Source organism: Polypterus senegalus, chromosome 9 (assembly GCF_016835505.1).
Source record: "Polypterus senegalus isolate Bchr_013 chromosome 9, ASM1683550v1, whole genome shotgun sequence".
Lineage (NCBI taxonomy): Eukaryota > Metazoa > Chordata > Cladistia > Polypteriformes > Polypteridae > Polypterus > Polypterus senegalus.
Genome location: NC_053162.1, coordinates 44,521,809 through 44,662,853, shown reverse-complemented (window position 1 = coordinate 44,662,853; position 141,045 = coordinate 44,521,809). Strand labels below are relative to the sequence as shown.

The window sequence follows — 141,045 nt, the reverse complement described above, 5'->3', positions numbered from 1 at the left end:
TCAGATGCATTGGTTTGAATATATACATTGGTTTTAATACATCCATTCAGATATATATTTCGGTTCAAATATATACATTGGTTGGGATGTATTGGTTGAGATATATACATCGGTTTGAATACATCCGTTCAGATATATATATTGGTTTAGATACATTGGTTGAAATATATATAAATTGGTTTGCATAGATCCGTTCTGATATATATACATTGGTTGAGATACATCCGTTCAGATTTATACATTGGTTTGAATACATCCGTTCAAATATATACATTGGTTGAGATATATATATTGGTTGATATACATTGGTTTAAATATATATATTGGTTAAAATAGATTGGTTTAGATATATACATCGGTTCAGATACATCCGTTCTGATATATATATTGGTTCAGGTAGATCCGTTCAGATATATACATTGTTTAGCATCTCCCTTTCGCTTCATCATTGCTTCAACCCTATTGTAATTATCGTGCACATTTTATACAAGTACCATATGCCTGTCTGTCGTATTTTGTTTCGTAAGCCCTCTTGGTTGGGGGTCCTTGATTTCAAAGCACTTTTTTTCCTTTCATTATTTAAAACACTCGCACAGATAACCGCCTCTTCACCTCGCTCCGTCCCGCCCCGGCTCATTGTACCCGCCTCACTCGCTCCCTCTTGTCCCTCCCATGACAGATTCTTCTCAAAAACAGAGTTACTAGAAAGCATTAATCGCAACCGCAGTACCTCCCATTTTTTCACCTCATGAGACACTGGTTTATCATTGGTGGAAAGCCGCCCGATGATATTTGTTATTCCGTATTGGCAGCATTTCATTAAAGGGCGATCTGCTTCAGCAAGGAACTTAGTCCTGTTTGCTGAAAGGATGTTATGGAGGAAAACATTGGAGTTGCTCTCTTTCTTTAAATGTTGATCAGGAATCAAAATGACCAGAATATTCCCGCTTCACAAATAACTGATGTTTAACTGTTTTTATAGTAAAACGAACAAAACCACACACAAGCAGGTACACGCTCACACACACACTCACAAACTCACAAATCATGGGGTCGCACGTACTACTAATTAAGCGCATCTGTCAAGGGTGATTATTTTTTCACCCCATAAAACAGATTCTTCTCAAAAGCTGAATTACCAGGAAGCATTGATCGCAACCGCAGTACCTCCCATTTTTTTCACATCAACAGACGCTGGTTTATCATTGACCGAAAGCCGCCCGGTGATTTCTGTTATTCCGTATTGGCAGCATTTCATTAAAGGGCGATCTGGTTCAGCAAGGAACTTAGTCCTGTTTGCTGAAAGGATGTTATGGATGTAAACACTGGAATAGCGCTGTTTCTTCTGAATGTTTATCAGTGATCAGGGACCAGAATGATCAGAATATTCCTGCTTCACAAATAACTGATGTCTATTTTTATTGTAAAACTGAGAAAACCAAACACGCGCGCGTACACAGCACAAATACTCAAACTCACACATCGTGGGTCGCACATACTGCTGATTAAGTGTATCTGTCACGGACGATCATTTTTTTTACCTAATAAAACTTTAGTTCGTCAAATTTAGAAAGCAGCGAGGTGATTTCTATTATTCCTTATTGGCAGCATTTAATTTAAAGATGATTCACGTCAACGAGGTGAAAGAGTCTCTTATTTTGACAGGGTGATCGTTTTTTAGGCTTAAGCATTTTTGATTGACTAACAAAAGAAAATAGTTATTACTTACCCTCTTTGCTTCAAATTGGCTTTTAAAAAAACTTTTTGATATAATTTGTTTATGACAGTATAAAATAACAAAAGTAGTGCTCAAAATTATAATGCGCGTATCTAACAGGAAGAGGTGGTGGTAAGATTGCTGACTCGCAGTTAAATGATCACTGGTTTGTGTCCGGGGGGCTTTCTTTCTGTTATTTTATTTATTTACTTATTTATTTTTACAAATTGCTTTGAGTAGTAAGAAAGGCGCTATAAAAACGTAAGTGTATTATTATTTATTCTTTCATTTATTTATTTATTATACGTGTGAATGCATGATCAAATTCAGCCGCTGCGTAGTGGGGTATGAATAGGGACAATACCACGAGTTCATTGAAATAATTACACAGCAAGGTGCACACGCAATGCAAGTTGAGAGATGTCAACTGGTCAAAATGCACAAAATTATACATATATTGCTTTATAGTCCACACATAGTGTATGTATATTGCTAAAATAATAATATAAAAATCCTATAAAATGGTATAGAATCTGTGTCTTAGACTTATTTTGTGTCAAATTTCTTCAAAGAAGTTTTTAATTAGTTTGCTTTAAAAAATCTTACGGCAAACGTGAACCGTTGAAAATCGCTGATCTTAATTTGTTTTAACGCATGCTCCATGCAATATGCTGTCATATCTGTTAGTAAACATGCACGCGGAGCGATGTCCTGATGTCCGTGTTCGAAGGCTGCAGGTGTATTAAACGCTATTGACGTTTTACTGGGGTGCTCTGTGATTAAACTTTGTTAAAATGATATCGAAAAATACCAGTCGTCAGTTGAGTTTTCAGTTGTTTTGGCGTGTTTACTGTTCTGTTACCAAAAAATTCTTCAACGGGGCTCATCAACAAAGAAACATGGATATTAAGATTTAGTAAAATATCAGTAATAATAATACATTGCTCGACACCCAGTAACACTTTACTAAGACATTTAAAAGACAGCTCGCTAAAATAAATGTATGTAAATTGTGAATTTCTCCTTGGGATTAATAAAGTATCTATCTATCTATCTATCTATCTATCTATCTATCTATCTATCTATCTATCTATCTATCTGTCTGTCTATCCATTGTCATGCTATAAGTGACAGCTTGCTCTTAAATATTTACACAGGTGGTTTTTCCTTATTTTCTTACTGTGTCTCTTATTTTTCTATTCTTCATTATGTAAAGCACTTTGAGCTACATTTTTTTGTATGAAAATGTGCTATATAAATAAATGTTGTTGTTGTTGTTTTCCTGAGAATAAAAAAGGGGGAATACACGGAAAAGGTTTTGTTGTTGAACTCAAATTTCACCTCCGCCATGTGAGTCATTAAAACTATTGGAATGAAAACGCATGTCTCATCCACTGGTCGGGACGCTCGTTTTCCATGGCTGCTGTAGAGCATAAAATGTGTGCCCTCTGACTGCTGATTACAAAATGAACACCGGAGAGGTAAAAATATGTAAAATGGATTTTAAAAGGTTGTAGATATAGTTTTCTATATAATCTTCTCCACTGTGTGTCTGCATCCTGTCCCCTACAGGGAACACTCATTTCCATGGCTGGAGCAGATCCATGGGCTTGTGTGCACCCTGTCTGCTGCTTTCAAAACGAACCCTGGATAACTAATATTGTCTGAAATCCATGGTAAAAGATTGATGAAAGTCTTCTACATCACTTTCAAGTCTACTGTGTCCCATTGTCCTCTCCACTCAAAGGGACACTCATTTCTACAGCTGAGCTTTTGCGTCAGAGTTGTGAGTCCCAACTGTTGCTTGCAGAATGAACATTAGACAATTGTTATTGGATTGGCTGTTTTTTCATTATATTAATATTAATTTATTTATTCATTCAGCCTCTGTTAAAAAAAGAAGCACATTTTCCCTTAGAGTACAAGTTCTATCTATTTATCTATCTGACTTGGAAAAATTAATATTATTTGTCAAATGAAGTACCAAATATCCACTGGTACACATTTGTAGGACAAGTCAATTAAAGAGTCCGACAAACAGCAACTGAGATATTAAAACATTTTATTGAATCTGTTCTGACAATTATAGTCTTTTAATTAAAATAATGATTAGAATTATCAGAAAACGTAGCCATTTTGATGTCAGCATAAAACCAGGCCAGTAACATCTTTGTGAAATAATATCAACAGTTTTATAAATTCCAGAATGTACACCGATAGCACTGGCATGAACTTCCACAAGTATCCTTTGTCTCCTAAACTCAACAAATAACTATCATATTCCTCCTGTTGCCCTGCTTGTCTTTTTTGACAATAGTAAAGTTCATCCCCTTGAAAAATATTATATTCACGCAGCAATTATTAATATGGTTAATGTAAAGCACTTCAAACAAACCTGCAAAATGTACATTTTCTTTGTTTAAGTTGACTTCTTCAATGGATCTAACACTTACAACATGGGGCACTACAACACACATACACAAATATCTTTTAGTATTGTTTTAATATAGCCTTGAAAATTGTTAGTATCTGTCCTCTATCCAAGCCACCCATTTACAAAAGAGATTTACAGGCTTGGGCCAGAAGACAAAAAATTAGATGGAAAGAAATGCCAGTCTAGTGCTTGCCACACTGATGCTCGCTCATACTACTACAATTTAAAAGTGCCACCCAGCCTGATGCCAACTCTTTCAGATGGGTAGTGAAACCCGGAAAATGTATCAATGGATACAGGAAAAAAGTTAAAAGACTTATTCTGACAGTGACCATGTTGGGGATTGTTGATCTGTGAAGTGGCAGTAAAATATCAAAAACAAATTTAAAATCTGATTACAAAATACATCAAGAAACCTCAAAAGGTATACAGTGGTGTGAAAAACTATTTGCCCCCTTCCTGATTTCTTATTCTTTTGCATGTTTGTCACACAAAATGTTTCTGATCATCAAACACATTTAACCATTAGTCAAATATAACACAAGTAAACACAAAATGCAGTTTTTAAATGATGGTTTTTATTATTTAGGGAGAAAAAATCCAAACCTACATGGCCCTGTGTGAAAAAGTAATTGCCCCCTTGTTAAAAAATAACCTAACTGTGGTGTATCACACACCTGAGTTCAATTTCCGTAGCCACCCCAGGCCTGATTACTGTCACACCTGTTTCAATCAAGAAATCACTTAAATAGGAGCTGCCTGACACAGAGAAGTAGACCAAAAGCACCTCAAAAGCTAGACATCATGCCAAGATCCAAAGAAATTCAGGAACAAATGAGAACAGAAGTAATTGAGATCTATCAGTCTGGTAAAGGTTATAAAGCCATTTCTAAAGCTTTGTGACTCCAGCGAACCACAGTGAGAGCCATTATCCACAAATGGCAAAAACATGGAACAGTGGTGAACCTTCCCAGGAATGGCCGGCCGACCAAAATTACCCCAAGTGCGCAGAGACGACTCACAAAAAGTCACAAAAGACCCCAGGACAACGTCTAAAGAACTGCAGGCCTCACTTGCCTAAATTAAGGTCAGTGTTCACGACTCCACCATAAGAAAGAGACTGGGCAAAAACGGCCTGCATGGCAGATTTCCAAGACGCAAACCACTGTTAAGCAAAAGAACATTAGGGCTCGTCTCAATTTTGCTAAGAAACATCTCAATGATTGCCAAGACTTTTGGGAAAATACCTTGTGGACTGATGAGACAAAAGTTGAACTTTTTGGAAGGCAAATGTCCCATTACATCTGGAGTAAAAGGAACACAGTATTTCAGAAAAAGAACATCATACCAACAGTAAAATATGGTGGTGGTAGTATGATGGTCTGGGGTTGTTTTGCTGCTTCTGGACCTGGAAGGCTTGCTGTGATAGATGGAACCATGAATTCTACTGTCTACCAAAAAATCCTGAAGGAGAATGTCCGGCCATCTGTTCGTCAACTCAAGCTGAAGCAATCTTGGGTGCTGCAACAGGACAATGACCCAAAACACACCAGCAAATTCACCTCTGAATGGCTGAAGAAAAACAAAATGAAGACTTTGGAGTGGCCTAGTCAAAGTCCTGACCTGAATCCAATTGAGATGCTATGGCATGACCTTAAAAAGGCGGTTCATGCTAGAAAACCCTTAAATAAAGCTGAATTACAACAATTCTGCAAAGATGAGTGGGCCAAAATTCCTCCAGAGCGCTGTGAAAGACTCATTGCAAGTTATCGCAAACGCTTGATTGCAGTTATTGCTGCTAAGGGTGGCCCAACCAGTTATTAGGTTCAGGGGGCAATTACTTTTTCACACAGGGCCATGTAGGTTTGGATTTTTTTCTCCCTAAATAATAAAACCATCATTTAAAAACTGCATTTTGTGTTTACTTGTGTTATATTTGACTAATGGTTAAATGTGTTTGATGATCAGAAACATTTTGTGTGACAAACATGCAAAAGAATAAGAAATCAAGATGGGGGCAAATAGTTTTTCACATCACTGTATAATGATTAATTTATGAAAACTCCATAGAATACTAACATTTTTTTCCTTCAACAGTCTTGCTAATGTCAGAATTTGTGAGTTTTATCACCTATACTTGTGCACATATTGAAGCTGTTTTATGGAAAACGCAAGCACACGAGTAAATAATTGTCAGCGGTTACAATTTAAATGTATATTTGCAGTATATACTGTATCCTGAAATGCCAAAGTAGAAATGAGAAGATGATGAAAAGTTATTTTTTGCTTAATATACTTTAAACAAACTGATCACAAAATTTCCTAATCAGTTTGACATTGTTGGTACCCTAGAGTGGCACATATCTTGGAAGAAGTCCTATCAGGTTTATTTGGATTTTAAAAAACCTAAATAATAATAATAATATCTTTATATAGCATTTTTCTGGCTACTCACAGTGATTTTCACAGATATACTTAAAAAAAGACAGTGTAAGCGCTTGATTTTTTTTTTTTAATTAGTGGATGAGTAAGGGCATAGTAGACAAAAAACTGATATAGAAGACTTCCTTCAATCTCTTTAAATAAACTGTGGACAGTTTTGTAATTCCAGTATTAATTTAACAAGCAGAAGACAGGGGGCACACATTTCTACAGCATAGACCAAGCTGTGGAAATAAGTGTTTCCTCTGCTAGAAGAGATTATGAGACACACTCGATATGAAAGCGTTATAAAAGACTGTCTGATAGGCTTATTAAAGAAACTGTGCACAACTGTAACTGCCTGGTGTTCATTTTGTAATGGACCACTGCAGATGAGGAATGCCACAGGCTGCTAAAAGTTTTTTCAATACATTTAATAAGTTTTAATCTCCCATGAAAACGGTGCACAGAACTCCTATTTGTTTTATAGGATAATTTCACCTGCTGTAAAAATGAGAATCCTCTCCAATGTACAGGGGGTGAAAGGGTGGGTGTGCTAGGAAATGTATTTATTTATTTATATAGAACTATATTTCATTCCAATAGTTTTAATGACTCGCATGGCGGAGGTGAAATTTGAGTTCAACAACAAAACCTTTCCCGTGGATTTTTCCCCCCTTTTTTATTCCCAGGAAAAACCACCTGTGTAAATGTTTAAGAGCAAGCTGTCACTTATAGCATGACAATGGATTGCTACATTTATTTTAACGAGCTGTCTTTTAAATGTCTTTGTAAAGTGTTACTGGGTGTCAAGCAATGTATTATTACTGATATTTTACTAAATCTTACTATCCACGTTTCTTTGTTGATGATCCCCGTTGAAGAATTTTTTGGTAACAGAACAGTAAACATGCCAAAACGACTGAAAACACAACTGACGACTGGTATTTTTCGATATAATTTTAACAAAGTTTACTGTCTGCCCTCAATCACAGAGCACCCCAGTAAAACGTCAATAGCGTTTAATATACCTGCAGCCTTAAACCGCAGACATCAGGACATCACTGCGTGTGCATGTTTACTAACAGATATGACAGCATTTTGTACGGAGCATGCGTTAAAACAAATTAAGATCAGCGATTTTCAACAGTTCACATGTTTGCCGTAAGATTTTTTAAAGCAAACTAATTAAAAACTTCTTTGAAGAAATTTGACACAAAATAAGTCTACGACGCAGATTCTATACCATTTTATAGGAATTTTACATCATTATTTTAATAATATACATACACTATGTGTGGACTATAAAGCAATACATTGTGAAAAAGGCGCTATATAGCGCCCTTGAACCCTCAGGGATGACTCCAAACAACAGGTAAAAGTCCAATACTTTTTATTGTGACTCACAGTGCACTAAGCACCTTCCACACTACTCATCCAATAAACTCACTATACTAAACACTCCTCCTCGCCCAGACACTTGCTCCTCTACCTCCCAGCTCAGCTCAGTGTCTGGACTGAGGCACCATCCTTTTATAGCCCCTGACCCGGAGGTATTCCTGTCCCGACAGTCCATAGTTCCTTACTCCTTCCGGGTCAGGGCAATCAGTCCTTTTCTTTAACCCGGGAGCACGTTGTTAGTTCCTGTCATGTGACCATGACGTACTCCCGGGTCATAGGGCATGAAAGAGCCCATAAGCCCCCCCACAGCGACTCCTGATGGCCCCCAAGGTATCCAGCAGGGTTGTGTAAAAATACTACAAGGTCCATAATGCCCTGCTGGACCTCGGGGCATGATCCTGCTGTCGGGAGAGCTCCTCCTGGCGGCCTGGGGGTGCGGACCGGCATGGAAAGCCGGCAATCCTCCACAACATGTATAATTTTGTGCATTTTAACCAGTTGACATCTCTCAACTTGTTAAAAAGTTGAATATAATTAATTTATATGAACCTTTACTTCAATAATATACACATTATGTTTGCATTGCGTGTGCACCTTGCTGTGTAATTATTTCAATGAACTCGTGGTATTGTCCCTATTCATACCCCACTACGCAGCGCAGCGGCTGAATTTGATCATGTATTCACACGTATAATAATAATAATAATATTACTACTGTGGAAAAATAATAAACAGTTTGATCAGTTTGATCAATCTGGTGTACATGACAAAGCCACGCAGACCCTGTCTTGTCCATAGTGCACATGACAAGTGCAACTTCTTGTTTCTCCTAACGAACAAAAAACCACAAGTGATCAACTGATGAACTTAAAGGATGTGGTAAATGCTGATCCAAGCAAAATGTTGTAAGATGTAACGGTTTGAAATTTTTGTGCAACTAAAGCCATAAGACAAAGCTTTGCCCTATAAAAGATTTGGGACATCGACCCCTCGAGGCAGATGAAGGGCAGGTGTCCTAGGACTGTGCTTCTCTGTCATTTTACCTTTGCCTGGTGTGTATTAATAAAAGATTTTTACTAACTTTAATTATATCTCTCTGTCTTCAGTCACAAGAAACGACACTATAGAAAAAGTGTCCACACTACTATTATTATTATTGTTATTAATTCCTTACGTTTCTTACTACTCAAAGCAATTTGTAAAAATAAATAAGTAAATAAATAAAATAACAGAAAGGAAGCCCCCCGGACACAAACCAGTGATCATTTAACTGCGAGTCAGCAATCTTACTCTTACCACCACCTCTTCATGTTAGATACGCGCATTATAATTTTGAGCACTACTTTTGTTATTTTATACTGTCATAAACAAATTATATAAAAAAGTTTTTTTAAAAAGCCAATTTGAAGCAAAGAGGGTAAGTAATAACTATTTTCTGTTGTAAGTCTATTAAAAATGCTTAAGCCTAAAAAAAGATCGCCCTGTTAAAATAGATTCTTTCACCTTGTTGACGTGAGACATCTTTAAATTAAATGCTGCCAATAAGGAATAATAGAAATCACCGCGCTGCTTTCTTACTTTGACGAACTAAAGTTTTATTGGGTGAAAAAAATGATCGTCCGTGACAGATACACTTAATCAGTAGTGTGTGCGACACACGATTTGTGAGTTTGACTGTTTGTGTTGTGTTCTGTATGCGTGTGTGTGGTTTTCTCAGTTTTACAATAAAAACAGACATCAGTTATTTGTGAAACAGGAATATTCTGATCACTCTGGTCCCTTATCACTGATAAACATTCAGAAGGAACAGCGCTATTCCAGTGTTTTCCTCCATATATGCTTAATCAGTAGTACGTGCGTCCCACGATTTGTGTGTTTGAGTGTGTGTGTGAGCGTGTACCTGCTTGTGTGTGGTTTTGTTTGTTTTACTATAAAAACAGTTAAACATCAGTTATTTGTGAAGCGGGAATATTCTGGTCATTTTGATCCCTGATCAACATTTAAAGAAAAAGAGCAACTCCAGTGTTTTTCTCCATAACATCCTTTCAGCAAACAGGACTAAGTTCCTTGCTGAAGCAGATCGCCCTTTATTGAAATGCTGCCAATACGGAATAACATATATCACCAGGCGGCTTTCCACCAATGATAAACCAGCGTCTCATGAGGTGAAAGAATGGGACATACTGTGGTTGCGATTAATGCTTTCTGGTAACTCTGCTTTTGAGAAGAATCTGTCATGGGAGGGACAAGAGGGAGCGAGTGAGGCGGGTACAATGAGCCGGGGTGGGACGGAGCGAGGTGAAGAGGCGGGTATCTGTGCGAGTGTTTTAAATAATGTTAGGAAAAAAAGTGCTTTGAAATCGAGGACCCCCAACCAAGAGGGCTTACGAAACAAAACGCGACAGTCAGGCATATGCTACTTGTATAAAATGTGCACAATAATTACAACAGTGTTGAAGCAATAATGAAGCGAAAGGGAGATGCTAAACAATGAATATATCTGAACGGATCTACCTGAACCAAATATATATATCAGAACGGATGTATCTGAACCGATGTATATATCTAAACCAATCTATTTTAACCAATATATATAATTAAACCAATGTATATCAACCAATATATATATCTCAACCAATGTATATATTTGAACAGATGTATTCAAACCAATGTATACAGTATATATATATATAGCTGATTACCGATTGGCTTTCTCACTAAATGCAAGGGAAAAAGTAAAATGTAGTCTATAAGTTATTAAACAGTAAAACATTAACGTTTTAAGAAGTAAAGATACATTGAGCACTACTGGAGTGGTTTTGAGTAAACTACATTTTAAAGACGGTATAACACAACAGGTAAGTAGTACTAACAGCAGCTAAAATGTATATGGATCATCTCTCGTTAATAGATCCCTGTTGAAAGGCGCTACACGATGGCTGTGGTATAAAAATTACATTTTCTATGTGAAAGTCTAAATTTCTGCCTGTGGTAATAATATTAGCTTGCCGTGGTCTAGAAAAGGGATCCCGTGTTTGCAGTTGTCTGTGATATAGCTCAGGGGAAGGAGTGGAAGGGAAAAAAAATAAAATGTAGTCTATAAGTTATTAAACAGTAAAACATTAACGTTTTGAGAAGTACAGGTACATTGAACACTACTGGAGTGGTTTCGGGTAAACAACATTTTAAAGACGGTATAACACAACAGGTAAGTAGTACTAACAGCAGCTAAAATGTATATGGATCATCTCTCGATAGTAGATCCCTTTTGAAAGGCGCTACACGACGGCTGCGGTATAGAAATTACATTTTCTATGTGAACGTCCACATTTCTGCCTGTGGTAATGTGCCTTAATGGCATTACCAGCAATTAAAGAAAATTAGTTTTGTGTCCTCTGCAGTGTTAAGAGAGAAAGGCTGTATTTTGGGATAAAAGTAAAAAAGGTGTAAAGAAAGGAAACTTGCCTTTTTCTTTTACAAAGTGTAGAGAGACGTCTTCGCTGACGATATGAGTGCCTTATTGGGAGCGTCGCGGCGGGTCTCGTGTAGACTGGAGAGACAGCCCTGCCATTAACCGGCCAGGATGGCACTGTCGCTCCTCCGCTCCTGTGCGTGTCTTCCGCGACCCAGCACTTAAACATTTTTCTCGTACTTTTGCTGAGTTTGTGCCAAACACTACTGTATCCCTGACCATCTCATCTTCGTTTGTTAATTCATATTGACTGATTTATTTTATTCCTGTCATTTTTCTTTCTTTACGCAAAGTGCTTTGGATATGTCTAGTAACCATGATCTTTGCACTGATAATGTCACAGAAGTAACACTATATTTATAGCAGTAGTTCATTATGCATTATCCTTTGTTGGCAAAACAACATTTTTGAAAATCTCCAGCGTAGTTAGCCTTAATTCAGAGCATCAGGTTTTTGGTTTTATCTATCCTTTGATTTGCATTTAAAGTTTTGCCCTTTTGATTTCTGAGTGCCTGAATATTTCAATTTCTCAGCTCTGACTCCTTGTGTGCTATAGAAATGGAAAGAGTGAATTTTAATTTGACCACCCAGGGACAGTCATAATAATGTGAGAAAGAGACGAGACTTACACCGGTTAATCAATTATCGATCTTTCCTTTGGCAATGCCGGTAATTGATTAAATAATTCAGTAAGGCTCCTACTTTATTTACTTTACTTTACTCTTTTGTAGGAGGTGGGTCTCTGGTCATTAGCCTTAAATTTATATCAATGTAGCTGAGGCAAACTCATTTTAAGAAACAGAGGAATACAATTTATTGTTAAAAACAAGAATTATAGAAATTTGATAACTACATTTATATGTTGACATATAACACTGGATGTTGGCTGCTTAGTTGCTATCTAGAGTTCTAATTTATTTTGGCACAGATAAACAGTTTTACAATTCCAAGTCTTTAAAGATGATGTTCAATGGTGTTTGAGTTGTGGTTTTATTTGTGCTCTGAGTTCAAATGGAGGATTCTTCTTGAGTTGGAGTGCACTCTTTCTCTTTACTGCATTATCCTTGCTAGTGCTGTGTTGCTGCTTCCTCAGCTTGCATTCTGCTGCCTTTTTGCAACTTCATAGGGAAAAGGTGTTACTCAATCTGGCTGTGTGACTCTTTGTCTGTAGTGTGTTGTGCTTTGCTCACATAGCCTCCTTGCATGTGTCATCTGCAGCTTCATTGGAAAAAGCTTTAATCTTTCTGGTACAAGAGTATAGATGTTGAAGTTCCATTCTTGAAGTGGTGGCTGCTTCTTAACCTTTTCAGGCTACTGGCATACAGCTTTAGCTTGGCAGACTGGATCTCAGCATTCTGGACCACAAAGAGATAATAAAAATATCAGTTGAAAATGACAGAGTGTCTCAAGATTATCTTCAGGATGATGCAGAGAGTTTTAACGGAATGTATAACTTTTCCTAATTGAAATAAAGTCACTTTCAGTTACAAAATCAGTTATAGGGAACTTCTCTCCATCAAAACTGTCATTCATTGATTTATAGCTTTTTATTTTTGTATAGTTGGGTGTCTGCTAAATTTGGTGCCTTAACAGGCCACTATGCCACTAAAGCCTAGCAGAACGAGAATAGTCCACTTAGTTCTGCAGTGTCCTGACTACATTCAACTACACGTTTATCATCTCCTTGTCTTTCCAGATACTCTCACAACAATTCTCAGACACCTACAGTATGTGTCTCATAACAATTGGCAATTGACAACACTGGATGTTCCAGAATAAAATGGTAGCTTCCTTCATTGTAATTATTCCACTGTGTATAAAAATATCTATTGTTTTAATTTATTTTTTGTTAATATGTCTTTGTTTAAACACTGCTTAATTATTATGTATTGCATATTTGGCATTTCAAGCTACATTCCTTGTTTTCTGCAGGTTAAACCCCCAAGAGACAGAAACACCGTGACACCACTGCTTAGAACCCCCCTTAGCCTTTACACATTGGCTAACTGCTTCATTGAGAAGTTGCATTTATATTGTTGTAAGTACAATTGCATTGTCTGGTTTTGTGGATTTTTCGCTGTTATCTTTGATTACACCTTTGAATTGCAGACTGGACTGCTTTGCCTAGGATTGCCTCTTTCAATGTACCCTTTTTGTCTAATTTTTTGCCTTTGTTGTGTTTATTCTTTTCTTTTTTGATAATTTCATGATTTGAAAGGTGTAAGGAACTTAGTTTTGTTTTGTCCTAATAGCCAGAGTATGTCCAAATCCCCCACAAGACCATTTTCAGGCACTATGATCCCTTAAAAGCCTGAGCTCCAATTTGGATTTTGAAGCCTGTCTTAGTGTTTGGGGTCAGGCTCCCAGACACAAGGCCTGTTTTAAGGCCAGACTCAGTAAGGTCCTGTTCAGGCTGGTGGTATTTGCAGGGCCGCTCATACATTTCACTTTCACTCACATTTTTGATAAAACCACCAGGAAGTTAATTCCAAAGCCTTGATTTACATATGCAAAAGGTCTAACAGCCAAAACATTTACATTTTAAATTATACAAAGGCTGCTGCTGGGATTGCACAACATAAAAAAAAGAAAAAAAGTGGTATGCAGGCAAAATAAACAAAAGCCAGAGCTTGACTATTGAAATAATCAAAAAAGGGAAGCACAAAAATCAAGGCATGGAAAAAATAGCAAAAGTAAAGCGAAAAGGCAACCCAAAGCAAACACAGCCAATCTCAAATTCAAAGAGAAAACCCGCCAAACAGGGAGCAAAAAAAAGTTGCAAGAACAGAAATCCAAATATTTACAGAAATGATGCTTACTCCACAGCACTTATTAACTCTGTTGGATCCAAGCCCTCTGCCAGAATAAATAGGTGTGGTGGGGGGGATGTGTTAAATCCTTCAGCAATGATGTCACTGTGGACCCGCCTCTTGGGGTTCCTCCCACAGAATACAAGGGATGTAGCAAATAAATACATGTCCACAATACGTAAATATTAAGTAATACTGTAACAATATTACATGTAAAAAATAGAAAAACAACAAAAACACAGAATTTACCCAAATTAAAGAGAGACCCTGCTAAAACATAACCGGTTCACAATAACAGATTTATTTCTGATAATATAAAGCAGCAAGAATTAAAGTACTTAAAGTTTAATTCTGAAATCAATGAACCAGTTTACATTAAATACATGCAGACATATGACCCTGGATTGCAGCAACTACAGAGGGATAACACTGCTCTCAGTGCTGGGTAAGGTCTTGCTAGTGTCGTCCTCAATAGGATCCGTGATCACTTGCTCACCTACCAGCAACTGGAACAGTCTGGTTTTACGCCTAAGAAGTCTACCATTGACCTCATCCTGGCACTGAAGGTTCGAATATCAGCAGAGTTTCCTTGCAGCCTTTGTTGATTTTCACAAAGCATTCGACTCAGTTGATCGAGCTGCCCTGTGGGACATCCTGAGGATTCACGGGATCCCCTCAAGGTTGCTGGATATCATGGCTGGCATATACACTGGTACTGTGAGTGCTGTGCAGAGTGGAGGCAGGACCTCTGCGTTTTTCCCAGTTGATTCTGGGATTTGTCAGGGGTGTGTTTTTGCTACTACTCTGTTCAATGCTTGTATGGACTGGGTGTTGTTCAAGGTCGTGGGGTCCAGTGGCTGTGGGGCACCTGTTGGTGAAGAAAGGTTCATGGCTGTGGGGCACCTGTTGATGAAGAAAGGTTCACGAATCTTGACTTTGCCGATAATGCTGTGATCTTCGTGGATTCAATGGAGGCTCTGATCTGGCCGCTCGAGAGACTGAGTGAGGAGTCTGAGTGTCTGAGCTTGTGATTGTCCTGATAAAAACCAAAATTCAGGCCTTTAATGACCTCATGGGCACAGCCATCAGCAGTTTGTCTGTTTGCAGAGAGAGTTATGACCTTGTGGAGAAGTTTACTTACCTTGGCAGTGACATTCATGTCTCTGATGACTCTTTCTGTGAAGTCAGTAGACGAATTGGGAGAGCATGGGGGGGTCATGAGGTCGCTGGAAAGGGGTGTGCGGCGCTCCCAATATCTATGCAAAAGGTCCAAGTCTTTAGAGTCCTGGTGCCTTCTGTCTTGTTGTATGGTTGTGAGAAATGGACACTGTCCAGTGGCCTGAGGTGAAGATGTACTGTGTCTCTCTGGAACATTCTTGGGTACCGTTGGTTTGACTTTGTGTCAAATGAGTGGTTGCTAATGGAGTCCCAAATGCGGCACATTACCTGCATTGTGAAGGAGCGTCAGTTACGGCACTATGGCCATTTGGCGCGTTTCCCCGAGGGTGATCCAGCTCGTAAGATTCTCATTGTTGGGGACCCGAGTGGCTGGACCAGGCCAAGGGGTCACCCACGTAACACTTGGCTGCGGCAGATAGAGGGTCATTTCTGGAGGGTGGGACTGGACCGCATGTCTGCCTGGGGGGTTCCTGAGTTGTTTTATTGTGTAGAGGGTGTGGCAACGCACTGTACCAGTGCATGCTTCCCAAATTGACTTGACTTGATATGACCCTGGGCCATTAATGCATTCACAACTTAGATTGTAATTGGATAAGAAATAAAACAGAGGTCTCCAAAACTCCTTGAAAAAACATAAAAAATAACAGGAGGCAACAAAAAAAGCAACAACATTTATCTATAAAATACTTTCCAATATAGAGTATAATTCAAGATGCTTTACAAATGGTAGTTAGTGGAAATAAATAAAAAAACAATAATTAAATAAACTAATTATAGTAAGGATCTATGGGGAAGGAAACAAAAACCCATTTGGGGGAAAAAACCTCTGGGGTTCCATGATCTAAATCCCACCCAGGCCCCACTGGCATTCTATCATATATTTAAGACTAGCAAAATACCCGTGCTTCGCAGCGGAGAAGTAGTGTGTTAAAGAAGTGATGAAAAAGAAAAGGAAATATTTTAAAAATAACCTTGATTATCATTATTTCTTTCAATCAGGTTGGTATTTGGAGGGTGTGTTGTGTTCAAGTTACATTCCGTGTTTGTCAACCGTTGTAAAGATAACAGGTTTCATTCATTGAAGTGTTCACTACCCAAATCGCTAAAGGCAAGGAAGTGCGTATTTTGAACGAAAAGGGAGAAGACAGAAGGAGCGGAAAAGTGAGAAGGAAAACTGTTTAAATAAAGAGCTGGGAAGGTGAATGGAAAGAAGCAGCCAGCGGTAAAGCAAGAAAGACTCCGTAATAAGGACGTTTGGGTGCACGTAGAAGGTATAACAATAGGATTGTTAAGCCTTATGATAATGTTCCCGCACAGAGGGTTTAGAGAGACGCACAGAGAGAAGAATAGAATAGGGAACCCCGTGTGACTGTTCTGCTGTTCTCCTTCGACAGCACTGTGGCTCTGCATATTTGTATGCACCTCTCTAAAATTGTATTACTGGTTCCGCACACAATTCGGTCATGTATAAGGGAACTTTTAATATCCCCGAAATTGCATGTGCCTGCTAACACTGTCAGATATGTGACGTAGTTGTCTATATTTTCTCCCCTTGCATGATTTATTGAAAAAAATCTGTACCTCTCTACAGTTTCGTTTATTTTTGGGTTGTAATGTTCATCAAATTTACATATAATCAAGCTCATGGTTAACTCATCAGGTCTTACATCACTGGTCAGCATCTGACACAATTCTCTGCCGCTCTCTCCAATAAGATAACGGAATAATCTGACCTTAATGTTTTCCTCTGCTTCCAGCATTGCAAATTCTGTGAATAATCTGAACTCGTCCTTCCATGTTCTCCATGACTTCAGCAGGTCTTTAGCATCGAGGCTTAATGTCAGTGGCGGTCTCAGACCATCCATTTTCCTTTCGTGTTAGCGTCTCCACATCCTGAACTTTTAACAGCAAATTGGCGTGATTTTCAGTGCAGTTCTGTCACCTACGCTGCCACCATGTTTCTCTCTCGAGATTATTAAAAGACACAGACTCACGCTTCCAGTTTATGCCTGTTTATTTCATTCGTCTTAGGCATGACAAACGCCAGCGGCAGCGTGTCTATGAACCTAATTTAAAGTTAAGCTTTAAACCCTGCTTTCCTATTTGTTTGCATAAGCACAGTCCTTCACCAGCAATTTAACTCTGTTATAGCAATTTTAACTCTGCTACAAAGTGATCAGAAGTCTTGTTTATACCCTGCATCTCCTCATTAGACTTGTATCTTACCAATATTGTATTCATCTTAGGCATGTCAAACGCCAGCGGCAGCCTGTCTATGAACTTAATTTACACTTAAGGTTTACAACGAGCTATGTTTCCGCAGTAGCTGCCCTTATGAATATGCTTGTATGCGTCATTCGCTTCATATTATTTTCCTGCCTTCTCAATTGTGTAATGTGTTTCTTGAACGGGTTTCATTCATCGAAGTGATCACTACCCAAATCAATACTCGTGAATCTAAGATGTTTAACAGGCATTCCCGGTATCAAGTTGTGGATTTGCGTGCGAATATTTAGCAGAAATGTGTCTATGAATGTAATTTAAATTTAGGCTTTACACTTTGCTTTTCAATTGATATGTGTACAAAAGGCTTGTTCAGCGTCAGAGGGTTGTTACATCACACACTGCATGCACGGGTTTACCTTTCCCAGTCCTGCAAAGTCAGTTCACGTGAGCCGCTTGGAGTACATGCATCAAAGGTTCTCAGCTGTGCTTCTGCTATGTCGTGTGATCTTTCAATGTCCACGGCTTTATTTAATGTTAGCTAAGACCCGGCACTTTCGCTGAGTTTGTGCCTGACCATCTCATCTTCTTTGCATAAGCACAGTCCTTCACCCGCAAATATTTCTCTGCAGCGTGTCTATTGGATAGCTGCTGACGGATGGCCTTATATGGGCAGGCACTCAATTACGTGGGAAGCATGATGATGCGGGACGCAACTCCGCCTCACACGGCGACGAGCTGCAGGCTATAGCCGTATATATGGACGAAAGTAGGTTCCATTTATGACAGTTACGCGTAGAATTTCTAAATGAAACCTGCCTAACTTTTGTAAGTAAGCTGTAAGGAATGAGCCTGTCAAATTTCAGCCTTCTACCTACACGGGAGGTTGGAGAATTAGTGATGAGTCAGTACGTCAGTCAGTCAGTGAGGGCTTTGCCTTTTATTAGTACAGATGATGACACAGTTCCAATCTTTTGCATAAAAGCTACAAAAAATAAAACATTTCAGGCTTTTAAATTATTTGATTTAGTTAGAGTGTCTGGTTTAGGAACTTTGCCTTCATTTTGATTTAAAATTATATCTATTGTTTAATGATTTTTGTTTTTGGAATTTGCCCTTTATGTTTTCTCCATCTGTAATTGCTTTTTCAGTCTTTTTGAGTGTGTTTTCACCCTTTGTGCTTGAAATGCCATTTGTTTTTAATTCTCCATGTTTTTTTTAATAGACTGGGGGTCACAGTGTTTAGGACAATTTGCATAAACCACAAGCTCTTATCTCTGGTTTATTGTGCAATCTTGCGCAAATAACTTATTTATAACTTTATTGAGCCTTAAAAAATTCTAATGTGTCTTGATTCTGATATTCTGTAAATCGCCCAGGGTAAGTGGATCTACACAATAAAAAAAGGTATTAGTAAATTTTTAAATAAACTATTTTACTGTGCTTCAAATCAAGTACCATTTCATTTTCTTGCTGGTCTGTTAGATCACAAGGTTTCTGAAAGGAAGACAGACAATATGTACAAAATTCCTTAATACATACATCCCAAATTACTAAAACTTTGTGACAGCAGTGTTTATGTTACTTTCTTTTATGAAACACTAGCAAAATACTCTCGCTTTGCAGCGGTGAAGTATTGCCTTAAAAAATTTTTTAAGAAGAAAATTAAACCCTTTTAAACTGAGGGAAAATATACCAATAATTATTTGTTAAGGATCTCTTTGTATAACACATTGTGAGTTCGGCCCTGCGGTTGTAATATGACCAAGATGTGTGCTGAGCTTACTCTTGAGCATGCAACATACAGTTTGCCATGTGAACAGTAATCTTGTTTCAAATCTCACAGCTTGGATTGCTGCTGTCATAATCGGTTTGAGTTTCATGGTTTGTTTCAATTACGACAATATTTGTAGAACTTGTGTTGAAGAGACATTCGGCATCTGTCAAGCGTTGTAAGTATACAACCGGTTTCATTGATAACTTCACATCCAGCTTTTGAGAGTTTAAACATTCATAAACATCAAAGAGTCCACTACTGAAATCGTCACCTGTCAATCTAAGATGTTTAAGAGGCATTGGCGGTTGTCGAAAGGTGTAAAATATTTGGCCATTTCGGTACACTTGAAAGTGACAACCAAACAATTCAGTGGCAGCCATCAACTCACATGCAGATGCATAGGTGAAGGGCTTAAGCATTTCACTCTTATAGTGCTCCTGTGTAGTATAATTATCTCCTGTCCACACCTTGAACCTGTCCCAGTCATTCAATACATAAGACACAATGTTCCTCCGGATATCAAGAGTGAGCCTGATATGGCCGTGCAATATGTAACAAAGAGAATGGAAAAGGCAGGTGCCATCTCTGGGCATGGAAACCACTTCGTAAGTGACAGTTCTTTGATCGATGGTGATCACCTCGATAGACATGTTAATGGGGGTACGGTTGGAATGATAAAGGAAATGGGTACCTGAACAATGTAAAGTAAGTCTAAAATACCTAAACAATAACTATATTCGTAATAAATGAACAATAAAAGAGCGGAAAAGCCATGGATTCAATAAAAAGGTTGTAGTTATCAGCAGGGAGACGTGAATCCCGTGGCGAAGAAAGGAAGGGAATGTAGAGACCGGAGCGACGGACGGATTTATATAAGCAGTCAGCCAACAACGTGGGAGGCGTTGGGATGGGGGACCCAACGCCGCCTCACACGGTGACCGAGCTGCAAGCTATGGACGTATATATGTACGTAAGTAGGATTCAGTTAGCGTTGGGAACCCGGTCTTTATATACTCAGGTTTTGACTTTATATATTTGGGAATGACTTTATATATTCAAGTTTTGACTTTATATATACCAATGCTGACTTTATATATTCAAGTTTTGACTTTATATATTCGGGAATGACTTTATAAATACAAGTTTTGACTTTATATAGTTGAATTTAGTCATCATTGCATAACGTTTTCTTTACCATAGAAATTTAAAGACTAAATTCATCTTCGATTTCTACCAAAGATATTTCTGGCGACTAAATAGAACCTACTTATATCCAAATTCGAGCTATTGAGCTGTCGCCTGCCTGCCTGAATAAGTCACCCTCACTTCGCTCTTACTTTTTTACCGTTCATTTAATTATGGCTAGTGGCGGAAAAATTATAAAATGGAAGGAGGATTACACTGAGTATGGCTTTACCAAAACAATTATTGATGGCGAATCGATTATTCATAAAGCTTCAATTGGTGATCTGTTTTTCGATGTAAACGTCATATTTTTTCATACTTCTTCTCAAACCAAGGGGGTGTGAGGGTAAAATGAATCGGGAAGCGCTGATCAATGTAATCGGTGTACCAGGAAATCATGCATTGACAGAAGTTCCCCTTTGTTTGTAATGCAAAGTGTGATTAAATGCATTATTTTTTAACGTGTTATGGAGCACATGCATCGAAGCTTCTCAGCTGTGCTTGTGCTAAGAAAAGGAAACATTCTAAAAATAACGTAACACGATTGTCAATGTAACCTTTTGTAAGTAGTGCCTGGAGGATTCAGTGTGGAGAAACTGTTGAGACTGTGTGTATTAACTTTTTTTTTCTGTGAGTATTTGGTGGCAGCGTCATAAACTAGCTTCCATAACATTGCGTTAGCTGTGGAGCTCAGCTCAGAGCGAAATGAGGAGATGATGACGCGACTCCCCCACCTGCCTTAACTGTCAATCCCCCACAAACACAGTCTCTCGGAATTTGCATAAGCACAGCCCTTCACCTGCAATTTTAACTTAGTTACAAAGTGATCAAAATTCTCGTTTATATCCTGCGTCCTCTCATTAAACTTGTATCCCGCATTACCCGTGGGCATGACAGACGCCAGCGGCAGCCTGTCTATGAACTTAATTTAAACTTTAGGTTTACACCGTGCTTTGTTTCCGAAGTAGCAGCACTCATGAATATGGTTGTATATGTCACTCGCTCGTTTCTTATTGTTTCGCTGCCTTCTCAATTATATAATGCATGTTTTCTTTAGCGCGTTTTGGCGCTCTTTCCTGGTTTTCTACATACTGCGTGATTACATGGGAGGCGTGATGATGTCACACGAAACTCCGCCCCCCACGGCTTTCGAGCTCAACTCCATTACAGTAAACGGAGAAAAATAGCTTCCAGTTATGACCATTACGCGTAGAATTTCGAAATGAAACCTGCCCAACTTTTGTAAGGAAGCTGTAAGGAATGAGCCTGCCAAATTTCAGCCTTCCACCCACACGGGAAGTTGGAGAATTAGTGATGAGTCAGTGAGTGAGTCAGTCAGTCAGTGAGGGAGTGAGTGAGTCAGTGAGGGCTTTGCTTTTATTAGTATAGATAATGCTAGCTGATAGATAAACCAACTACTTCACCTGAAATGTTTTTCTCCATAGACTGGACCCATTTAGCCTACTGCTTGCACAGAATACTGTCCCATATTTTATTTGCATTTGGGCTTTTTCTAATTAGTTGAAGCAAAATCCTGAACCGGCATTTACCATATTAGAAAGACAAGAAATACAGAAAAGTGCCACAATTACAGGCAACCAAACTGCTAACCCATTTATCAAGAGATGCATTGTGACTGTTGTTACAGCTTAAGCCCTTGTAGTGCTAGTAACAGGAAAAACTTCACATTAGTTTGTGCAGCATATATCTGTTCTAACATGACACATATAAAAAGGAAGTGCGCAGTGGTCAGACAAACTCCATGGCAGATGTTAAGCTAACTTCATGTCTTACAACATAATTATATGTTGTTACTCACAGAACTTTTAGAAGTTTGGCTTTGCTTGCAGCTTTAAAGGCTGTTAAATAAGGCTATCCATCCTGGGTCTCCAAGTCTCTCTTATGTGTTCTGCTTGCTCTATTCTCATACAATGTTTAGAAAAATCGCACCAGTTTCCCTTACACTGCCATAACTAAAATATTTGTAACACATTTAGATACTTCCTCAAACTATACATTGGTGAACAGTGTTCTTAAACATAAATGTTGGGACTAATTAGTTAAGTCTTAGTGTTGAGCAGCAAGCTGTATTGCCTCTAACTCATTTAGTGAACTTCTGACTCCACATGACAAAGCAAATGGAAGAATGAAAAGGATCATAAAATGGATGAACTAACTAACAGGTCTAAATGCCAAAATTCAATTTTAACAGGAGATTCACTTAATAGGTAAGTATCAGTTTCAGATGCGAAGAGAATGGGTTGACCAAATGTTTCACCCCAGCTATGCAAAGAAAACTAGGATGGGGGAATCTTAATACATAGAACTATTGCACTTATATTATTAGACGTAACATCTGATAATGAAGGGTGATATGTCATGGTGATGGGCAATTTATTTAATACTAAAGTCAGTCAGTCATTATCCAAACCGCTATATCCTAACACAGGGTCACGGAGGTCTGCTGGAGCCAATCCCAGCCAGCACATGGCGCAAGGCAGGAACAAACCCTGGGCAGGATACCAGCCCACCGTAGTTAATGTTAAAGTGATTCTGATAAATATCTATGCACCTAACTTGGACGATAGAGATTCCTAATAAGAAACACTCATAAAATTATAATGACCAGAGATTTTAATCATGTTTTAAATCCAGACCAGGACAGGTCTTCAGCTACAGTGGTGATAACATCTAATACTGCAAAAAAATTACATAGTTTGTAATGGATCTTAACTTATCAGATCCATGGAGATTTTTAAATCCAAACCTAACAGCATATTCCTTCTCCTCATCGGTACATCATTGTTACTCACAAATTGATTATTTCTTCATAGACAATAATTTTTGCCCATTATCAAATCTTGTAAGCACAATGCTATTGTTATCTCTGTCCACACCCCTCTTTTCATTGGGTTTAAATCACTATGCCATACTCACTCATCTTAACCCTCTGCCATTAGCTGATGAGAATTGTACAGAATTCATAACCAAGCAAATTGATTATTTTCTAGAGACAAATACATCCTCAGAGGTCTCTGCAGGAATATGCTGGGAAACTCTGAAGGCATTTTTAAAATGATTATTTTATATCTTTCTCACAAAAAAATGGAAACCAAGAAGGTATCTAAATAATCAGTGAAAGTACCAGATTAGATTTAGTATGCCTCCAAATAAGGCACTTTGCTATCAGAATTTAACCTCTTGACTACTAAAGAAACAGAACAGCTCATTCATAAATTGTGACATCATTATTATGAACACAGAGAGAAGGCTAATACAATCCTAGCTGAACAAATCCACAAGCAGGAAGTCTGCAATGCAATAACAGTAATTACCAACACAGAGAGAGATAAGATCATTGACCATTTGGAGAATACTATAAGTCCTCATATTCTACTAAGCTTGAAGAAAATAAGACATAATATACTGTTTTTTTGTACTCATTACAGATACAACAGCTAGATACTGTTAGTGCAATGGAACTGCATAAATCTCTGACACTCTCAGATGCTATAAACTCACTTCAAATTGGGAAAGCAACAGACCCTGATGGCTACCCAGTGGAATTTTATACAACAAAAATTCAAATACGTTAGCTTCACTACCTATTAGCAACATTTATAGAAGCTAAAGACAACAAAATTCTACCTCATACTTTTTGGTAGGCATTCATTCATCTCTTTCCTAAGAAAAATAAGGTCGTAGTACAATGTGCATCATGCAGACCAATCTCATTCCTGAAAAATGATATGTGTAGCAGATGACCATGGCTCTTGCCCCACCGGGTCACCTGGAAGAAAGGCAGACCAGGAGATGGGCACTATCTTTCCTTGGGCGCAACAGAGAAGATCCCCTGGGCGGTATTGGGGCCATAATTGTGGAACAACAAAGCTTATGCCTTTTGGGCTCTGTGGCCACCACCAGGGTGAGCAGAACAGCTTAACAAACACATTTGGGCTGTGATGCAGCCACACCCAGAAACGAAGCCTAATTAGGCTAATTACCACCTGAAGCACTTCCGGGTGGGCTATAAGAGCAGCCTGCAGCCACCACTCAAGGAGCCAGAGTCAGGTGGAAGAGGACAGAGCTTACAAGGAGGACTGGATGTGGCCTGATGTGAAGGACTAAGGACTGAGTATAGCGTGGTGATTTGTGCACTGTGTGTTGTGTGTGTCACAAAATACAGGGTGTGTGTTTTGAAGACATCTGGAGTCCGTTTCTGTCTGTGCCGAGGCTGATCTCTTACATACATTAAGATACTCTCCAAAGTTCTAGCCAGAAGGATTGAGGAAGTGCTTCCTTTTGAAATTTCACAAGACCAAACCAGATTTATTAAAGGCAGACAGTTACATTCTAACATTCGGTGTTTGTTTAATGCAATATATTAACCCATTAAATCTAACAGCCCAGAGATTTTATTATCTTTGGATTCAGAAAAATCATTTGATATGGTTGAATGGAACTACCTATTCACCACATTGCACAAATTTGGTTTCGGCCTAAACATATGTGTATAGATCTATATTAGTCTAAGCCTCAGTTTGTATTAACAACGACTACTTCGAACTAGAGTGTGGAACTAAAACAAGGATGCCTCCTATCACCAGTACTGTTGCAATCGCCACTGAGCCATTGGCTGTTTACTTTCAGAATGCATCAAAGATAAAGGGGATTATCAGAGAACAACTTGAATAGAAAATATCACTACAGTGAACCCTCGTTTATCACGGTTAATCCGTTCCAGACTCTACCATGATAAATTAATTTTCGCGAAGTAGGATTCTTTATTTATTAATCGCATATTTTCGCAGTTAGATTATAGAAAACCTGTTCACGACCTTCTAAATACATTTTTTTAACATTATTAGAGCCATCTAGACATGAAATTACATCCTTTAGTCACCATTACACTCGTACTACCCAATATATTAGACAAAATAAGAAAAAATAAGACATATTAGACGTTACAAATATATTACTAGGCTCACCCGCCTTTTAAGGCGACCTACTTTTATCCTCAATTTGTGCGCGCTCCATGTGTACATCAGGCATGTAAGTGTAGGGAATGAGAACATCAAAGTGACCATTCATAACATCTCCCGAAAACCTAAGTTTTTTTATCCCCTCGAGTGCCTGTCCAAAGTCGTACAATGTCAGCCCGAATCTGTACCGCTAAAGATGGAGTTTCACGCACTAAATAAGCTATAGATGAGAATAAGCAAGCACCATCTCCCCTGATATTTATTACGCGGTGAGGCATTTGTACTCCATCAACATTAATTATTTACAGAGTCATAATTTTGTCTATTTTTCCAGCGCATCGTGCACAAAAGCAAGGGAACGATGAGAGCACCAGAACTCTGCTCACATCGCGTCACTTCGTACCGCAAGCCGCAAGTTGTAAGTCTGTGATAAGCGGAATACCGCTACGCTTTGCACTCACGGGACAGAAGGACAATCCCGACCACTTTTATATAGTAGATTATTGTACTGTACATTTAATTACACACACACACAGTTCTTACACACAACCACTAACCTATGAAGGCACGACGTCAGTAGGAGAGTCTTCAGGTTGTGCAGCATCTTCAGCAGGTGCGTCGTTGTCTTCTTCCGCTGAAGGAGTACTAGGAGTAGGCAGTGAGTGTCTGGGTGCGCGGCTGAAGAACATCTTGATAGGAAGTTGCTGGCGCTGTCTTTTCATATGCGTGAGGAGGCTTTTGTAGGGTATTACCATCTTTGATCATATCCAAGAGTTTCACCTTCTCCTGGATAGTAAGCATCTTCCTCCGGCGTTTAGTTTTATTGTCAGAAGGCTTAGAAAAAGCAGCACGTTTAGGAGCCTTCGTGGGGCTTAGGTAAAAGTTCTCAGAAAGCGCATGCGTAGTGACATAAGCGTGTATGAGAAAAAATCGAAATAGAGTGAAGCCACAAAAGTCAAAGCGTGATATAGCGAGGGATCACTGTATATGCAGATGATAAGGTACTGTATATATCCAACCCACAAAATTCTGTGTTACCTAAAACCACTAGCAGATTGCCACCTAAAAGCAATAGCAAATTTTCAAAAGATATCTGCGCTCAAAATCAATTTGAATAAAAGTGTGCTTTTTCATGTGAACTCTCTAGCCTCCAATAATAGACAGGACACCTTCCCATTAATCTTAGCAGATCAGTTTAAATGCCTAGGGATAAATATCACAAATAAATATAAAGGTCTTTTTCAACAAAAGTTTGCTCTCTGCATGGTTAAAATTAAACAACACATGAATAGATGGTCTACCCTCAATCTCACTGTAGCAGGGAAAATCAAAACTGTCAAGATGACCATCCTTCCCAGAATTCTTTGTCTATTTCAAAGCATCCACATATACATTAACAAATATTTTTTTAAGAAATTAGATTTAAACATAATTTCATTTATTTGGAATTTGAAGCATTCACACAATGAAAGGGTGATTCTAAAACGACTTAAAGCTGAAGGGGGCATGGCACGACCTAACTTTCAATTTTATTACTGGATGGCAAATATACACTCACCTAAAGGATTATTAGGAACACCTGTTCAATTTCTCATTAATGCAATTATCTAATCAACCAATCACATGGCAGTTGCTTCAATGCAATTAGGGGTGTGGTCCTGGTCAAGACAATCTCCTGAACTCCAAACTGAATGTCAGAATGGGAAAGAAAGGTGATTTAAGCAATTTTGAGCGTGGCATGGTTGTTGGTGCCAGACTGGCCGGTCTGAGTATTTCACAATCTGCTCAGTTACTGGGATTTTCACGCACAACCATTTCTAGGGTTTACAAAGAATGGTGTGAAAAGGGAAAAACATCCAGTATGCGGCAGTCCTGTGGGTGAAAATGCCTTGTTGATGCTAGCGGTCAGAGGAGAATGGGCTGACTGATTCAAGCTGATAGAAGAGCAACTTTGACTGAAATTACCACTCGTTACAACCGAGGTATGCAGCAAAGCATTTGTGAAGCCACAACACCCACAACCTTGAGATGAATGGGCTACAACAGCAGAAGACCCCACCGGGTACCACTCATCTCCACTACGAATAGAAAAAGAGGCTACAATTTGCACGAGCTCACCAAAATTGGACAGTTGAAGACTGGAAAAATGTTGCCTGGTCTGATGAGTCTCGATTTCTGTTGAGACATTCAAATGGTAGAGTCAGAATTTGGCGTAAACAGAATAAGAACATGGATCCATCATGCCTTGTTACCACTGTGCAGGCTGGTGGTGGTGGTGTAATGGTGTGGGGGATGTTTTCTTGGCACACTTTAGGCCCCTTAGTGCCAATTGGGCATCGCTTAAATGCCACGGGCTACCTGAGCATTGTTTCTGACCATGTCCATCCCTTCATGACCACCATGTACCCATCCTCTGATGGCTACTTCCAGCAGGATAATGCACCATGTCACAAAGCTCGAATCATTTCAAATTGGTTTCTTGAACATGACAATGAGTTCACTGTACTAAAATGGCCCCCACAGTCACCAGATCTCAACCAAATAGAGCATCTTTGGGATGTGGTGGAACGGGAGCTTCGTGCCCTGGATGTGCATCCCACAAATCTCCATCAACTGCAAGATGCTATCCTATCAATATGGGCCAACATTTCTAAAGAATGCTTTCAGCACCTTGTTGAATCAATGCCATGTAGAATTAAGGCAGTTCTGAAGGCGAAAGGGGGTCAAACACCGTATTAGTATGGTGTTCCTAATAATCCTTTAGGTGAGTGTATGCTACAATTAAACATAATTCCTTTTATGAAAAATTTGCTATTAATACTGGTTGGAACATGAACTGTACATACTCTGCTTCTATTTTGCAGCCACACTTACAGTCAGACAGTGAACTCTGTCACACATTACGTTTAAATATCTGAAGGGGACAGTGGTACCATGGAGCTTGGGTTCCTATTTGCATCCAATGCTTTTTTTCCTTCTCTATTTCATGTTTGCCTGAAAGAGACATTATCATTCTTATCTATAAATATCATTTTGGTTTTGTTTTTTGTCGCACACGGGTTTATTATTCAAAGTAAAAACTTGAACTATAAAACACACAGGTTCTACATACCATAAGTCTAATTTTTGACAAATAATTTCAATTGGGGCAGCTTAGGCTGGAAATGAGTTGCCTAAAATAATACAGTGTGAATGATTAACAGGAAAAAAACAGTGCCATGCAGTCTGTGATGCTATATGGTATATTGATGCAGTGGTGGGGAGTGCTCTACGAACCTGCAATTGTCAGGTTTCTGTTGTGAAGCATTACATCTCTCCTTTACCATGTCAGAAGACGGCCTTAAAGCTGACTAATTGAAGGAGAATGGCAGTCCGACTGGGTTGGCTTAGGGGAAGAACAAATGGCCTTGGTCTAAAAGGGATGTGATAAAGGAGAGCCAATATTTATGCCACAGATTCCCTTTAAATTCCCTTAACATCACAAATGGCTGCATTTTCCCTTTGGTTTATGTACTGTACTGTAGCCAAGCATCTCCAGTCAAACTACTCATAATCAACTTTATGTCACTTACTCAGATGAATATAAAGTGAAATTTACAGCAACATTCTGATATACAACCCTGGCAAGTCCAGGAAACCCAGCCAATGCATAAATAAAATCTACAGTTTGTTGTTAAATTCAAGGCCTTGATGTAGTTTTTATTATTTAATATTGAATTGTAAAGAAAAGGTGGCAAAGGATATCTTGCCAGTGCAGAATTTAGTACTGTATGATACAGATATTTACTGGACTCTGCACCTGCAAATCTTTTGAAAATGACTTGCTTGCATTTCTGAATTTATTGAATAATTGATGTGCTGCCTTAACAATGGCTTAGTTAAGTGTTATGGGGCAGTGATGTTGAACTGGTCACAACATTCCTGCTGTCCTTAGGTGAGTAGGCAGAGAAAAAGGGTACAAAACATCCAACTTTTTAGGGGAAACCTTTGCTAAGCAAATTGTTCTTGTTATCATTTAATAAATAACAACTGTACATATTGTACTTTCATCGTACACACTGTATGTTATTTGTTGTTATTCCTATGCTGTTCATTTATGTTACCCTTGACATTTAAGGAGTATGTGTTTAAAACCCAACTGAAATGTTTTTTTCTGTTTCAAAGTTACAAAGTTACAACATAGCCATAATAGTTTAACTTTTCAGCTCTTCTGGTTTACTTACCTTAAGTTTCATTCAGAAATTATTAAAATCATAAGTAAAATCATTTAAAAACACTTGCTCATTTTCACTGTATCACACACACATTTCCATATCAATAAATCAAGAAACATGATCAGCTTCAAACTATTTTGAGTAGAAGTCTATAATATAAATTTTAATGATGTAGGAGGTTAGTGAAAATTTGTGTTTTCTTCTGTAATTGGTCAATGTGAATATTTGTTAATTCCAAGTGGACCTTGTGAAGTACTCATAGTTCTTCCATTGGTTTTTTGTGATTATCTGGGCTGATGCCCATGATTTACTTTGATAATATTTTTCTCTTTGCCTGTAATTGTAAAAGATAAAAACATTGTACAAAGGGATGGGGTCAGGAAAGGATGTGAGAAAAACAATGTCCTTTTTTCAGTGTTATTTATTTGGTAACTCATTTTTCCTTTTATGATGTTTACCTATTGTTCTTCAACGTGTTAGTGTTGATTATGTCACCAGCCTCTTTGTCAAAACCATTTCTGGGAACACTGGGTTCAGTTGCTAAAAATATGTGTGTGTGTATGTTGGCATGTAAAGAAATGGTGAACATTAGAATATTAGAATAATCTAGACGAAAACAGGCCATTCATACTGTGAGACTTGCCCGGACACCACCAGTAGGAAACAACATCTTTATAAAAGTACACGTTTTATTAAACTACCAAATACACAGTCCCATTCAACACACAGTGCTCCCAGCACCAATCACTCCTTTATTCAGCTTTCTCTCACTGTCCATGGCCACCTTTCCTCACCTTATGGGAACTTCGTCCTGCTCCTGACACTAGCTCCTAGATTCTAGGAAGGCGGCCCCTTTTGTTCCCACCTGGATGTGGTCCTGGTGTCTGATGACGTCCTTCCGGCAGCATTTCCTGGTGTGGTGGAAGTGCTGCCCTTTGTAATGGAAGCACTCCGGGCGTCCCTGGAAGGCTCCTTCTCCATGTTGGCAGGGTGTGGCGGAAGTAAATATTTCCCGTGTTCCACGAAGCTTAAGGTGCCCCCTGGCGGTGGCCATGGGTCCCACCAGGTTGGAACTTCTTTCCTCCTCTCCTGTGGTCCTCTCCTGATCGAGGGCAGTTGCCCCCCCTCGTGGCCCGGAGGACATAAATACCACCTTCCAGTCCTTCCAGGCATCCCAGCTGGGTAAGGACCCCAGCAATCTGCAACAATACCAACAAAACACCTTATTAAACAATAAGTTACACATTAGTAGTTTACCTGAACTTTGTTTAAAACTAAATGAAGAATATCTTACTCATGGATTTCCACCATCCATGGTATAGTAGGCCACAGAAAGTCCCAAAGCATTTCTTCATTTTATAAAGCTTCTGCTTCTGCTGCTGGCATTTCAAATAATTTTATAAATAGGTATCACTTTGAGTGAATCAGAAAATTGAAACAGTTGTCATTTTAGGAAAAATGGAGTAAATTACGGTCTTGACTAAATATTATTCAAATGTGGTTAAAACTGTTGTCATGTTGAAAATGCTGAGTAAATGAACTCTGTGAATCTGTGTCATAGAATGTGGAAATTGTATTTAGTTTATGTGTGATCAAACTGCAACTTGCAATCTAAATGACGTTCCATTCACATGTTTATTATGTGAAAGATGGGATAAAATGGAATACCTAAATCAGTTAAAGTGAATTTATTTAAACTCTCCAGTATACACTAAAAAGCTGGAATCGTGAATTTGTTTTTACATAATTGAGATTTCTATTTTTGTTTATTTCTGTTGACCAGTTCAAACTTTGAACCATTTTTCAGGGTCTTCAAAGAATTTGATAATATTAATTTGGAATAGCAAGCTTTTTAAAACATACATGTTACATTGCATAACAATAATTTTTTTGTTACAGTATTTTATTGCAGGATGTTTTATTGTATTTGTTATTTATTGCACCTGGTATTTTTCAGTGTAATTATTTTAAATCACAATGCACAAGTATCAGTACTCTAGCTCTATTTATATATTTATGTTTTGTACACCCTCCTAGATTGGGACTTCACTAGGGAACCATTGATAAGGCAGAAATGTTGGTTCTGTTTTTTAACACGTGTTCTCTACCCCACTCGATTAGAAACCAACCTATTGTTCAAAAGAGTACTGGCGTTTTTAATGAGTAACATAAAAAACATGTCTTCCTCCAGGTTCTGTGTTAAGAGTGAAATGTAGCCTTTCCATCATATTTTCAGAAAATGCAACCCTTAATGTTTTTGCAATGAATCTATGATGTTTGCCTACTGTGTATTTTATTTGTATTTTGAGCTATGCCGTTCAGACATGTGAGTGAAAGCTTCCAGATGAGTTACTAAAAAAGTCAAATCTGCACTTTGCCCTGCCACATTGGTCATTAGTCATTGATAAACATGGTAGTATTTTTTCTTTTTTCTTTTTGCAGTAAGGAGACAGCTAACACACATGATTTGTACCACAGGTTCAGAAATTGTGAATGTTATTGATTTCAGCATCATGCGGATGGTTGGCGTATTGGTGGACAGGATAAAACGTCTCCCTCATTGAAATATCATATTATGTTTTGGAGTTTCAAAAATGACAGTTGTCTGAGTGGAGTTTGTGGTTTCTCCCAGTTTCTGTATGAACGTTTCCTTAGGTACTTTGGTTGTCAATTTCCCAAAAGACATTTGAAGCATGTGCGTTGTCAAATCTGAATTGACCCTAGAGAAAATATGTGTGTGTGTTTGTGTTTATGTGTGCACATTATTATGAACTGACTCCCCGTCCAGGGCTGTTTCCCACTTTGCACCCATTATTTGTGCCCTTTTGCAACCCTGAATCAGAATAAACAGTTTTCAGAAAGTAGGTACTGTAGGCTGATGAAGGTAACATCTTGATGATATACTGTATGCAAATGATACAGGAACACTTAAACTTTGAAAAACATTCATATGGCATTTATACATTTATAAAAGCAAGTGTTGGTATTGGTTCCCCATGGAATTTATTGCTGATGCTTTTGAGATAACAAAGGTGAATAACAGAAGAGTGTCTCTGTGCTTATCATGTACTCAGTCTATTCCTTGTTTTGATTTAATATTTACACAGAGCCACATGTCATAATGCCTGACATTAACATGGAAATGCACTCATCTTTTATGGCCAGCACAATATATGTGGAAACATGTAGTACTCATCCTATTGTAAAAATGCAGATTCAAAAATACCTGCAGCTCAAAAGCAATAACCTAGCTAACTGAACCAATACACCATGACATCTCCTGTTTAAATCAGACATAATGCATGAGACATTAAGTATGATTCATGTGTAACAATGCAAATATAACTACCATATCAACATAGATTAACTCTGTTAAAACAAACATGCAAGGCACCAATTAAAAAATTGAACAACATTACAGAAGCTTATGTTTTATAATATTTGGGAGGATTTACATCCAATTTTAAGCCTCTTAGACTCAATGAAGAAACTGTGATGATTCAACACATTCTTTAAGTGCTTGCATCTTTCAATATTTAAATCCCAACACTTATTATTTTCATCAGTCTGAGAATCTGTCTGATCCAGTGATTTGTCATGACTGACATATGAGCTCTCAGTTGATCTTCACAACATTTAAGATTGGCATCGGAGTTCTGACCTTACACTCTGCTCGAGGCTGGATCAGTCTGTTATGTAATCATGTCTAGACTGCAATTTGTACTTATTCATGTGATATTTCTATAAGCTACACTGTCTCATTGTCTTGTGTATTACAAATTATTTTTCCTTTGCATGTAATAATTATATTTTCACTAATATAGGTGTTTAAAAAATTAAGCTTAGTACAAATATGAACCTGAACTGTAAGTAATACTCCTGTAATGGAGTTAGGTGCAGTATGATATTGCAACAGGAAAATTGAAATGTTTTCCATTCTCAAAATTATGTTGCCATGTTTCAATGTACCTAATTTAAATATCTGTATATATATATATATATATATATATATATATATATATATATATATATATATATATATATACAGTGGTGTGAAAACTATTTGCCCCCTTCCTGATTTCTTATTCTTTTGTATGTTTGTCACACAAAATGTTTCTGATCATCAAACACATTTAACCATTAGTCAAATATAACACAAGTAAACACAAAATGCAGTTTTTAAATGATGGTTTTTATTATTTAGGGAGAAAAAATCCAAACCTACATGGCCCTGTGTGAAAAAGTAATTGCCCCCTTGTTAAAAAATAACCTAACTGTGGTGTATCACACCTGAGTTCAATTTCCGTAGCCACCCCCAGGCCTGATTACTGCCACACCTGTTTCAATCAAGAAATCACTTAAATAGGAGCTGCCTGACACAGAGAAGTAGACCAAAAGCACCTCAAAAGCTAGACATCATGCCAAGATCCAAAGAAATTCAAGAACAAATGAGAACAGAAGTAATTGAGATCTATCAGTCTGGTAAAGGTTATAAAGCCATTTCTAAAGCTTTGGGACTCCAGCGAACCACAGTGAGAGCCATTATCCACAAATGGCAAAAACATGGAACAGTGGTGAACCTTCCCAGGAGTGGCTGGCCGACCAAAATTACATCAAGAGCGCAGAGACGACTCATCCGAGAGGTCACAAAAGACCCCAGGACAACGTCTAAAGAACTGCAGGCCTCACTTGCCTCAATTAAGGTCAGTGTTCACGACTCCACCATAAGAAAGAGACTGGGCAAAACGGCCTGCATGGCAGATTTCCAAGACGCAAACCACTGTTAAGCAAAAAGAACATTAGGGCTTGTCTCAGTTTTGCTAAGAAACATCTCAATGATTGCCAAGACATTTGGGAAAATACCTTGTGGACTGATGAGACAAAAGTTGAACTTTTTGGAAGGCAAATGTCCCATTACATCTGGCGTAAAAGGAACACTGCATTTCAGAAAAAGAACATCATACCAACAGTAAAATATGGTGGTGGTAGTGTGATGGTCTGGGGTTGTTTTGCTGCTTCAGGACCTGGAAGGCTTGCTGTGATAGATGGAACCATGAATTCTACTGACTACCAAAAATCCTGAAGGAGAATGTCCGGCCATCTGTTCGTCAACTCAAGCTGAAGCGATCTTGGGTGCTGCAACAGGACAATGACCCAAAACACACCAGCAAATCCACCTCTGAATGGCTGAAGAAAAACAAAATGAAGACTTTGGAGTGGACTAGTCAAAGTCCTGACCTTAATCCAATTGAGATGCTATGGCATGACCTTAAAAAGGCGGTTCATGCTAGAAAACCCTCAACTAAAGCTGAATTACAACAATTCTGCAAAGATGAGTGGGCCAAAATTCCTCCAGAGCGCTGTAAAAGACTCATTGCAAGTTATCGCAAACGCTTGATTGCAGTTATTGCTGCTAAGGGTGGCCCAACCAGTTATTAGGTTCAGGGGCAATTACTTTTTCACACAGGGCCATGTAGGTTTGGATTTTTTTTCTCCCTTAATAATAAAAACCATCATTTAAAAACTGCATTTTGTGTTTACTTGTGTTATATTTGACTAATGGTTAAATGTGTTTGATGATCTGAAAAATTTTGTGTGACAAACATGCAAAAGAATAAGAAATCAGGAAGGGGGCAAATAGTTTTTCACACCACTGTATATATATATATATATACGAGGTGTGGCAGAAAAGTAATGAGACTGGCAGCACTGCAAGCGATCTGGCAACGCTGAGCTGTTGTCCTTGATAGAGCACGTGTATCAGTACCCTCCCATAGCTCAGTGCGAGTTTCAACTCCTTCCGTTAACTACGTGATTTTTGTGACTGCTATTAGCGAAGTTGTGTTTTTGGTTGTGCGTCACGCAAAATGGAACAGCGGAATTTGGAGCAACGTTGTGCCATTAAACGGCAAGTGTGACGTTTGAAAAGTTAAAACAGGCCTATGGGGAACATTCTTTATCCTGAGCTCAAGTTTTTCGCTGGCACAAATCATTTTTGGAAGGCAGAAAACATGTTGAAGATGAACAACGTTCAGGGAGGACTTCAACTTCGAAAACCAATGAAAACATCGAACGTGTGAACACTCTTGTGAGATCAGACCGTCGTTTAACATTAAAAATGTTGAGTGAACAATTAAATTTGAACAGATTTACCGTTCATGAAATTTTGACTGAACATTTGCACATGCGAAAGGTCTGTGCCAAAATGGTGCCGAAAAACTGCCCTCTCCATAATAGAATTTTTGACCTTAAAAGGCATTCCTGTGGTTCCCCAGCCCCCTTATTCACCTGACCTCAGTCCGTGTGACTTTTTCCTTTTTCCTAAACTGAAAAATGTCCTCAAAGGACGTCATTTCGGGACTTTAGAAAACATCCAAAAGAGTGTAACAGACATGCTGAACACCATACCGGTTGAAGACTTCCAGCGCTGCTACCAACAGTGGGAACAACGTCTCCATCGGTGTGTAGCTGCCCAAGGGGATAACATTGATGTTTGAAAAAATAAAAACTTTGGTAAATAAAAAATCAGTCTCATTACTTTTCTGCCACACCTCGTATATATACAGTAGAGTCTCGCTTATCCAACCTTCGCTTATCCAACATTCTGTATTATCCAACGCCCCACCGCAAAAAAAAACAAACAAAAAAAAAAACACATCAATCGGCAACAAGAAATGCAAGTTGCGAGCATGAGCGTAGTCTATTTTTAGTTGCTAAGTTCATTTTTTCAGTTTAATTTTTCTGTTGTTTTGTTGTAAAACATGATTACAGTGGATTATGTGGCCAGCCCTCTCTGGTGTGTGTGCGTGTGTGCGCGTGTGTCTCTTTCGCTCGCGTGTGTGTGTGGCTGTGTCTCTCTCTCGCGCGTGTGTGTGTCCGCCTGTGTCTCTCTCTCACACGTGTGGTCACCTGTGTCTCTCTCTCACGCGTGTGTGCGTGTGCCTGTATCTCTCTCTTGCATGTTTGCACCTGTGTCTCTCTCGCACGTGTGTACACGTATGTGTCTATTTCTCTCGTGCGTGTCTCTCTCGCGCATGTGTGTGTGTGTACGTGCGTGTGTCTCTCTCACCTTCTCTCACTCTTGCTGCACAGGGAATGCACAGGGAGAGACTGAACACGTGTGGAAATCATCGGCACACACAAACTGAAAGGGAAACTGGCTCATTCTTATACCTAGTGTGTGGTCGTGAACAGATGCAAACGTTTGGCGAACTTTTTGGCGAAAACCCGATTTATACGTGTCCAGAGACGTTCGTGAACCGAGGTTTGTAATGTGTAAAATTATAACATAGTTTGAAGTTTAATAGGGTTTTTCTTAACACTTCCCATTATCCGATATTTTCGCTTATCCGACGTTCTTCCGGCCCATTTATGTTGGATAAGTGAGACTCTACTGTGTATATATACTGCGGTGGGCTGGCACCCTGCCCAGGGTTTGTTTCCTGCCTTGTGCCCTGTGTTGGCTGGGATTGGCTCCAGGAGACTCCCTTGACCCTGTAGTTTGGATATAGCAGGTTGGATAATGGATGAATGGATATATATATGTATATTTATCCCGGCCAATACCCCACGCCTCTAGGTGGAGTCCTCCCTGCAACATGGAAGGGCCCCAAATTCCAGCCCTGCTTGATAGGGAGACACAAGCGTTTGTATAGCCCAGAAGTACTCCCCAATCACGGGGACAGAAGGAATGAAGTACTTCCGGGATGAAGAAAAGAAGTTGTTTTCATCTGACCCTGAAATGCTAGGAAATCACATGGACTGAGGGACAGAAGCACTTCCGGGTCGAGAAATATAAAAGGACTGTGGGAAACCCCAGCAGACTGAGCCAGAGTTGGGAGGGAGTGTGACAGAGCTGCTGGGAGTTGAGGATTGATTGGAATATTGTTTATTGTGTATTATTGATTTATTACTGAGAATAGTGGAGGTGGAGGTGCTTTGTGCACAGTATTGAGTTGCTACCTTTCTGGAAGGTGACATAAATGAAAGTAAAATTGACCCAAGCGAAACCTACTCATGTAGAATTTTCAAAGTATTTGATATTATTTGTAGTTACAGTGCATCCGGAAAGTATTCACAGCGCATCACTTTTTCCACATTTTGTTATGTTACAGCCTTATTCCAAAAAGGATTAAATTCATTTTTTCTTTTTTACAAGCCGTTTGGTCTATAAAATTGCCAGGAAACGGTATGCGTGATTAAAAGCGGCAATGTAAAATGACATTTTGAGATGAAACACGCCAAGTACTACAATGCGAATTATCCACCAAAGTCAGAGCTCCGTTCACATAAGATCGACGCCCTTAAGTCATCGTTGGTAGCGAGTTCATCGCTGATGACGAAAGCGACCACCACACAACCAAATGTTACAGAAGCTTCGCTACGCATTGTTTGGGTTCTTGGCAGACATAAGAAAGCATTTACTGATGCAGAGGTTGTTAAAGAATGCATGATGTCTGCTTCTTCAGTTCTGTTTAGTGACAAAAAGTGTGTTGAACTGACTCAGCAGATACCATTATCAGACAGTACTGCTAGTCGTCGTGCAGATGTCGGTTTTCAGTTAATATCAGATCTTAAATAGGCTGAATTGTTTGCGTTCACGTGCGATGAATCCACTGATAAAACTGACATGTCTCAATTCTGTGTGTTCACAAGATTTTTTGAAGGCCATAATTTTGTTGAAGAGTTTCTGACATTATTACCGCTAGCAAAACAGACCCGCGGTGAAAACGTGTTTTCAGCATTATTACAGTTTATGCATGCAGCTGAATTGGATGTAACAAAAATGGTTTCCATTACAACAGACGGGGCACCAGCAAGAACTGGTAAAGATAGAGGACTTGTCACTCGTATGAAGGCACTTCAGCCGAACCTTGTTGCTTATCACTGCATCATTCATCAGTCGGCCCTCTCTTCAAAACTTTGTGACGAACTGTCAGAAGTGATGTCTACTCTTGTGAAATTAGTGAATTTTTTACGATGTAATTCGTCTCTGCAGCATCGTCTGTTTTGTTCTTTTCTTGAAGAGATGTCTGCAGAATTTGGAAATTTGCTGCTTCACAATGACATCAGATGGGTAAGCAAGGGTCGTGTAGTGGGTGCAGCAATGCACTGTACGTGACTTGACTTGACTCCTGAGAATTGTGGACCTCTGCACCTTCACTCCAGTTTCAGCCAAAGAGAATTAGAGACTTCTGCGAATGAGAGTTGGATTTTTAGTAGCCTTTCTCACTAGTCAACATCTTGCTTTGATGCTTAGTTTTCAGGGATGAAGAGTCTGGGTGCTGTGGAATGACAAACCTTCCACTTTTTAATGATGGAGGCTTAATGGGAAGTTCAAACTCTTCAGTATTTTTTTGTACCCATTTCCTGACTTGTGTACTTTAGTGACTTTGTTTCTCACATCAGTAGAATGCTCCTTTGTCTTCTTTTTTAGGAATGATTGTCCAACAAAGACTATAGCACTTAAAAAAGGGTGAGTTTTATATCAAGAGTGATATAAAGGATTCACAAGTACTACCTAATTATGTTTAATCATGTCTGTGAAAAGACTGTCAGATTTGTGTCTTTTGAGATTAAATTGTCATTTGTGTAAACCTGGAGCTCCGAAAGCATAGAGGTTTAAATGCTTAATGCAAACGCTAACTTTTGAGTTTTTCTTCTGCAGTTAAATATCTACAGAAAATAGTTTATTTTGACTTTGGAAATCTATTGTTACAGCATAAGAGTTCACATTAAAAATAATAAACGGATAAATATGTGTACAAATCTGTGGTCATGCAGAAAATTATGATGACATTCAAGGGTGTTCAATACTTTTGCATGCCAGTTTACATGTAAACTCAGCTGACCAGGAAGTACTTAATGCTGGCCTTTATACTGTCACATGACATCAAATGCCTTGTGTACTGTAACAACAGTTAACAAAGATATCCACAAAATGATGGCACCCATTACAATCCAAGATGGACTGTGTAAAGTGCAATAATATTTTAGCAACCTGAAAACAATGCAGCACTGTCAAAAACCCTTACAGAAAATAAAAATTTGATTTAAAAGGCGGAAGAAAAGACACAGACAATTTTATAAGTAGCCATATATAAGAATGCTTGTACAGTCCATAAAATATTTCATTGATCAGTTTTACTGTACTCATAATTTCTGTTTTAGCTTTGTTTAATTTATACATTAAAGATCAGTGAGATCGCTTAAAATTTATTTTTGATACACATTGTCTTTAGCAAAGAGCATTTAGTTGAAAACATAAAAAAAATGAAATTCTCCAATAAATTGTAAATATTGTTTCCTCTTTTCTCACATTCGAGTCACCAAGATTTATTTTGTCCTTCCACTTCTTCTAAGTTTAAGTGTTTGAATTTCTTTTGTTCTTATGTGAATTTCTGACTTCACAAGAAGCATTTTTTTCATCTCTAATTTCAAAGAAAAAAGTTCTTCCCTTATTCTTCTGAGTACAAATCCATATAAACAGGAAAAATCCTGGAAGGACATCAAACAGAATATGCTTTATATCATACTTTGAGTGACTATATTAGGTAAAAAAACACATGTAACATACTGGACACCATTTATGAATCAGGTTTTGAATTGTTTTGTACGTGGAGTTCATGCTCCTTTATCTTCTTAATTTTCCCTCTACTGCGTATGCTATGTTGAGAAATAAGGAACTTTGTGAAAATTCTTATAGATTAACACAACAATCACTTTTTTTAGTGGAATATTGAAACAATGTTAATGAGAACAGGTCATGTAGCTCCAAAAATCTTGTCAATCCAATTCAACTACTTTCTTGAAAATAACTGTTGATGTTGGATGATTCCCAGAATCATACCATTTACCTCACCACTTTGTAACTTATTCTGCATTTCAATGCTCATGTTCTCACATACATGTTTTCTCAGAACAGTTGACTTATTGCAATCCTTCAAAGACACCCACGTGCACACACATACACACACACACACACACACAAGTATGCATAGCAAACAACATATATACATGAATTTCAGCAGGTTTCACTCATTCTGCACAAATAAATCTCACTATGGCATGTGGTTTCACAATGGTGCAATCCTGGAACAGAGTGCCCATGTTCATTTGGCCTTGGATTCAACTAGACTAATGGCAGAGTGTTGCTCTGTGCATGTTCAAACTATCCAAGTCAACGTGAATGTGTTGTATTGCATCCACTTCTACAGTATCTATTGCAGTTATACTGTAAATATATATATATATTGGGCATCATGGACATTGCAGTTTTTATACGCAGCCCTGCTGGATGCCATGGGGGCCACTAGGAGACGCTGCAGGGAGGAACAACGATTATTTACCCTACGCCCCGGAAGTACATCCAAGTCACATGGACAAAGGGAATGACGTGCTTCCGGGGTGAAGAAAAGGATTTTTTTACCTGTCCCGGAAGTGATACAAGATCACATGGACGGGGGATTGAGAACACTTCAAGATCAGGGAATATAAAAGGATTGCGGGAGCTCCCAGACAGCGAGCTGAGCTGGGTGGTAGGAGGGCAACGCGTTTGGGAGTGTGGAGGATTGTATTATTGTGATTATTGTTTATTATATGAGTATAGTGGAGGAGAGGGGGCTTTGTGCACTGTGGCAATTTAATAAAGTCGATCATTTGGACTTTTACCTGGTGTCTGGAGTCGTGGACAGGGGTTCAAGAGAGCGATAGCGCCCCCTATCTGTCACAGTGGTGTAGTCTGCAGGATATTTCAGCCTCTATTGCGGAGGACCTGTTTTTCAAATTTCTGTGGGCAGAGAACCACGAGAAGCCAGCATTCAGACCCACCACAAAAACGCCGGATCCTACCTTCACCAAGTCCGGAATGGGGAAGAAGAAGAAGGGCAAGCAGAGTGACAACGCCAGCGGGAGAGCCATGCTTGCAATGGCCGATGCTCGGGCGGAGTCACAGAGCGGCCTTACAAGTCTGGAGAAACTTCCAGGGACCAACAATCGCTTTGAGGTACGTGCCGGGAACGTATTTGATAATCCATTTAAAATAACACTTTGTTCCATGCATGTACCTCAGAGATGATCACCTGGAGGCTCTGCGGGAAAAAGAAGACAATGGCACGCTCCAGTTCGAGCCAGAGCACATGGAGGAAGACTTCCTCATGACAGCAGCCGACGAGGGACACGACAGCAAGCCCGGTGTTTTCTGGGAAGGACTTGGATTTTCTGAAGGGGAAGGGGAAGGGGAAGGGGGAGGCGAGCGAAGCATCGCTCACCCAGGAAAAAGGTAAGGAGGGTCGGGAAATGGCTGAACGGGATGTAGGTAAATTAAATAAGACAGACCGCAGTCCGCTGAAGGAAGCGACCCGACCCTTGACCAAGAAAAACTCCAATTCCCAGCAGCCTCTGCGAGACCCGTCAGAGCATGTGCCAGAAGTGGGCGTGCGCATTGGCTCCCGGCCGGCAGGTAAGACAAACAAGGAAGTGAGTCTTCTGCCAGCTGAAGTAAATAATGTTATTGATTTATGGGAACTTGAAAGGCTAATCGAGCCCGTAGTATGTTTTTTACAGGTCTTGACAAACATTGAGAGGATCGTTGGAGAATTGGGAGCAGCAGCCAAAGCGCTGTTGGAGACGGTGAGAGCCTACATGCGGTGATTGGATGAAAAGCCTCCCGTATTACATGATGTGGTGGTACAGGTATGTGAAACCCGCACCGTATATAAAGTAATAGGGACGCAGTGTAATCCGGGCACGCTTTTAATGAAAAGCGGGTGCCAATACATGGCATGCCCTACAAGAGAGGCCGAATCGTTAACCGAGTGGTCGGGGGAAGAGCCGATCGTTCCGGGACAGCGAGACAGTGCTGACTCCAGGAGCGAGGCGGCCCTAAAGCCGCCGCCACCGGTCAGTTATAAAACTAAAGGGGTTCAGACAGTAAAGGGTCTCTTTTTATATCATAGAGAGATTCAGACTGTGGACAAGCCCCAGATGAAACAGGAGACCTCTAAAATAAAACAGGGGTCTCCTGACAAGAAAGCAACAGGAGAGAGAGCACCGTTAGAGGCGGTGGGGGTTTCTTTCCCAGCAAGAGAAGGGGCAGCCCTAACGTTTCCCAATTGTTTTCAGTCCCACAGGGAGAGAACACCAGGAGGACGGAGGCAGTGCTACGGATGCCGAAGGTTGGACCACATTTGGCAAAACTGTCCTTGGAAAGAGGGGGACAAGCTGTTGAATTGGACTAATATTCCCCCTAGATTCTCCAGGGAACAAGATACAAGGATCAGTCAAGGCTCAACTGGAATGTCCTCTTGGATAAAGACTTCCCTCTCGGGGCTGGCCACTCCAAATTATAATTCGTCACTGGGAGGGGAATACTGTGGTGTATGGCTGGCCGTTTATCCCGGCCAATACCCCCAAGCCGCCAGGTGGAGCCCTCCCGCAGTATGGAGGTTTCCCGAAGACCAGCAGGGCTTCATGGACATTGCAGTTTTTATACGCGGCCCTGCTGGATGCCATGGGGGCCACTAGGAGACGCTGCAGGGGGGAACAGCGGAAGTACGTCCAAGTCACATGGACAAGGGGAATGACGTGATTCCGGGGTGAAGAAAACGACTTTTTACCTGACCCAGAAGTGATACAAGATCACATGGACTGGGGATTGGGAACACTTCTGGGTCAGGGAATATAAAAGGATTGTGAGAGCTCCCAGACGGTGAGCTAAGCTGGGTGGTAGGAGGGCAACGCGTCTGCGAGTGTGGAGGATTGTATTATTGTGATTATTGTTTATTATATGAGTATAGTGGAGGAGAGGGTGCTTTGTGCACTGTGGCAATTTAATAAAGTCGAACATTTGGACATTTACCTGGTGTCTGGAGTCGTGGACAGAGGTTCAAGGGAGCGATAGCGCACCCTATCTGTCACAGTATATATATATATATATATATATATATATATACAGTATATATATATATATATATATATATATATATATATATATATATATATATATTTATATTGTGAGCTGGAGGGCTGATCGCACCCCAAATAGATACAGACGCCCTGGGAAAACCACAAACCCTAAAACACTGACTACCACCCTCACATTGCTCCTTATCCTTGCACTATAACGCGTAATACAAGCCTCGTGGTACTCGCCGACTTATAAGCCTTGCAGCACCTGTCAGTTTTGGAATTGATTGTTTGCTTTTATCTCTCTCTGCTCCTAGCGGAACTGTCATCTCTGACTTGTCATGGAGCACGTTTAAGCTCATGTGTTTGCAGTGTTTGAATAAAAATGCTTCTTGTTTCTACGACCTCCTGTGTCTCTGTGCAAATCTGTGTCCCAAGCGTGACAATATACATATAAATGCATATATATACATATACATATATATATATATATATATATGAAAGAGTAATGTGATAGCCCATGAATTAGTCATTTTAGCTGCCATGGTTTCCACAATCACCGATACTCATTTGATAATGTCATAGGTCAGTTCCGAAAATGCTGACACCGGATCAGAAAGCATGTCACCAGGAATTCAGTCATGAGAACGTGTACATTCCTAGAGAAAATCCTACTGAATTTTTCTCACAAATTGTTGATGGGGATGAAAAATGTTTAGTACCTTATCCCTGAAACCACGAGTCCATGCAATAGAAACATAAGGGCCCACCAAGACCCAAGGAATTTTGCGTGCAGCAGTCGGTCAGAAAAATCATGGCAACAGTTCTCTGGGACACATGGAATTCATTTCACGCCAGTTAGCCATCACTGGAGAAACCTTCTTTTCCACAATGAAGCCCTTACATTAGGCCATCAAACATCAGTGTTGTGGGAAGCTGTCAGCAGATGTGTTCCTGCTTCAGAACAATGCACCATCCCACAAATCTCAAAAATTGAAGGCTATGGTCAGGGAATGCAGCTTCATAGAGTTAAACCAGTCACCAAATAGTCCAGACCTGGCCCCCAATGACTATTTTCTCTTTCTAAGCTTGAACAAATAACAATGTGGTCAGTGATTTTCCTATGATAACGACCCTTTAAGAAAGTGGCAACAGGATGGCTGGAGGACCAAGATGAATCCTTCTAAGTCAAAGGAATTAAATCACTGGAAGCAATGTGGATCACATGTGTTGAAGTAAAGAGTGATGTCATTGAAAAGAAATGAAGTGAGTTTGACCATAAGATTTTATTTTCATAGTCAGCTAGACAAATTATTGAACACCCCTCTATAAAAGCAGTAGACTCACCCGTTGACTCTGAGAAAAAGCACTGTTAGCAACACCTAATTTGTAAAATGTTCCTCACACATAAATCTTTTCCTGCTGAGTTTTCAGACTTTCTTGCACCCATCTACACGCCACACCTTGATCTTCTACTTCTTTTAATTTTATCACAAGTCTCCCATATGTGACATTATGAAAAATCGTGTTCCAATCATTTTTATATAGTATGCTACCATGGCTGTTCATTTGTCTGTGCGGGATTTTAAATCACCTGTAGCTTGCAAACCATTTGACCTATTAACCTGAAATTTAGTACACTTATACTATGTGTCTACTATCCGCTTTCAGGATGATGATTGACCTCCACTTTTTATTTTATTTTATTGTAGAATCAACTCTCGGCAGTAGGGCACCGTTCTCATCCCTACCACCTTCACCGTCACTGCCCCTACCTCTTCATTTCTTAAATCATTCTTGAGGTAGATTGAAGACTTAAGTGCCAGCTTAAGTGAAACATTTTAGAAAACATACTAAGTAATTGCAGCACAAACACTGACTTAATCAGTTTTAACGTAAAAAGATGTAGATGAAAGAAGAGAAGAAGCAGGCTGCTAGGGTGGAGAAAAGAAGAGCTGCTCAGGAAGCAGCAAGCACATCAACTTCTGAGCAAACAAATTCTAAACGTACAGAGAAAGAGTAGGAAAACTTTGAATGCTCAAGTCAAGCGTATTCTCTGCACGTTATCGTGCAGTGCACTGTTACTGGTAATAAATAATATATGTATGACTCTGATCGTATGCTTTTGTCACTTCCTCACAGAATTGCAGCATATTAGTGGCACATAATCTCCCTCATCTAAACCCACACTGACTGTTCACTAATGTATCTGTTTTGGCCAAGTGTCGATCATTTCCTTAATAATAGCTTCCACTAAGTAACCAGTGATTCATGTTAAGTTTACTGGCTTCTAGTTACTTGAATCAGCCTTATCACCAATTTTTATATAATGTTTCACCTTTATGTAATTTTTAAAAAAATGTCTTCATTTCCCACATTATTGGCTTGTGCCAAGTTAGATACTATACATGTCCTTACAATTACTTGATTTAGGATGTACAGTAGAGAAGAAACGGCGGAAGTGAAAATACCTTTAAAATATATAGAGTGTAATGGTAGGGCATGTCTTTATATCATAATAAACTTGCAAGAAAAGTAACAAAATTGAACATTTTTAAATAATGGTTTTATACAAAACACACAAAGGGGTTGATTAAAGAGAAAAAAGAAAGACTCACTAGCAGCCTCACTGGACCTGGCTATACAGATTAAGTCCTTTTCTGTTCAACGGGGTGGTTTGCCCACTCTCAAACAACACACAAATTCTCCTTGTCACTTTCCAAACTTCATTTTCATCTGTCTTTCCTCACTGCTATTCTGTGAGTCAAGACTTTAACATAAACTACCAAAGGTCCAAAGCACAGTGGACCATTGACAAAGAGCAGACATTAAACCTCACCCTAGATTTACATTATGATGAGACATTATGAAAAGCAATTCCACAGAGTAATCATCTTCTATCAGTGGCAGCAGCTGACCTACAATTACATTAAGAAATTCCAGCATGTCCACTTTTTCCTTTTCTTGCATTACAAGGTGAGTTGGTATATGTTATGTCAATTATTTCTTCACTTCAGGTGTAGTGAAGAGGCTTTCCCTTAAGGATAGGGTGAGGAGCTCAGTCATCCAGGAGGGGCTCAGAGTAGAGCCACTGCTCCTCCACATCGAGAGGAGTCAGATGAGGTGGCTCGGACATCTGATCAGGATGCCTCCTGGACGCCTCCCTGGTGAGGTGTTCCGGACACGTCCAACCGGGAGGAGGCCCCGGGGAAGACCCAGGACACGCTGGAGGGACTATGTCTCCCGGCTGGCCTGGGAACGCCTTGGGATTCTCCCGGAAGAGCTGGAAGAAGTGGCTGAGGAGAGGGAAGTCTGGGCTTCTCTGCTTAAGCTGTTACCCCCGCGACCCGACCTTGGATAAGCGGAAGAGGATGGATGGATGGATGGAGGTGTAGTGAAGTACATGAATACCTTGAGGCTCTTGTGATGGTCATATTAAGTCTGCTTTAACATGACTGTTCCTTAACAAAACTGTTTTAGTTGTATGGGGTGATGGATTCTTTTGGATTGTATTTTGTAATGTATAAATAAAAGTTACATTTACAAAAAAATCTAATTAAATTGATCTGATAATTTAAATATTTGTAAACTATTAGCATGAACTTACCTTGCAATGAGTTTAAAATTGTAAATAAGTATTCAACTGCTAAATTACTGGATCCAGCAAGGAAGAAGCCCAGTCCCCATGTGAATCCACATAGGCAGGCAAGTCCCAGAAATGTACTGATGTATTCATAAATATTTCTCTTGTTTTTCTCAGCCTTTTTGCTTTCACACTTTGTTTGGTTTAACTTGTAGAACACAGCAACCAACACTCCACAAATAAAGATGAACACAAGTGCATAGTATCCAATCACAGTTGTGTAGATGATCACGTCGATGGTGATCCAGCACCTTAAAGTAATAAAGTAAGAATTGTTATTACTGTAATCCAATTCACTTTCATTTGAGTCTGCCTGTCCCTCTGCCTCACAGACTGGTCAAATCAGGTTTAAACTTCTGTTATGATTTGATAACAATAAATTTGATATGAAACGCTACAAAATGTTTAATTTGAAACGCAGGCTTGAGAGATTTTAACTACATAATACTTGATCTCATCCCTGTTCTAGCACTATTGTTTCTTTCTCCATATCATCTTCAAAACCAGTCCCATTCTCACTAACTATACAGTTTACATTTTTGTTCAGACCCTCTGTTGATTGGACTACTGCAATTCACTACTCCTCATCCAGAGTGCTGCTATCTGCTGTATTCTGTCCATTGTTATAGTCAGAGATATGATCAATTTCAAAACATTTGCCTTGCTTTAGAAGTAGCCTACACGGCTTTTCTCCAAACTATTTTGTTTTCCTTTGATTGCCAGCATGTTTCTTAATGAAAGCTCAGTTTTGCCTTAGATTGTCTCATTACTGATCCTCCTCCCCAGACACACACTCCCCTTTCATACCTCCAAGAATTCTTTTGCCATCAGTACTTATCCCAGTTTAATGACCTTTTGGCGACTACTGACACCCACCTCTTCACTACATAACATTACCGTTACACCATTTAAACTGCTTCTCCTTTCAAATTCAAGCATTTCCTGTTTAAAAGAAAAATCCAAAAATTTCTCACACTATATCAAATATTTTTATTCCCCATTGACATGAATTAAACTAAATTCCAAGTGACAAAAAATTCTAACCCACCTATATGCGTAAAATGCCATAAATATGCAATCTTCCATTTTGGAGCGGCAAATAAGACTTCCAGCTTATCTGCAAGAGCTTCTTGAAGTTTTCATGCCCATTTGCAAAAGCTCTAAATAAAAATTCCAAAATACCAGGCTACATAGCTTAAAAGGTAGGTTTAATACTATTTAAGTTAAATGTATTTTTTCACCGTCACGCTGTACATCCATTTATCAATGGTAATTAAAAATAATTCTAATATTTGCAGCATAAAATGAGCTCCAAAGAGCACAAATCCAAATGTAAAACAAAAGCCTTAATATGTCAATTTTTCAATTCAAGGATGTTCTTGAGTATCTTACAAATGATGTAAAAGAGAATATTCAAGTCATTTTCTAGAAAAAAAAATTTTTTTGTAAGATTCTTCCGTTTTAAAAGAAGTCTGGCAGTGCTCTTCAGATCATTGCCTGTGTTCCCTGCAGAAACCTTTCATTCCTAGTGGTGTGGTTTTCTGCAGCTCCTGAATATTCCAGTTGTTATTTTGAGCGTTTCCAGCATTTAGGGTTACATTTAATTCAAATTCACCTTTACTGTCATGCATTACGTAGCTCAATTACTTGCAGGCCTTCTCAAAATAGTGACAGTAATGCACTACCAATGAAAGACACCCACAAAAACAGCATTCATGGAAAGTATGTACAATTACAGCATATATAATATACACAACAACACGTGCAGCATTTGTCATAATGACTGTCTGTTTAGTAACCTTACAATCTGGGGATAGAAACTCTCTGTGAAACTACTGATGTAAGTTTGAATGGTCCTCTATCACTTGTCAGCAGAGTGGAGTGAGAAGACCAACTGTGCAGAGTGGTTCATGTCTTTAATGACCCTGTTTGCCTTTCTGAGGCAGTGTGTATTACTGATGTCCTGGACAGAAGGCTGTTTAGTGCGTTTAGTGATCTATGCCATCTGCAATCTTCAATGCTTTATGATCTTAAGATGAGCAGGGTTCATGTAGCATGATGTTATAAAGCCATTAAGGATAAACTTCACTGTACACTCATAAAAGTTACTGAGGCAGAGAAATCCAAGCTTCATCAGTCTTCTGAAGAAGTAAAGGCATTGGCGAGCCTTTTTAACAACTGATAAAATGTGTTGTGCTGTCATTTTATTGTAGTGATATGTCTGATAACAAAAGACATGTATACATTTAGCCATTCCACTGAACCCAATTGAATTTTAGGATCTCTCATTTACTATTTTTGCATTTTATTAGATTTATTAAGTATTTATCACTTCCTCAATAACATTATGATGGTCATCTCAATATGGCACTATTCTGTTGTTTATCTTGTTGATGACTGCTATTTTGGTCCAGTTTTGCATGACCACCACCATGATGTTTATGCTGACAGTGATTTGAAAATTTGAAATTGTGGTGTGGCGAGGACTTTATTCATGGATTCAGAAAACATAACAATTGTCACGATCACTATAAGGTGGTCAATGTAAACTATAACTTTTTTTTAATTTTATTTTTGCAATCTGGATATATGCATTTTCAGAGTATTTTGGTAGAATGACAATATCACAATAAGCTGCTTGTCACACGTGTATTGCTTTATGGTGTTTTACTGTCTTAATTACTTGAAAACTCCACACACGACTGTCATCTTTGAACAGACAAGGAAAAAGAACATATTCTTACCTTAGAAAAAATATACATTACTTCAAATCCCATTCCATTGTCACAAACATACCTCAGTGATGCAGAAGGCATATTTTCTGTGGTTGAAACTTTAGCTGCCTCAAAGCATACAGTATGTTTCGGTAAGTTTTACAGCTTTTGTTCTACATTTGTACTACAGTAGTGCCTTTTAACTTCATTTTAAAGTGCAAAGACACTGTATTTTTTACATTTTAAGGGAAGTGCTTCACTTTGTAACAAAGTCCCATGGCAAGTTCATGTATGTTTTTATTATGTAAAATAACTTTTGAGTTGAAAAATACCAAACTTACCCTTTAATGTCTAGAAATGTCTATGACCCAAGATATTCTGAGGCAGATCACTTTACCTTTCCTAGACTACAGAACAGTAAAGTTCTTTCAGTCCAAGCACTGTGACTCTGTTCTTCTCTCCATTATATTCTACAATTTTTTTCTCATAGCCACTTAATAACACCCTATTTATTTTCATTTTTTGATGTAGGGTTGTAATGAATTCTCTGCTAACCCCTGAAGCCTTATTTTATGTGTACAAAAGGTCTTGGTGTCTGAAGCACCAGTGTAATTTGAATAGAACTGTTAAGCTTGTAGTACACAATGAAAAGTTCTGTAAAGGAAGCACCAACTGAATCCAAATATGGTAAATTAAAAAGCACATACTCACATATGTTTACTGATGCCATAACTAACATGTTTAACTGCTATAACTGTGAGCACAAGTAGACCAGGGACACCTGAGAAGAGGAAAACATCATGAGAAAGCCTATGCTTCACATCTGAATAAATCTGAAAAAGCACATCTTTGCTAGTAGTGCATCAATATAACTCTAACACATGAATAAAAAATACACAGAACTGAAGAGATCATACTGTGAGAAGAAATGTATCCACAGGCAGAGTTTAAAGACATGCAGTTTCAATGGAGTAGTAGTGCTAAACTGGCCCTAGTGCAGGAGTGGCCAACCCGTGGCTCCCAAGCCGCATGCGGCTCTTTGCCTGGTTTCATGCGACTCTTACATTCATATCGAAGTTTGTGTTTGTGGTTTTTTTTTTAATGTTCATGTTCGCTTCGCTTGAGTCCAATACGGTATTTTCGTCAAATACGCATGTGTGTGAGATGAAAATACCGCAAAGTTTCCTAGTAGGGGCAAGATCATTTGAGTAAAAATTTGTGTCAAGTTCGCTCTCAAAATGGCAGGGAAAAAATGCACAGCAAAACGAAAATATGAAGATGAACACAGGACTTTTTTAACAGAGTGGGAGAGTTTATATTTTTTTGTTGAAAGTAATGGCAAGCCATTCTGCCTTATATGTCAGGCGTCATTAGCGCATTTCAAAGCTTCAAATCTTCAGCGCCACTTCAGCTTACTCCATGCTAACATCAACCAGGAATTTCCAAAAGGGACTGAACTTCACAAGTACGAGTTGGTCACTTTGAAAACTCAGGCAGAAAAGAAAGATGCAGTTTTTCTGAAAATTTACGAAGCGATCAGAGAATGTAACGCTCGCATCGTATCAACTGGCTTGGAACATTGCACGGGCTAAAAAGCCATACAATCAGGGGAGTTTGTTAAAAAATGCGTCAGTGACATTGTTGAAATCTTGTCTCCTGAAAACGACAAACTAAAATGCATGGTATCAGACATCCAACTGTCCTGCCACACTGTTGAACACAGAATATCGGACATTAACACGGCTATTGAATCACAGTTGTACTCTGACCTTCAAGCATGTGAGTATTTTAGTGTCGCATTGGATGACAATTGTGACATACAAGACAGGCCTCAGTTGGCAATAGTTGCACGGTCTGTGTCAAACGATTGTGTGATCAAAGAAGAACTCCTTGATATTGTGCCATTAAAAGACAGAACCTGCGGCATAGATGTGAAAGAAACAATGATGGCTGTATTTGCGAAAGCAAATCCGCCCATACCGAAACTAACTGCAATAGCCACGGATGGAGCGCCAGCCATGATCGGATCTGTGAACGGGCTTGTGGGGCTGTGCAAAGCTGAGCAAACATTTCCAGAGTTTTGGAATTTCCACTGCATCATCCACAGGGAGCAACTCGTGTCTAAATCATTGAATTCAGACAATGTCATGAAGCCTATGATGGAAATCATCAACTACATCCTCACACATGCGCTTAACCACAGGCATTTCAAGAATCTCATCACTGAGCTGGACCAAGGGCTTCCAGGTGACCTGCCGCTGCACTGCACTGTAAGGTGGCTGTCAAAAGGCCAAGTACTCTCTCGCTTCTTTGAGCTTTTGGATGGCGTGAAACTGTTAATGGAAGAGAAGGACAAGGACTATCCCAAGCTCTCTGACCTCAAGTGGATTATGGATCTGGCCTTTTTGGTGGACATGCTGTGTCACTTGGACAGACTGAACCTAACCCTGCAGGGTAAGTTAAAAATGCTGCCTGACCTGGTGCAAAGTGTGTTTGCGTTTGTCAACAAACTGAAGCTGTTCAAGGCGCATATTCAAAAGGGAGATTTAACGTATTTTCCCACTCTTCTAAAAGCCAGCAGGCAAGTCACCAGCACCGCCCTGAATAAGCAAAGAGCCAGATATGCAACACTGGTTGAAAACCTGCACGAAAGCTTTGTGACCAAGTTCCGTGATCTACAACTGGAAAGGCCACAGATTACGTTCCTCATCGACCCATTTAATGCGGAGACTGACTGTTTGAAAGCCCTGCTAGTCACAGATGAGGCTGCGGCTGAGTTGGAGATGATCGATCTTTGTGAGGAGGACCAACTGAAACCTGCTTTAAGGGAAGGAACCATTGAGTTCTGGAAAAGTGTGTCAATGGAAAAATACCCCAATGTCAAACGGGCTACGCTTAAGATACTGTCAATGTTTGGGTCAACATATGTCTGCGAGTCTGTGTTTTCTACCCTGAAGCACGTGAAATCAAAGCATCGATCTGTTCTTACTGACATCCATGTGAAAGAATTGCTTTGAGTGGCAACAATGGAATACAAGCCAGATTTGAAGAGGATTGTTCAAGGAAAGGAAGTCAGAAGTCCCACTAAGCAACATGCATAGTAAAAGAAAAACGCTGTTATAAATTATTATATTTTTGTTTGTGGACTTGGTTGAACTGAGAGTTTGTGTGTGTGAGACAGTGCACACAGTGTTCATTGTTGAAAATGACTGGCCTGTGGTTTTAGTACTGTAGGAGTCAATTTCTGTCATTATCATGTTGGTGTGTGACATTTACAATAAATCTGGCTGAGCAGAGGTGTGTGTATGTGTGTGAGGAAGGGATGGGTGATGTTCATGTGTGCCCATGTGTATGATGTGGCTCTTTGTGGTAACACAGTAAAAAATGTGGCTCTTGGTCTCTGACTGGTTGGCCACCCCTGCCCTAGTGGGCGTGTGACTGTGCCACTTGCACCCGACCCAGGGAATTGTTCCTGCCTTGCACCTTATCCTTGTTGGGATAACTCCAGCCCCCCAGCGACCCAGCTCAGAATTAAGTAGGCTTAAAAATGGTATGGTAAGTTATTATGAAAAATGTACCATATTTGACATGGAATTGGATGTAAATATGTAAAACCTCAAATGGCAGTTCAAAAAATAAAATTTTTAATGGTTGTCTGGCCCCCAAAAGCCTAAATGTCAAATTGGGCCCATACCAAACATTTACTTATTCTGAGTGTTAACTCTGAATATAAGTTCACTTCTTCAATGCCAAGAGTCAAATCAATTGAAAGTTTAAGCTAATGACAACCAGGCTACAATACCAAAGAGTAGTAGTATGCACTGAAATTGAACAATTTCTCTGCCCCCCTGCCTTTTAGCCTCCTTTTTCATACTTCTTTCAAACATAATCTGTTTCAGCATATATACATGGAAAAATAATGTGCTATATTTCAAGATAATGTCAATTTTGAACCACAAGATTAGCAAAATGTAAATGATAGGTAAAACAAATATAGCAGAAATCTGATTTAATGTTTTCATATTCAGCATTTTAATGCATTTATCATTTTTGGATGCAGTGATTGACATAAAAAAGATGTTAACAAGGATAGTCTTGTAGCAATACAGTTAAAATGACTCTATGCTAATTTTTAGTTTGTATCTGATTTTTTTTTTTTGGTTTGGCTTTCAAATTATTTTTGTGATCCAAATCTGGTGTGAGTATAAACAGATACCTCTCCAAAATGTGCCCTGTCTATACAGTATGAATAAATACACCTTTGTTAAGTGGATGTAGCCTAATACACAGATGTTCATTGCTGTGCAAATTCATAATATTTCAGTGCAGGGCATCAAACAATGCTTCATTTTATGGCATCAAGGAACCTGTAGACATGACAGAGAAGCCAGGATTTGTGGCAGCAAGATGTTTTTGATAAAATACCTTAGCAATGGATTGAGTGTAAATCCTGCAATGTTATCATTCCATGCTGTTTTTTGCTAATCACAATTCTCTGAAAAGATCAGATCTGTGTCACAATAAGGAAAAACTGGGAAATAAGGTACAGTGTGAATGTAGCCTTGTTTAACTTTCAAAAATCAAATGCAAAGTTTGGACACATCTTGCTGTAATCATGCTTTCAGCCTCTTGTGAATTAACAATGACACTATAGATACCAACAGCATGTCAGTATTTATAAAAAAGGATTAACAATCTAAATAAAAAGAATAATCATTGCACAAATTAAACAGAACAAATAAGATATGTTCAAATTGTATTATAACTGTAATCACTAAAAATAATTGCATTGAACCTATATGAAAAAAACTATAATTTCTGAGAGTATTATGAAGAGCCTAGCTGATAATTATTATTAGCTTCATTTTGGATTAAAAGTGATTCCTTAAGTATAGTTTATAGGAAGATTCCAACAACTAAGGCAACACAAGAGGGTGTCGACTGTTTCAGATGCTATTTCATTATTTTCAGTGGACTGTCATTTCATCAAGGACAAGTTATTAATTTACCTCATGTCATTTCTATTAAACAGGCATTAACATTTTGCAACTTATACAAGGAAAAACAGACAGACTGAACATAATAAATCACAGTTGGTAAAACACAGGTTTCACAAGACCCCATTTCACATATCTTACAACTGCTTTTGTGAAAATCATAAGCACATGAAGGCAACTGTTTTTCACAACTTATGCAAGGGTGAGATATTTGACTGGATATCTGGCACTGGATATATCTAAAGTGGTGACTGAACCTGTAGCCTTGTGACTTGCACACATAAGACATACATTTTATTAATTTTATGTCAGAGGCTGCTGCATATCAATGAAAGCCGATTACAGTATGAACATTTAATTTTAAGCCATTATATTATACTTCGATTTAGCATTGGATTTTACTCACGTACCCCAGCCGACAAGGCAGAATCTCCAGTAAGAGCCTTTCAGAATGGATTGGCTTTGTCTCCAAATCAGCAGCCACATCTGAAAGGCCTCAAGTGCCATCCAGGTGAAGGAACAGATAAGGAAAAAGTGGAGGAGCAACCCTGTGGTGATACAAAGCCAGTGGATACCCTGAATAGCAGGTATAGTTGCACTGCAGAGAAAACCTATGTTGAGAAGAAGAAGAGCTCCTGCTAAGTTGAAGTGGATGAACCAGGACAGGTCAGTAATTTTCTCCCTATTAAAAAAAAGCCTTGTTTAAGTTTCAGAAGAACTGGGAACTATTTCTTTGCATTAAAATCAGTTTTTATGGTAGTGTTTTACTTAGTTAATTTAAGAAGTCATTGTAAAGCCTGAACATGCCACCGAATACAAGATGTAATCAAAAAGTGTTGCATAACATTGTAGCTTGCTGCACAAGGTTGGAGACTATCTAGACATAACAACTTATTAATTCACACCAGTCTGAATTAATGACATACTGGAGGCTTTTTAAGTTCTTTTCAGCTCTGAAGGTAAAGTGCATGCACAGTATAACAGCCTAACAACAATATCTGCATGTGTCCCCACAACATACCCTTTCTTAGCAGGCAGTGTAGTGCAATGGCATTAGATCACAATAAATCACAAGGAAACTGGTTCAGTGATGAGTTAAGCCTGATTCTGATGAAGTCATTTAACCTGCAGACTATAAAAAATCTGATGTGTCCTGTACCCAATTTTCCAAACATAAAGCTGTGTTTTTAACAGGAAAATATTGAATGTTAATATTTCATTATACGGAATCAAAAGGAAGAATCATATTGCTTTAAAAAATGTGTTTTCTGTGCCAGTTATACTGCAGCTATAGCACAATCGTGAACAGGAAAAGATTATTATCTTTGTACCGCAAAAACCACTGGAATGATTTTGTTCAAAATGAAAAGGTTTCTATCATTTTATGAATGCAATTAATTGTGCCAAGTTTCACTGAAAGCGAGTTAGTCATTTTTGAGACATTCACACAGATACACTCAAATGATACTTTGAAAGTAGAAAGATCCTATTTGTGTAAATCTGTTGAAAACTCAAAGTTGAAATCTTGATCATGTTACAATACCTAAATGTAACCATAGTGCATGCATTTACCCCTATAGAGTAAAAAGCTACCGGAGTACTTTTGCTCAAAAGCCGTATGCTTGTAGCATTTTAAAATGCTAACTATTATGTCAAGTATCACTTGGATTGAGCAATTTGATCTCGACTTATCATGTCTACATTCTGACTGCCTAAAATACACACATACAGGTACATACGGGCACAGACCAACATCACTCTGAAATTGTGTTTAAGGATGCCTAAAATAAAATGTGTTCATTTATTGAAAACTCAAAGGTAAAATTTTGCCCCTTTTGCAGTGTTTTCTTTCTGCATGTGAACATGCCATACATACAGTGAAAGTTAAAGGTCTGCAGATGACTGCAATACAGAATGTCCTCATCTTGTAGGTAGCCACTGGAAAAAGCATATGACAATTAGGCAATAACAACAATGCTTCTTGATGCATTTAACTAAGTTTCGGAATTGTATATTGAAAATGTCCAAATTTACAAACTACTGTCCAGGTGAATCATCAAACATCTTATAGATTTTTGCCCTACATAAATACCACTTCAGATGTGGTGGTGTCATTAACATATAACATGATTTCCTGTGTGGAAGTGTGTCTGACATTAATTACAGCTAAACAGCTCCCTTTATCTATTCACTTTTTATCATTTGGCAAACTCATTTCAATATGGGAACATAATAAGTTGCACTTCTGTCAGAATGTGAATGAAGGCTTTACTGATGTTACTTGGCAGCTTAAAATTGCATAAATCACAGATAAGTTAGGTGACTTAAATTGGAAATGGTACCTGTTGAATTTCAGTACTTACTTGGACACAATTGAGGAAGTGGGCTGAAGTAAAAGGACAATAGTCAAAAAAAAAACTGACACACCACAGCCGATGTATGAAATGTAACTGAGGGCATCCATATTGTCTTCTTCATTGCAAGGTCCCTGATTGTGCAAAAGAAAGCATTATACAAATATACACTTCCAAAAGAATCTGTTTTTACTAGAATTTACTAGTATTGACATTAATATTATTTTTTCCAAAAACATGACCCTCATAGAAAGATACTGCTTACTTCATTTGCAATATTTCTGTACCACTTCTGAGACCACTTTATCCTAAAGCCATCTCAAAAACCTACAACACATTCTATTCCTCTTTGCAGTAGGACTTTTTACAGATGGGAAGACTTGGCAAACTTTGGTTATAAAAGTATAATAAATACATTTCTAGACATACTTTAATTATAAAGTGCATTAAAACATTCAGGTTTAGTTAAATCAGAGGAACAAACTGCTATATTTTTTCTAAGAGAAACATCTTGCTTGTTTCTTGTTTAGACCATTCTAGTGCTTTGATTTTGGAAAACTTATGTATGTTGTAATGTGACCTGTATTAAAAAGAATTGTCAACCACGTGTACAGACAATGACTGCAATAAAACACCTTTAGATGTATGAAGCTAGAAGTTTTCTTCATCTTTCATAAATATTACCTTATGCTGTTAGATTTTATTTTCTTTGATATTCAGTTTGTTGATATTTTACAATGTAGTTTTTCAGTAAACGTCATCCTTTAAAGTAAAGGGTGTACACTAGTAATTAATCCCCTCCAGTAATGCTATAACCAGAAAGCTGATTGGAGATACGAAATAAAGCATTAACTCATATCATGGATCTCTAAGAGGACGGCACGGTGGCACCGTGGGTAGCGCTGCTACCTCGCAGTAAGGAGACCTGGGTTTGCTTCCCGGGTCCTCCCTGCATGGAGTTTCCATATTATCCCCATGTTTGCGTGGGTTTCCTCCAGGTACTCCGGTTTCCTCCCACAGTCCAAAGACATGCAGGTTTAGGTGCATTGGTGATTCTAAATTGTCCCGTGTGTGTGTGTGCGCCCTGTGGTGGGTTGGCGCCCTGCCCAGGGTTTGTTTCCTGCCTTGAGCCCAGTGTTGGCTGGGATTGGCTACAGTAGACCCCGTGACCCTGTAGTTAGGATGTAGCGGGTTGGATAATGGATGGATGGATCTCTAAGGGTTTTTACTCATTAGACCATTTACAAGTTTGCACCCCATGCTCTTTTCTTTTATTTCATTGATTTTATTGTAATCATTCCATACAAATAGATCCATTTTTACAAAAAAATAGGATTGAAAACAAATCAACACAACCCCCACCAGTGAGAAAGAGAGCATGGCCAACAAAGTAAAACTTAAAGCTTGTAAAAATACAAAAATTGATGAGTTTAATAGGTGGATAAAGATAAATGGAGATGAAAAAGAAATGCGAAGAAAATTACTTCCTCAGTGCTTTAAGAGCTTATTCTAAAATATTATTGATTAGATCCTGCCAGGTTTTGAAAAAGTTCTGCACAGGTCCTCTAACTGAGAATTAGATTTTTTCCAATTTCAAATAGTATACAACATTAGTTACCCAGTCCATCTTTACTATCTTTACTAAGCTAGCAGCCATTATTGTATTTATCCCAACCGAATTGTGTGTAGCTTGCATATTTTTTCTCCCACATTACAGAGATTTTTCATTTCTTATTTGTTCTTAGATAAGTAAGTGTGCTGTGCATTGGACTGGCACTGCTTGCAAGGTTGATTTATAACTTGTGTTGATCCCTTCATATCAAAACAGCTTCTAGTTCCTTGTTAATATGTTTTAGACTAGGGAGATTAACGACAAAATGCAGGGAGAGATACCGATTTCAATAAAAATGTAATGGACTGTTTTTGTTTATTCTTCTACTAGACAGGCATTTTTCACATTAATAGTCTCCTATTATTTTTTACTAAGGTGGAAAATTTTCCTAGAAGTAAGAGAGAGTGGAGTCAGGAAGTTGGTCATAAATCCTAATCCCTGCCTGCCACACACATTTTTGTTACAGTAAACTGAAGTTCAATTATTACCTTTTTTGTTTGTCTGGACGGAGAATAGCACGAGCATTTTGCAATTGTGGGGTCCTGTTTAATACTTTGGACCTGAGTGTGCTTTTCATAACATTATCTAATTTTACTCCACCATTGAAGTATTGTGTATTAGCACAATGCCCATTACCGGACAGAATAATTCTGCACATACCATTTATAGTGACATGCAAATTGTCATAAATTCTTATTGGTATTTATGGGGGGCTTTCTGTTGAATTTCATCACACATTTTCACTCATAGAATATGCTTAATGTCATAAAGTATGTTATGACATTGTAATTAGCTATAACCACTGAAAATGGTTTCTGTTATTTAGAGTATCACCTGACTTTGCACCACCACAAGCCTGATCTGGATGGCACTTGAGACCTTTCAGATGTAAATTCATATCTGTTTACTTCACACTGATGTAGTTTTTCAAGCTATTCATTATTGTAATTTAGGTTCAAGGGAGTCTGAAATATATCTCAGGTACACATGAAGAACCAACCTTAGTCCAAGCACAAATCCAACAAACATCACATTCATTCTCACACTCTAACAGGACTTAGTTTCAGTTATGTGGTAGTGATCTTTTACTAAAAACAAGTTATTCACTGATTCTGTTATACAGAGATTAAATTCATATTTTTGTGCTTGTATATACAGTATATGATATACCAATCCATGTAAGGAAACTACTTTTAATACATAACTAGGCAGGAAATGCTTACCTTTTAAATTGATACAAATTTGCACTAAAGATCGTTTTTCCAGGTAATTCACAGATTTGTAGGATTCTGTGGTTCCACAAAATCACTTTTTTTCTTGTTATGCAGTTGGATGTTCAAGAATGCAATATATTTTGAATATAGAATATAATCAAAGGTTATTAAACAGTGGCACCTAGTGGAGGTGGTAACCAACTCGAGCAAATAAGGCTTGCTCAGGAACAATTTTATAAGCAGCTCAAGACCCAAATACAGAAATGTTGGAAATTCTTCATTCTATTCTTTAGAGTTTCTGGTAGAAATATAGGGCACACTTGAGGTGGATCTTGGAAGTGACTAGGGAATGATAAGCAAATTTCTCACGCAAATATTAGTTTATATATTTGGACGAGTCTGGGAATGAAAGAATATTATGAGATCCAGAATTTTAAAAAATATGTCATTTTGAGTTGGCCTTTTAATGTACAGTATATAATACATAATATAGCTTTGACTAAAATTATAATATATGAAATAATAATTATATTTGAATGCATTGCCATTACATACTGCATGTTGGTGAAGTACTGTATATATGGACCAGTCAATACACACAATATGCTACTGTAAGATTTGTACTTATCAAATTAAATAACATCCATTACTCCAGCTATCGCCTACACGATGCTTGTTATGGTGGGATTGCAATGCTCATATTTTATATTGTGTCCCTAAGCATTATTTAAAAACACGTCAGAAATCTCTTCTTTTCTTTTTTTTTTCTATTTATTGTGTCTGGCTTCTCCTAACTCACTTGTATGAGAAATTTGGATATACCCTTATTTTTGTCACTCTGCAACCAAAACACATTCATTTTAGGCCATTGTTGGACCATATTTTGTGCAGGTAAGTACACTATGATAAACCCTAAACTAATAGGTGTGTTCAGCATAAATGATCAGAAGAATTTGAATTTGTACTTGATGCATCAACCAAATCCAGAGCTTCTCCTCCAATGAGATATGAGTGGTCAAAGTTAATCTTTTCACAAAACATCACAAAAGTGTGGATATAGGCATGTGTAGTGTCATGTTATACTCTTTTAATGTTGCAAATCACAAATATTTGTTTGATATTTGATTTGTTACCTGTGGTCCTAGCACTCTCCCAGGCGTTACAAATAACAAATTTCAAAAATTAGAATATGGAGTATATCTTCCAGACTATTTCAAAATCAGTGATTATGAATATAATGTAGTTTTTTAACCTTTACCAGCGATCTATTCCTCTATGGATCTCTATCAAAGGGTGAAAATCACAAATGTCTATTACAATTGAGAATATTTAGCCTTTTAGCATTTACATTGAAGCACACATTTTAATATTTCAAATATTGGATGGAACTATTCTTGTTTATTGTGAACTTATTCCTCATGAAGTAAATCATTACATTTCTTATCAACACCCTGAATAAGGGCTACTTATGCTCAGGCTTTTTCAGAAAGTTAAATTGTTACTCCTATCTAAATGAAGTTGTTAACCTACTCGAAACTTGATTTTCCAAGGTGACCATCAGTAAGCATAGTGTGATCCTGCGGTGTTCCCTTTTGCTGGTAGTTTTTGACCAGGAGGCACAATGTGTAGTGATTTTCAAAATTCTTTGACTGATACAACTTTAAACATGTGACTAAAATCCCAGGATATACCATAAAGTAATACTGAAGCCAAAGAACGTTGGTGGAAAATTGAAAGTAGGGGTACCACACAAGGTAATACCTTTAATCAATTTAGTATTTCTAAGTCAATTTTTAATAAGATTCACTTATTGTAGCTTAATTTATCCTAGCATGACCACATCTTAAAGATTTTAAAGACAAAATATTAGGTAATGAAGCAAAAATTGTAAATGTATAAGTGATACCAAGTCTTATTCCAAAACAGAGTGTATAGGTGAGGGATCAACAACATCCATTATATCCTGATGTCATTTGAGAGAATAAGGAGAAACAGGTTTCAAATCCAAGTTATACATAATCCAAAGTAGTCAGTTTGTATTGTCATACTTTAACTTTTTCCATGTAATGTAGAATTTACCAAATTAAAAATTTACCATGACAACATATAAAAGAATATGCATTTGTAAGCAGTAATACAGAAAACAAAGGCACCTGCCATCTGTTCTGTACATTTTTTACCTGACAAGATTTGTTTGGCAGAATGACCTAATATCATCAAAATTGTTCTAATATAACATTTTAAATTGAAACAACTAGATATCACCAATACTGACAAAGGAATTAAACTTTTAACTAACTCTATAACAAGGGTAACATACTGTATGCAAAAGTATGATGTGAAGAGGCAGGTGACATTGTAAAATCATCAATGGGAACTGAAGTGGAGATTACAAAGGGAACTGGATGAAAACTATATACTATTTTGTCTGTACTTAAGGAATGAAATCAAAATGTATTTGACTCAAAATAATTCAGCTGCCACATCTAATGATCCTATATATAAAATGTAAAAATGAAACTGTGGAATTCGCATATTTTACAGAGAACCTTTAGAAATATGGAAAATTGTAATTTTTGGAGTATTTAAAATGTAACTGAAATCTTTGCTCATACTATACCATCAAGACGGCAAAATAACTGAGATGGTAACAGTTACAGATAACCATAGTGTCCTCCAATTTGGTCGTACAGCCAAATGTACTCCAAATGCCAGTGCCTGCAAAGAAACATATGTGAGCAATTAGTAAGCTGCACAATTAAAAACAAAGGTGCCAAAGTGGTTCTTCAGAGTAATGACATAATGGAACCATTTTCAGTTCCCAAAAGAACCACCAAAATAAAGGTTCCAGAAAGAAATTTTATATTTATTTAGAGCCATAACATCCAATAAATAATACATGATAACAGATTTGTAAAATACATATGGTTCATGATTTTAAAAGGAATCTTGCTGCATACAATAACACAGGCAAGCCTCAGATTTTCTTGACATGTCAGAATTTTGCTGGGTCAATAAGCACATTATCAATTGTTACCTCTTATGGAATGTATTGAAGCTGAACCTTAAAAAATTCAAACTACAATGCAAGCAACTGTAGCAGCATCATGCCTGAGGGTCCAGTGTATACCATCTGATCACTGTAGGGAAAACCAAGGAATTCCAAACTGGGAGAAAATACTGATAATAAAAAAAGATCTCTTTAAAAGAGTGGGCACTTTTAAGGCCATGGACTTAATAAAAATGATCTGTTTCACTCTTGCAATGCTCAGTCAGATTAGATAGTAATTTTATATGAAAAACTGAAAAATATATTTTTAATGATTATATAATTTTTATTATTATTATTATTATTATTATTATTATTATTATTATTAAAAAAGTATCTTCAGGAAAGTTATGTACAGTGTGTTTGCTGTTCAAAAGCCATTTCTGGTGATACTAACAGATGTAAAGTTCAAACAGGAGTATGAAGGTCTTTGGGCAGCAGCTTAATTGTTATAAATACGTAATTACAGTATGCCCAAGGCTAAAATGAAAGATGTTTGTACAGTCAAAATGCCATATCTCAAAACCCATTTCAGGTTTTACCTAATTCTTAAAATAATAGCAAAGACCCCAGCTTGAAAAGTGAGGCCAAGGCAGAAAGATGCTAGGGACAACCACAAAAAACGTTATTTCCAAAATTTCCAAAGGAGATATGGGACGGGGTGTAATTCCATATGAATTCTCTTTACAGCTGATGGTTGCAGTAATATGTGTGGCAATATATCACAAAACAACATAAGAATTTTGACGAACAGGATAATGATTTATGAAATTTGTTTGGTTAGCTGATAGTTAAGTTTTCTCATCCAGATGCTTTTTAAAAGTTGTCAAGATTTCTGTTTCTGCTGCTTGACTTGCTACTGTAGTTTGTTGCAAATTTATACAGAAGTTAATATTACCAAGTGCTTCTTGATATCTAACTGTACTCAAAGCTTTCCACCAGTGTCCTTGAGGGCATGATTCACTGAATAGCTGAAAGAGTGCTGCTTAAACAGTTTTGTCAATGTCTTTGAGAATTCAAAAGACTTGATCATTGCCACATGCTTTTGTATGCTGCAAGCATTTTGCCAATGTCAATTTATGTTTATGTTAATTTAAATAACCAAAGCTGACAGCATAATAAAATTCAACAATCTAAAGATACAATTTTGAAACAAATACAATTGTACAAATGAAATAATGGAAAAAGGAAGGGCTCTAGAACTAAAAAAAACTGTAGAAAACAAACAAGCATTGAGCTGAGCTTTAAAAGCACTAACTGATCAAACAGTCCTAATAAACAGAGGTAGACTGTTCCAAAGATATGGGCGCAGCTACTGAAAAGGAACTGTGTAACTTTGATTTCAGATAAGAACAGGGAAGAGTCTAAAGTGACTTATGGGGACTGGCTTGAGGTTGCACCGGCATATATCCATTTTTTTTTCTTTTCTTCTGCATTCAGCAGGATGAAGTCTGAGCCCACCTCTGGCATGCCTTCACAGCCAAGACGAAACAATGGAAAAATATCAATAGAATCCAGTTAGTTTCAAAGGCACATTGTGTGACCAATGCACAACCTTCTTTCTTTCTTTCTTTCTTTCTTTCTTTCTTTCTTTCTTTCTTTCTTTCTTTCTTTCTAAGAAATTATTCTAAGAAATGTTACAAGGTAAACAGGGTATAATTCCAAAATTTAGAAGAGACCCCAAATATGCCAATCCAGGCAAACTACTTAACAAGAATCTAAACTGTAATTGGTAGGGCCTGAAGAGGCAGGAAGAGGCAAGAAAAATTGCATTACCATTTGAATCTGGGATCCAAAAAACACACAATGGTTTGTTTGTCAGAATTCTCTAAAAATGAAAGATTTACATTTGCGTTATTATCAAGGCTCTTATGTAATACAGATGAACATTCACCCACTTACACTGTTACATATTCCTCCATCATTAATTTCTCTGCAGATTTTAAATATGGTGGCTGTTCATCATTACATTTAAAGTGATATTTAAATTACTTGGAGAAACAAAGTTAACATATTTAAAAATTTAAATTACAAAGCAACAACTAGAAAACAGCAAAGAGCTGAGTCTAAGGAGAAGGGTTTCTAAATATACAAATGATCTGTCAAACACAGTCTACTTACCATGGATTGTGAGATGAAGAAATTTAGGACCACAGGACTGCTGAGGTTTGAAATACTTGTGTTCTGCACCGCAATATCAATTACCAGATTATGCAACAAATTGGTGACATTCTGGTTCAAAAAGAGCAAAGATTCACTATCTGACTATTTGAGCCTCTAAACAGAGTTGTCAGTCTACCAACTATTAAAATACAGTATAAAGGAAATCCTGTCATTTAAGTTGTAAAACAATTAACTTGACCATCTAGAGTAAAATAACTCCCTCATCTATTACACTCACAAAATATTTCTACATTGTGATCACTTAGTCCATTTCTTCTACAACTGACTTAAATTTTCAGGGTGTCATATTAAGAAATATAATTCATGAAAGAACAATATTAATGGATTCCATTGCTTTATTTAACAGCACCACTCAAATATATCTTTTCTGGAGTATATTGGCATTACTCAAACAATTAGGTTTATTTTATTCAATTAAATTAAAAAAAATATATTTTTAGAAAACATTGTCATCGCACATCCACTTTAATAAGAATTAACTGAAAATAAGCATCCTTACATATATGTTTCTAGTACAATTGACATGGTTTGTTTGGACACTCTTAATAATGTGCATTTATGTTTATAAAAAGCAAATTAATTTCATTGGCTTTGAAACAGCAATCATGTTAGTATGCCATGCAGCAATGTTGCCAAATTAGTTTGTTTTACATTTTCAATGGATTTAGAAGAGGATTGGACATAATGCTAATTTTTGTGGCTATTTTCCAGAATTTGTGGAGATTTTGTGTTATTTTTGGTGACAAAAATGCCTGATTAGTGTAAATTTAGTTAATTTTGCCCTCTTTTAATATGACATAACTTTAGCATTATCCAATCATTTATTTGACTTGACATAACAGTAATTTAACTGTGGAAGATTTGTTTGTTTATGATGGTGGCTTTGGCTGCATATATCCTCAATAATCTGACAAACCTACTGCAAACCTTACACTATATGAGCAGGCTTTTCTACTCCTTGTGACAACAGAATATTTCTAACAATTTAATTACCTTGGTGTGATTCATAATTTGGCTATTAGTGAATTAGTGAAAGAACCCTGCTGAATTTGGTTCACCTCCAGTTTGGTGAAATCACAAAAATGTTCTGAACATTGCAAAATGCATTGGAGTCAATGGGAAAGGATGAATTGAACTAATTTTGAGAGGATTTTAATACTTCAATGGTCTTTTAAGTGTCCCTGAGAGCTAGGCAAAAGTCAGCCGAAAATTCTGGACTGATCATTGTGGCCAAATGTGTGTTCTGTGCTGTGAGGCAGTAGTGCTAACTACTGGGCTACAGTGCCTCAAACAATAAAAGCATGGAACAAATACAACAAATGGCTACAAACTAGCAATAAGTAAATTAAAATATTATATCATTGCTCTGAGAGAGTGCCAAACTTGGGGCTTATATTAGTTGTGAAATGATGCAGCAGTGCCAAACTGGCTCATTCCATTGTTTGAAGGCTCCGGGCACAGCTTTTTTGTTTCATAGGTATCTGTGCAGATGATTCTTCTTCCATCAAGAATAAAGAAAAAACTTGTAAATTGTAAGAAATGTTTTGATTTTATTATTTCATAGCATGCTCTGTGTTTTCTGATGAGGGAAGGCGGAAGGGAGAGCTCCTTTAAGGCTTGTTTTAAAGATCAGCAAATCTGTATTCATATGCACTCAAATGATGCAATAGTTGCTTGCTTTTGGTCACTTCCAGCACTGGCAAAACTTTCCCTAATATTCTTGGGCCTGTTAGTTATCAAGTTTCTTTTGTTCGGAGAAAAATCTCCCTGGGTTTACCCACCGTGTCCCAGTGTTTGGTAGTCTGGTGTTGCTTCAATTTGCAGGATTTCATACTTTCATTCACCAGTTTCTCACCGCAAATGTCACACTCAATTTTAACTTTGTCCATTGACTCAATGAAACCAAACTCCAAATAACTGTCCAGATAAGTCCTTTTTTTCTTTCTGAGACAATCAATACTCTCTTCTCCCTGACGCTTGGCCATTTTTCAAAAAGCCCTTTAATTGTTTTACCTCGTAATTCTGTGGTTAAATTAGCTAATAGTATTATGCAAATAGTGTCCTAGTCATTGCCGATATCACAATGTTTATTTTTTTATAAAGAAATAATAAAAACTTCTACAAATTTAGTTGTTTATGTTACACAAACATTAATTTAATGCCTAGACATGTTAAATAAACAAATATTTAAATAAATACATTTTGCACACCTTAAAATGGAGAGATCCTCGTGACCCACTGTGTAGCTTTGGTGACCCCTGGTGGGGGTCAGGACCCTCAGGATGAGAATCAATGGTCTAGGGCACTTCATTTACTATTGGATGCTCGGGAATTACAAATGCATATTTTTGTTAAATTAGAAATCTTACTGAATGTGACATCTGTCCAAAATAAAGTATCAGACTGTTTGACCTATTTGCAGTTAAAATGTTAAAATAATAAACGCTTGCAAGGTCCCATCCACTCATTATCAAAGTTACTTAATCCAGGTCTGGATTGAGGAAACAGAAGCCTATCCCAGCAGTACTGGATGTAAGATAGAAACCAACCCTGAATGGGAAACCGGTCTTTCATTAAAACAGATTACCGATATAAAAATACTAAAAACCCTGGGGGAACATGCAAACTCCAGAAAGATGGTGTCTGCCAAGGACTATGTGATGCTGCACCACGTGGGGAATCTGCTGTCCTTAAAGATTCATTCAGCCTTTCCATGCTGCTGTGCTCAAATTAAGTAGCTTGATCAGTTTCCTTCAAACTGAATTTTTCTGCATTTTCTTTCATACCACTATGTAGTACACATGTTTGCCTTTACTTTGGTGTGTAATCAGAGTGCCAATGAGCAATTTCAGATCATTCATTATTTAATTGTAAATATTTTGATTTGCACTTATAGTAATTTATTTCCAGTAAATCACCTCCCATGCCGTTTATAGAATTACATCTTGGAAAGACCCTTACTCCCATCTTAACTTCTACTCATCCCCTTTATACTTTTTATACTTATACTTTTACTGTAAAACTTCAGTAACAACAATTTTTTTAATCAAATTTTCATCAATATCACATTGAAGTTTGATTCTGTGTTTGGACTTTCATTGTGATAAAGCAATGTATAACTGCCCGTGATTGAATTTTGCTTCTTTCTCTCTATTAAATAAAACAACTTTTTCGAATGCTTGGCTCTGAGCTTTGTTAATTGTCTTTGCAAAAGCTATTCTAATGGGAAACTGTTAACGTTTTAATACTAATGGCATGTGAAGATCTTCTTTGATGTCTAATGTTGAAGATGTACTACATTACCTTTCTTGGATACATTCATCTTTCTACAGTAATTTGTGTGTACTTATAGTAATTTATTTCCAGTAAATCACCTCCCATGCCGATTATAGAATTACATCTTGGAAAGACCCTTACTCCCATCTTAACTTCTACTCATCCCTCCTGTCAAGAGATGGCAATCAATCACATCTTACTAAACAGGTAGAAAACACAAACATCCTGTTGATGAATCCATATCATTTCAATTCCATGAAAATGTGTTTAACAGTTTTATAACACACTCATTCCACTACACCAAAATCATTAGTGTAATAAATTACGGATAATATTTTACCTGAAACAAAGTTGCATTCGTCATTACTAAAAATAATATTTTCAAATGATTTCTGTTAATTATATTTTTGAAGAGGTCTTCTGGGAGTGTAACACTTGTTGTTAAATTATTAATTCCATTGGTATTGAAGAAAGCCTGAAATGAGATAAAGTAATATGCCTTTAATAAATGTGATACTGCAAAGTCAAATAACAACTGAAAGCTCGAAGCATTCCTATCAATAGAAAAGTCATTCTGCAGAAAGTTCATCTTTGATACTTTCATTAAAATCCAAAATGTGCTGTGGCCCACCACCAGGACATCCATGCTTAGAGCTGGGCAGTTGCTTGGTAAAGTACTTACATTGTTTAAGTCTGTTCCAAAGGAAAGCCCAGTGAAGGTATCCACTGTAATTTCTGTCATGAAAGCGATTAGATTTGATGTTACAAAAGTGACATTATGACTGCTGATTTGTCTTTGAAACATCATGTCTTCTATGTTCTGGATCATCCTAAAGCAATCAGAAACATATAATCAACTATTTTAAAAGATTTTCTTAACAGGGCTTCCAGTAGATGTTGCACTGTAAAATTCTTTATTTTATTTTGTAGGTAAGTTATCTGCCACTCACCTGCTCAGCTCTTGAAAGGAAGAAAGTCATTTTATATTTTAGATTATTTAATATAGTACTTTAGTGAGGGTGCTTAGAAAACCAAGAAGGAGTCTCCTGCTGGGAAAATTATGTAGCCATCTGGATCTCTTTTTCTATTCAGCAGTATCTGAATTTTGTTTGTATTGTGATTTATTTTTAGAGAGAGAATTGAGAATCTGGGCAATATGGTGGTACAGAGGCTAGTACTGCTACCCTGAAGCGCCTCACACCAGTCTGATTACTTTCTGTCTATGTTTGCACATACACACTTGTGTCTGATTCTCTCTGTAATAAACTATGACTCCTTGCAAACATACATTATGCCAGTTCAGAAAACGGATGATGGCAAATTTTAGTTCTCTTAGTTCTTAATTTAAATGTAACAGCAGCATCACTACCGGAAAAGACCTAAAGTGCTATTCATGGGATGTTCATTTGCACTGCAAGTTCATGTAACCTGCAATATCAGTTGAAGCAGGTGTATCTTAACCATAATTTTAAAACTTTCCATCCTACTACGTGAATTCCATTTTTTTTAAATATGTACAATGTACAAATCCCCTCCATCCATCCATCAATTTTCTTATTCTACTGTTTCTGATGCTATCTGTTTTTAGCTTGAGCTTAGCCTAGAAACATTAGTAACAAATCAGGAACCAGATCTAAACACTTCCAATCCATCACCAGCCAAATGTAATAATTTGAAAGTAAATTATGTTTCATGTTGTGTTAGAGTTATTCGTTGCATAATACGATTTTGTTCTGTTTGGCTTTGAAATTAACACAGATATACTGTTTATACTTTTACTGTAAAACTTCAGTAACAACAATTTTTTAAATCAAATTTTCATCAATATCGCATTGAAGTTTGATTCTGTGTTTGGACTTTCATTGTGATAAAGCAATGTATAACTGCCCGTGATTGAATTTTGCTTCTTTCTCTCTATTAAATAAAACAACTTTTTCAAATGCTTGGCTCTGAACTTTGTTAATTGTCTTTGCAAAAGCTATTCTAATGGAAAACTGTTAACGTTTTAATACTAATGGCATGTCAAGATATTCTTTGATGTCTAATGTTGAAGATGTACTACATTACCTTTCTTGGATACATTCATCTTTCTACAGTAATTCGTGTGGAGGAAGACCAGATGGAGTTTACGGTTGTAGATATTCTTTGGGATATTGTAAGTGATGTTTTCTTCTGCACGATCACCACTAACTGTTTCAGCATAGTCTACTGATACGCATTTAACCAATTTGCTGTGTAACTGATCGACATTTTGTGTGTAAATTTGTTTCACTTTATCATTTCTCGGTACTAGGATTGCCTGTGTACTCATTTTTTCTGTTTATAACCCTTTGTGATGAAATTCTTCAAGCAAGCAAATAGTGGTTTATGGTTTAATTCCCAAGGTGATTTTGGATCAAATCTGGATACAAAACTGTTTAGAAAAATAAGGCAGGAGGTTTGAGAGATAAAGCAACAATCATTTTTAAGTCTTACCTGCTTGCTCCAGTCTCCTGTACATAACATGGGCATGAGGTTATGTAGTAGTTGAGAGATTCAAGATATGTCTGAAAACCTGAATTTGTTTCAGAGTCATCATCCAAGCTTTCCAAGCAGCTTACTGTTACTATAAAAGAAAGGTGTTGAGTTGTATTCCCCATGCTATGTAAATGATAAATATTGTCAGTGAGAGCAATTTCAGTGTACCACCCTACTCTGAGAAAATCAAAAGGACAGATGATAAAATAAGTTAACACCTACTAGGGAATCCATTCCTGGGAATTCGGGAATCCCACATTCCATTCCCGGGAATCCCAAGCACCCGGGATGACACACTGCACGGGTATCTCACATGTGAATGGTTTTAGAATGACCGACACTTATTTTTAATAAAACTATTGCAATATGTTGACACCAATAAAAGACTAACCTTATCTACAAGCAGTTCATGCTGTCATATAAGTACATGTATCTAGTTCAGGGGTGCCCACACTTTTTCGGCTTGCAAGCTACTTTTAAAATGACCAGGTCGAAATGATCTGCCTACATTAAAAATGACATATATATATAGCATAGTTTTACTGTCAAATAATGCAAAGAGTACGCGACACGTGCTTCGCCCTTTACATTGCGCCACAGCGTGTGGTTCGTTTATTTGACAGCATGTAGATCGGGGTAATTACATTCATGGCATTCGTAGTCTGAATCACAATCTGATTGTATGGGTGGTTACCTACTAGGTAATGCTTGTGTCGGCAAACATCCGCCACGCTGCCCTACTCAGTTGCGAGAAGCAGATCATAGAATTTTGCAAAGTTTTACTGTCAAATAATGCAAAGAGTATGCGACACGTGTTTCACCCTGATTCTGGGCTCTTCAGGCATACACACTCACTGCACGTCAGCGTCAGAGGCGAAGCCACGGCGTGTGGTTTGTTTATTTGACAGCATGTAGATTGGGGTAATTACATTCATGGCATTCATAGTCTGAATCACAATCTGATTGTATGGGTGCATGTGGGATGACCAGTGTGTTAGAAGGAAAGAGATCTCAGACTGGCTGCCCTGTATGTCAATCAAGTGGCAAATGCCATAGGGAGGATATATGACAGACTAACCTTTAAAAAAAAATTTTTTTGTATGCAACGCTATCTACCTGATCAGATACTGATACACTTGTTCTAAACAATGCCCGTGCTTGCCGTTGCTCTGAAACATCACCATTTCAGCTTTTACTGATGCATCCAGTTTCTTGTCATCATTCTGTGATGGCAAGTTTCCTGGCACAAATAATGCAGATGCAACAGACTGACTTATTGCAATTTTAAGTTGCCATTCAAAGCTGTTGTCTGACAGACGTCAATGAAGTCTGCCCTGTCCCAGCATTCGTAAGCTGCAGAGTGCAGACTCTTCCCAGTCCACTGTGCTCAGTCTTAGTTGGAGCCGGGAGACTGACAACTACTGCTGGTTGACTGAATCAATCTGCAAAACACTACACCATGGGCCAAAAAACCGTGCCACTTAATTTTTTCCAACTATAACTCTGTTATTTCTTGATCGACTTTTACACTTTTACACACTATATATGTGAGCTTGGCCGTTCCCGGTTTCCCGGGAATTACAGCAGTTTCATTCCCGGAAATGTAGGAATGAAAAATGTCCGGGAATGGATTCCCTAACACCTACCCACTCCTACATTTTCTTGCATTTGCTCTCTTAATTAGAGTCAAATTCTATCTTGGGGGCTTAGGACATAAGACAGGGACTAAGACTGTCTGGCTGACCATTCGTTAACATTTGCCTGATTCACCCAGGTCAGAATAGACAACTAACCTAGTAAGAAGGAATACATAGAGAGCAATGCTTCCATTTTGCCATCTAGTGTGAGGGAAGATTTATAAACAAATGAGAAAGCAAATCCTACTGCCCCTGTGCCTGGCTAATATATTTTATTGTCTATTTGGAGTGTTGACTGACTCACTGGCCCACCTGTCATTCTAATTCTCTTCATCTTGCTGGCTTGATATACTATCTTCCAGATAAAACTTTGGCCTCAACTCACTTCCCAACTCATATCTCAGTTAGATATCTTCCTGGATCACACAATCCTCCATAATTACTTTTAGGGTCATGGGCATCAATTCAGGGTAGAACTATCTCTGACAACATTTGAATACATTAACTCCATGAGCCCAGGCTCTTTTATACAGAGGTTAAATAAAACCTATCCGCTCCCTTTCAGCCTTCATTTGCAGCCAATGGCTGCTCCTGGTGGAACTTGACTATTTCTACCTTTCATTTTAAAACTGAGCGGAACATCCATCCATATCTCCATTATCCAGCCCACTATATACTAACTACAGGGTCACGGGGGTCTGCTGGAGCCAATCCCAGTCAACACAGGGCACAAGGCAGGAAACAAACCCCAGGCAGGGCACCAGCCCACTGTGGGGCGCATTCGCACACCCACACACCAAGCACACACTAGGGACAATTTAGGATCACCAGTGCACCTAACCTGCATGCCTGTGGACTGTGGGAGGAAACTGGAGCACCCAGAGGAAACCCACACATACACAGGGAGAACATGCAAACTCCACGCAGGGAGGACCTGGGAAGTGAACCTGGGTCTCCTAACTGCGAGGCAACAGCGCTAGCCACTGCCCCACCATGCCACCCCTGAGTGGAACAACAAAACACAATTTCCTAGACTTTGCAACTTTGTCCATATTTTATATTCTGGAATATTCAGGATAGAATTTAGGGGCTGAAAGTGAATACATACAAGCATACTATAGAACCCACTGAAACATATTTTTTGAAAAATCATAGTACACTGGAACATAGGAAATGTCATCCCATTATATAAAAAGGAAGATCAGGCTGATCCAACTACAGGCTAGCAAGCTAAACATGTATCTTGGGTAAATTGAGGGGAGAAATTATAAAGGATCATACTGAGCAGTCAACATGGATTTAGACAGGGGGATTGCATTGCATTAATATGTTGGAATTCTATGAAGAAGTAGCAAAAGCAGACAGAAGAGAGGTGTATGTCTTATTGTTTATCTGTATTTTCAGAATGTTTTTCATGACGTACTGAAAGAGGGGTTACTCAATAGACTAAAAAAAGTGGCAGGAATAAAGGGTTAAGGTGAAATCAACTTTTTCAGAATGACAGATGTGGTGTCCCTCAAGGACCAGTGCTGGCACTGCTGCTCTTTTTAATGTATATAGATATGAATACAAACAACAAGCTCATTAATTTGCAGAAGATACTAAAGTGTAGAATCAACCCAATTATGAACAAATTAACATGGATTGAGTATAGGAATGTGGATTTGTGACAGGTTGAATTTAATGTAAGAAAATTAAAGATTAAAGTATTTCACACAGAAAGTAGAAATATTAGATATGAATGTGATAGGAGATTTGAAAGTTGAATATGCATCTTCTTAGAAGGACAGAGTCATAGTAGACTCATCATTATCTACTATATATTAAGACAATGTACACAAGCCATCAAGAAAACTAGTAAGATGTCAGGCTAAATAATATGATAAGTCAATAAGTGAAATTATGCTAAGGCTACATAATGGAACAGAGAGGCCTCATCTGGAGTACTCTGCACATTTTTGATTTCCATATTACAAAAAAGGCACAGCAGAGCTAGTGAAACTCCAGAAAAGAGTTATTAGATTGATTCCAGCATTGTAAATTGAAGGGGCTGAACCCTTTCAGTACAAGTAAATGGAGATGAAGGGGTGACATAAATGAAGTTTTTAAAATTATGAAAGGAACTGGTATGTTGGTTCCCAGTTGTTACTAAAATTAAGTTCTTCAACAATGACACAGGGACACAGATGGAAACTTGTTAGGGGTTAATTTTCACACAAACCTTCAAAGTTTTTCTCCACACAGAGAACCCTAACGAGTAGCTGCACAAGTAGTTGGAACACCTGCAAAGCATTGCTGCTTGATGCACCTCCAACAGTGCCATTGGGTCAGCTACAAGTCCAGTAACCTGGAGCCACTCCTTTATTCCTAGAACACCTCCAGGATGCCCCTCAGGCACTGCTGTGTAGCTGATGCCATGTAGCCTCAGCATCCTACCTCAACAGGGTTATTGATAGCAATCCATCCTGCCTCTATGCATTCTGCCTACAAATCTGTTCACCATCAAGAGACATGAAATAAATTGTAAGGTGGTGTGGTGAAGAATGGTTTGTCAGTGACCTTTAAAAGTCACCTCAGTGTTATTTTGCAAAAATTAGGTTTATAGGTTTCATGAGTTTTGTTGGACTGAATGGCTTATTTTTGTCAGAATTGTTTTAATGTTCAAAACTAAAGCTTTCTCTCAGGTTACCTAGGCTTGATTTCCACAAAGTGCAGGAGCATCTAAGAAGATGCATGTTTGTCTCGGATGCGAATTGCTGTATGTAGTGTGTAAAACAGTTTGCTATGGTGCACGCGGTTGTGCGCCGTAACCGAAAACTCGGTTTTTAAAGACTGCTTACTTCATTGTGTTTTAACCTCAGTTGTAAAGGAATGTTTTAAGGATCCCATGGGATACCCCTCGCAAACCGTTTTACATGCTGCATATGGCGATTCATCTCCGCGAGAACCACGACTCTATGAACAGTCAACATGGCTCGGAGACTCCGAGTCGGAGTAGCACGTGGCCTCTACGACAGACGAATATAAATGACGCCGTTTTTTCTGTGTCGTCGCATCCGAGTTGGTGGGCATGGCTCTGCGAGTTGTCGTCGTATCCAATGGTCTAGGAGTTGGTGGACGTGGCTCCATCCTGCGTGCACCATAGGTGTCTTACTTGTCGGCGGTTTAGTGAATCCACTCCTCTTCTGCCGTGCTTTTCATGGGTGTCTTGCCTTAGTGAATTATATATATAGATGTTTGTGTTTTCCTTTGAATATAACTCACAACTTTTAAATTTGATATTATATTGTAAATGTGTTTGCCCTTTTAAAATCTCTTGTAATAGCATTTGCTGTTAATGTTACCATGTAAGATTAAGGCTGCTCGATTGATCAATGGCACTTTGGTTAGTAATGCTTCTTGGTTCAAACCTTAAGCCTGACTGTTGCCTGTAGGTTCTCCTTGTGGTTTGTTCCGGGTGACTCCGGGTTTATTTCCACATCCTAAAGACATGTGTGTTAGGTTATCTGAGGACTTTAAATGAATCAAGTTTCAGTGTGGTCAGAGGTAGATGGAAACAGATGGATAGGTGAATGGATTGATAGATAATTTATTGATTTTGATGCCTTTGTTCTATCCATCCACAACTGAGTTTTAATCATTTCAAAATGGACAAGACCTTTGGCTCGGTGAATTGTTCTTTAGCATCAACAATGTTGTCTGCTGTTGTTTTTTGACCAGTCTATTATATTGATCCTCATAACTCTTTATATTGTACTGTCAGTCACCCCAGTCTGAAAATTCAGATGCAGATAGATAGCTTTTACTTTGTGATGTGAAGTAATAATCCAAACTGGTCGATGTCTATGCTGCTCAGTTACACATTACATCAGTTTATTATCTGACAGAAATGAAAGATAGGAAAAGTAAACCAAAAACCTGTAATGTTACAGCTGTCTCCTCCAACACCAGAAGTTTCTGGGAATTATAAGAAATACAGATACAAAGGAGAATGTAAGTATACACAAGTAACATTATAAAACAAGTAACATTATTCCAGATATTAATAACTTACCACATATCTGTACAGTTGCAATTAGGTTAATTGACAGATACCCATAGGTGGAAAAATATATACTCTTCATATCAAACATTGTCATCTCCTGTTTGACTGTTATGTTTTCTGGGATGTAATCTGTACAGCACTCATTGTTTAACATAGCGCAGGAATCCTGACTCAGGGCGCCTCCATATTCAAAGTACAAGATCTGATTAGTTTTGCTCCAAGCCACAGATAATTCTTTTCCAGATCCATCTGATCCAGTATTGAAGACTGATGAGCAGAGGAGGCCAGCAGTGATGGTTACCTGTCCACTCTGATCAGAAACTGTCCAGTTACAAGTTCCATCTATAACTTTCTTTTGATCAGGTAAAAAGCTATTTGCCTCAGACAGCTCTGAAAAAAGTAAAAAATATGCAGTTTTACTGTGCTCATTGACATCATATCATCACTGAAAACTAGCACTTCCTGACCGCATTCGAGGCTGCACTACCAGTGAAGAAACAGGATGTGCCTCATCTAAAATCACTTTACTTGAAAATGATAGGGCAAGAAGCTTCATGTAATTTGTAAATGGCATATGTGTGACTTGCTTTACATGGTTGTTAAATTATCGCAACAAAATTAATGTACTTTCGAATATGGGAGTGATTTGATAATGTGACTAGTACACCTTGATATGATTTGTACCAACATTGTAATGATTGATCAATCAAAGTGTAAATTATTTATTTAGGTTTATTTTTTAATTAGTAAATGGCCACCAACCAATGCAGTACTCAGATTTTTGCTCTTCAGGACATGACAAAGCACCCTCAGAAAGTTCTGTCAGAATGACTATCATTGAAAGACTGATGAAGGAAACGACGATGGACTGTTCATTATTTTTTTTTCTAGCCTGTTATCATGAAATACAGCTCTAATTTTTCTCCTTTGACATTTTTCTTCTGCCTGCAGCATGTTGAGAATTTGGATATACAGAATACATGGCTCACAGACAATTAATTCAGCACAAACTCATTGTGCAATCATGTCTCCAACCAGGCAGCCTGACTGGGCTGACACTTGAACGTACAAAGTAATTTATCTTGTCTCTGCTTCTCAGCTTTAGACCTTTATACCCAAGATGGTGGAACAACTTCTCTCTAAGGGGCAAGTGGGGCAGCAAATTGGAAAATAGGCATGCCTCATAATTTAACATTTTGTTTCTCACAAGACAACTATTTAAATGTGAAATTTTTGTTTTTTTGATTTGGTTTATCTGTATTGTCCACCTTGTGTTTTGTAGGACTCTTGAGGTTTTAGAGAGAAGTTTTTTTAGATGAGAACAGGCCATTCAGCCCAACACAGCTCACTCTACTTAATTCTTCTAAAATAACATTAAGTTAAGTTTTGAAAGTCCCTAAAGTCCTACTGTCTACCACACTACTTGGTAGCTTATTCCATGTGTTTAAAACCTCTTAATGTTTGTGTGAAATTTACCCTTAACAACTTTCCAACTGTATCATCAAGTTCTTGATGAGCTCATTTTAAAATAACATTCTCAATCCACTGGACTTATCCTCTATATAATTTTAAACACTTCAGTCACGTCTCCTCTTAATCACCATTTACTGAAAATGAAAACACAGCAGCTCTTTTAATCATTCTGCATAATTCATCCCCTGTTTCCCTGGAATCAGCCTAATTTTGTGTGAATATGTGTTACCAGTAAGGCAGTGCTAAGCACTGAAACTTTCACTCCTTAAGTCATCCACCCTGAGTGAGCAGAGGCAATACATAAACTCACAAGGCTTTGATTAGAAGCTATCTTTTCTACCCCAGCTCCAAAGGACATTGCTTCAAGTATCAGGAGATATCATCTCTTAACCAGTGGAACAGTATGTTCTTTGCAGCAGCTCTCTATCAGTGCATGAATATATTTCTAAGTGAAATTTTTACTTTGCCTTAAAAAATTTCAAGTGTACTGCTCTTGAAAATGAATAATTCTAATGACAAAACAGTGCGGTCACAGAGTTATACAGTGGAACCTTGGTTTGCGAGTAACTTGGTTTACGAGTGTTTTGCAAGATGAGCTAAAATCTATACTAATAAAGGTCAGAGCCCTCACTGACTGAATGACATGACTGACTGACTCACTCACTCACTCACTGATTGACTCATCACTAATTCTCCAACTTCCCGTGTAGGTAGAAGGCTGAAATTTGGCAGGCTCATTCCTTACAGCTTACTTACAAAAGTTGGGCAGGTTTCATTTTGAAATTCTATGCATAACGGCCATAACCGGAACCTACTTATGTACATATATACCGGCCATAGCCTGCAGCTCGGTCGCCATGGGAGGCAGAGTTGCGTCCCTCATCGTCACGCCTCCCACGTAATTGTGCCTGCCCATATAAGGCCATCCGACAGCGGCAATCCAATAGAAACACTCTGCCGCTAAATATTCGCAAGTGAAGGACTGTGCTTATGCAGACGAAGATGAGATGGTCAGGGTGGTGTTTGGCACAAATTCAGCGAAATTGCGAGAGAAACTTTTAAGTGCTGGGTCTTAGCTAACATTAAATAAAGCCATGGACATCGCACGAGATAGCACAAGCACAGCTGAAAACCTTCGATGCATGTACTCCGAGCGGCTCATGTGAACTGACTGTAAACGCAGTACGCAGACAAAAAGCAACAGCTCCAAAGAGTGCTGAACAAAAAAATGCATTACACAATTGAGAAGGCAGCAAAAGAATATGAAGCGAGTGACGCATACAAGCATATTTATAAGTGCAGCTACTGCGGAAACAAAGCACACGGTGGAAAAAGTCAATGTCCAGCTAAAGGAAGACAGTGTAAAAAAAACCCGTGCATGTAGTGTGTGATGTCTCAAATAAAGAGGAAGACGAGCTGTTTATTGATGCTGTAAGAAAGGAATCGATGAATGAAACCTGTTATCTTTACAGCGGTTGACAAACACAGAATGTAACTTGAACACAACACATCCTCTAAATACGAACCTGATTGAAAGAAATAGTGATAATCAAATCCTTGATGACAGCAACTCTCATAACAGTCACAAAACAATTACATTGACAATCATGTTGCGTTATTTTTAAAAGGTTCCCTTTACTTTTTCATAACTTCTTTAACACACTACTTCTCCGCTGCGATTATTAGGAACACCATACTAATACGGTGTTTGACCCCCTTTCGCCTTCAGAACTGCCTTAATTCTACGTGGCATTGATTCAACAAGGTGCTGAAAGCATTCTTTAGAAATGTTGGCCCATATTGATAGGATAGCATCTTGCAGTTGATGGAGATTTGTGGGATGCACATCCAGGGCATGAAGCTCCCATTCCACCACATCCCAAAGATGCTCTATTGGGTTGAGATCTGGTGACTGTGGGGGCCATTTTAGTACAGTGAACTCATTGTCATGTTCGAGCTTTGTGACATGGTGCATTATCCTGCTGGAAGTAGCCATCAGAGGATGGGTACATGGTGGTCATGAAGGGATGGACATGGTCAGAAACAATGCTCAGGTAGCCTGTGGCATTTAAACGATGCCCAATTGGCACTAAGGGGCCTAACGTGTGCCAAGAAAACATCCCCCACACCATTACACCACCACTACCAGCCTGCACAGTGGTAACAAGGCATGATGGATCCATGTTCTCATTCTGTTTATGCCAAATTCTGACTCTACCATTTGAATGTCTCAACAGAAATCGAGACTCATCAGACCAGGCAACATTTTTCCAGTCTTAAACTGTCCAATTTTGGTGAGCTCGTGCAAATTGTAGCCTCTTTTTTCTATTTGTAGTGGAGATGAGTGGTACCCGGTGGGGTCTTCTACTGTTGTAGCCCATCCGCCTCAAGGTTGTGCATGTTGTGGCTTCACAAATGCTTTGCTGCATACCTTGGTTGTAACGAGTGGTTATTTCAGTCAAAGTTGTTCTTCTATCAGCTTGAATCAGTCGGCCCATTCTCCTCTGACCTCTAGCATCAACAAGGCATTTTCGCCCACAGAACTGCCGCATACTGGATGTTTTTCCCTTTTCACACCATTCTTTGTAAACCCTAGAAATGGTTGTGCGTGAAAATCCCAAAAAATGAGCAGATTGTGAAATACTCAGACCGGCCCGTCTGGCACCAACAACCATGCCACGCTCAAAATTGCTTAAATCACCTTTCTTTCCCATTCTGACATTCAGTTTGGAGTTCAGGAGATTGCCTTGACCAGGACCACGCCCCTAAATTAATTGAAGCAACTGCCATGTGATTGGTTGATTAGATAATTGCATCAAGGAGAAATTGAACAGATGTTCCTAATAATCCTTTAGGTGAGTATATATATATATATATATATATATATATATATATATATACCCCAATCTACATACTGTCAAACAAACGAACCGTGGCACAATGCAAGAGGCTTCTCCTCTAGCGCTGACGTCTGAGGTTCGATTCTCAAGAGGGGGTGCAGTGAGTGTGTATGCCTGATGAGCCCAGAATTAGGGCGAAAACACATGTTGTGTACTCTTTTTATTATTTGAGAGTAAAACTATTTATATATATATATATATATATACACACATACACACATATATATATATACACACACACATACATATATATGTGTGTATATGTATCAGTGGTGGGCTGTCAGGGCCTACAAGGCCTTCTCTGCTGGCCTAAAAAAATATATGAATCACAAACTGATGATAATTATATTTTGTCCATGAATACTTATTAAATAATTCCAATTAGTCTATCCTCTTCCTTTCATAGCTTTTCCGATGGTGGTGCTGCTTCCAGACATGTATTTTTGTATTAAAGCATTTAACCAATCACATTTCAGCCATCATTTGTTGCCAGGCAGAGTCAAAGTCAAAGAGGCCTTCACAATCCTTTCTGCAGGCCCTCTAACACAAAATAAATGTCAATTAAACTGTTGCTTCAACCAATCAGATTTTGAGTTGGTGTCAGTAGGGCCCTCTAGCAGGCACACGGCAACGTCACCGTATTCAGACCCCATTGATTGGATAGAAGCTGATATGAGGAACTCTATGAGGCCACTGAACGCACAGCAGGCGCTCAAAGCGCACGAAGAGATCAAGTGCAAGATCTTCGCGCGCACTACCGCCAACTCCATGGCAGTATTCTGGACAATATTATTTGCCAGACACAGACCAGATTTCAATACCACGAAAAACTGATGTTTGTCATGCTCCTTGACCCCCAGAAGTTTCGGGAATACAAGAAAAATTTCTCGCATGCAGCCTTCTCCAGTTTAACACAAGAGCCACGGAGCACTTTTTGATCTGTCTCGGCTAAAAACAGAACTGACTGTAATGTATGCCATGGATGATTTTGCAGGAAAATCTCCCACTGAACTCCTTGACTTCCTTCATCAGAAAAATTTGAATGAGAGCATGGGGCAGCTGTACAAATTGGTATGTTTGGCGGTGACCATTCCCATGTCCACTGCTTCTGTCGAGCGGACATTTTCAGCCGTAAAGCGAATTAAAACTTATGCCAGAAATACGACAGGGCAGGTTCGACTTTCAGCATTAGCTTCGATGGAGACAGAAAGGGACTTTTTGATGGAACTGAAGCGCATGGATAATCTGTATGACAGAGTAATTGAACTGTTTTTGAGGAAAGAGAGGAGGATGGATTTTGTTTACAAATAATCTGAATTTTTGGTGAGTAAAATGTTGCGATTTTCCTAAATAATATTGCAAGTTTATGAGTTATTATTGATGTTTTTTATGTGTGTCGCGGCTGTAGCTGCAGTAGAAACGAACTTGTTCACCCCTGGTTTGTCTATTCAATAAAGGCATTTATTCTGGCTACAAGAGTTATCTATCTGCGATGCAACGGCTCTTTATACTGTATTTCTGCATATTAAGATGGTTTTTATAACCATAAATTAGTTTATGAGGGGCGGGTTGATTCAGACGGAGCACTACTGAAGGCCTAAGTGTGAAATGCACGGTCCGCCACTGATATGTATGTGTGTATATATGTAGATATGTATATATATATATATATATATATATATATATATATATATATATATATATATATATATGTGGATGTATGTGTATACATATATATATATATGTATATATGTATGTATAAATATTGTAAAAAGGAGCTATAAAGGCGCCAGACCGGACACAGATGGACACAGAGACACGTATAACAGGTACAAGACCTTTATTTTTCTTCACCCATGGGCGCACGTCTTCCCCGTGACCCACAGGCAATACACGGTCCCACAAACCACCAGTCCAACTCACAGCAACACCACCTTCCTTCCTTTACCACCACTCCTTCTCAAGCTTTGTCTCCTTCCTCCCAACTCTCGCTCTTTGAGTGGTGGTGGCTGGCCCTTTTTATAACCCACCCGGAAGTGTTCCAGGTGCTTGACCACCTGGTCCTAATTGCACCTCCGGGTGGGGCTGAAGATTTGTCCAGCCAGGCTGCTGAGTCCATGCAGCTCCCCCTAGCGGCCATCTGAGCCCCCAACCAGTCTGTGGAGGACTCCATCTCCCATGGAGCCCTGCGGATGGTTGGGGAGTCACCGTCAGCCATGGAGGCTGCCACCAAGTGTCCCGGGGGAGATACTGGAGTGCCCATGGTGGCTCCCCCGGAACATAAGCAGCAGGGGCGTCCCTGCCGGGCATGGGACCCGGCTGTCTGTCACAGTATATATATATATATATATATATATATATATATATATATATATATATATATATATATATATATATATATATATATATATGTATATATGTATGTGTATATATTGTGATGGACAGCCGGGTCCCATGCCCAGCCGGGACGCCTCTGCTACATACGTCCCAGGGGAGCCACCATGGACAGTGCAATGCCTCCCGGGGCCTGGGGCAGCCTCCCTGGCCGTGGGTCCTTCCTCAGTCTCCCCCGTGGCTCCATGGGACATGGAGTCCACCACAGCCCGGTTGGGAGATGGGGTGGCTGCTAGGGGGTGCTGCGGAGAGCCAGCCGCTACAATGGACAACTTACCAGCCCCACCCGGAGGGAGGAGCGGTGGTGGCAGAAAGGGTTGGTTGTAGTTTGTTTGGTGCTTTTGGGACTGTGTATTGCCTGTGGGTCACGTGGAAGACGTGCGCCCATGGGTGAAGAAAAAACAATAAAGCCTGTGTTTTGTACACGTGCCTCTGCGTGGTCTGTGCCGGGTCGGGCATTATATAGCGCCTTTTACAATATATATGTATATATGTATGTGTATATATTTGTATATATGTATGTGTATCTATATACATGTGTATATGTATATATGCAGATATGTATGTATATGTATATATGTATATGTATATGTGTATATGTATATATATGTTTATATATACAGTATGTGTGTGTATGTATATATATGTATGGTCATATAAACGAGTCCAAAACATTATAAAGGTTTGGGGCAGCCACCCATATATTGTTTTTCCCAGCTGCAAAAGGGTTTTCTTATCAAAGAAACGATGTGCATATCACAGAGTCCAAAACAGAACTAACTATAGTAGCCCAAGATGGAGGCTTTAAAGGTCTTGAGAGGAACTGATGTAATCAAAGGGACTGGAACCGGAAGTGACGTCATCAAAGGGGCCGGCTTCAGAAGTGACATTATCAAAGGGGCCGGCTTCAGAAGTGACATCATCAAAGGGGCCGGCTTCAGAAGTGATGTCTTCAGAGGCGCCGGAACCTTGCAGGATTTCCTGGGAAAAGTCTGTAGGGAACTGAGAAAGACAGTCAGCGCACTCCGCCGCCCCCTGTTTTATAACAATTACTTGAGCCCTTTAGCTGCCTCCTACTCGCACGTCTGTGACAAGATATATATATGTATATGTATATATGTAGATATGTATGTATATGTATATGTGTATATACATTAATCCCTCGCTATATCGCACTTCGACTTTCGCAGCTTCACTCTATTGCAGATTTTAAATGTAAGCATATCTAAATATATATCACGGATTTTTCGCTGGTTCGCGGATTTCTGCGGTCACTTTGTCTTTTAATTTATGGTACATGCTTCCTCAGTTTGTTTGCCCAGTTGATTTCATACAATGGACGCTATTGGCAGATGGCTTAGAAGCTACCCAATCAGAGCATGTATTACATCGAATATAAAATCCTACTAATAACCTACAAAGCCTTAAATAACCTCGCGCCAAACTACATCAGTGACCTTCTCCATCACTATGTGCCTGCCCGTCCACTAAGGTCCTCTGATTCTGGCAATCTTGTTGTGCCCCACACTAACCTACACTCCATGGGTGACAGGGCCTTCAGCTGTATAGCGCCCAGACTCTGGAATGACCTACCGAAATTAATCAGGTCAGCTGACTCCATGAATTCTTTTAAAACAACTTAAAACTCATCTGTTCAGGAAGGCTTTTAGCTCTATTTGACTTCATTCCCCTTCTCTCAGTTTACCTCTCTGTCAAGATGCTCATGTAACCTGTATGTGTGTGCTAGACCATCAGTTCTGTTGTCTGTTAGGCTTTCTCTGAGTTTACTGTCTTAATCTTCTTATTTATTAATTTGCTTTGTACTATGCTATATACTGTATACCCTGCCGTTCTTTCTTATATTCTGTAAGTGCCTTGAGCATGGGAAAGGCGCTATATAAATAAAATGTATTATTATTTTATTATTACATATTAACTAAAACTCCTCAATGCTATAAGATATGCTTGATTATTCTTTTGACTGCTTGATTGTTTGCTTGTCTCTGCCTCTCTCTCACCCTCTGACATTCTCTGCGCCTGACGGAGGGGGTGTGAGCAGAGGGGCTGTTAGCACAGAGGTTGTTTGCTTAGAAGATACTGACGCTCCTCTGAAAAATGCCGCTTTATTGCGGTGCTTCGGCAAACTTAAAAGGACACATATTAATTTTTTGATTGTTTGCTTTTCTTTGCGAGCGCTCGCACTCTCTCTTAAATTCTCTTCTCCTGATGCAGACACTTATTTGAAGAAAAGATATATTTGCATTCTTTTAATTGTGAGAAAGAACTGTCATCTCTGTCTTGTCATGGAGCACAGTTTTAAACTTTTGACTAAAGGGTGTTATTTCATGTCTAGAGGGCTCTAATAATGTTACCAGTGTGGGAGAGTTTATAAGGGCTTAAAATATATAAAAATAACTATACAAACATATGGTTTCTACTTCGCGGATTTTCATCTATCGCGGGGGGTTCTGGAACGCAACCCCGCGATTGAGGAGGGATTACTGTATATGTTTATATGTGTGTGTGTGTGTGTGTGTGTATATATATATATATATATATTGTGAACATTACCCGGGCACAGACAGGCAGACATGTTGGTTTCCACCACCACACATTTATTTACAAAGACAGTGCACACAAACCCCAAGTCTCCAAAGTCCTGGCCAACACGCAAAACCTCCACTCTTCAGGCCGCCTCCACTCTCCTCTGCTTAGTCCTTCTTCCACCCGACTCCAGCCTCGAATGAAGGGAGGCGGCCCCTTTTATCAGCACCCGGATGTGCTCCAGGTGAATTCCGGCAATCACCCGCCGACACGCCCATGGGTGGCAGAAGTGCCGGTTGTACTTCCGGAAGCTCACCGGGTGTCCCTGTTTCTCTTCCTCCCAGCACTTCCTGTTGTGGCGGAATTGCTGAGGACCAGGGTTCCCAAGGCATTGGGGCACCCCCTGGCGGTGACCACAGGCCCCTACAGGGTTGGGCTTCCAAGCCCTCTACCTGTGGCCCCCAAAGCAACCAGGGTGGCAGCCCCTACGTGATCAAGGGTGGGCGTAGAGCCTGTTCTGGTCCTTCAGGGCGTCCCGGCCGGGTCGTCGCCCCTGGCATCCCTGACACTATATATATATATATTGTCACACACGTGTGCATGGGGGGCAGCTGAAAGGCTTAGAAAATACTGATTATACATCTGCCCAGGGGGAGCGGGGTACGCTGACGCTCTTTCTGAGTTCTCTGCAGGTCTTACCCGGGAAATCCCACCAGGAGCCGCCATTTCCAGGAAGGACACATCACTTCCGGTTCCGGCCCCAAGGATAAGGTCACTTCCGGTTCCGGCCTCAAGGATGATGTCACTTCCAGCTCCGGCACAGAGGACGACATCACTTCCGCCCTCTGTACTATAAAGCCCACTGCCTTTGCTCTGGCAGGCAGTTCTGTTTTGGACTCTGTTGCGTAAACTTGACTATGATGTCTCAAGTACGTTTGCAGCCAGGAAACCGAATTAAACGGGTGGCTGCCCCAAACCTTTTCACGCCTCAAGTCTCATCTTATTACAGTGGCATTGTCGGCAGGATGGTGTCCCTGAAGAACCCGGGACACGACCTTACAAGGAACCAGGTGGGTGAGTACGGGGCCGAGTTTCGGGGCAGGGAGTGCGCCGGGGGGTCAGGAAGGACGCGGTGCAGGCTCTGCTCCACGAGCATAACCCGGGGCTAACAACCCATCTCGTGGAGAAGGTAGAGGGGACCCACAGGCGTGGGCTGGTTTCTGGGGAACACACACAAGTAGCTCAGTGTGCTCTCCTGGGCAGGAGAGCCGAGCCGCCCATCGGGACCAAGGTCCCTGTTAACGATGGGTTGACCCCAGGCCATCAGGTAAAAGAAATACAAAACTGGGTGTTTAACCCAAGTAAAGGGCTTACAGAGCAGGCTATAGCTCTCTGGCAACAAGTGGGTCAGTGGCTACGGCCATTTGATTTGACCCCGTTACAAATCGTGCAGCAAGTGGCTTGTTTTCTGCTATTACAACACCTACCCCAGGATTTTGCCCAGCCAGCCTGGGGCGAATTTCATTCAATGGACGAGCTCCTACAGCTCCTAAAAACACCGAGGCCAGCTGTGAAACCTGGGAGGGCAGAACAGCCGCTTTGTGGACTACCCGGGAGCTATGTCCCACTGAAGCAGTCCCTTCCACGCAATCCAGAGCCTGTTCTGAAGTCGCCGGACCGTCTGGCCTGCGACCTGTCGGGGAATAAGGCGGACCGTAGGGGACAATGGCGGAGTTGTTTGTGTGCCCTTAGCAATCCCCTGGCAGACAAACATACGGGGGAGCTTCTCATTAACGGGCATAAAGTAACTGCCCTATTTGATTCCGGCAGCAGCGTGTCTGTCGTTGCTCGCCGTTTTGTGCTACCGCAACAATGGATTAAAAAAACGACCAGTCTCAAATGTGTACACGGAGATATCCGCACGTACAAAACCGCCCGGTGTTACGTATGTCTCGGAGGAACCCTTAGACAACTTACCGTAGCGGTGCACCCGGATCCTCTGTTTCCCGTAATCCTCGGGCGGGACTGGTCTAATAGTAACAGCGGTAGCCTAGAAAGCATTCCCCGAAAAACTTATGGCCTCATTATAGATGACAAAGACTCATCTCAAGCTGCTTCCACACCGTGCAATCAGCCGACAGGGAGTGGGGCGGAAGGCCAAGAAAATGACGAAGGCACTCCCAGACCGTCGCAGGCTGCTACGTCATCCACCAGCACCCCGGCAGCGAGGGAGGAGTCTCCGCCCCTTGAGGTCAGACCGGACCCACTCTCTGAATTGCACTTTCAGTTTAAAGCAACGCCGGCTTCTTTCAAGAGAGAACAGTGGAATGACGACTCTCTAAAACACACAAAGAATGCAGTGGTCCTCGTGAACGGCAACGCACTCATCAGCCCATGCCACAGGGACCTCACTTTGTCATTGATAATGATTTGTTGTATCGGGTCGCTGAACATGAGTGGAAGGTCCGGAAGTTGTTGCTAGTCCCGCGAACCTACCGGCGGCAGGTCTGCGAGTTAGCACACTCCCACCTTCTTGGAGGCCATCTCGGCTCCGACAAAACACTAGAGCGAATTAAGCTCCATTTTTTTTGGCCGGGGATTAACGAGGAGGTTCGCCGCTTTTGCGTCTCCTGCCCGGAGTGTCAACTGCGGCAAATTCCTAGGAGAGACCGTGCTCCTCTGGTCCCCTTTCCCCTCATTGACGTTCCCTTTGACAGGATTGGGGTTGACATAGTAGGACCCCTAGAACCCTCAGCCCGAGGATATAAATATATACTCGTCCTCGTGGATTATGCAACCCGATTCCCAGAAGCCGTTCCGTTGCGCTCGGCTACCACAAAAAATATTGCACGGGAACTAGTAGGAGTCTTTGCGCGAGTGGGCATTCCTAGAGAAGTCCTGACGGACCAAGGAACGCCTTTTACCTCGGAAACATTCAAGGAGACTGCCAAATTACTGAAAATAAAGCATTTAAAGACCTCGGTGTATCATCCTCAAACCGATGGGTTAGTAGAGAGATTTAACCAAACTCTCAAACAAATGCTACGTAAGGTAGTCAGCAAGGATGGGAGGAATTGGGACCAACTCCTCCCCCTTGTCCTCTTTGCCTACCGGGAAGTTCCTCAAGCCTCTACGGGTTTCTCTCCATTTGAATTATTGTACGGAAGACAGCCCCGGGGTTTATTAGATATTTTAAAAGAGGGCTGGGAAGGGGAGGCACATCCCTCCACTAATATTTTGGAATATATCGCCCAATTGCGCGATAGATTTGATGCAATTAGACCGATTCTAAAAAGTCATATAGAGGAGGCACAATCAGCACAGGCCCGCCTTTATGACCGTGGCACAACTCTCCGGGAGTTCCAACCGGGGGATCGCGTCATGGTGTTGGTACCTACTTCTCACTCTAAACTGCTCGCACATTGGCTAGGCCCCTACGAAATTAAGGAGAGGAAGGGTTTGGTCGACTATTTGGTAAAACAGCCCAATCGTCGACCAGCTGAGCGAGTGTATCATGTAAACCTGCTGAAACCATGGAAGGAGAGGGATCCCGATCCCTCCTCTGGACAGCCCTGCTCTCTCTTCGCTGAAGTAAGTTCCCTTAATTTCGGCGAGCAGCTATCTCCCCAACAGAAAAAGGAGCTCAAAGCAGCTATCCACTCCGTCCCAGAGGTGGTAAGTGAGCAGCCAGCAAACCAAGCGGCAGGTCCAATCCTTTCTCGGTTTAGCCGGGTACTACCGCCGGTTTGTGCCTCGCTTCTCCGAGAGAGCGGCGCCCTTGACCGATTTGACAAAGAAAAGAGCTCCTAATACGGTGGTATGGTCTGAGAAAGTGGGGGCGGCATTCAGTGACTTAAAAAGGGCTCTGACTTCAGCACCTATCTTAATCTCCCCTAACTTCTCTCTCCCTTTTGTCCTCCAGACGGACGCTTCGGACACAGGCTTGGGAGCCGTGTTGAGCCAAAGCGTCGACGGTGTTGAACACCCCGTTATGTACCTGAGCCGGAAACTGTTGGACAGGGAGACCAGGTACGCGGCGGTGGAGAAAGAGGCTCTGGCGATCAAATGGGCGGTGACTCAGCTGCGGTACTACCTCTTGGGTCGCATGTTCACTCTGGTGACGGATCATGCTCCTCTGAAGTGGATGGCCCTTCACAGGGAGTCTAATCCACGGGTCACGAGGTGGTTTCTTGACCTGCAGCAGTACAAGTATACACTCGTTCATCGTCAGGGGTCTCTTCATGCCAACGCCGATGCCCTCTCCCGGGCCCACGATCTCTCGGTGCAGGTCGCCCGACCCGACGGGTCTGGGCTGAGGGGAGTCTTGTCACACACGTGTGCATGGGGGACAGCTGAAGGGCTTAGAAAATACTGATTATACATCTGCCCAGGGGAGCGGGTGCGCTAACGCTCTTTCTGAGTTCTCTGCAGGTCTTACCCGGAAATCCCACCAGGAGCCGCCATTTCCAGGAAGGACACATCACTTCCGGTTCCGGCCCCAAGGATAAGGTCACTTCCGGTTCCGGCACCAAGGATGATGTCACTTCCAGCTCCGGCCCAGAGGCGACATCACTTCCGCCCTCTGTACTATAAAGCCCACTGCCTTTGCTCTGGCAGGCAGTTCTGTTTTGGACTCTGTTGTGTAAACTTGACTATGATGTTTCAAGTACGTTTGCAGCCAGGAAACCGAATTAAGCGGGTGGCTGCCCCAAACCTTTCACGCCTCAAGTCTCATCTTATTACATATATATATATATATATATATATATATATATATATATATATATATATATATATATATATATATATATATATATATATGACAGCAACACTCATAACAGTCACAAAACAATTACATTGACAATCATGTTACGTTATTTTTAAAATGTTTCCTTTTCTTTTTCATTACTTCTTTAACACAGTACTTCTTCGCTGCAAAGCGCGGGTATTTTGCTAGTTTTTAATAAATTCTGACTTGATAAACGAGCGACGTCTTGCAATACTAGTAATATGTATACACAGTGTCATTACAGTGTCATGTAATCACAACTGAGCTGATGGTTCTTCTCTCTCTCTCACTTCAGGATTGTGGGCAATCATCTCCTATTCTCCGTCTGAATCAGCATGCCTCACTCATATAGTCGACATCGCGTATACTGTTTATTACAGCATTGTGACTGTGCGTGCGTGCGTACATGTGCTGTGACGTGCATGTCCCTGTCTTGCACCACCAGCTTTATTCAGCTTGAGACAGCAACAGCGCGGTTATTTATTGTAGCAAGATCTGCTGCTCTTCTATACACAGACACAGCAGTCAGGTAGGGTTGTGGCCAAGTAGTACTGTGCCCTGCGCATTTATAATGTTCATTGTATCACCCACTGACGGCAGGTGCTTATATCATGTCAGTGATCTTTCTGGATTAGCTTTTTACAGCGAACTGCTACAGCGCTGGGAGCCTGCGATTGCTTTGGGACGCTCTTCCGCATGTTGTCCCGTTGGGTGGAATCCCACAAGAATTTAGAAACTCACTCACCCCAGCCATGATTCTTTTCAAAGGTAAAGTGCAGGTTAATTTGTTTTATGTATTTTTACTTTATATTTTTTATTAATCATTCTTATATGAATAGTTTTGGGTTGTGGAACGAATCATCTGAGTTTCCATTATTTCTTATGGGGAAATTAACTTTGATATACGAGTGTTCTGGACTGCGAGCACGTTTCCTGGAACAAATTATGCTCGAAAACCGAGATTCCACTGTATATCCAAGAATGAGCAGAGTGTTAGCTTTGATGAATAAAAGAGAAAACAATAACTTTACAGTTAAATTAATAAAAACAGCACTTCCTAGTCTAATTTCAGTAGCTTCTGTCAGCCCTATTAGATAGATAGATAGATAGATAGATAGATAGATAGATAGATAGATAGATAGATAGATAGATAGATAGATAGATAGATAGATAGATAGATACTTTATTAATCCAAAGGGGAAATTCACATAATCCAGCAGCAGTATACTGATACAAAGAAACAATATTAAATTAAATAGTAATAAAAATGAAAAGAATTAAAATAAAATTAATGTTCTCATTTACTCCCCCGGGTGGAATTGAAGAGTCGCATAGTGTGGGGGAGGAACGATCTCCTCAGTCTGTCAGTGGAACAGGACAGTGACAAAAGTCTGTCACTGAAGCTACTCCTCTGTCTGGAGATGACACTGTTCAGTGGATGCAGTGGATTCTTCATGATTGACAGGAGTTTGCTTAGTGCCCGTCGCTCTGCCACAGATGTTAAACTGTCCAACTTTAATCCTACAATGGAGCCTGCCTTCTTAACAAGTTTGTCCAGGCGTAAGGCGTCTTTCATCTTTATGCTGCCACCCCAGCACACCACCGCGTAGAAGAGGGCACTCACCACAACCGTCTGGTAGAACATCTGCAGCATCTTACTGCAGATGTTGAAGGATGCCAACCTTCTCAGAAAGTATAGTCTTCTCTGAGCTTTCTTACATAGTGCATCAGTATTGGCAGTCCATATTCAAGATATATGACTTTAGTTATCTACCACACAAAGCTCTTCTCGTTTTTCCATTTGTAAAGATCTATAGTCTAAAAACTTAGGAGAAAAAATAATTTTTTTACACGTGCCTGCAAGGAACCAATGGCATAGCTTATTGTTTGGACAGATTATTACATAAAATAAGTAATATACAGGAGGAAATAATACATTTAAAAAACAGTATCCCCATGTCCCTTGAATGAAAGGATATAAGATATTTAAAATCTTACCTGCCTCCAGCCTCAACCAGAATATGATAAACAACAAAAAGTTAAACTGCAAGGCATTCATCCTTGGCAGGGTATTACCAGGTCCTCCACCACCACTGTGTCTGTTCAAACACTTCACTGTCCTTCCTTTGGGTGATTTAAAAAAATAATTTGTAATTTGCATAACTTTTAAACCAATACTAAAGTTGGTCACTTTCCCTCCACTGGCTAATATACTTTAACTTATAGTAGGCATTCTAATGTTCACACTTTGCACTCTGCATATCCTTTACCTCCTTCCAGCAAGCACACTGACTCCAGACAATGAAGTTCTTCACATATCACATGTAAATGTATGGAGTTAGGGGTGGTTCCAAGAGGTGGGGAGTTAACTGAGATGGATTTCCTGTTTGCAGAAAATGTTTCTCTTTTTATGCTTTATGCTTTAATAAAAGGTAGCATCAGATATAAATAAAATTTTTAAATGCAATATGTTATCTAAACACTGAAGTAACAAAATTTGAATAAATTTAGAGCTTTCATATGCTTCATCTGCCGTTTTTTTTAAATGCACTTATACGGAAAAGGTGGAAAAGCCTGTCTTGTTCGTAGCCTTTTCATTTAATAGTGAGATTTAATTGGAGAATTACTTACCAGGCATTCAGAGAAGTGTAGGGGATGTGGCAGTGATGTCACACGGCCAAATAAAGTAGATGTTGACCTGGGATGATGTGTTATAGAAATGTTAATGTCAGAAATTCACTGGGGATAAACCATAATTCCATCATTTTGACATTTGCACCAGTCCTCAGTAAAATGATTGGAGGGGGGGTAATTGGGACTGGGGAAATAAATAAGTGGTGCAGCTCAAGCATGATATGATTCTACCTTTGCAACTGAAAGCAACCATTTGAGCTCACCTAATGTTCAAATAATTATATTCTTGTCTTCTCACGATTGCAAGTGCTAACAGATACTTTAAGCAGAGACTTTACTGCTGGATCTGTACATAGCAACGTGTGGACACAATAGAGGATCCAGAACAAGATGTGGAGGGCTTTGATATGAAATTTCAGAATGTCAAGGGGCATTTTAATTACTTGTTACAGTGCCTTTCTTTGAAAGTCTCTTGGCAACATTTCAGAAAACATGCAGCCGTCATGATCTGACATTTGCTTTTGAATATTTTATAATTTTTTATTCTCTTTAAAAAATTATTGAAACTTTGTTTAGGGGTTTTAGAGGTTAAGAAATCTTGTCTTTTCTTTTGTTTTTGTAGTTTCATTCTTAAACATTGTTAAACATAAGTAACGATCTTCCATGATACCATGTCCCTTTTCTTAAGAGCACCACAATTTTGAGGGTTACTTGTGAAGGCTTCTATGCTGTTGCTAAGTAAGGTCGATTGGAAGTGTGCAGTGAGTGAAATTAACAGGTCAAAGGTATAAAGGTCAGATTTCCTGCTTATCCAAGATTGGATTCAGCACAAACCTTAAAAGACATATTCATCTGATGTTTTGTAAAGTTCTGATTAACAAATTATGACTCTATTGCTTGACTCTGACATATTATCAATGCTTTGATTTAGCTTACATATGTTTATTGGTTCCAAATTTCTGCCCTACTGTGTGTCTATGAATTTTGTTAAACACATTGAGACTTAGTAATTTGCTTCTCAGCTCTTTGATTACAATTCACTATTTGTTATCCTGTTTACTATTCATCTTCCAATTCTTTTTTCAGTTAAAATCTACTGCTGCCCCATGCAGTCAATACAGTAGCATCTTGGTTGTATTGGAATGCTTTTCTCCACTGAACAGCAGTGCAGCACTGTAGCAGTGTGTTTTGTCTTGGTAAAGTAATATTTTGCTCTGTTTTCCCCTTTTGTATTATTAATAAGTAGCCTTTGTCAGAATGCATAATCTCACAGACTTACCACTGTTTATAAGGTATTGTAATATATAACTTCTCCCCATCTTCCCTTCTATATCTATAACCTCAGGCAATTAGGTATAGTAAAAGAAAAGCAAGAGTTAAGTTGCAATTTAAACAATGTATTATTGGTAATATTCATAAATAATAACAATATGCAAAGTACATTTGAATATTGTCAACCATACAACCTGATTAAATGGTGATGTGTAGTTCAGGCGGCACACAGACTTGTTAGTTACTTAAAATGTCTCTAGTTAAGTCTTCATTGGTGCTCAGCTTTCTTCAGAACAGGCCATATTACTGGTCCAATATGGCTGCCGAACTGTGCTCTTCATTGTGTTGTTCTTGTCAGTTCTTGGTGTGAGATGCTTCTTCATCATATGTTAGTAAGAGAGAGCGAATGTGGTTGAGCAAGTAGATTTATAGATTCTCTGTCCAACCCTTAGAGCCAATAGGACATCATGGTACTTAAAGGCTTCTGATACAAGCCAATTCCAAACAGCCATTCTTCAGACCAATGGGGGATACAACATCTTAAAACCTGCCACCCCCCAAGACCATATGTTAGGCTGCCTGGCTTTCTTGCGGGGGTTGAAAGACTTTAGCAGAGAAACACTTGTCAAACTGGTTTAAGGCACATCCTCCCCCAACTCTGTCATAAAATTCAAAGAGACCCATTCCTAAAGGGGGGAGTAAACATGAATGCTTCTCACTAATGTAACACTAAATCACTTTGCCTAAATTACAAATAAAGACAAACAAAATATTTATCAAGTTATATGCAAAATCTTGCACAACACAGTGTAAACATAATTAAAAAAAATACCTCTCTATTTAACCCACTAGCTTAACAGTTGGCTTACAGTGGTGGTGACAACACAATTATAATCTTAATATGTATTCTCATAAACATATAGATTAAATTCAGGTCCCTGAAATAAACTGACTAGCTTGCTATAATCACAAAAATGCATTGAAAGCGAAATACAATAATGATCTTTTAAACATATTCCCATGCTTTATGTTTACTGTGTTCCTGCCAACTTATACAAAGAATGCAATAACACTATTCAATCAATGCATGACATCAAAGAGTTTTTCCAGTGAGTGACTGACTATGCCGAACTTCTTAGCATGCCAGGAACGAATGTGTAGAGTGTAATTAATGAAGTCATAAAAGAAATTTGAGAAATGCTTATACTTCGAATTAAATCAGCATTTAGCAATGCATTCACAAGGTCTAGAGTTGCAGCCCTCTTTCTACATTGATTTTTTTTTTTGTTGAAAATGTGTTTCCAATGCTGTGAAAGTTTGAGGATCATTACTATTAACATTATCCTTGTCTTCATGTGCCTGTATGTGAGAACGCATACAAAACCGGGGCACATACAGTAAACAGATCTTCTTGCAATAAATGCTTTTGTAGCATATCACCTCATCAAAATGACTGTTGGAATCTAAAATAGCAATGAAAAATATGGTATGCATTTTGTGCTTCCATTTTGAGAATTGCAATTACATACACAAAGCTCCTCCACAAAAGAAAATGCATGAATTCAGCTTTTGTAAGGATGATTGGAGTTCTGGTTGCACTTTTGCATTAATTCGTACCATTTTTTCTTTGTTTTGGCCGTTTCTTTTGTTTCTACTGTACTCTTGCTTTGCTTTTGTTTTAGCACTCAAAGCATTAGGTCTTGGTGACTCCAAGTATGCCTCTTTTGAATGATGTATTGCTGAGGACATGTCTATATCATCTATTGTTTTATGCGAGAGTTTTACTGGGTAATTAAGTAATTACACTTGGTATGTTTATGTCAGTCAATGCAAGAGTTTAACTGGGTAAGTAAGTATGTTTGGTACTTCCAAATCAATAAGATTCTACATATGTTGTGCATGTTAGCTTCCTACTTCTTGGGCTGTATTGTTCATGTTGCATCTTGCATCATTCCTCAATGTATTTATTCCTGTAGAACTTGTTCTGTACGAGCGAGTGCATTTTATGTGTGCATGCATTGAGGTGAAAGTCAACATAGAAAAATTCATTTGTATTAAAATAATCTTACTACTTGTTCAGTTGATTGCTTTGTAAACCAGTCATTTTTACTTCAATAAAATAATTTTCATGACATAATTTACTGTAATTAGGTGATAGCTCATAGCGTGAATGTTTTTGTTTGTGCGTTTGGATAAACGTTTGTGCAATTTTCATTCTGTTGCAAGGTAAAGCAGTAGAAAACAAACAAAGTTTTAAATTTAGAATATAATTTATTGGGAATTATTTGGTTAATCCTGAAACTAAAATCAAGCAGTGAGTTAGATAAATGTGCTACCAGTACCTTATAATACAGCAGGCGCATGGGGCAGCACACAAAGGGAGGTCTATGTCCCGCACTCTGGGTAATTTTTTTGTAATCAGCTGAAGCCTCTGCAACATAAGACTCTAAAATCAGCACCCATTGTGAGTTCCACAAGCTTATCTAGTTTCTGTGATAAAAATGAACATGAACAGGAAAAGTAAGCTAACAGAAATAGGCATGAAGAAGAGTAGTCATTTAATCAAGCAAGAGTCTAAACCAGGAAGTCAAAAAATTGATCTTCAAAGTTTAAATAACCAGTCAAAACATTTAGAGGTCTAAATCAAGAAGTAAGTCAATTTGTAAAACCTTTCCTTATATAAATATACACATTCATTTTTGGCTTTACACAAATGATACCACAAAATGGCACCACTGTGATGTCATGAAAATAATAATAAAATTAAAGAAATACCACAGAAAACCCATATATGCAAATAATAAATATAGAAAAGGCTTGGGTGTACATGGCTTGAATTTCAGATCTTTTAAAGGCAAGATGAAAATTAACCTGTTTCACAAGAGTTGTCTGTCTTTCTAGAAAGTTTTTTTAACATGATGATCTTTCATTGGTTGGCTGCCACTGCTGCTTCTCCTGTTAAAACCTGTTGAATGTTGAAAAAGGGGTGCAAAGAAGTTTCCAGTGGCATTACCAAACTGAACAAGCGGCATTGCACTTATAAAATGAACATGTTTGACTGATTAATGCATTTAAGTTTTACTAGAGGAAACTAATTGTTAAATGATTCTTTGTGCAAGTGCTTGGAACAAACTATTGGGGTCATATTAAGCAGGAACCCTGCAAACTTTTATAAATGACTAGGTGACATACAATGACAGTCTTGCTGTCAGTTAAGACAGCAGACTTACTGAACTAAACAGACTTCTCGTGTTTGTCAAAGTGTGTAGTGTGGTACAGTGGCTTCTCATTTGACTTTAAACCTCAGGCTTGATCCTTGCCTTAAACATAATTTGTGAATCTGATAAACTACTTTCACTCTTTCACAACTGTAAAAAAATATGTGCTAACATTTGTAAAATTGTTGTGCTCAAAGACGGTAGCACAGAGAAGGGATGGAGTGGGAGTGGAGATGTAGTAGAAAACAAAGCTAAAGTCATAACCTGAGAATTCAAAAAACAATGTCAACAAAACCTGCATATTAATCAGAAATCATGGTCCATAAAACAAAGCAAAAGATCCTTAACTAAAAGATTGGATTTTAAGAAAGCTCCCAGTCTCAGAGAGAGAAGAGATGCTGGTGATGACTTTTGGAACTGTCGCTTCGATAATGTACCCCATGCATGTGATTAATATCCCAGGTAATGGTAAACAAATGGTGCTGCCCATAAAAAATAATTATGACAGCACAAAAATATTTAAATCTAAAAACATACTATTTATCTCCAAAACCAAATACACAATTCAAAATTTACACGATTCAGTATGCCAAGTACATGCAAAAAGGAGGGTCACCTTTCACAAATATGCAACAAAAAAATATTAACAACAAAGAGAGATCATAACACAATTGTAAGTTGTTTTGAGTAACAATGCAGCAGATGTTATTTTATTTTTAAGATACCTTCTTGTCAACTAGACACTTTCTCATTTGTGTGAGTGTGCTGCGCTTTACACTCACTTTACAACTACAATTTGTACCTACACAATAGTGGTGAAAGTGATTCACAGCGAAATGTAAGCTTTGCGGATCAGAAAATATAAAATTTGAAACAAGTTCTTTTAATAAAGTTTTAATCCACAAGACCATTTGGCATGTGCTTGTAAAGGTCACATACTATAAATAAAGGCAACCCAGTTCATAGTAACACCTTTACGTAAAACCCCTTGCAAAGAAGTATGGCTCAGTCAGTGGTCATGCATTTCATTAGCACCCAGAGACAATGGCTTCTATCATAATGTGTAATTTGTTTACAGTTTATAGTACCTCTTATCTTGAATTCCATCTAAAATAGACATATCTCACCAGCTATGAAAACAACTGAGCTGAAACTTCCCTTCCATCCCACTCACCTTCCAAACTACCCTTCCTGGAATCTGTCTCTCTGTTCTGCTGGGCCTTCAGGCTAATCAAAAAAGTTTATTTTTTCTTTTTACTTTTGATACACCCTGAGGTGTATCAGTACATCAATATAATTCTGACCTGATTCTGAGACAAGCTGTAAATTCTGTAATATGAAAAAGTACTTTATGGGATATTGATATTATCATATACACAAAACATGCAAAACTTGAAAAGGCATTACAAGGAATCATGTGTTATAACATTTCAGATTTGTAAATAAACCTACTTAATAATACTGGTTCCATATGTTTCATTTGACCATTCATTTCCCTGTAATCCTATACTGAATCTTTATCCCTCTGTGATCGGTCAGAAAACGATAATGACGCCCATCATAGATACATGTGTGACTCACAGACTTTACGCCAATAAGGTTACAATTTTCTGGATGGGACTGACTACAGTCTACCTCACATTCTATTGAATTTACTAATTTTGGCCTTAAAATGCAGAGGAAAGTTAAATTGCATGGTAACATAGGAAACGGTTCATGACTTACTGTAGGTCTACAGGAAGGCATGGCTGCTATTCCTGTTATTTGAAACAAACAAAGCTGCAGTTACTGTTGCTGTGGTCATTTTGCATAAAGTGAAGCCACAATGGAATTTGCTGCCGTCATTTTTTAAAAAACTGAACCGCAGGTGTTATTACAATAGAGAAATATCAGATGGTGCTTAAGGGAGGGTGAAAAAGAATAATCTTTGAATTAGAAGAAACTGGCATACGGAATTCTCAAAAACTTAATCTATTTACCCATAATGTCAAAAGTGGTTGTCATATTATTAACCCAATTTATTCTAAAGTGTTCATTTTTGTCTAGTTTTTACAAAGATCACACAGAGAACTATAAACCATCTTTTATAGTTGCACTGCCGTCAGACCTCAACTTTAGGCTGTTATAGTTAAAAATGGTGCAGTTATATCAACAACATATGTCTGCTGAAACTGGTGTGTCAGTTTTTTCATCCGATGCAGAGAATCTTTTCTGGGAATCACTGATTGAACCACTCAAGAACTGTTAGGTGACAAGGTAGAAAACTGAGATCTTTCTGTCATAGAGGAGAGTACAATTCTAATGATCTTACTGAGTATTAGATTATATTCATTGTTGTTGTTGTTGTTGTTTTTCTGGTTTCCATGGTTGTCAAGACATGGCCATGTTGACTCTTGAAGAAGGTGCTATCACAACTGATCAAGGTTGAATTTTTTCCTTATTGGCTGACTTTTGAGAGGGTTGGCTGCTGAAATACGTAAAATAGTTGACCATTTTCAGAGTTTATCCAGAACTGAAGACTGATAAGGCTTCTTTCCTCTGCCAAGCTAACAATAAAAAGAAGGAAGAAACAGAAACAAATTAACCTAAGGGGAAGAGAACTAAAATAACATTAACAAAGGAAGTCAAAATAACCGATAATAAAGGGTAACTGAAAAGAAAAGAAAATCTAGGAATCACAAAACCTAAAACATTAATCCAATTTGAAATCTTTTAAAACAGAAAAAAGGATCATCCTAAATTTCTGAGACAAAAGATCCAAACCAAATAAGCATCTAAATATAAACCATTAACACTTAAAATAAAGGTTGCAACCTGAAAATCCAAACTGAGCAATGAATTTCTTTTGGTACAGAAAAGATCCTTTTCTGAGGAAGAAAAGGGAATGATAGGTACAATGTCACAATGACAAAATGCACTTAAGGCCCGATCTTACACATCACTTATTAAACGTTTTCACCGCCTGGGATGTTTTAATATTTATTTTAATATAATGACAGTGGATTTAATTTGGCTTTTTAACATTGATCAAGGTGATCTAAATTAATTACAAATATAAAACACAAAATAACTGATTACAGCACTTTTAACACCCATCAAGTCAGTATGTAGTAGATGCACCTTTTTTAGTCATGACAGCCTTGAGTCTTTGTGCACAGGTCTCTCTCTTTCAGCTTTGCACATCTGGACACTGCCATTTTCCCCCATTCTTCTTTGAAAAACTCCTCAAGCTCTGTCAGGTGTCTTGAGGATAGTATGTGAACAGCTTTGAGGTAAGGCAACAAATTCTCTGGTGCATTCAGATCTGGACTCTGACTCGGCCACTACAGGACATTTAACGCTGTTGTTCTTAAGCCATTCTAGTGTAGCTTCGTGTTTATACTTGGGGTTGTTGGCTTGCTGGTAAGTAAATTTTCTCTGAAGGTTCATTATTCTTGTAAATACACATCAGGTTTTCCTTTAAACTTTCCCTGTACTTTGCTGCACTCATTTTACTTTCACTAGCCTTCCAGGATCTGCTGGAGAGGAACATCCCACCTGTATTAAGCTTGTCTGCAGCAGGTGATCTCCATTGAACTATAATAATGTGACTTCTAAACCCAAACCCAATTAGCTGCACCTGTGATGATTTAGGTGTGTCATATTAAAGGTGGTTGGCACGGTGGTGCAGTAGGTAGCGCTGCTGCCTCACAGTTAGGAGACCTGGGTTTGCTTCCCGGGTCCTCCCTGCGTGGAGTTTGCATGTTCTCCCTGTGTCTGTGTGGGTTTCCTCCGGGTTGTCCAGTTTCCTCCTACAGTCCAAAGACATGCAGGTTAGGTGCATTGGTGATCCTAAATTGTCCCTAGTGTGTGCTTGGTGTGTGTGTGATCGCCCTGCGGTGGGCCTGGCACCCTGCCCAGGGTTTGTTTCCTGCCTTGCACCCTGTGTTGACTGGGATTGGCTCCAGCAGACCCCCGTGACCCTGTAGTTAGGATATAGCAGGTTGAATAATAGATGGATCAATAATAAAGGGGTGAATACTCATGCAATCAATTATTTTGTGTTTTGTATTTATAATTGATTTACACTACTTTAAAGATAACTGTTTTCACTTTGACATTAAAGAGTGTTTTTCTGTTGATCAGTTTTAATCTAATGTGATTTAAATTTGAATGTAAATGGATTTAAATCCAATGTGATTAATTTTTAATGGTGATAAAATGTAAAAACTTATGAGAGATTCAATACTTTTTATAGATATTGTATTTCTTTCAGGTTACTGAGTTCTTACTTGCCAGCACCCAAGAGAATTGGTCATCTGGGGTCCACATACTAAGGAAACTAATAAGTGATAAGAGAAGATAAGATAAAACTTTATACTAATACCATGGGGAAATTCAAATACATACAGCAGTAGAAAGATACAAAACAAGAGCACAGACTCACAGGACATATAATACAATAGTCAATTGATAAATAAGCAAATACATAAATAAAAATAAACTTAAGTACATTGAGTAGAAGCACTGAATTGCCTGATAGCATTGGGCAGAAAAGACCCCCAGAGGTGCTTCTTAGTACATCATGGTGGAATGAGCCTGTGCAGCTAAAGTGCCCCAAGAGAGAGCCTCCTGGAGGTGATGGAGAGAATTTTTTATGATGGCATCCAATTTTGTCATCATTGTCTTTCTCACAACAGCTTCCAGTATTTCTAGGGTTCGCCCTGTGATGAAGCAGCAGGCTTTCTTGCTAAGTCTGTTCAGGCATTGTGCTTGTTTTGTGATCAGGTTGCTTCCCCAGGAGACTGCACATTAGAGCGCCACACTGGCAACTTGGACTGGTAGAACATTTCCAGAAGCTTGCTGTACATATCAAAAGACCTGAGTCTCCTTAGCAAGTACAATCTGCTCTGACCCTTCTTATACAGCACTACTGTGTTGTCAGACCAGTTCAGTTTGTTGTTCATGATAACCCCCAGGTACTTGTACCTCTGCACCTCTTCTACGTCCTTCCCCTGAAATGGTGACTGGTCTCACAGGCTTTAGTTTTTGTTGAGTGCTTTCCAACTGCCTGCCCTTTTGCCATCCTGTGGCACTATATAGCCCACTGGAGGAGCTGTGCATGGCTATTGAAAATTAAAATAAAACCATTACAAATTAGCCACTACATGCTTAAATAATATCAGTCCTTATTGAAGCATTATACATTAGAGTGTAGCAGCACGGCCATTCAACTATGGCTTATATTATACAGTAAGGTGAGCTGAGAAACCAATAAGAAACACTTAATATTGAATTGTGAGAACAGGCCATGAAGCAAAAGATCTCAAAAGAAAATGCAGAATTACTTGTTGTTGAAGTATATCCTATATATGTACTGTGGAAATGATCCAAAATTATGTTTAAATCAAGGCAAAATTAAGGAAAAACAAGAAAAAAATATAATGGAGGTAAATGAACAGGAACAAATATACTCAGCAAAAAAAGAAACGTCCCTTTTTCAGGACTGTGTATTTCAACAATAATGTTTTAAAAATCCAAATAACTTTACAGATCTTCATTGTAAAGGGTTTAAACAATGTTTTCCATGCATGTTCAATTAACCATAATCAATTAATTAACATGCACCTGTGGAATGGTCGTTAAGACCTTAACAGCTTACAGAAAGTAGGCATTTAAGGTCTCAGTTCTAAAAACGCAGGACACTAAAGAGACTTGTCTACCGACTGTGAAAAACACCCAAAGAAAGATGCCCAGGGTCCCTGCTCATCTGCGTGAACGTGCATTAGGCATGCTGCAGGGAGGCATGAGGACTGCTGATGTGGCTAGGGCAATAAATTGCCATGTCCGCACTGTGAGACGCCGAAGACAGCGCTACAGGGAGACAGGAAGGACAGCTGATCATCCTCGCAGTGGAAGAGCCCGGATCTCAATCCCATTGAGCACGTCTGGGACCTTTTGGATCGCAGGGTGAGAGCTAGTGCCATTCCCCCCAGAAATGTCCAGGAACTTGCAGGTGCCTTGGTGGAAGAGTGGGGTAACATCTCACAGCAAGAACTGACAAATCTGGTCCAGTCCATGAGGAGGAGATGCACTGCAGTACTTCAAGCAGCTGGTGGCCACACCAGATACTGACGGGTACTTTTGATTTTGAGCCTCCCTTCATTCAGGGACACATTGTGAAACATTTTTAGTTTATGTCTTATGGTGTTGACTCTTTTAGTGTTCATACAAATATTTACACATTAAGTTTACTGAAAGTAAAAACAGTTGAAAGTCAGAGGACGTTTCTTTTTTTGCTGAGTATATAAGTATGAGAAAATGGGTGAAATTGAGTTTGAAGAGGAATTCCAGAGAGTGTCACACAATGGATAAGAGAATAAACTATTCATGTAATAGAAGTAAACTAGGAATGGGTAAGTTAAAGGAGAGAATATAATTGAACTGATAAATAAAATAAAGAAATTGTAAAAATAAATAAAAATAGAAAAACAAAAAGAAGAAGTAAAAAATGTGTTTATATTGGGACAAATATTAATAAATTTAAAAAGTAGAAGTAGGATATAAATGAAAAAAAAAATACATTCATATAAAGAAGGGCAGTAAAACGATATAATAACTTATTGTATTACGGCCTCTAGTGGAGATCATGTGATAGTTAAATTCCAGAGAATGTTTTAGCAGGGAAAGAAAAATCAAGAGTGAGAGTACAAAAGAAGTGATGAGAGAAAAGTCCTGGTAGGATTCATAAAACAAAGATAAGGAGGAAATTTAACAAAAAATCAAGAAACGATAAAAAGATCTGCTAAAGAAAGAGAATTAGTGAGTTGGTTAATCAGTCCTTCACTGGTCAAGAAAAGGCAGCCACAAGAAAACACTTAAACATAATCTCCCAGAGGCTTGGAAATCTGGACAAGACAATAATTAAAAAGTCTGAAAAGCAGGTAAAGCTAGACTATATATATCCAGTCTTTACTATCAATTTTATTACTATTATTTCTTGTTCTATTTAGTATTATTATTCATGTAATAAATATCATATTGTTTTCAAATTTCTATACTTTGTCTTTATATCTAAAGTGATTGAAATAATAAATTGCAAATTAAGGCGCCTGTATTGGGGGCAGCCACCTAAGCTGCCCATAGGGTTTATCAAGACTAAGAAGTCACTCCTCTAAAGATAAAACAACTGCAGATATTGTTTGGCTGGTAAGTGGCATAACCAAAAGAGTTGTGCTTTTAATTATTTTGCAGTGACACCCGTATATTCGTCAGTGCTGGTGATAAGTAAGTTCTTAATTAGAAACTGCTATAGAATATTGTGAAATATAGTATATTAAGGCTCCATTGTCTATTTAAGCATATTCACTCAAGTAAAGACTCCTATAGAATATTGTGAGATATATTCTCCATTGTCTATTTAAGGGTATCTATGTGTGAATGTGGGATTCTGAGCTGAATATTGTGGGGTGACCAAAAATAAGGTTTTCACCAGAGACTTTGTCTACAAGATCCTTATGTGTATATGTACTGTATATGTATGTGTGATAATTTTAAAGTGTAAGAGTAGACCAACCTAGAAACAGACTTGGCAAGTTTTATAAAATCCATAATAATACAATATCAGAACAGTATGTTTTTTTGCAGTCAGTGGCAACAGGAGCAGGAAGCATGAATTCATCAAGGCTTGGCCCCAACACATTTAATAGCAGGTACTCACCTCTTTTTAACCACAAAATATAGTTATTATATTTTTTACTGACGTGTGTGCTTGCTCATGCATATCACATACAAGTCCATGCAAAAAGTTATTGCCTGTAACACTTGAACACAACAACACATTTGCAGTTTCTTTTTGCATGTGTATTTTGTGTTTAAATGTTGTGGCAGGCGGCTGGGGGTTGTGCCCAGCTGGAACGCAGAGAAAGACCGGAAGAGGGACTATGCCTCCCCCGGACCACAAGAGGGCAGCTACCCTGGTTTGTGTGGGGGTCACGGGAATTGAGCATGGAAGCTCAACCCTACAGGGTCCTGTGGCCACCACCAGGGGGTGCCCTGAAGACTCTGAAGCCCTGGACGGCAGCACTTCCGCCACACCCGGTGGTGCTGGCGGAAGTATTATCAGGGACACCCAGAGTGCTTCTTGGTGTGGTGGAAGTGCCGCAGGAAGCTTATCAGGGGGCACCTGGAGTACGTCCGGGTAGACATAAAAGGGACCGCCTCCCTCCAGTCGTCAACTGGAATCGGGTGGAAGAGGACGAAGCTCGGAGGAGAAGAGAGGAGTGGAGGCTGGGAAGAGAGGACAGGATTAATAAGAGGCCTGGACTAAGGGTGCTGGATTATGTGTGGGACTTTTTGAACTTGTAAATAATCTATACTTATAAAAGGCAAAGCCCTCACTGACTCACTCATCACTAATTCTCCGACTTCCCATGTAGGTAGAAGGCAGAAATTTGGCAGGGTCATTCCTTACAGGTTACTTACAAAAGTTAAGCAGGTTTCATTTTGAAATTCTACGCATAATAGTCATAACTGAATCCTACTTACGTACATATATACATCCATAGCCTGCAGCTCCTGTCGCCTTGTGAGGCGGCGTTACGTCCCCCATCCCCACGCCTCTCACGTAGTTGGCTGCCTGCCTATATTGCAGCCCCCCGTCTCCCACGTAATTGGCTGCCTGCCCATATAAGGCTGTCTGTCGCTTCGGTCTCTTCATTCCCTTCCTTGTTTCGCCAGGGTATTCATGTCTCCCTGCTGATAGCTGCAGCCTTTTTATTTAATCCACAGCTTCTCCGCTGTTTTATCGTTTGTTTATTACGTTTATAGTTATTGTGTAGGTATTTTAGACTTGGTTTACTGTTCAGGTACCCATTTCCTTTACCGTTCCAACCATACCCCCATTAATATGTCTATCGAGGTGATCACCATCGATCAAAGAACTGTCACTTACCGAAACTCAAACCGATTATGACAGCAGCAATCCAAGCTGTGAGAAAACAGTAAAAAGGAGGCGTGTCAGACATCGTGGTACATTTTCTGATGCAGCTAGACAGAAACAACTTCATGAAGCTGCCGCCAAATACTCGCAGAAAAATCCACAAGTTAATAGACACGCTGTCATTAAATACTCGCAGGCAAATCCACAAGTTCATAGAGACGCTGTCGCTAAATACTTGCAGGCAAATCCACAAGTTCATAGAGACTCTGTTGCTACATACTCGCAGGCAAATCCACAAGTTGATAGACACACTGCCGCTAAATATTCACAGGCAAATCCACAACTTAATACCGGGAATGCCTATTAAACATCTTAGATTCACGAGTACCGATTTGGGTAGTGAACACTTCAATGAATGAAACCTGTTATCTTTACAATGGTTGACAAACACGGAATGTAACTTGAACACAACACGTCCTCCAAATACGAACCTGATTGAAAGAAATAATGATAATGAAATCCTTGATGACAGCAACACTCATAACAGTGACAAAACAATTACATTGACAATCATGTTACGTTATTTTTAAAATGTTTCCTTTTCTTTTTCATAACTTCTTTAACACACTACTTCGCTGTAAAGCGCGGGTATTTTGCTAGTTGTAAATAAATGTGTGGTGAGTTGAACATTGGTCTCTGCCTTTCTGAGTGGAGGCTGATCTTCCACAATGTATTTGCAAGTTTTCTGTTATCTTTAAACATATCAGTAAACATTTCTTATTATATCCATATTGGAAGAACAATTTCATTTAATATACTGGTTGATCAGGCAAACCAACAAGTAGTAGGATCAATGTTATGTGTTTTCTCATCAAGAAGTGGCTGCTACAGCTGTTTGATGTCATGCAGACATCTCAAAGCATCACGGGGCGATGGGAAAAAGAACTTTCCCTAAGATGGTGGTACAGTGCATATTTCAGGAAATCAACAAACCCAGGAAATTTGCTGCAAATTTGTTTCATCAATCAACATTCTTTTTAACTAATCTGATGGTTAAGCCTGGCAACTGCCAAGATTCCCTAGATAATAATTTGGACTTTTTCCATGACTGGGTTCTTAAAAATCTATTTTTAATTTAATATTGATGTTGTTCATTGGTACTTTGTTGATGGCATCATTGTTTGCTTCACTGCTTGTGTCTATGGATGTTTCCCTGTTGCAGTGGTGCCTTTGAGCATATGTCAGTTGGTGACATGTTGATGCCATCTTTTTAAAAGTAAGGAGCTGTAGTAACGTTTGTTGATTCTTTATGTTAAATATTCATGAAAAGGGTCTCACAATGAAAACATTTTATTATTTGGGTTAATCTCAGAATAAATATTTGCTTCTTTGGCTTTTATTTCTGATTTTGCTCTATAATTTAATCTAACAGTAAATCCTATCATTTCATGTGTTTATGAGTTCAGTATTTTTTGCTCAAACGTCTTAATGACATTACATAGGATCTTTTCTGGTTGACTTTATATTTTGCAACTGAATTGATTATCCTAATTCTAGCTATTTTCTCAGGCCAAGACTACTTAAAAGGATTTGAGTCCTTTTTATAAAACTACAAGATATATTACCATTTGGACCAGGAATATTGAGCATCTTTCACTGTATTCCATAGTTGTAAATAAAACAATGGAAAATTTACTCCTCATAAATTACAACTAAAAATAGAATTTTATAATCACAAAGCTCAATCAGTCTACAATAAAAGGCTCACATTAATTAATAATTTAATTGATAATTGTTACAGTTTATTTAATCTCCCAAAATACTTAGACAAAAACTAGGAACATTGTAACAAGTAATGTATGCAAATAAAGAATAAACTACAATAACAGAATGTTGCTTAATAGGCCCAAAAAGAAACAACTGAAAAAAAAGTAATCTATAAAAAAAGGAAACATTTGTAAATTCACCAAATAGAGCTATTCTTAAGAAAGCCCTAAGAATTCTAAACAGTAAACCATAAAAAAAGTCTTAATTATTGGTCAACCCAAAAGTAAAAAAGAACAAGAAAAAAGAATGTTTTTGACAAAAATGTCCCAAAGTCCAGACATGCAAGGAATAATCAAGAATGTTATCAGCACTGTCACTACAAGAATACTAGAGCACCACCAATTTGTTTTGCATCCCTTTTTATTTTTTTAACTTCACTTAATATGTAAATGATCTGTAACTGATGGAACACTGTAAGTCATTTTATGTTAAGTCCCATTTAAGCACTGACATAACAGTTAATCTCATAATCTAGAAGGAAATAATAAAATGTGACCTGCATTAGACATTTATAAAGGAAAGACCTGTGTGTGTATGGAGCATTTCAAAAGCCTGTACAGCAGTTGTCCTTTTGCCACTTCGTGTCTCTGCTGCTCTCATTGTGAAAGGGGATGGGGTGGGGGAGGATGAACGCACAATAAGGAAAAGCAGTTAGATCACCTGCTGGCTTCCTGCTGCTGGCAAGCTGCATGTTCTGCTTGTCGTTGTTTTAAGAGCTGGGAGCACATGATGTTTGACTGTCAAAAGCATTCCAACAACTGCTTGGTTAGATGTCCTTGAACTTGTTTTAAAAGCGGTCTCACTGCCTTGTCTCACGTGACGTTAAAGTGTCTCTCGTGGGACATCAAATTGTCTTCTGAGAAGACCACGTCTCGTTTCCCTAGTCTCCCTCCAAAGATTTTTTTTATAATAGAGAGAAATGCCAACCTACAGAGCAGCACTGTTACTATACTCAGCAAAAAAAGAAACGTCCTCTGACTTTCAACTGTTTTTACTTTCAGTAAACTTAATGTGTAAATATTTGTATGAACACTAAAAGAGTCAACACCATAAGACATAAACTAAAAATGTTTCACAATGTGTCCCTGAATGAAGGGAGGCTCAAATTCAAAAGTACCAGTCAGTATCTGGTGTGGCCACCAGCTGCTTGAAGTACTGCAGTGCATCTCCTCCTCATGGACTGGACCAGATTTGTCAGTTCTTGCTGTGAGATGTTACCCCACTCTTCCACCAAGGCACCTGCAAGTTCCTGGACATTTCTGGGGGGAATGGCCCTAGCCCTCACCCTGCGATCCAACAGGTCCCAGACGTGCTCAATGGGATTAACCATAATTCAGAATGTTCTTTAATAAATAATTCATTTAGGATGGTTAAAGTATGGTTAACAATTACTATACTGTAATACTTCTACCATAGGCCTACATATATGTACTTATTTTCCAACCTTTTGGCACACCTTCAGATCATCTTAAGTGTTACTTACATACCCCAGCCTACAAGGCAGAGTTTCACTGAACAGCCTTTCATATAGGCATACATCTTTCTCCACATCAGCAGACACATTCGAAATGCTTCAAGGCCCATCCATGTGAAAGAGCAGGTCAGGAAGAAACGAAGGAGCATCCCGGTGCTAATGCAAAGCCAGTTGATGCCCCAAATAGTGGATGTATTCACACTGCAGAGGAAGCCCAAGTTGAGAAGCAGCAGGGATACTGTCAAGTTAAGGTGCATAACCCAAGGACTGATCAGAAGGTTTTTTCCTAAAAGAAAAAACAAACCTTTTATTTTACTACAAATGAGAAATATCTATATATATAATAAGGCAAGACGACCATGGAAAGCACGCCGGAAGGGGTGTGGATTCGCTAAGCCGCCGACAAGTTAGACACCTATGGCGCACGCAGGAAGGAGCCACGGCCACCAACTCAGATGCGACAACACAGAAAAAATGCCGTCATTTATATTCGTCTGTCGTAGAGGCAACATGCAGCTCCGACCCACGCTGACTGTTAATAGAGGCATGTTTCTCGCGGAGGTGAATAGCCATATGCAGCGTATAAAACGGTTTGAGAGGGGTATCCCATGGGATCCTTAAAACATTCCTTTACAACTGAGGTTAAAACACAATAAAGTAAGCAGTCTTTAAAAAACGAGTTTTCGGTTACGGCCTTGCGACCGCGTGCACCCTGGCAAACTGTTTTACACGCTACATACAGCAATTCGCATCCGCGACAAACATGCGTCTCTTTTAGATGCTCCTGCACTTTGTACACACCCCCCTCCCACCTCACTACTACCGTGGTCGGGTGTCTTGGTGGATTATAAATAGAAAGGCAGCCAAAACCGCACAGAGCAATGAAAAGTCTACGTGAGTCACAGGTGCATCTGGACTGTACAAAGACGACAATGACTCGACTGACGAATTGAAGGTGGGCACATGAGCAAGCAGTGCATACTGAACGAGAAATCAGCAGACTAGCATGACGGAGGGAGAGGAGTGTATGTCCTTCTCCTCTCCTCCCGTTCCACTCTCCGCGCCACATGGACGATTGTGTGTTGGTTCGTTCCGTGCATTGGTTAAAACCCAATGAAGGAAGCAGTCTTTAAAAACCAATTAGCCCTGTGCCTCTGTTTCATTACCGTCTCACCTGCTTCACCAATGCAGGCCCCGCAACAGGGTAGCCAACCGGGTAACCAAAGTCTTTGGGTTCAGGGGGGAGTATGGTTACAAAGCTGAAACAAGGGCACCACCAGGTATGAAGCCTTTCGCTTCATTTGACTCAACACAGGAAACCTCACCCGGCCCGGACACGGAGAGGATTGACAGATTGATAGCTCTTTCTCGATTCTGTGGGTGGTGGTGCATGGCAGTTCTTAGTTGGTGGAATGATTTGGCTGGTTATTTCCGAAAACGAACGAGACTCCCACCTGCCAAATAGTTACACGACCCAACAGCGGTTGGCGTCCAAATTCTTAGATGGACAAGTGGCTTTCAGCCACGTGAGATTGAGCATTAACAGGTCTGTGATGCACTTGTATGTCCGGTACTGCACACGCGCTACACTGAATGGATCAACGTGTGTCTACCCGGGCGGGAGCCGTCGTAAGCCGTTGAACCCCATTCGTGATGGAGACCGTGGCTTGCAATTGTTCCCCACAAATGAGAAATTCCCAGTACGCTCGCACTGATACGTCCCTACCCTTTGTAAACCCCCCCACCCCACCATGGTTGGGTGACTTGGTGGATTATATATAAAAAAGCAGCCGGAACCACAAAGAACAATGAAAAATCAACGTGGAAACCGACTGAGGCGGTGTTTGGAAAATGAACAGTCAACGTGACTCACAGGTGCGTGTCGACTGTACACAAACGAAAGCGACTCAGGTAGGGAGTTGAGGCGGGCACATAAGCGGGCAGTGCGTACTGAACGAGCGCCGTTCAACCCCGTCCTTCACTTTGGAAGGAGAAGGCTCGACGGCGCTCCTCCAGTTTTCAGTCACGGACAATTGTATGTTGGTTCGTAGCGTGCATTGTTGCAATGTTACTTTTCTTGGTGGTTTATTAAATTACAGATTTTTCAAATGTTTATTTTTTCCTCTGTGCTTAAAAATCATTTAAACAGCGGCCTGATTATGTGGCGTATGCTATGCCGCAGGTTGGCTATTTATTTTAATTTCACCAAACGGAAATGTGATCATTGAAAAGCATTACTTTTCTTGCCAGTAGGGGGCAGGAAGAAGATCATATTTTGTGCAGTTTGCTGAGGTCACAACAATTTGTTAAAATTAGTACAGTTATTAATAGAAGGATGACTTGTGAGTACACTTGTCATTAAAAACAGTTCAGAAGCCTAGGCTGAGCTTGGCATAACATGTGCTCAAATTTAAAGCCTGTATGAGAGGAGGTATTGTACACTCTCCTTTATTCTCATGAGTAATTTTAAAAATATAATCCATGCATTCAAATGAATCATATGTAACCAGCTTAGATGTTTGTACTGCCATATTGTAGCATCCATTGTTAAGAAAATGCCTGCTAATGTCATATCATGTGGCACCCTAGGTGTGACATTATTTAAGCCATGTGGGGCACAGTGTAGAAGTTGTGTTTAACTTCTAAAACCTTTTGTAAGTGATTTTCCTTTAGTTTTTTCAGGTTTGATGAATTCTTGGCTTGGGTCTTCAAGATTTAAGTTTATATTTTGAGCTTTGTTACATGATAGTTGAATTTCTGGCTTTAAACCTTTATCTTATGACAAGCAGGGTTTGGCAAGCAGCTGAGGGTGGTACCCAGCCGGGACACCCAGAAGGACTGAAGGAGGGATTACGCCTCCTCCGGACCAGAAGGGGGTGACCACCCTGGTGGCTATGGGGACCATGGGAAAGGAGCATGGAAGCTCAACCCTATAGGGGCCCGTGGTCACCACCAGGGGTGCCCAGATGCCTGGAGAGCCCTGGTCCTTAGCATTTCCGCCACAACCGGAAGTGCTGGGGGGGATGAAGACCAGGGACACCCGGAGTGCTTCCGGGTAAATGGCTGGCACTTCCGCCACACCAGGTAGTGTCCGGGTGGGTTTAAAAGGAGCCACCTCCCTCCATTCGATGGCTGGAGTCAGGAGGAAGAAAGTCGGAGTTTGGGAGGAGAGGAGTGGAGGCAAACCAAGAGAGGAAGGCATTGTGACAGGCCTGAACTTTGGGGGTGAAAGTGGGTTGTAAGCTATGTTTCACTTGTAAATATCCCTGTAAATAAACGTGTTGGGGTGCTTTAACAATGTCTACCTGTCTATGTCTGGGCCATATTCCACAAGGGTCAATTTCCCATTCTTGTATGTATTTTTACTCTTGTTTCTTGCCAGCTTATATCTGTTCCAGAACACAGTCTTTAGTAGTAAGGTGTTGTACCATGTTAGCCATTATGAATGCAATGAGAAGTCAAGCAAAATTACACCTTTGATTGTCTGAACAAGGGGCATGAGATGGAATTTTGTAAATTCTGTCCAGTGTTCTAATTCTGAATATAAATATAATAATTTATAAACATAATAAATTTATTTTGTTGTCCTTATAATTTCTGGGGAGGTTTCAAAATATGTACAGTAGATTCCACTTTTACTTTTATTTGGCAGGATGCTGCAGTGGTAGCATTGCTGCCTCACATTAAGGAGACCAAGTTTCATGTCCTTGGTCCTTCCTATATGGAGTTTGTATGTTCTCCCCATATCTGTGTGGTCTTCCTCCTCTGGGTGATTTGGTTTCTGCCACTGTTCAAAGCCATACAGATTAGGTGAATTGGTAATGCTAAATTGGCCGTGGTGTGTGTGTTCACCCTGCGATGGATTGGAGCCCTGAACAGGGTTTGTTCCTGCCTTGCACTCTGTGCTAGCTAGGATAGGCTCCAGTACACCTAATAATAACAATAATAATAATAAATAATAATAACCTTACATTTTATACAGTGCTTTAGTGAGTGGGGAACCACTTCAACCACCAGTAATGTGTAGCACCCACCTGGATGAGGTGATGGAAGCCATTATTGCACCAGTATGCTCACCACATTTTAGCTATTAAGTGGCGAAGTGGTGAGAGAGAGAGATAGGCAGTTAGAGACAGGGGATGATTAGGGAGCCAGAATGACTTGGCCATGGAGGATAATTTAGTCAGGACATTGGGATAAACCCCACTCTTTTCAAAAGATGGCCAGGGATCTTTAATGACCACAGAGAGTCAAGACCTCAGTTTTATGTCTCATCTAAAGGACAGCACCATATCCATTGCCCTTCATTGCACTGGGGCATTGGAATCCACATACAGGCCATAGGGTATGCTGCCCCTGCTGGTCTCACCAACACCTCTATCAGCAGCAACAAAAAGGTTTTTCTAGTGGTCTCCCATCCAAATACTGCCAGGGCCTGAACATGTTTATCTTCAGGTGGATGACCTATTCTGAAAGACATGTGGGTAACCACCAAACGACCCTCTGAGGTAAGTTTCACAGATAAAATTTTACCAAAGAGCCCAGGTGAACATTAATGGCATCAAAACTGAGTGGTGTTCTTCTCTACTTGCTGGTATACATTATCTTTAGGCTCTGAATTAATGTATTTCAAAACACCTGCTGAAAACACAGACCCCCAACACTAATACTACTGGATGTCTGAACTGGATATCAATATTACACAATAAAGACATCCTTTTAAACAAGACACTGTCACACACATGTGCATTTAGGAGACAGCTAAAGGGCTTGGGGAACTGTAACACTACACCAGACCAGGGGGTGGCAGAGTGTGCTGACTGTCTCTCTCGGTTTCTTGCAGACCATTCCCAGGAAATCTCACCAGGTTACGGCACCTCTGATGATGTCACTTCTGGTCTGGGTGTATCTGATGACGTCACCTCCGGCTCCAGCACCTTTGATGATGTCACTTCCGGTTCCGGACTAGATTACATCATTTTCTTCCTCAGCCCTTAAAACCGCCATCTTATCTCCAAATAATCAGTTCTGTTTTGTACTCAGTCTTGTGAATATCTCTGTTCAAATATTTCAAAAACTTTTACAGCTGGGAAATAATATACGGGTGGCTGCCCCAAACCTTTATGATGTTTGGAGACTCATTCTTATTACAACACGCTAAAAAAACCCAACATGAGGTATCAAGTTAGCAGCATAATGAAAAGACATTTTACAACTCTCATAGACACAACATGCATAAGCACAAAGTGAAAAGGAGTTGTAGGGCACAGTGCAGTAAGTATGCAAATTACAGTGCAAAGAATAAGACAATACTGCGTGTAACAGCACTCATGATACAATATTACAGTAATACTTACAGAGACACAGCAGATGAGATGGGTCTATCTAAAATAATGACAGTCATAAAAAGGGCCATCAACCAACAGCCAATATATGATATGTAAGCTAGAGCAATTGGAGAGTTCAGATAAATTTCATTTAGTGGCTGCCTTATAGGAATAATGGAAAACTATTGGGACAGAAGAAACCAGCTTCAGTCAGTTGTTATGGGGACTTCCACAGAAAGCACCATCATAAGAAAACTACATGGATAGAAAGATAACAGTGATGTCTCTGCATTGAAGTGAGACACCAATGCATACCATTCCATGATGGTGCTGTAATGGAAAAATTAAACAAGCAAACTCAACTCATCATAATCAATTTTTCTAGTTCTGCAATGTTATACATAATGCAAGTATTATCTCAAAAAATGTCTTTTTGAAGTATATGAACTAACGATGCAACTTACCAAAGGAGTGAAGAACTTAATCATTACAGGGATTGTTCACTTTACAAACACTGGTGTTTTTCAACACGACTGCAATAATATGGTTGTCCAGCACAAAGGTCTTCATACCCTCCAAATATGTCATAACATTTTCAGCTTGTCTGTGAATTAACTTAACTTCCACAGTGTTGTAAGAAAATTTTAAGGTACACCTCTTTATTAGTGTATATCATATTGTGCAAATAGCATCGCAAGCGTCATGTTTGTGAGTCAGCTTAGCTCTAGTGACTTACATGCATTCTACCACCTAAAAGGGAACAGGGAGAAAGGAAGATCACTTTTCTCAATACCTGGAGGGGATCCATGCCTGTGCTCTGCCAGTAGTGTCTACTCATCTGTGGTAAATATATAATTACTACATTTGCGTCTTTGTGTAGGGGGCGGGTGTGGTAGTGTGGCGAGAGTTGTTTCTGTGCACGATGTGGGAGCAGACAGACCTGCACATAGTGCACAGGTGCAGGATTGCCAGTGACCCTAATTCGCACCAGGGTTGCTGTGCCACATCCCTGTTTTAAAAGGGAAGTGCAAGTTAGGAAGAGAGGAGGTTAGGAGTACACACTGATACAGTGCATTGCCACACCCACCACACGACAAACCAACTCAGGATCCAGATTAAGACCAAAGTGCCATGTAACGGGTGATACCTCAGCACCACACTAGTTCAGAAGGAGTGGAACAGTGTGAGATTTTTTTTATGGTGGCTGGTGTGCCAACTCTGCCACCAAGCCCCAAGTTTTTCCCTACAGGTTGGAGGGCCTACATGTAGGTGTTGATGCAGATTAACATCATACCCAGGACGGAAGTGAGGGAGAAGAAGAATAAAAGAAGATTTGAAGTCGAGAGGAAAAGAAACTGACTGGTGACCATGCAAGAGAAAAAAGGAGGTGAAAAGGAAGACAGAGATAGAGGGCAAGAGCACCTGAGCAAAATGGAGTGAGGCAGGTGGTTGGGAGTGATCCTCAGGGGCGTGGGAGCCAGAGCCTGTGAAAGGGGTGCTTCCTTAGGAGTAGAGGTGGGCCGATTGACGGTGTCTTTCCATAAAGGCCGAAGGAGAACAGCGAGAGAGGTGTGTGGGGATCATCAATTGGCTCTGTATATGCCAAAGGAAGGGCTGCAGAGATCAGAGCTCAGATAAGAAAGTTGACTGCACCTGTCGGCAGTTGTCTCCTCCCACTGTGAGGTTCAAATAGGAACACTTTCTTTTTATGGATTTATTTGACGTTTTGAGCACTACACCTTTTTAAACACTTTGATTTTTGAATTGGTTTTAATAAAAGCACTGCATATTTTCTCATCTTCCCTTTGATATGTGTGTGTTTGTCCTCATCTGCCAAGCTCATCTTGGTTACGTTACTGACAGTGTTGGGTTCAAGAGGCTCTGTGATGGTGCAGGTCGACTCCATGTTCACACTCCTATTTTTTGGGAGTTTAGTGTTATCCAAACCTCTGGGCCAGTGAAATCTTTTGTTTTCTGCTTCTTCACTTTCCAAAACTTACTCTGCAATTCTGTTGTGCACTCACAGCTTTGTGATTATTCGGTGTGTTGAAGTGGATTTGAAAATTTAAGTATCAGTTTCTGTTCTTTTATTTCCTAACTTGAACTAAACATTCTTCTGTGTTTAGTGTGACTATTACCTCTGTTGTCATATTTCTAAATTTCTTCTGTATTGCTTTATAGAGTAAAACCTTTATGATTTTGTAAAACTTCTCATTGTGAAAGTCACTATATACAATAAAGAGTAAAGACTGTGAAGTCATAGAGAATAATTTACAATTGGCTTTATTACTTGCACGGAGACACTACTCTCTCCAAAATATTATATTGTGTTATGTTTTTTTACCTGAAAAGGTGAGGAGTTCCATATGTTTGAAAACAGAATTTTCCAATCATCTGTCAGAGATGTATCTGAAAAAATTAAGAGGTAGATAGACTTCTGCAGTTAAATTCCATAGTTGTTCTAAAAAATTTACAACAAATAGTTGGCACTACCACCTGCCTACGAAAAAACAGGAAGCTGGGGAACCTGGTCGAACCACCAATGAGGAAATGCAACGTATGTTTTGCCCTAAACTTCATGCACTATGAGGAGATCAATTTGGTAGCAAAGCGGAGATAGAAGAGACCATGATTATGAAGTGTGATATAGAGAGAATATAAGGATTGCGACTATGAATATTGGGATTACAATAGGCAAGTAAGTCAAAATGGTGGAAGTGCTGAACAGAAGAATAGTACATTTGTGTTTTATACAGATGTGAAAATGCTTAGTGGGAACAGTGCAAGAGTTATTTCTGTCAGTGAAGCAGTGATGTCAGTGCTGGTGTTTGTGTATTTGTCTACCCAGAAAAAATGGGCAGACAGGATGGTGGCTGGGAAGAGAAGAAGCTAATGTGTAATTTTTCCTAAAATGATTGTTGGTGCATGAGTGTTAGTCTTGGCATATGTGTCACAGGTTGGTAGTAGCAATGAAGAGAAAGATGAGTTTTGTAGCAGGATAATGAAGGAGATATCTGGGAGGTCTTGGAGAGAGGTGATTGTTATGGGTGGCATCTTGAATGGACATGTTGCATCCAGTTCTGATGGTTATGAGGGAGTCTAAAGGGACTTTGGCTTTCTGGAATCCCGAGGATAAGAGGATTCTGCAGTTCAGTGATGCATTGGAATTGCATTGAAATGGTGTATAGCACCATTTTTAAAAAAGAGGAAAACAAGCTGGTGATATATGAATCTGGTGATCTAAGGACCACAACAAACAATTTATACATCTGACTTTCACATTTAATATTTGTATGAGATTTATATCCTACAAAAGCAACACTCTAAAATAACCGGTATGCACACACATGCTAGACATTTGGCATCATATTTATGCCAGTGATGCAATTATTTGTTTTGTGAAATTAAAAGTGATAGCATGTAAGGAAATAATATATTCTTGCAGACTTCTATATTTACTGTTTCCTTAATACAAAAAAGTAAAAGAGGCCAGCCTAACTGCAAATACTTCACAACTCCAGACACCAGGTTTATAATTCTTTCTTGGGAAATGTCTGTTTGAAATCTATATTAACTCTGTTTCTGTATAGGATTTCCTCTGAGTATTCTAATTTTCTCCCATGTTCCAAAAGTGTGCTGATTAGGTTGACTATATGTTAAAGTAATGTGGGTATATGCATAAAGTAATTGTAATCAGCAATGGATTGGCACTGTTTACAGTGTTGGCTTTTGCTCTATGGATTTGAATAATTCTGAAGTGAAAATGAAGAAAATACCTAGTGTGATTTAAAAATGGTTAAATCCCTTATTTAAAACAATTTATAAAAGATATATACTAATAAAAGAAGTCTTCTTAATGGAAACACAGCAAAATCAGATCCTAAACTGAAAGCAAGGGATCCTCAGGAGTGCTTGTTAGCAACATGTACTGTAAAAAATATACTATGTATCATAACGAACAGGAGCATAAGCTTTGATTGTGTGAATGACAGGAAGTTGCTGTTCTTACATGAATTCATGGATATTTGTTACACTGTTGAAAAAATCCTTTGCCTTGTTATTAAAACAGTCAAAGTACATCTGTGATTTCCCTGTAGGTGTGAATGAGTGTTTAGTCCAGTTTTCCAGACAGCGTATCATCACTAGAATGAAAAAAAAATAAAAGTGAGTTAGCTTCTCACCTGGGGTCTCATGCATAACGGCGTGCGAAGAATTCACACTAAAACATGCCATACGGACAAAAGTGGAAATGTGCGTACACACAAAAAAATCCAGATGCATAAATCTGTGCGAATGCCAACTTCCACATTCTTCCACTCCATAAATCCCAGTCAGTGTGAAAAGTAATGCACGTGCCTGCTGCCTCACCCCAACTCCTCCCAGAATTACGCCTCTTTGAATATACAAATCAATATAAATAGCCCTTAAGCTCAGTGTTCTGTGAAAAGACAATGGTAAAAGCACGGGGGAAAATAGAAGGAAGTTGATCGAATGACATAGAGTGTCGGAGAAACTCGAAAGCTCAAGTTCACAAAGTCACACGGTGCTTGAATAAAAAAGTTGTCAGATATCAAAGTCGCTGTGAAAGTTGCATATGAAAGTTTATTAGCATACAGAGAAAAGAAAAAAAAAGGACATAGTGACAAGAAAGCTTGAAATGTCAGCTTTAATCTCGAAATTTCCACTTTAATCACGCAATTTATTTTGTCATTAAAGTCAAACATAATAAACTTCATCTTTAAATCGTTTAATTCACTAGCTGTAACATGACATGAGCAATCAAAAAATTGATTAAATGGAATAAAAGAGTAGTGAAATCTCTAGTGGCAGAAGGGACATACTACTTGAGAGTAAAGACCAGTAATGAGTGAACCTCACAGAGTTCACTTCGCTGTGAGTTTTTCAAAATAACAGAAATGTTTAGTAACTTTGCAGAACTCTCAATCCATTCATGCCATGGGGGAAGGAGGAACTAAAATACTGTAGTTTTGAGTGTATTCTAATGGATCAGTTTTCTTTTGGGTGTACCTGAGGGGTTAGGGAAGCATCTGTCAACTATGCTGGACTTATTGTTGTGGCAAAATTGTAAACTGAGTTGTGGGACAGCAGGGCCAACTACTGTGCCACTGCCAATAAAACATGCAGATGGAATGCCACAACAAAAACACAACAGATGGCCACAAACTAGCAGTAAATATAGAAAAAAATATGTATCATTGCACTCACAGAATTCTACCCTTATGGCAAACATTGGCTGAGGCATGAAGCAGCAGCCTGGAACTAGCATGATCCACTGAAGTCGCAGATCTGGGCACAGCTGGAACGTCTTTTTGTTTCCCATGTATCTGTGCAGATGCTTTGCACTTTTTCATGCATCAAAAAGAAAGAAATATCTTGCAAATAGTAAAAAGTCTTTTGTTATTATTTCTCAGAGTCTCCTTTGATTTTTGGTGAAGGAAGCAGAGGGAAGAGGGAAGCGTGGGGTGCTTCTTTAAGATTTGCTTTTACTTTTAGCTGGGGTATGCAAATTAGTCATTGGAGCTAGGCTGGGAACACACAGGAGCCAGTGTTATACATCCAGTGGCAGTAGTAATAATATTCTCATGGTCAGTAATATAACCCTTAGATGAAAATATTGCAATTTCGTTTATTTTTTTTTTAAACTTGTAGCAGTGTGGAAAAAATGGCTGCTGTACTGATTGGATCATGACATCAAGCATATGCTAAGATCAGCAACAATCTTACAATACACATGTGTAAAGGTTCTGCAGATATCTGCTAAAGCCCTGTGACGACATGCTGCTTCTTAAAAAATATCATGAGGTGCTGGAATAAAAAATGTCTAAGTTGGCTGCAAAGAAAAATGCCAGGTATATATTTGGCAAACAAGGTCACCAGCGCACACAACACATTCACTGCAAAATAATACTTTGGTGAATTCCACTGATCAACATTAATAAAGACACGTAATATTTGTGGTCAGGATAGGCAATAATCTACCATGTTGCATAGGTTTATTTTATTATTATTGTTAATTTGGAATGTGTGTGTTTATACCTTTTTAAATATATTTAATTATTTATTGAATGGAATTGACCTGGTACAGAATATAGTGTTGTTTTTAACAACTATGCTCATGTGCTCACCTTAGCTGTAGACATGTCACATCTAGCAGCAGATGGTAGCTTTTATGGCCAGAGTTGTAACTGCATTGTCCTTGATACTTGGATATCTCAAATACAGTTCTTGTGTATATTTTAAGATGCATCTTTTTTTTTATTATGCAAAGAGTCTGGTGAAGGTATACAGTATAAATGGCATTATATGGAATAAAGGTTGATTGATGTGTAGCCCTTAGGATTCTAGTGACTAGGCAATCATCCTAATACAAAATTGAAATCTGTTTTCTTGCTAGTTAAAAACAGCTGATAATTGTTTTTGGTCGTATTTCCTGGTGGCTGTTCTTTCCACTTTCCTGTTTGCCTGATTCCAACCTGAAACATATAGGCTTAGTCAGAAAATAACAGCTAGGAGTTAGTTTTATCTGTTGCAAGAGATTTTTGTCTAGGATGGAGCACCGCTGGCAGCAGTGTTATTTAGCTTTTTTTGTTGTTGTTTTTTATTTTATTATTTTAAATATTGAATATATTAAAAGCAAATAACATTCCATACAAGCATGTCAAATTTTACAAAAATAAGTTCACATCAGATCAACCCCCACCCATGAGAACGAGAGTTAGGTCAACAGAGTAAAACTTTAATAGTAGAAAAAGTAAGTAAATGAATAAATAAAAATAATTACAATAAATAGGGGGAAAGAATCCACTTCCTCAATTTAAATACTTATTCAAAAATGTTATTGATTGGATCCTGCCAGGTTTTAAAAAAGTGAGAATTTGATTTTTTCCATTTTCAAATAATATATAACATCGTTTACACACTGACTTAAAAGACGTGGGTTAGGATTCTTCCAGCTGAACAAGATAAGTCTACGTCCGAATAGTGAAGTAAGTCAATTACAGTTTTTTTGTCCTTCTCCACCTTAAGCCCATCTGGAAGTCCACCAAACACAGCTGTTAATGGATTAGGAGAGATTGTGACTCCAAGGCTGTCTGAAAGACATTTAAAGATTTTGGTCCAAAATGATGTTAATTTGGTGCACACGCCAAACATATGGCCCAATGAGGCTGAAACTTGATTGTAACGTTCACTGATTGGATCTTGTCCTGAAAACATTTTGGACATTTTAAACAAGATAGATGTGAGCCATAGATGATGTTTGAGTTGAATAATTGTATGCTTTGCGCATATGGAGCTAGAGAGAATTCTGTGCATCGCTGCCTTCCACTCCTTTTCTGAAATGTTGAATGAGACATCTTTTTCCCACTGTACCCCGGAATCTTTGAAAGGGATGGACTTTAAAATATTTTTGTATATTACACAAATGCCATCTGAGATTGACTGATGAATATTTTTTTTCCAGAATAGAAATAGGTGGGAGGTGAGGAAAATTGGGCAGGTTTTCTTTAGCAAAGTTTCTAATTTGAAGGTAGTGAAAGAAATGTGTTTCTGGAAAGTTAAATTTGGAGTGTAATTGTTCGTAGGATGCGAAGACATTATCTATGTACAAATCTCTAACTGATTTAATCCCAAATGTTTTCCCAACATTAAAAGCTGTGCATGTTATTTAGCTTTTTATTATCTATCTGAGACATCCTGTATTTAGTCACCCTGTGAGGATTGAATTACAATTATATTAAAAGCATGGGTATGACACCTAGGGTTCAGAAAAAGAAGTAAAAAAAGTGATTAAAGTCTCAACAATGTCTTAGTCGGCATCAAGTTCACAATACAGTCTGTCACAGATGGAGTTGGTAGAGACAGGCGAAGGAATCGATCAGCCAGGACCTCATGCTGCAGCGAGGATATCAGAACTGAGTATAGTATCATTATTCCCACTGTTAACTACTACCAACTCCCCATGCGAGTCATCAGAATTATTTCCAACAAGATTTGTAATTCCGCTTTCGGATTACAGAGAAGGTGGAAAGAAACTATCTGAGCTGAAGGTAATGATTACCGTAATTGGGGATGGGGGGAGAATAAATGGGGCCTCATGTATAAACGGTGCATACGCAAATCAACGTTGTGTACACCCATTTCCACCCCTCCATCATGATGTTTAAAAACTAAACCTGGTGTAAAGCCACGCACCTTCTCACGGCACGTCAAACCATAGCATTTGCAAGTTTTCGGCCCGGTTTTGCAAAGTGCCGGCACCCAGCCTCAAACCAGTGCTACTGTTCCTGGGTGTCTTCTCTTTATTTTTTGGATTCACATCCCTGACGGGGCATTGTCAAATACACTGACATTTAGCGCATATCGTGTTTAGTTTAAGGCATCTGATTGTAATCAACTTGTAACCATATAATGGTGCACGGAATGGCCAAACTATTCCAAATACCATAGCGTTGTTATTCTTAATGCACCAATGAATGTTTTAACCCACTGTATCTGAGTGTGGAATCACAGTTGTACAGCAACTAATCGGAAAGCTCTACCGCAGATTGTGTCAGGACCGGAGAGAATTATCAGGGTACAGTTTCTAGCACACACTGCCTCAGCCATGCGCACAGACTATTTCAATTTCTCCCATTCAGCAAAAGCTTCAGAGCCTTATTTGCATGAATCTCGTAGTTCAGAAACAGTTTCATCCCGAGAGATATAAATGCACTCAATCAGTCCATCAAGTGCTCCTGGTAGAACTGTTTGTACGTCTAAGTCCAATTACCTCACTGTAAACTTGCATTACAGTTGTAAAATTGTACAACCTGAGTCACTTATGCTTTCATCTATACTAATAAAAGGCAAAGCCCTCACTGACTCACTCACTGACTCACTGACTCACTCACTAATTCTCCAACTTCCTGTGTAGGTAGAAGGCTGAAATTTGGCAGGCTTAATCCTTACAGCTTACTTACAAAAGTTTAGCAGGTTTCATTTCAAAATTCTACATGTAACGGTTATAACAGTCGACAACGTCCGCCATGTTGAATTTTCTTATTTATGGCCCCATCTTCACGAAATTTGGTAGGCAGCTTCCCTTCGCTAACCAAAACTGATGTACGTACTTATTTCGATGGTATGACGCCACTCTCGGCCGCCATATTGAACTTTCTAACGTCACTAATTCTCCAACTTCCCGTGTAGGTTGAAGGCTGACCCCATCTTCACGAAATTTGGTAGGCAGCTTCCCTGCGCTAACCGAAACCGATGTATGTACTTATTTCAGTGGTATGACGCCACTGTCGGCTGCCATATTGAACTTTCCAACGTTACTAATTCTCCAACTTCCTGTGTAGGTAGAAGGCTGAAATTTGGCAGGCTCATTCCTTGCAGGTTACTTACAAAAGTTAAGCAGGTTTCATTTCAAAATTCTATATGTAACGGTCATAATGGTCGACAACGTCCGCCATGTTGAACTTTCTTATTTATATCCCCATCTTCACGAAATTTGGTAGGTGGCTTCCCTGCGCTAACCAAAACCAATGTACATACTTATTTTGGTGGTATGACGCCACTGTCGGCCGCCATATTGAACTTTCCAATGGTCTTTGTTACATATGGGCCCATCTTCAAGAAATTTGGTATGCGGGTTCCCAACTATAACTGAATCCTACTTACGTACATTTATACGTCCATAGCCTGCAGCTCGGTCACCACGTTGTTGGCTGCCTTCTTATACTGTATAAGGCCGTCCGTCGCTCCAGTTTCTACATTCCCTTCCTTGCTTCGCCGTGGGATTCATGTCTCCCTGCTGATAACTACAGCATTTTTATTTAACCCACGGCTTCTCCACTGTTTTATTGTTTGTTTATTACGATTATAGTTATTGTGTAGGTATTTTAGACTTCCTTTACATTGTTCAGGTACCCATTTCCTTTATCGTTCCAACCATACCCCTATTAACATATCTATCAAGGTGATCACCATCAATCAAAGAACTCTCACTTACGGAGTGGTTTCCATGCCTGGAGATGGCACCTGTCTTTTCCATTCTCTTTGTTACATATTGCACGGCCATATCAGGCTCACTCTTGATATCCAGAGAAACATTGTGTCTTATGTATTGAATGACTGGGACAGGTTCAAGGTGTCGACTGATGACAGTACATTATACTACACAGGAGCACTATAAGAGTGGAATGCTTAAGCTCTTCACCTATGGTTCTGCATGTGAGTTGATGGCTGTCCCTGAATTGTTCGGTTGTCACTTTCAAGTGTACTGAAATAGCCAAATATTTTACACCTTTGGACAACCGCCAATGCCTCTTAAACATCTTAGATTCACAGGTGACGATTTCAGTAGTAAACACTTTGATGTTTATGAATGTTTAAACTCTCAAAAGCTGTATGTGAAGTTATCGATGAAACCAGTTGTATGCTTACAACGCTTAACAGATGCCGAATGTCACTTCAACACAAGTCCTGTAAATACTGTCGTAATTAAAACAAACCATGAAACTCAAACCGATTATGACAGCAGCAATCCAAGCTGTGATATCTGAAACAAGATTACTGTTCACATGGCCAACTGTACGTTGCATGCTCAAGAGTAAGCTCAGTGCACAGTTTGGTCATATTCCAACTGGAGTGCCGAAATGACAATGTGGTATACAAAGAGATCCTTAACAAATAATTATTGGTATATTTTCCCCCAGTTTAAAAAGGTTTCTTTTTCTTCTTAATAAAAAATTTAAGGCAGTACTTCGCCACTGCAAAGCGCGGGTATTTTGCTAGTATTGTATATTTTTCATAGTTTTTTTTATTATATTACTATTATCCATCCATCCATCTATCATCCAACCTGCTATATCCTAACTGCAGGGTCACGGGGGTCTGCTGGAGCAAATTCCAACCAACACAGGCGCAAGGCAGGAAGCAAACCCCGGGCAGGGCGCCAGCCCGCCGCAGATTATTATTATTATTATTGTTATTTTACCATTATATAGGAAAAAAAGTTTATGGAGGATTTGCATATTGAATCTTATTGTATAATACAATAACAATAAAGGAAATCAATTCAATTCAATAGAAGAGAGGGTGTATGACGACTGGCTTCTAAATCGATTTAGATTTCCAGGCGCTATCTTCTTGGAGCTCTTGATTTCATTTTTCAGAAATGTAGCAAAGTATATATATATTATTACATTATACACATACATTTTTAACTTACAGATGGCTTGGCATTTATTAAAGAGGTGATTGTGTGGTGATTGGTTACTTGGCAAAAGAAAAGGAAGGACAAGATTTTGGGGTTATTACATTTGAAAGAGATAGTACTACTTCAATAAGTTATATCATCAAGGTTTGCACACGGCACAGGAAGCATCATGCGGGAGGCAGGAACAATCTCTGAACAGGGCTCCAGCTCATTTCTACCCCTGCGCCACTGTGGCCCTATGTTTAATACATGCTTTAGTTCATTTCATCATGGAAATGATATCAAGTATACATCTTAGTACTTTAATTTTTCAGAGAGCTGTAATATCATGAATGCAATGTATTCTGTGTCCTGTTGGAGTAAGAGAAAGTCTGTTTAAGAAGAAAGTAATGATTCACACACATACGGTACATGAAAGAACACATAGAATACGAAGCATGCTAACGTGCTACTTTAGTTACGATGAAATTTGAGAAACTAGTAAATTAAAATAATTTAAAATTAAGTTTATGATGTTCTGCTTTAATGACAAAATAAACCATGTGATTAAAGTGGAAATGTCGATATTAAAGTTGACATTTCAAGCTTTTTTTCCCCACTGTGATCCTATTTTTTTTCTTTTCTCTGTACACTAATAAGCTTTCTTACAACACTCAGACGGTGGGCTACCACTCACCTTTTCACAATAACTTTGATATCTGACAAGTTCTTTTTATTTCGGTCATTGTGTGACTTTCTGAACTTGAACTTTCAATCAACTTCCTTTTGTTGATTCTACAACTGCTTAAACCAATCAATAGTATGTTTTTCCTTGCCTCCACTTGGCATTGACTGATATTTTTCTTTTTTCTCTGTGCTTTTGCCATTGTCTTTTCACAGAATGCTGAACTTAAGGGAATATTTATATTGATTTGCATATTCAAAGAGGCGTATTTCTGGAAGGAATCTGGGAGGGGCTGCAGGCACGTGCACGAGCATTACATTTCACGCAGACCGGGATTTATGTAGCGGAAGTGCATAGAAGTTGGCTTCTGCATCTGATTTTTTTTGTGCATACGCACATTTCAACTTTCGTTTATACATCACGTTTTAGTGTAAATTCTATACATGATGTTATTCATGAGGCCTCTGGAGAAGACTTTAAATCGGATTCTGAGACCTCAGCAGCTTATCGCATACATGGTACGAATGCCTCAGAAGAACCGAGAGGCCTGAATGTCTGATTTCACAAACAACAGGTCAAAGAAGATTTGTTTTTGATTCTCACACAGGAAAAGGAGATTATATTTGTATTTTTCTGGACTTCTCCCTTTCAACAGCTGTTTAAAGAGCTGCATTCTACAACATTAACCAGAGTTGAAATCAGATACAGACTCTTGTTTCCAGCCAAACTGAGAGTGTTTTCTGCTGGCCAATTCTAAATTTTTAGCTCTCCTGAAGAAGCGGAAAAAGAATTAAAAAAATGGATCCTGACATCATCCGGAACATGACATTGAGCTCATTATAGGAATTTTTGTTATTTTCATTATATTGTACTGTTTAGTGAACTTTATAATCTGCCTTTTTTCCTGTTGATATTCTTTAGCTTGGCACACTTATGGCAATTCCTACAGATTCTGTTTCCTTCTTCTAATATAGTACTGTGATTCATCCAATATGGAAAAGCAGAGCCAAGCACTTTGGAACACAAATGCTGCCTGATTTGTTCCAATGACACTCTTAAAGTGAATGTGGTAAAAATAAAAAACAAGCACATATTTCAATCATGTATGTAACTATCATGCATTATTTGTACGTGATCATTTCAACAATTTTAACATTTTTTATGTATTTACATACATGGTGGTGCCCTGTCATAATGAACACTTTGTATACATCAAAGTACCATCAGAAAATGCACTTTCTAAGCAGGGGCATAGTGATGAATGTTTTAAGCAAAATACCCATAATAAACCTAATTTTGATCAAACATCCAAAAATAGATGTAAATAAAATTGTCATTTGGACTGGGAGAGTTTACAGTACAAGCTTGGGAAAAATATTTAGAACATACAGAGACAGATAAATAAAGTGCAGTTCCATTTTGATTGACTCACAAAACTCTTTTATATTAGACAAAAATTAAACTTTCAGAATTGATGGTTATCAGAAGCATTAGTAATTTAAGAATTGGAGCTGTTCTCCTGACAGGTTTTTTTCTCATTATTCCATCGAGCACAGATCCATAAAAATAGGAAAAAACCTGAAAAAAGAAAAAAAAAAGTATACCAAATGAAACTGACAAGGATTTAGTGGTTTGCATTCATTTATACTTAAAGAAAAAGTTACAATGATTTCTTCACAAACATAGTATGTATGCATCTGGAACATTAATTGTGTTCTAAAGTTAAGCATTTTCTATAAATGATAAAAAAATATGTTGTACTCACTGGCACTTTACCATAGAGGCTAATAGGGCATGGAGCACCACTGGAAAATAAAAGATTAAAAACTTCCCAGATACATCCCAGACAGTTGTCGAGTATTGAACCACATCTTGCAATTATATACTAACTGTAAAAAAGTTTATACATGTCATTTTTAAATAATATAAAACACCAATATTACGAGTTTCAGCAATTTTAAAAGAAGATCTGTGTGTTGAAATGATGCACACCATTTCAGAATTTGTCTGCTTCCACAATAATCTTTCACCTCCTCAAGGTGTGATTTCATTTTTAGTGACCATATCACAGTAAGGTTTTCATGCCATATGGTGGGTATTGTTTTGATTTACTTCTGTATTTATGTGAGAATTCACAAAAGCGAATACAAAACATATTATTACCATCAGAAAAATTGTACCAGGAAAATTATATTCTGTAAGATCATTATTTTCAGATCCCCTTTTTTGTTACAAACATGCATCAGAAACACAGAAGGCATATTTTCTTATGTTGGAACCTTTGCTGTTTCATCTGTAAGTTTTCAGGCTTTAACCTCTATTGTAAAGCACCAGTATAAAGTAAATAATTATAAGAAGTGGTTCAGTACTCAACAACTGCTTTGGATGTATCTGGGAACTTTTTAATCTTTTATTTTCAAGTGATGCCCCATGCCCTATTAGCCTGTATTGTAAAGCACCAGTGTGGGCAAGATATTTTTTAAAATTGATAGAAAATGCTTAACTTTAGAGAACAATTTTGTGTGGCAAATACATATATACCATGTTAGTGGAGAAATACACTTAAAAATAACAAACATATTCTTTAGCAGGACATCTTGTTCATTTGTTGGGTAGGATGCATTCACATATGACTATTGCTTTCCACCTATGCGCACAATTTTCATTTTAACCATAAAGACATATTCAAGACATAAAATAAACTATGAATGGTATTTAGGATACTTTACAAATTTGAAGAGTTGTGCTACGTTATCTTTAATAGTAAAGGTTCATTCCCTGCGGTGGGTTGGCACCTTGCCCGGGATTGATTCCTGCCTTGCGCCCTGTGTTGGCTGGGATTGGCTCCAGCAGACCCCCATGACCCTGTGTTCAGATTCAGCGGGTTGGAAAATGGATGGATGGATGGATGGATGGGTTCATTCACATGTTCATGTTTGTAAATGGAGGTATTACTTTTTAATACAAAAAGTGCTAAACTTCAATACTCCCTTGATACAGAAAATACTTTAATTTACCCAAGAAGCTAAGTAGCCACCAAGCACAGTAAGAATGGTTACCTTATGAGGAAACACCCAGTTACTGGTCTCTTTTAAATACTGTAGTTAAGATTGCAAAACCAAAAATGTCTGAATTAGGGAAAGTGTTAGTCAGTGTGTTCATAAGAAGTGTAATGACTTACTTCATGAGGTAGAAGTAAACAAGAACAGCTCCAATCAAGTATTTGAAATTTTAAAAAGTGTGCTTCAATTTAAATGTTCTTAATTATAATAAAATTATATTATTTTACACCCTCTGCTAGAGCTCCATAGAGGCTAGATCCCTAGTAAAGGATCAAAAATAGTCTAAAATGATACCCCACGTGCTTATGTTTGATGCTTTTTCACTTGTGACCTTCTGGGAATTGTTCTTAGAGGGATAGGACCACCAGTGAAGAATCAAATATCAAAAATATATCATAATTATGATCAGAAACATTGAAATAGCATAAAATACTATCCATCCATTTTCCAACCCGCTGAAACCAAACACAGGGTCACGGGGGTCTGCTGGAGCCAATCCCAGCCAACACAGGGCACAAGGCAGGAACCAATTTACGGGCAGGGTGCATAAAATACTATCAAGACTATAAAGGACTATTCCACGCTGCTGCGATACTACAACGTAATTGCAAGTGAAACTTGAAAGAATAAACTAACACATCTCAAAGATATAAGTTTTGTAGTGTGATAGTGTGAATTTCAGGACTAGTACAAATAAACGTTACCCAAATGGATAAGTATAATGAAAAAGGTAGAAAGCACCAATTTCTTTTGCAAAGTTCCTGAAGGTTTTTTCTTGATAAAAACTTCCACTGATGCTAGCTAATTTATAACACCCTGTAGTCCCTAAATAATGAATGCAACAGCCAAGGAGAATAAAAAGCAACCAGGTCTTATTGTGCCACTGCCAAAGTCTCAAACACTCACTACATCTTAAACTCCTGATACTAATGATGATAGCACCACTTCTTACAATTACATGACAAAAGTGACTACGATGATGGCTGATTTTGACAAAGACAGCAACTAGAAAAACAAAAGTTACATTATGCCTAATCAACTTGCCTCAATAAATTGGTAGATAGCAAGCTAACAATGCTGACAGGGTAAGCCTCTTAGCCTTAAGCCAAGAAGGCTGCATGGAAACCCAATACAGGCTGATAAAGTAAATAATTGTTTCAACTGATTCATGAAAGACATACATGAGGATATGGAGAAAATTAAGTCAACTTTAATTTAAGATGGAAGCCTGGAAGCATTTTTTCAAACAAATGGTTGTTGAAATCTGGGAGAAACCACTGAATCATGCAGTTAAGGCAGGAACCCTGACACAACTTTTTTAAAATGTCTGGATGAGATATTTGGACAGCTTAGCTATTATCTAACCAAACAAGTCTGATAAACTGAACTCTCTCCTATTATTTATTACACATCTTATGCTCCTTAGAGAAGAACCAGAAAGGACATGTGTTGTATTGATTTATGCTATTATATATATAGGACAATAGAACTGATTAAACAACAAACTGCAACTCAGCTTTTAGGTTTCAGAACAGTTGAGTGAAAAAAGACATCTAAAATTGACCAGACTTCCACAACTAAAATGTAAACCCATTTGTCTTACTTTGTCTTCATTAGAGTAGTACTCACCATACAAGGAGTTTATGATGCAAAATAAATACTGAGTTGTCAAACTCTGAGTAATAATAGTGAAGAATCCCAGTCCCCAAGTAGTACCCAGCAGGCAGGCTAGTCCCAGAAATGTGGAAGTGAATTTGCAGATGCTGGTGTTTCCATTGTAAGTCTGCTTGTTTGCTTGCTTTATTTGGACAATCTTAAAAATCATAGCAACCAACATGGCAGTGGTGAAGATGAATACAACTCCGTAGTATCCCAACACTAAACAGTACTGTAGAGCAGATTTTGTGATCCAGCACCTAATGTAAACAGAATCCAGTCATTTACCTTTATGTGGTTGCCTCAGACACAAAGTGTAATTTTAGTCTGTCATTCACACAATCATCCTACAACTAGTTAAGTAACAAATTCTTTTAAAAAAACAGCAATTTTTTTTCAATTTCCAAAATGTTTTTCAGAATTTGTTTTCCTGGGCCTCAAGCTTTCCATATATCCACCAATTTTACTAACCTCTATTTACACTCCATTTATTCAATCTGCTTATTATCCTGTAGTAGAGGTGAAATCTGTCCTAGCAACTTTGGGAACCATAAAAAACTACTGCGCCTGCCTGTCACATAAGTGAATTCAACCAAAAAGAGGTATGTTTAGGGTGTAGCAACACTTGTTAAATTGACTACAAATCCCAGCAGTCCTAGTACTTTGCCATTGGGCAGCTTCAGGTGTTGCCATAGAGAGTGCTGGGGGAAATAAGGTATGGCTCAAATTTTAAAGGTGAACTAGAAGAAGCCCTAGATAGTATCCACTGCAATATATTCTTTTACATTCTCTCATAAAAAAGTCACCTATTATCCTAAACCAGTGTTTCCCAATCTTTGTGGTGTTACAACCCGGTTTTCACATTCCGGTGTGTTTGTGACACCAACCGTGAATTTAGCGTGATCATCAGAGCAGCAGGAGTGGAGTGGTCATCCTCTGTGAATCAATCTCGATTGTCAAAACTGGGGTTCCACATGATCACCAGAGCATCAGCAGTTAGTGAATCAAGTGTGATCATCAATGCTTTTCCACCTTGGTGAATTGAGCACAATCAGGGTTTGGGGAGGTTGTCTAGGATCAGTCGCAATCCACCTGTAATGCTGCCACTGTAAATCTAGCACTATCGGTGGGGTTTTGCTGCAGCCCACCTGTAATGCTAGCATATGACACAGGTTTGGAAACACTGTCCTAAACCGTATGTGTTTGGAATGTGGGGAAAAAAATACACTTCCGAGAGAATACTCACATGGAAAAGGGGAGACAGTGACAGGGGTTAGAATCAAATCAATGTTCTTGGAATTGTGAGGCCAAAATGGTAAGCACTGAGCAACCATGCACCCCAGCCAAATCTAATGTTTGAATTACCATTTCCCATTTCAGTACTGTTGTGCTAAATTTGATGGCTTTGTTTTTCTAGTAAGAACAAAGCTTGCATTAATAAAACATTCAAATTAAAAAAAAACAGCAAAATTCATAATATGCAACGTTATCTAGTATAAAACTTTTCTGTATGTTTTAACTTATTTTATGTAAATTAAGAGAGATGTCTATCACGTTATGCACGAAATGCTGGTGCATTCTGTGCTAGACAATGTGCTATAGCCATGTGTTCAACATTAACAGAAAATAAAATACACTTTAATTATATTTAACATTTAAAGTTTACTAATTAATAATGAAGATCTTAGAATAAATTATATCCATTATACAATGCAGATCTAAAGCCCAGAGCTGGACTCTTCTATGGTAAATACTCACATGTTATAAATTGGACCGTAATTATTCTTGTCAGCAGCAACAACTGTGAGCACAATAAGAGCAGGGACTCCTAAGAATGAAAATGCATTCTGTCAAAAGCTTTTATATACAAATAATTAATGACATACAGACATTAGGAGTCCTCTTGTCAAATATACCACCAACATCTAACTGTCTTTCAATACAAAGTCACAGGGAGTCAAAGCCTGTTCTGTCACCACTGGTACCAAATAGCTGCCTGTAGTTAAATGAATCAGATGATGGGTGTCATTCATATAAGACGAGCTAATTCACACCGGTTGCAATCTGACAATAATATATTATACAAAGGTTATTAAAGTTTGCACCCTATATATGTGAAAATATAAGAAAATGTATATGCAAAATAATAATATGATACTAAAATAGGAATATATAACTCAGCAAGTGCCAACCGGCTTCTTGAGTAGGTTCTCGATCATACTTGTTCATGTTTATAGTCAAACATATAATTATAGTCTTCAAAATACACCATATAATTTATTTTTTAAAAAGATGTAAATCAAACAAATGTCCTTGATGCCAAGTGACAATGAGGGAACCACTGCACCATTATGACACCCAATAATAATCATATTTTCATTAAATGCTCCTGAAAAGAATTCCACTCAATGAAAATAATTTTTGCTTTGTGTTCTGTTAACAATAATCTTTCATAAAAGTCGCATGACCTTGCATTGGAATAAAATGGTTCAGTAAAAAATGAATGAATGAAACTGGAAAAAAAATATCTGATTTCTAAGACAAAACACTTCTTTCGGCAATGGATAGCCTCCTCGGAGACTGTTTTAATAACAAATGGGCATGATCTATTTAATTTGCTACCTTTGTGTGAATTTAGGCAGAAGTATGATTGTGTGAATAAGCAAGTGGAAACATGTTTCATTTGCTTTATTGTGCTATTTATAAGTAGACAATGTGGTGTAGTGGCTAAGACACTTGACATTAAACCTAAAGATTGCTAGATCTGCCTCACATGACGTAAATAATTTGAATGAATATCAGTCCTGGAAGTCACTGTGGATAAAGTCATCAGCCAAAAATATAATAATATTAATAAACATGGGTATCACTTCTAAAACTTTGTATGGATTCTAGTGTGAAAATAAGCATATAGCAAACAACATCAGATTTATAACCCTGGCATACACACATGTCTACACAATTTTCCTGAATAAATCACAATCATCTTGCAAATTTGTGTACATGAATGTGCATCAGAGCGCTCTAAGTTGCCTTCCTGGAACAACCATACATGGACTATGTTAATGAACCTCATATATATTTAAACATGATGCTGCAGATGTGCATTGGCTGGTAGCTCAGAATAGCACTTGATGCATCCAGCCACCGCCAGTTGTATTTTAGGAGTTTTGTGCAGCACTACACACTGCTTTGAAGAGGCGCTCCTCTGCACTTTAGGGGTCTGAGAATGTCAAATCGTGTGAAGCTGATGTACAATCGTTTAAGCAAAGTGCAAAACACATTCATCCTTGTTGCAGCCCGTTCTATCGCAGTGCTGGTCAGTATGTGACAGTTTTTGTTGAATGTCACAGACCTAACAATGTCACAACAGAGTAAGTGAGACATTTTTGATGGAAGAACAGTTGTGCTTGTTATTACTGGCTTAAAGATGAAAAATAAGTGGAAGGTGGGTGTCTGAAAGCAGTAAAGGGAAGACAATATTCTTTACTGTCAACGAACTGTACATTATAATAACTTCTTGGTGGTATGAATGTACAAATCAGGCTTTTTTGCCTTTATGCAAGTTTTATAAATCTGACTTCAGGGTTTTTTCTATGATTTCTTGATAGTCTCCTCCTAGTTTCTGTGAACCTGAATATAATCAAGCAGTGTTACGTTTAAATTAATTTTTAAAAATCTTGTTTACAAAATACCACTGATTGGAAATTTAACTGTTGACAATAAGCTACTTTAAGCATTTATTTCTATGTATCTGTATAGTTCAAATTCTCATTTATTGTCATGGCAGAACTTTTGAAATCTTACTTATGTGTCTAAGCAGCCTTCAACATTTCATTACATTCCAGTGTCCCTTTTAACTGAATTATACTCTTAACTAGGTCTCATTTGTATTCACTTGATTTTGGATTTTGAAGAATCTTCCGGCATCTCTTTAATTTACTGCTGTCATCTTTTCAAAAGCCTCCAATATGTCACATCTTAATTTAGAAATTAAAAATTACCTCTCTATTCTGCTTATAAATCAAACCTCATAACTCTGAAACAAACAGTAGGTATTTTATGATGTAAATATCAACACTGCATATATTATGTATATATTATTATATATATGTGAATTTCCCCTTGGGATTAATAAAATATCTATCTATCTATCTATCTATCTATCTATCTATCTATCTATCTATCTATCTATCTATCTATCTATCTATTATTTCAGTAGTGGCCTCACAAGTACAATTCAGGTCAGCAGAGCTTGGTCTTGCTGTACAAACACTGTACAGTACTCCGTTATCCTCCTACACTTTTAAATTGCTGCTGTGCACATTTCAAAGACAGGGTGAATTAGGGATATTTATTTTGAAAGTCAAGATGTCATCATATTACAGGCCAAATATTAAGAAATTTTCTACTGCATGCATCTGTGAAGTTAATGCAAACCATTAGACTAGGAAAGGCTCTGGTTCCCATTCAATGTATTTTTAAATAAATGGGTCCAGAAAATGGAAAAAAAAAAAATTGAACAAACAGGAATCAGAAACATAAATATGGTGTGACCTAGAATAGTCAATATGTGTTTTTGTTTCTCTGTTGATTTTTCTTTTAAAACATTGGATTCATTGTGTCTCCATCCTGAGTGACAGAGAGTGTCCTTTTTTATCCACGGTTTCTTACTTGATTGCACATGGTTGAAGTCACACTTGTTATAAACTCACCCCAACCTACAAAGGTGGACTTGAGTATGAAATGCCTTATGTAGACATCGAATGGTCTCCACAATAGCAGGTACATCTGACAGGCCTCCAATGTCATCCAAGTGAAGGAGCAGATAAGGGAGAAGTGCAGCACCAGGCCTGTGGTCGTACAAAGCCAGGAAATGTTCAGAACGGCTGGTATAGCAGCACTACAGAGGTACACCAAGTTCAAGAGCAGTACAGCTCCTGCCAGATTGAGGTGGATGAACCAGGCCTGGTCTGAAGGTTTTAGCCTGAAAAATGAAGTTTTCTGTAAATAAAACACTTTTAAGAAGACATGCATTTTCAGCCTGCAATGTTAACCATATTCTTGTCAAAAAGTAATCAGCTACATTACATTTTTATATGGATTAGTATATACCTATACTAATAAAAGGCAAAGCCCTCACTGACTAACTCATTCATCACTAATTCTCCAACTTCCCGTGTAGGTAGATGGCTGAAATTTGGCAAGCTTATTCCTTACAGCTTACTTACAAAAGTTAAGCAGGTTTCATTTCGAAATTCTATGCGTAACCGAAACCAATGTACATACTTATTTCGGTGGTATGACGCCACTGTCGGCCGCCATATCGAACTTCCCAACGTTCTTTGTTACTTATGGGCCCATCTTCAAGAAATTTGGTATGCAGGTTTCCAACGCTAACTACATATACACGTCCATAGCCTGCAGCTCGGTCACCGTGTGAGGCGGCGTTGGGTCCCCCATCCCAACGCCTCCCACGTTGTTGGCTGCCTGCCAACATAAGGCCGCTCATCGCTCCGGTCTCTACATTCCCTTCCTTGCTTCGCCACGGGATTCACGTCTCCCTGCTGATAGCTATAGCCTTTTTATTTAATCCACGGCTTCTCCGCTGTTTTATTGTTCGTTTATTACGATTATAGTTATTGTGTAGGTATTTTAGACTTACTTTACATTGTTCAGGTACCCATTTCCTTTATCGTTCCAACAGTACCCCCATTAACATGTCTATTGAGGTGATCACCATCGATCAAAGAACTGTCACTTATCGAGTGGTTTCCATGCCCGGAGATGGCACCTGCCTTTTCCATTCTCTTTGTTACATATTGCATGGCCATATCAGGCTCACTCTTGATATCCAGAAGAACATTGTGTCTTATGTATTGAATGACTGAGGCAGGTTCAAGGTGTGGACTGATGACAGTACATTATACTACACAGGAGCACTATAAGAGTGGAATGCTTAAGCCCTTCACCTATGGTTCTGCATGTGAGTTGATGGCTGCCGCTGAATTGTTCGGTTGTCGCTTTCAAGTGTACTGAAATGGCCAAATATTTTACACCTTTCGACAACCGCCAATGCCTATAAAAAACATCTTAAATTCACAGGTGACGATTTCAGTAGTGGCCACTTGGATCTTTATGAATGTTTAAACACTCAAAATCTGGATGCGAAGTTATCGATGAAACCGGTTGTATGCTTACAATGCTTGACAGATGCCGAATGTCACTTTAACACCCTGCAAATACTGTCGTAATTGAAACAAACCATGAAACTCAAACCGATTGTGACAGCAGCAATCCAAGCTGTGAGATTTGAGACAAGATTACTTTTCACATGGCCAACTGTACATTACATGCTCAAGAGTAAACTTAGCGCATAGCTTGGTCATATTAACAACCAGAGGGCCGAACTGACAATGTGGTATACAAAGAGATCCTTAACAAATAATTATTGGTATATTTTCCCTCAGTTTAAAAAGGTTTAATTTTCTTCTTATTAAAAATTATAAGGCAGTACTTCGCCGCTGCGAAGTGCGGGTATTTTGCTAGTATTATATAAAAGTGAAAATGCTGAAGGATTAACTAAATGTAACTTAAAGCAGAAAGAGCAAGAGGTCTTTGCTTTGTCTTAGAGGATCTACCAACATGATTCTCCAAGACTGGGGGGACTCTGCCCCCTGCTCATTTCACTCACCAACCCCTGGTTGGGCTCTACATGCTAGCCACTTCGCGATTCTGCCACTCCTGTATGGGGAGGCAGATGCACAATTTAAACAGATTGTTATTTTCATGGGAGTTGTTATATATGCATAATAGAACTATTTTACATTACAGCGAGTTATTAACCATATTAAAAAATAGTAAAACATAATAAGCTGAAAGAAAAATATGTTTCATGTTGTGTCAGAGGTATTCGTTGCATTATATGTTTTCGTTCTGTTTGGCTTTGAAATTAACACGCAAACACGCAATATTTAAACTTGCACTTTCACTGTAAAACTTTAGTAAAAACAATATTTGGAATTAACTTTTCGTCAATATTGCAATGAATTTTGATTCTGTGTTTGGACTTGCATTGTGACAAATCAACGTATAACTGCCCATGAGTGAATTTTGTTTCTTTCTCTCTAATTAATAAACTGACTTTTTCGAATATTTGTCCCTGTGATTTATTAATTGTCATAGCAAAGGCTATTCTAACAGGAAACTGTAAACCATTTAATACGAATGGCATATCAAGATCTCCTTTGGTGTCTAATGTTATGCACAGAAGATGTACTAAATTACCTTTCTTGTCTACTGTTAAACTTTTACATGTCGGAATTGTTCGACCAATTTTGAATACAACTAATCTTGTCCTTAACGCATTGCCCATCACTCATACATAAATTACGCAAAAACATTACCATACATCCTTCCTTCAACCTTAATTTGGGGAAAGTATGAATCTGCTAATACCCAGATGAAAACTGTTCTTAAATCAGCCAAGAACAAGATTGCCCTGATAGCTGATGCCTGGACCAGTGCTGCCACAGAGGCTTATCTTGGTATCACTTGCCACTTTATAAGTGATGATTGGAAGCTTATTAGTTTCAGCCTCACAACCATGCCATTAGAAGGCTAAACATTGGCACATAGATTGAGCAGGCTGTGGAAAAGTTTGAGATTCCTCTAAGCAAAATTGTGGCAGTTGTTCATGACAATGGCTCCAATGTCCTCCTGGCAGCTAACATCTTGAGAGGAAAAATATGGGTGGATGTCCGTCCGCTGTGCAATTTGCAGTTGGTGATCAATAATGCACTGAAACACCCTCAGTTCAGTAAAGTACTTGGAGCAGCAAGGTATCTCGTAGAGCACTTTAAACAAAGTAAACTGGCTTCAAGCAAGCTGAAGACCAAGCAGAAACTGATAGGGACCCAGGAGCACAAACTTGTCCAGGATGTCTCTACCAGGTGGAACAGCACTTATTATATGATAACTCGCCTCCTGGAACAAAGATGGCCACTGACTGCAACTCTGTCTGACCCAACAGTAACACAAAGAGGGAAACAACACCTAGACCTCAAAGCTGATCAGTGGACCATTTTAGAAGAGCTGGCTAAAGATCTCTAGGGCTTTGAATGTGCTATGCTACAGTCTACTTGATTGGGAAAAGCTATGTGACTGTCTCTGCTCTGCCTTCACTGGTCAAAGGGCTTCTGAAATCCACCAGGCAGCTGCTATAGGCGAGATCACTGCACATTGGTCAAAAGAGGTCACCTTAAAAGATGATGATCCAAACAAATTGATCATTGCAACCACACTAGACCCATGTTTTCAAAAGTTGAAATTCCTGAAACCAGAAGAGAGGTTCAGTGTTCAGAACAAAATACAGGCTCTGGCCCTCCAGTCCATGAATGGAAGTATTACTCAAAATAACCAGCTTGCCATGGGGCACGAAGAAGCAACAGGACCAGATGATGAGGGTGCTTCAACTTGATTCACTGCTTGGATGTGACTCAACAGACAGTGACAATGATAACACTGAAGAAGGTGCTCACGATCAACTGACCACTAATGAAGTAAGATTTATTTATTGAAATAAGAATAGTGCATATTAAATATGTCAATATTAAACGTTTCAGATGTAGTATTTTTATCTGTTATCCCATGCCAGGTGTTGATGTTCTTTGGAGAGCAGCCCATCTCAAAGACAGAAAATCCTC

The 141,045-nt window shown here is 38.8% G+C and overlaps 2 protein-coding genes across 3 annotated transcripts; both read right to left on the bottom strand.

The window, feature by feature from the left end:
* Window positions 1–39,939: 39,939 nt before the first annotated feature.
* On the bottom strand, window positions 39,940–93,337 carry LOC120535297 (adhesion G-protein coupled receptor G5-like). Of its 2 annotated transcripts, XM_039763045.1 has the most exons (14): window positions 93,061–93,337; window positions 76,972–77,352; window positions 76,836–76,874; window positions 71,239–71,368; window positions 69,446–69,593; window positions 69,104–69,238; window positions 65,425–65,535; window positions 65,080–65,131; window positions 62,875–62,972; window positions 57,438–57,562; window positions 55,485–55,756; window positions 50,789–50,858; window positions 47,328–47,614; window positions 39,940–40,312 (listed from the first exon to the last, which is right to left on the bottom strand). In XM_039763045.1, exons 1-14 carry the CDS (start codon window positions 93,221–93,223, stop codon window positions 40,179–40,181), a joined length of 2,145 nt encoding a protein of 714 aa, XP_039618979.1. In that variant the 5' UTR covers window positions 93,224–93,337; the 3' UTR covers window positions 39,940–40,178. The 2 variants fall into 2 exon arrangements, with proteins under 2 accessions (XP_039618979.1, XP_039618980.1); XM_039763046.1 differs by lacking the exon at window positions 76,836–76,874.
* Window positions 93,338–128,746: 35,409 nt separating this feature from the next.
* LOC120534852 (adhesion G-protein coupled receptor G5-like) lies at window positions 128,747–137,377 on the bottom strand. Its single transcript, XM_039762366.1, has 4 exons — window positions 137,056–137,377; window positions 134,099–134,168; window positions 132,314–132,600; window positions 128,747–129,200 (listed from the first exon to the last, which is right to left on the bottom strand). Exons 1-4 carry the CDS (start codon window positions 137,375–137,377, stop codon window positions 129,121–129,123), a joined length of 759 nt encoding a protein of 252 aa, XP_039618300.1. The 3' UTR covers window positions 128,747–129,120.
* Window positions 137,378–141,045: the final 3,668 nt, after the last annotated feature.

Coding starts and splice junctions, on each gene's coding strand:
- LOC120534852 (XM_039762366.1), bottom strand. CDS start 137,377: ATGCATGTCTTCTTAAAAGTGTTTTATTTACAGAAAACTTCATTTTTC. Junction 134,169..137,055: donor GTCCACCTTTGTAGGTTGGG/GTGAGTTTATAA, acceptor TTTCATTCTTAG/GAGTCCCTGCTCTTATTGTG. Junction 132,601..134,098: donor TACGGTCCAATTTATAACAT/GTGAGTATTTAC, acceptor TGTTTACATTAG/GTGCTGGATCACAAAATCTG.
- LOC120535297 (XM_039763045.1), bottom strand. CDS start 93,223: ATGCAAATTACAAATTATTTTTTTAAATCACCCAAAGGAAGGACAGTG. Junction 76,875..76,971: donor TGCAACTGTACAGATATGTG/GTAAGTTATTAA, acceptor TATAATTCCCAG/AAACTTCTGGTGTTGGAGGA. Junction 57,563..62,874: donor GTTATTTTGCCGTCTTGATG/GTATAGTATGAG, acceptor TTGCACAATCAG/GGACCTTGCAATGAAGAAGA.